Source organism: Pistacia vera, unplaced genomic scaffold, assembly GCF_008641045.1.
Source record: "Pistacia vera cultivar Batoury unplaced genomic scaffold, PisVer_v2 Contig375, whole genome shotgun sequence".
NCBI lineage: Eukaryota > Viridiplantae > Streptophyta > Magnoliopsida > Sapindales > Anacardiaceae > Pistacia > Pistacia vera.
The window spans coordinates 277,845-420,687 of NW_022196196.1; the positions used below are offsets into that span (position 1 = coordinate 277,845).

At 35.6% G+C, this 142,843-nt stretch overlaps 14 protein-coding genes, 1 long non-coding RNA gene and 1 other non-coding gene across 20 annotated transcripts; 8 read left to right on the forward strand and 8 right to left on the reverse strand.

Moving 5' to 3' along the window:
- The first annotated feature begins 3,867 nt into the window (after positions 1-3,867).
- LOC116140695 (dehydration-responsive element-binding protein 3-like) lies at positions 3,868-5,314 on the forward strand. The gene has a single exon (XM_031426291.1). It carries the CDS (start codon positions 4,297-4,299, stop codon positions 5,041-5,043), a length of 747 nt encoding a protein of 248 aa, XP_031282151.1. The 5' UTR covers positions 3,868-4,296; the 3' UTR covers positions 5,044-5,314.
- A 1,055-nt stretch (positions 5,315-6,369) lies between these two features.
- Positions 6,370-7,816, forward strand: LOC116140693 (dehydration-responsive element-binding protein 3-like). Its single transcript, XM_031426289.1, has one exon. The coding sequence runs from the start codon at positions 6,799-6,801 to the stop codon at positions 7,543-7,545; it is 747 nt and encodes a 248-aa protein (XP_031282149.1). The 5' UTR covers positions 6,370-6,798; the 3' UTR covers positions 7,546-7,816.
- Positions 7,817-46,498: 38,682 nt separating this feature from the next.
- Positions 46,499-50,460, forward strand: LOC116140704 (carotenoid cleavage dioxygenase 8 homolog B, chloroplastic). Its single transcript, XM_031426298.1, has 6 exons — positions 46,499-46,828; positions 47,701-48,444; positions 48,537-48,733; positions 49,326-49,515; positions 49,644-49,746; positions 50,179-50,460. The coding sequence occupies exons 1-6, from the start codon at positions 46,535-46,537 to the stop codon at positions 50,322-50,324; spliced, it is 1,674 nt and encodes a 557-aa protein (XP_031282158.1). The 5' UTR covers positions 46,499-46,534; the 3' UTR covers positions 50,325-50,460.
- A 205-nt stretch (positions 50,461-50,665) lies between these two features.
- On the reverse strand, positions 50,666-54,855 carry LOC116140673 (probable transcriptional regulatory protein At2g25830). Of its 3 annotated transcripts, none has more exons than XM_031426270.1 (7): positions 54,488-54,855; positions 53,951-54,012; positions 53,533-53,689; positions 53,088-53,365; positions 52,232-52,352; positions 51,133-51,233; positions 50,666-51,050 (listed from the first exon to the last, which is right to left on the reverse strand). In XM_031426270.1, exons 1-6 carry the CDS (start codon positions 54,746-54,748, stop codon positions 51,141-51,143), a joined length of 972 nt encoding a protein of 323 aa, XP_031282130.1. In that variant the 5' UTR covers positions 54,749-54,855; the 3' UTR covers positions 50,666-51,050; positions 51,133-51,140. The 3 variants fall into 3 exon arrangements, with proteins under 3 accessions (XP_031282130.1, XP_031282129.1, XP_031282131.1); XM_031426271.1 differs by lacking the exon at positions 50,666-51,050 and adding an exon at positions 52,045-52,082 and having other exon boundaries at positions 51,145-51,233; XM_031426269.1 differs by having other exon boundaries at positions 50,668-51,233.
- Positions 54,856-55,230: 375 nt separating this feature from the next.
- Positions 55,231-55,381, reverse strand: LOC116140718. The gene has a single exon (XR_004129686.1). It is a non-coding gene; the product is annotated as a U4 spliceosomal RNA (small nuclear RNA).
- Positions 55,382-57,514: 2,133 nt separating this feature from the next.
- On the reverse strand, positions 57,515-58,720 carry LOC116140712 (F-box/LRR-repeat protein 4-like). Its single transcript, XM_031426307.1, has one exon. It carries the CDS (start codon positions 58,633-58,635, stop codon positions 57,550-57,552), a length of 1,086 nt encoding a protein of 361 aa, XP_031282167.1. The 5' UTR covers positions 58,636-58,720; the 3' UTR covers positions 57,515-57,549.
- A 2,040-nt stretch (positions 58,721-60,760) lies between these two features.
- LOC116140697 (protein unc-13 homolog) lies at positions 60,761-65,345 on the forward strand. The gene is made up of 5 exons (XM_031426292.1): positions 60,761-61,323; positions 61,605-62,471; positions 62,716-63,171; positions 63,677-63,866; positions 63,956-65,345. The coding sequence occupies exons 1-5, from the start codon at positions 60,808-60,810 to the stop codon at positions 64,888-64,890; spliced, it is 2,964 nt and encodes a 987-aa protein (XP_031282152.1). The 5' UTR covers positions 60,761-60,807; the 3' UTR covers positions 64,891-65,345.
- A 534-nt stretch (positions 65,346-65,879) lies between these two features.
- On the forward strand, positions 65,880-70,499 carry LOC116140698 (protein unc-13 homolog). Its single transcript, XM_031426293.1, has 5 exons — positions 65,880-66,442; positions 66,724-67,590; positions 67,835-68,290; positions 68,796-68,985; positions 69,076-70,499. The coding sequence occupies exons 1-5, from the start codon at positions 65,927-65,929 to the stop codon at positions 70,008-70,010; spliced, it is 2,964 nt and encodes a 987-aa protein (XP_031282153.1). The 5' UTR covers positions 65,880-65,926; the 3' UTR covers positions 70,011-70,499.
- Positions 70,500-71,208: 709 nt separating this feature from the next.
- LOC116140709 (nuclear pore complex protein NUP85) lies at positions 71,209-78,191 on the reverse strand. Its single transcript, XM_031426304.1, has 18 exons — positions 77,753-78,191; positions 77,424-77,526; positions 77,221-77,331; positions 77,032-77,115; positions 76,241-76,312; positions 76,061-76,117; positions 75,321-75,440; positions 75,004-75,204; positions 74,780-74,890; positions 74,640-74,677; positions 74,294-74,450; positions 73,904-74,005; positions 73,707-73,763; positions 73,342-73,488; positions 73,121-73,191; positions 72,928-73,015; positions 72,514-72,570; positions 71,209-72,002 (listed from the first exon to the last, which is right to left on the reverse strand). The coding sequence occupies exons 1-18, from the start codon at positions 78,136-78,138 to the stop codon at positions 71,808-71,810; spliced, it is 2,157 nt and encodes a 718-aa protein (XP_031282164.1). The 5' UTR covers positions 78,139-78,191; the 3' UTR covers positions 71,209-71,807.
- Positions 78,192-83,801: 5,610 nt separating this feature from the next.
- LOC116140708 (ultraviolet-B receptor UVR8-like) lies at positions 83,802-86,777 on the reverse strand. The gene is made up of 5 exons (XM_031426303.1): positions 86,610-86,777; positions 86,336-86,512; positions 85,959-85,994; positions 85,369-85,478; positions 83,802-85,285 (listed from the first exon to the last, which is right to left on the reverse strand). The coding sequence occupies exons 1-5, from the start codon at positions 86,692-86,694 to the stop codon at positions 83,993-83,995; spliced, it is 1,701 nt and encodes a 566-aa protein (XP_031282163.1). The 5' UTR covers positions 86,695-86,777; the 3' UTR covers positions 83,802-83,992.
- Positions 86,778-87,494: 717 nt separating this feature from the next.
- On the reverse strand, positions 87,495-88,736 carry LOC116140713. The gene has a single exon (XM_031426308.1). The coding sequence runs from the start codon at positions 88,505-88,507 to the stop codon at positions 87,788-87,790; it is 720 nt and encodes a 239-aa protein (XP_031282168.1). The 5' UTR covers positions 88,508-88,736; the 3' UTR covers positions 87,495-87,787.
- Positions 88,737-89,235: 499 nt separating this feature from the next.
- Positions 89,236-92,423, forward strand: LOC116140702 (peptidyl-tRNA hydrolase 2, mitochondrial). 2 transcript variants are annotated; one of them, XM_031426296.1, is made up of 8 exons: positions 89,236-89,368; positions 89,632-89,835; positions 90,007-90,067; positions 90,182-90,218; positions 90,637-90,714; positions 90,869-90,941; positions 91,944-91,983; positions 92,219-92,423. In XM_031426296.1, exons 1-8 carry the CDS (start codon positions 89,327-89,329, stop codon positions 92,266-92,268), a joined length of 585 nt encoding a protein of 194 aa, XP_031282156.1. In that variant the 5' UTR covers positions 89,236-89,326; the 3' UTR covers positions 92,269-92,423. The 2 variants fall into 2 exon arrangements, with proteins under 2 accessions (XP_031282156.1, XP_031282157.1); XM_031426297.1 differs by having other exon boundaries at positions 89,252-89,368; positions 89,635-89,835.
- A 1,409-nt stretch (positions 92,424-93,832) lies between these two features.
- LOC116140675 lies at positions 93,833-97,504 on the forward strand. 2 transcript variants are annotated; one of them, XM_031426273.1, is made up of 3 exons: positions 93,833-94,052; positions 94,189-94,307; positions 97,155-97,504. In XM_031426273.1, exons 1-3 carry the CDS (start codon positions 93,922-93,924, stop codon positions 97,178-97,180), a joined length of 276 nt encoding a protein of 91 aa, XP_031282133.1. In that variant the 5' UTR covers positions 93,833-93,921; the 3' UTR covers positions 97,181-97,504. The 2 variants fall into 2 exon arrangements, with proteins under 2 accessions (XP_031282133.1, XP_031282132.1); XM_031426272.1 differs by having other exon boundaries at positions 93,834-94,052; positions 94,189-94,369; positions 97,155-97,503.
- A 2,206-nt stretch (positions 97,505-99,710) lies between these two features.
- On the reverse strand, positions 99,711-101,370 carry LOC116140711 (GATA transcription factor 12). The gene is made up of 2 exons (XM_031426306.1): positions 100,926-101,370; positions 99,711-100,645 (listed from the first exon to the last, which is right to left on the reverse strand). Exons 1-2 carry the CDS (start codon positions 101,235-101,237, stop codon positions 99,866-99,868), a joined length of 1,092 nt encoding a protein of 363 aa, XP_031282166.1. The 5' UTR covers positions 101,238-101,370; the 3' UTR covers positions 99,711-99,865.
- A 17,226-nt stretch (positions 101,371-118,596) lies between these two features.
- Positions 118,597-120,425, reverse strand: LOC116140689. Its single transcript, XR_004129682.1, has 3 exons — positions 120,387-120,425; positions 118,812-118,925; positions 118,597-118,705 (listed from the first exon to the last, which is right to left on the reverse strand). It is a non-coding gene; the product is annotated as an uncharacterized LOC116140689 (long non-coding RNA).
- Positions 120,426-134,537: 14,112 nt separating this feature from the next.
- Positions 134,538-135,607, forward strand: LOC116140700 (sodium/hydrogen exchanger 5-like). The gene is made up of 5 exons (XM_031426295.1): positions 134,538-134,837; positions 134,924-134,975; positions 135,055-135,114; positions 135,288-135,312; positions 135,420-135,607. Exons 1-5 carry the CDS (start codon positions 134,642-134,644, stop codon positions 135,507-135,509), a joined length of 423 nt encoding a protein of 140 aa, XP_031282155.1. The 5' UTR covers positions 134,538-134,641; the 3' UTR covers positions 135,510-135,607.
- Positions 135,608-142,843: the final 7,236 nt, after the last annotated feature.

Genomic DNA, 142,843 nt, shown 5'->3' on the forward strand with positions numbered 1-142,843 from the left:
GGAATTAATTAGAATTTGTCTCTGTTAGGTGTATTACTTTGTAGATTAAATGTAGGTGACATTTAGGTCCACAAAACCCAGCAGTCCCGTTACTCTCCAGCTGATATATATACACACACACACCAGAATTCTCTAGTTAATTATTAGTCAAAACTGTCTTAATATAATTATATAATTAAAACCGTGCTTAAATATTGTTGGATTTACTCATTAAACTGAAATAATATTTTATATATAACGATCCAACAATATATATATATATTAATTATAGGAACATTTTAAATTTGGTGCTCTTTTTTCTGCATTTGCTTTTCATGTCTTTAATACTAAATAAATTTCTCCTTCACTCTAAGGTTGTCCTACAATGTAGAAGGGAGTGGTTTTTACCTACAAAAAATTTTGTTTAATTATTTTGTAATTAGTGTGTAGTTAGTTAACTAAATTAAATAAAATACTTTTTTTTTTTTTCATAGAATTTCAAGAAGAATCCAATATTTTTTTAATAAGTACTACTTTTCAACAATCGAATATTAACCAAATATTGATTTTAAAAATATTTGACAAACACCTTTTCAATAAAAAAAAAAAAAAGTATGAATGAGAACTTTGAACCTAAGACAAATGTTTATTCTATGATTTTGCCATTTTGGTGAGACCAATGATGAGATTCAATTAAGGAAAAATAATCACGATTGCTTCATTAAATCAAGATAAAAACTGAACCTTAATTATCAATTTTCTCAATCCTGATCTATTAAATAAAAAATTAACAATATAACTCTTAACCCTAAAACCTAGAATCCACAAAAATATTTATATACATCTTAATATCCCAATTTGGGTAAAGTTACACAATAATCATCTATCCGTGTAAAAATACAAAATTGCGATAGATGATTAATAAAAAATATAATATAAATATATCTTAACCACATATATAATTAGAATTATTGGTTGTTAAAATAAAAACATTATACCCACCCATGGGTAGCCCAACGGTAAGGGCTAACCAAGGGGACTACAATGGATAGAATCTACAATCCCAGGTTCTAATTTCCCATTGGACGCAAAAATATTATTTTTGCTCATAATTTACGTTAGATGTCATAACAATATATTGCAGTGAGATAACCCTTCTAAGGATTAGTCGAAATACGCATAAATTAGTCTGAATACCACTGTTATTAAAAAAAAAAAAAAAAAAAAACTGTACAAGTAATTGTGATTGGGGGTCTTATGATCTTTAATTGACTATAACGAAAGATGAGTGAATGTTGGATTTGGATTGATACTGGGCACCAAAGTAGAGTCTAGAGAGATGATGGTGGGCGATAGGCTTGGTGGCATGCAATAACGTTTCCCTCAAATAAAACGAGTTATCAATTCAAATTCCAAATCATAAGAATGCAAATGAAAAGCATACCAATTAATAATTATTTTTGCAGCAACAGTAGTATTCATAATGTGTCCACACTTCATGCCAGAAACAGCTCATTTCTATAGGTACAATTTTATCTTCTTCTGCAAGTACCTCACCATGTCGAATAATTAATTCATGTGTTATGTGAGATATCTCAACTTATTAATATTTACTTCATTAATCTGAATTGACACACCAGTCTGGAAGCCGACTTGTTTATATGTACGTAAGAATTCAAGAATTAATACTTGTCACCTGTACAGTGATTCCTGTAATAACTAATAATTTCTTCAATCATTTTCAGAATGAAGTTTAAATTCAAAGACCGTAACATATAGAATCTTAATTACGTACTGTCATAGTGAAACTATGTTGATCAAAAGATTTATACATGTACAATCGTACGCATTAAAATTAAGGTGTTCTCAGCTTAAAAATAGAGTGAATGAATGAAGTACATTTTGTTCATTCCAATAAAACTGCTTTGCAGGGCCACCATTGTCAACAGAAAGTTCTAATAGTACGTAGCTGGTCAAACAAGAGAAATGAGGATTCAACTAGGATAAATTTCAGTCATACAAAATCTTCATGTAAAATTAATGTAGGTAGGACGTTGCATTGTTAATTAAGTTTTGGCCGTAATGAAACTGATACTACGAGCGAGAGCTTTGGAAAAGGGCCCCTTGAGGTTGAGGACTAGTCATTTTTTAACATGTGGGGTTAGTCAATTAATTGAAAATTAAAATCTGCACATACATTTCGAGCCAATGTTGTTCCATGAGGTGCGACACGTTTGTAATTGGATTGGGACCCCAAATGAATGAGGCGTGGCTCTTCTTTGGCGGTTTATGAGAGTCGAAGATCAATGCCACAGCAACTGCTACCAAACCATCCATGAATTGGACAATCACTCTTCCAGACCCCAGCAAATCAAGAAACATCTCTTTGTTTGATTTTTTCTGCAAATATTTTTTTATTTGCGGTATTTAATTTTAAATAATTACCATGGATTAAGGTTTTCATTTGCTTGAAAATGTGTCTAATCAGGTTGTCACTTGTCTGGTTAACAACGCTAGAGTCAGTAAAGCCAGAAACCACCGTCCTCTTATTTTTGGTTTTGGCGGTAATTACCAAGTGCTTTCTTTCTGTTCTAAGCTCTAACCTTTTTCTGATCAATACTGACCATGGATAAATTATCTATGTAATAGAGTCAATAGTTTTACAATTACAGCAACCTTTTTTTTCCCGATAACTTCACCGTAAACTTCGTTTTCTTTTTTCTTCATGTTACGTACGTACCTTAAATTACATCTTTAAACTAATTACCATTTTCTGCTCCTGAAAAAGACCTCCTTCAGTCTTAAGATTTCTTATAATATATTTATAAACCATCGTTACCAGTTAAGTAACAATATTTACATGCATTTAAACGAAAATTCAGATCACCTTTTGTTTGCAAATCCAACTTAGTTTCGATGCTTCTCACTCCTAATGATTTTAATTAACTTAAAGAAAGTCTGTGTCTGTCTGTCAATCTTGACTTGAACTTCTCTTCAACCACCTTCTCACGTATAAATATCAGCATTTCAAATCGACCATGGTGAAACAAAACAAAAGAGAGCATTAGAAAAGGGGAAAAAGAATACACATCTAATATTAATTTATTTAAAAGCTGTGAGGTGACTCAAACAAAAAGACAAAGAAAAAAAAATTATATAGAAGATAAATAAAGATTAAAAATATATTCATAAATCTCACTATACATAGGTGATAGATGGATTGGACCCATTGATGAAATATCTTTTGCAGTGGTTCAGCTAGCTCCAAGTTGGGACCAAATCTATACTGGCCCCAAGTTTAATCATCAACAAGGTCACATTGGGACACTATAGCTTTGTACCTCAAAAGTATCCAGCAAAACAATAAGAACCCTAATGCAGGATCCATATTTCAGGGTCAGGAAGGCTCTATAAACCCAATCTATAGCTAAATTTCTACCCCATATTATGTATAAATGCAAACATATTTACATGAAAGTGAGTTAATTAATGAATATTGGGGCCAAATATGAAGTTGTTTGAGAGGTAATCTTATAAGCATAAGAAAATATCTAATATTAAATTAATATTGCCCCTACTCCTACCAATGGCTTTTGGGAAAAATTGGAGGGGGGGGGGGGGGGGGGGGGGGGGGGGGGGGGGGGGGGTCGGTCGGGTGTGGTTATTTTGGGTTGTAGATAAATGAACAGTAAAAAAGGTAAAAGAGATGCAGAGGAAAGTTGGGATATTAATGGGAGTTGCGCGGTACTAGAGAAGGGGGACCCCCTTGAACCAGAGGGTAAAGTAGTGTGACCCATTTCCCTTGTGGGGTCCTATCCTTCTATCTTTTATAATTTTATCTCTTACTCTTATATGCTTTATAAGTGTTGTATGATTCATTGGGAAATGATGGGGAAAATAACTATTTTTACGTCTCTTTTCTTCATTCTTCTAATTATATATCTATCTTTCAAAGCATCTGCTGCATGCCCCTCCTCCCATCTTCATCTTCCCTTTCCTTCTGCTAACTCTCATTCTCCATTTTGATTCCAAACAACTACCCCTCTTAACCTCCCAATTAAACTCCTTTCTTGCTATTTCTCTCTTCAAAACTAATTACTTACTTCGCCTATATTTATACTTTCTCTATTTTGTTTTCGGACAACAAAGTTCCAAGTTCCAAGCTTTCCTTATTTTTCTCCTCTAAAACGAAAATCCAAATGAACACCCTCTTGTAACCTCATCACTATTCACTGCTACTTCTAGCCAATACTACCTCTATTATTATTCTAAATTAGTACCAAAGTTTTATCATCAGAATCATAAAAAAGGAAGAAAATGAGTGAACCACAACACTTATCGGAAACCGAGAGCAGCTCGAACTCATCGCCCTCATCATCTACTTCACAAGGCTCAATCCAAAACCCCAAACCTAACACCCAAAACAACACTACCACCAACAACCAAGACTCCAAAAAGATGAAAAGAATCAGAGACTCAAGCAAGCACCCCGTATATCGTGGCGTTCGCATGAGAAACTGGGGCAAGTGGGTCTCCGAAATCCGAGAGCCACGCAAAAAGTCTCGTATTTGGCTCGGTACTTTCCCTACCCCTGAAATGGCCGCACGAGCTCATGACGTGGCTGCCTTCAGCATCAAAGGTAACTCAGCAATTCTCAACTTCCCTGAACTTGTTGACTCACTGCCTCGACCTGTCTCACTCGCACCACGTGACGTACAAGCCGCAGCGGCTAAAGCGGCTCAAATGGACAAATTTGACTCAGCATCAGTATCATCATCATCATCTTCATTGTCTTCTTTGGTTTCAGCTATGGATTTGTCAACTGGGTCAGATGAGTTGAGTGAGATAGTCGAATTGCCGAGTTTAGGAACGAGTTATAATTATGATTCGGCCGAGTTGAGGGATGAGTTTGTGTATGTTGACCCGGTAGATGGTTGGATGTACGCACCGCCTTGGTTACAAAGTGTGGAGGATTGCGGTGGGTATTTGTGTGATCAGTTTGAACTGCCAGATAGTAGTGTTTTTTCAAACAGCTTTGGAGAAGGTTTGTTGTGGAGTTCTTAAACGGTTGTGTTTTGTAAATTAATGTGAATGTGGGCTTCTTTGACTGTGATTGTAATAATTTTTGTTTTTAATTTATGTTTCCAAAAAGTTTTTTGCCCTTTTGGTTTTTCTTTGAAGGGCTGTAGAACTCATGTCTCTCTGTTCATCTTTTGTTTCTGGAGTTTATGCAACTGGCCTGTTCAAAGAATGTAACTATACAGTGTTAGGATGGAAAGAGGAAAATGTCATAAATTCCTTTCCCCTTGTTTGGTGTAAGCTCATTAAGAGTTAAGATCTCTCTCTCTCTCTCTCTCTCTCTCAACNTTTAAACGAAAATTCAGATCACCTTTTGTTTGCAAATCCAACTTAGTTTCGATGCTTCTCACTCCTAATGATTTTAATTAACTTAAAGAAAGTCTGTGTCTGTCTGTCAATCTTGACTTGAACTTCTCTTCAACCACCTTCTCACGTATAAATATCAGCATTTCAAATCGACCATGGTGAAACAAAACAAAAGAGAGCATTAGAAAAGGGGAAAAAGAATACACATCTAATATTAATTTATTTAAAAGCTGTGAGGTGACTCAAACAAAAAGACAAAGAAAAAAAAATTATATAGAAGATAAATAAAGATTAAAAATATATTCATAAATCTCACTATACATAGGTGATAGATGGATTGGACCCATTGATGAAATATCTTTTGCAGTGGTTCAGCTAGCTCCAAGTTGGGACCAAATCTATACTGGCCCCAAGTTTAATCATCAACAAGGTCACATTGGGACACTATAGCTTTGTACCTCAAAAGTATCCAGCAAAACAATAAGAACCCTAATGCAGGATCCATATTTCAGGGTCAGGAAGGCTCTATAAACCCAATCTATAGCTAAATTTCTACCCCATATTATGTATAAATGCAAACATATTTACATGAAAGTGAGTTAATTAATGAATATTGGGGCCAAATATGAAGTTGTTTGAGAGGTAATCTTATAAGCATAAGAAAATATCTAATATTAAATTAATATTGCCCCTACTCCTACCAATGGCTTTTGGGAAAAATTGGAGGGGGGGGGGGGGGGGGGGGGGGGGGGGGGGGGGGGGGGTCGGTCGGGTGTGGTTATTTTGGGTTGTAGATAAATGAACAGTAAAAAAGGTAAAAGAGATGCAGAGGAAAGTTGGGATATTAATGGGAGTTGCGCGGTACTAGAGAAGGGGGACCCCCTTGAACCAGAGGGTAAAGTAGTGTGACCCATTTCCCTTGTGGGGTCCTATCCTTCTATCTTTTATAATTTTATCTCTTACTCTTATATGCTTTATAAGTGTTGTATGATTCATTGGGAAATGATGGGGAAAATAACTATTTTTACGTCTCTTTTCTTCATTCTTCTAATTATATATCTATCTTTCAAAGCATCTGCTGCATGCCCCTCCTCCCATCTTCATCTTCCCTTTCCTTCTGCTAACTCTCATTCTCCATTTTGATTCCAAACAACTACCCCTCTTAACCTCCCAATTAAACTCCTTTCTTGCTATTTCTCTCTTCAAAACTAATTACTTACTTCGCCTATATTTATACTTTCTCTATTTTGTTTTCGGACAACAAAGTTCCAAGTTCCAAGCTTTCCTTATTTTTCTCCTCTAAAACGAAAATCCAAATGAACACCCTCTTGTAACCTCATCACTATTCACTGCTACTTCTAGCCAATACTACCTCTATTATTATTCTAAATTAGTACCAAAGTTTTATCATCAGAATCATAAAAAAGGAAGAAAATGAGTGAACCACAACACTTATCGGAAACCGAGAGCAGCTCGAACTCATCGCCCTCATCATCTACTTCACAAGGCTCAATCCAAAACCCCAAACCTAACACCCAAAACAACACTACCACCAACAACCAAGACTCCAAAAAGATGAAAAGAATCAGAGACTCAAGCAAGCACCCCGTATATCGTGGCGTTCGCATGAGAAACTGGGGCAAGTGGGTCTCCGAAATCCGAGAGCCACGCAAAAAGTCTCGTATTTGGCTCGGTACTTTCCCTACCCCTGAAATGGCCGCACGAGCTCATGACGTGGCTGCCTTCAGCATCAAAGGTAACTCAGCAATTCTCAACTTCCCTGAACTTGTTGACTCACTGCCTCGACCTGTCTCACTCGCACCACGTGACGTACAAGCCGCAGCGGCTAAAGCGGCTCAAATGGACAAATTTGACTCAGCATCAGTATCATCATCATCATCTTCATTGTCTTCTTTGGTTTCAGCTATGGATTTGTCAACTGGGTCAGATGAGTTGAGTGAGATAGTCGAATTGCCGAGTTTAGGAACGAGTTATAATTATGATTCGGCCGAGTTGAGGGATGAGTTTGTGTATGTTGACCCGGTAGATGGTTGGATGTACGCACCGCCTTGGTTACAAAGTGTGGAGGATTGCGGTGGGTATTTGTGTGATCAGTTTGAACTGCCAGATAGTAGTGTTTTTTCAAACAGCTTTGGAGAAGGTTTGTTGTGGAGTTCTTAAACGGTTGTGTTTTGTAAATTAATGTGAATGTGGGCTTCTTTGACTGTGATTGTAATAATTTTTGTTTTTAATTTATGTTTCCAAAAAGTTTTTTGCCCTTTTGGTTTTTCTTTGAAGGGCTGTAGAACTCATGTCTCTCTGTTCATCTTTTGTTTCTGGAGTTTATGCAACTGGCCTGTTCAAAGAATGTAACTATACAGTGTTAGGATGGAAAGAGGAAAATGTCATAAATTCCTTTCCCCTTGTTTGGTGTAAGCTCATTAAGAGTTAAGATCTCTCTCTCTCTCTCTCTCTCTCTCTCTCTCTCTCTCTCTCTCTCTCGACCTTCAAACTTACCAATTTCAAAAATTGAAAACTCTTATCTTTTGAGGATTAAAAAAGACCTGATATATATTCTACATTGTTGATTTTTACTTTTCGGAATTACAAAAGGAATCCCAAAAGAAAGAAAAACAGATTTGTGCATAAAGTCTCGAATTGATCAACTCAACAAGGGTTCTCCACTTAAAGTTCTCCTTGTTTTGAATACTGAAGATAGCTTTTCGCAGACGACAAATAATGAGAGCTAGCTGTGACAATGACAAATTTCCCTCCATCTGGGACACAGTGACTATCGCCCTCTACTTTTCCCCCTTTTCGATTGTGGTCTTTGTTCAGTAAATCTCATATGTATATAGATTGCCATAGATGATGACATTGATGAATTACATTGGGTTCAGTCAGTTAGTTTGGAGTTTTTTTTCTCTTTTTCAGTGATCTTTCTAATTTATTCATAAAAAAGCAGCTCATGTCTTCAACCTTGGCCAAAAGTGTTGGACACATTTGTAGAACCAATATATGTATAGGGAAAAACTCTCTTCTCTCTCTCTCTCGCCATCAAAATAATTATGTCGTTGAAACTTGAAATCTGCAAATCCTGATAGATAAGGCCAATTGTCAATAAATTACACTTAGGGACATGTCAGGAATTTCTTGTGTGTGTTGTGTACGTCCTTATTGTTAGATGTGTGGATGTAGAAACCGTCTTCTTGGGTTTTCTGAATTTAAGAATTAGAAAACATAAAAAAGTAAGCTCTGGTTGTTTGTTTACGATGATGATGAAATTGAAGCAAGTGTGTCTAAATAATACTTTATATTCTATATATTCATAAAATTTAGTTCTAATTGTGAAATAGTTATAAATAAGAATAAACTCTATATTTAATAAATTATAATTCTTTTAATTTTACCTTAAAAAAATAGTCTCACATAGCAATATATATATATATATATATATATATATATATATATATATATATATATATATATATATTATATATATATATATATATATATATAGTGAATAGTTCTATAGAATAAAAGTATGAAATTCTATATTATAATAAATTATAATTTTTTTTAATTTCCACCTTAAAAAAAGTAGTCTCACATAGCAATATATATATTACAAAAATATATATTTTATGTTACATTAAAGTTTTAAAATGAAATAAAATATTTATCTAAAGTTTTCTGAGATAATGATTTATGTTTTAAAGTTGTTATCACATCTTTTAATTTGTGAGTACGTAATAACTCGTTAGTATGGATACCTTCTTATTAAAGCCAAAATATTTTTAGCTTCTCAAACATGTGTAGAGCTTCATAGCGTGAAACTTTTTGTATTTTCATACTATCATCCTCAATATTATTTCATTTCTCTTCTTATTAAATTGCAGCAATGATTTCTTCTTTAGTTAAAAAATATATGATTTGTTGCTTATTTGAATGATCGAAAAATACATTAATATCCATTCGATTAGTGCAATGAAATTGTCGAATTTGAGCACTCAATTCTGCAAAGACTCTTTTATTCTCCTCATCCACTTCATTTGTAACTTGCAATTCATCAACATCGGAGGTTCTAATTTTGCAGTGCTTAAAACTATTTGACAATTGTTTGTGGCTTCACATCAATTGACCATGCATCAACTACATTTACAGTTCCATCAATGACACTTATTTTTGCTAGTTCCAAGATACGATCTTCTATCCATTTCAAAAGTAGACAATTAAAGCGCTAAATTGAAATCCTAATACTGCTAAAACATGAATTGAAATCCTAATATTGTAATACTAAAACATGAATTATAAAATAAGAAATCAAAACAATAATTTTTGTAACTACCCTTCCATTAAGTTATAATCTCCTTATAGTAATAAAATTAGTTTATCCCACCATTATGACTATATAAATGTTTTACTATACATATATATGACTTTTTATATGATTCAAACTCTTTATAATAAAGAGTTTGTCCAATTGACTCTTTATTCTTTAAATATAAATTAAAGAGTGAGTTTGACTCTCTACATCTAAAGAATCAAATTTCACTCTCTATCCCTATTTTATTTAATAAATTATAAGTTTATATGCATTTTATTATCAATTCTCTTTTCTATTAAGTCTTTCTCTTATTTAATAAGTCTAATTTAAAGAGATTTAAATACAAATTTTATTCTTTATATTTAGAAATTAATGAAGATACTCTTTATTTATGTGAAATATGTCCTATAAAATAAAGAGTATCATTAAAGATACTCTAATATATTGTGTTTTAGAAAGAAGAAAACTCTAATGGATGGGTATATAATCTATATATGAACTTTATCCTTTTGAGTTTGTATGGTTGGTTGACTTTCAAATCCCTTTCTTATTCATTCTATGGTTGGATGGCATTATCTCCACTAGAATAAAAGTGCATTTGCATAAGTGATTTCACGGGTTAATCAAAATGGTATCAAGACTTTCGAAGTAAAGGAAGAATCCATGTATTTCAGCAACAGTAACTTCCAATAATTACAAAACCCTGTCTCTTTTCACGTTCTTTTTAAGCCACATTTTGATGCTTCATGATTGTCTTTCATGCAAAAACTTCAATTTGGTCACAATCTCTTATCATTTTATTACACAACAATCTTTGAAGCTTTTTCATGCTTAATCGCAAAAACTTTTAATTATGACGCATTGTATATTGTCGCAAGTGAAAAACAAATTCCTTAACTTCGCATTTTAGTAAGAACTTTCTTTTCTAACCCATCATCATCATTTAAAGAGAAGATAATTTGTTCACCCATTTCAAACATTATTGATTCCAATGATATATGTGGACGTGGATGAGACTTATAATAAGGTGAGCAAATGTGAAAGCTTTACACGCTTCAAACACCTTTTTCGATCTGATTAATCATATGGATTTGATTTTCATTATATTTTTCCTTTTGCATTCTATATGTCGAAAGAAAGAGTTTAATTGAGGTATGTGCACTACAAGTCATCCACACGTGTTTATACAGTAGACCAAATTATAATATTAATTTTAAAAACCATCAATCGTGGTATTGAAATAAAAATATATGTATATACAGTAGAACATCTCTATAATCATAATATTGGGATTAATGTTCTAAAAACTAGACCGGTTCGACCGAGAGCCGGCGGTATCTCCGGTCTGATATCTTCTAAAAATTGGCATTTTCAGTTAAATCAGATTGAGCCGCGGTTGGACCACTGGAATAGTGTCGAGTCACGGTCCAATCGCAACTCAATCCTGCCAGATTCCAACATCGTTCGACGGAGAAAACACCACCATTCGACTTGACGACATCTCCACGACAAAACCCATCCATTTTCATCCAGCCTTCGTCGCTCACCGTCCACCTAAAGTTCACACGACCGTCAGACTTTGTTCTTGATTTTGGCAATTTCCGGCACCGATGGAACTCCCTAACACCACCATCAGATTCGCCAGAACCTATACATCAAAAGCCCCATGATTCCAACTTCGATGGGCCGTCGATCGTCGCTGCCGCCACCACTCACCAGTCTCTTCGCGCGACAAGGGTGTTTTAGACAGATTTCAAACCTTAAGGGAGTATTATAGGGGTATTTTTGATGAATTTCAAACATTTAGGGACTCAAAATAATTTTACATAATACAGTCCAACTGACCGCTCCAATTGGTCAAATCGAAAACCGGACCCTTGAACGGGTCATAGTCCGGTCTGGTTTTCGGAACATTGGTTGGGACTAATTAAATTTATTACTATAAGGAGGTTATAATTTAATAGAGGTGTAGTTACAAGGATTATTATTTTGATTTCTTATTTTATAATTCATGTTTTAGTAGTATTAGAATTCATTTTATTATTTTAGTAGCATTAGGATAGCACGGAAATGGATATCAAAGAGTCATAGTAAAATTGAGTGATCAGATTCGATAACTTTACTACACTAATCAAATGTATATTAATATCTTCCTCAATAATCCAAATGAGCAACTAGTCTGTGTATGTTTTAACTGAAAAATAAATCATTACTAGAATTAGACAAGAAGATGAATGAGATAATCTTGAGGATGATAGTACGGAAATACCAAAAAATTCATGCTAAGAAGCTCTAAACATGCTTGAGAGTTAAAAATATTTTGGCTTCAACAAGAAGGTGTTCATGTTGATGGCTTGTTATGTACCCGCAAAATAAAAGATGTGGTAACAACTCTAAAGCATAAATCATTGTCCCAAACAACTTTAGATAAATATTTTATTTCATCTTAAACTTTTAATGTAACATAGTATATATTTTTTACAATATACATATAATTATTACTATGTAGAGGCATGTTCCTTAAGACCGGACCTAGAAAAATTATAAATTATTACAATGTGAAATTTATTCTTATTTATAACTGGCCCAAGTTGGGACCGAGAGTTTTTATGATTACATGGAGGTTATTCATATATAGAGTATCACTATAGAAATGTTCTACTGTATAATTAGATGAATGTGTGACTTTAGATTTGTTTGACAATTATCCTACTAAGACTCTTCCTATTTAGAGTGGTCAAAGATAAAAATGAGCCAACAAGTTATGTACTTTAGAATAACATGAAGAGAAGAGAGTAGTGTAAGATAAAAGGTTATTTAAAAAAAAAAAAAAAAGTATTATATACCTTGTATCAGAAAGATTTTTGATACATTTATAATAGAGTTAATGACTTTTTCCCACCCAAATAATAGCTTACTGACACTTTTCCACCTACAAACTTTTAAAATATTATTTTATTACTCAAATTTATATTCCGATGGCGAACAGAGAGCAAACTTGGCCCAAGTTGTTGGGGCTTTTGAAGAGGGGAGGCTGATGAACCTTTTGATGGTGGAAGGTTGAATTTTAGTGGTTGGGATTGATTAGAATTTGACTTGGGAGGAATAGCTATGCAAACCCTAATCGGTCGATTGCCTGCGATTGGCAAGGTCGACGAGAATAGAGTTTGAAGGGTTTTTATGAGTGATTATTGGAGAAGACAATGGTGGTGATGTGGGGTCGCAAAAATGTCGGAATCGGAAACGAAATATAAATTTAGGTAGTAAAGTAATATTTCCAAAGTTTGTAGGTGGAAAAATGTTATTAAGCTATTATTTGGGTAGAAAAAAGTCGTTTACTCTTTATAATACATATTTAACAAATACGAAAGAGGTTTATAATATTTTGTAAAAACATAAGGATACAAATAAATTAAGTAATTCTATACAAGTTAATTATAATAAGTGGTAAGATGAATTAGATTAAGATTTAATTAAGGTCCCAAATAACCTAGTAAGGTAAGGCATATTTTTTGAGGATTAGTATTAATCCTTTTTATATGACTCCAATTGAAGCAGGACAAGAATTTTCAAAAAAATATGCAAGTCTTTGTTTGCAAAGAAAGAAAGAAATTTAGGAACTTGGTCTTTTTTAGTGAGGTAAAAATTTAGGATTAGAATTAAGAGTATTAAATAAATTCGGGCAGCTGGATACCGTCACCAAAGCTGGCATATATGGCTGTGAAACTTGAATAAATGGATGGTTAAAAGAAGAGTAAACAACATATTCCCACCCGAGGTTTGGCGAAATCCTAAGTTAGTACCCCTAGTCCTGGTTGCATTTATTTTAGAGTCTCACCTTTAAAGTAACACTGTTAGCAATTTTTAGATTACAAAAGTATAATTACCATAATACCCTTAACAAATAAATTAATAAATTACGTTTTAACCCCTAAATTAGTATAATTATAATTTATCATTTTATTTTCAAATTACTTCAATAACACGCTTAGTGACTGTGACCCTGTTGATTTTTGCCTGATCTGGGCTATTTTCGACAGCATTGAACGCCCTGGTCACCTCCATCACCTTCCCCATAGTCCGTCATCCAAAACCCCTCTGGTTCCTGACTCATTGGCCCCTTTGATCGCCGATGCCATTAGGTTTAGGGTTTTACTGTTCTTCGCTGAATTCCAATTGATTTCGGTAGTAAAAATCTAATTGGACACCACCACTGCAACCATCGTCTTCGACTCTACAAAACCCCTATGTCCCCACCAACTGTTTAGTCGTCGTTCGTCGATCGAGAGGTTTGTGTTCATCACATTTTTGGTGAAGTGGTAAATGGCAAACGGTGAGCTATCGTGGCTGGGAAAGTTAGGGGTTTTGTAGGGGGATGTGAGGAGTCAAACGGTGGTGGTGATTAGGGTTGTTACCGCTCAAAATGACCGAAAACTAACAAAAAAATAGCCGCATGTCGCGACTACTATGGCCGATGATGGTGAGTGATGAGGGGTTATGACGGGTAAGGTTTTGTAAAGGGGAGGATGGGGGTTCGAATGGTGGTGACAATGGTGATTTTGGGTGGAAGAATCGTCAGAAAATGGTGAAAAACGTCAGGGGCAACGTCTGATAACGTACACCATCTCTTGCAAAATGACCAATTTACCCCTTTATTGTTACATCAAATACTTTTCCGTCACTTTAAGGTTGATAATCTGGAATAAATGCAACGAATGATACCAACTTAAGATTTCACCAAACCTTGGGTAGAAATATGTCGTTTTCTCTTAAAAAAATAAAGAGCGCCTGTACCATAAAGAAAAAATGAGTAGAATACACACTCATTTTTTCTAAATATTTTTTTAACCATCCATTTATTTAAGTTTCCTATTTTCTATTTTAATTTTTGGGTTTTTTATATAAATTTTATAGTTAGAAAACCATATACATATACATATAATTAAAAATAATTTAAAGAAAAAAAGAATGCATCGAGTTTGTCAACACATTTATGGATTGTTTCCTAAAGATAATATAATATAATATATAATACGAATCAAACGCCAAACAGCAAGGAATATGCCCCGGTAACAAAGTAGACTTTATTTAGTAATTACTGAAGAATAAAGAAAAGTAAAACCAACCAAATTGAGGTACAGACAAATTTTGCATTTAACGGATGAAATATTGTAAATAAATATACATTACCAAATGAAAACACAAATAGTGACGTTATATCTGTCATATACAGAGGTTAAAAAATATATATCTTTTTACTTAAAAAACGAAAGAACAATATATATATATAATATATATATATAACAACAATGTATTGAAGTTGAGGGAGATGGCCCAGATGGGTTACGAGCATTAATTGTGGGATTTGAATTGGAAATACTCAAAAGGATTAATTATACCTATTTATTAACAATTTGCACCTCAGACAAGACAAGGATCGATGTTGCTAGTTAACCCAGTTTTCATTTTTGAACGGGTCAGTAAGATCATATCTTTTTTTGAGTAAACGACATTGTCCCACCCAAGGTTTGGCAAATCTAAGGTCCCAACCCTAGTTTCATAAATTGCAATTCTCACCCTTAAATTAACATCGTTATTTTTCTCTCAAAATAACACCTACATCTCAAATTTATCTCAAATAACCCTCCAAAAGATCCCAGTCAAGCCAAAATCTGGCCTAATTCCAGCACCATTGGACCTCCCCGCCACCACCATCAACATCCTCTTATCCTCCTCACCCAAACCCCTAACTTTTCCACCCAATTGCACCTTGGCGAGGTGTCAGAATTTGGCTGCAAAGGCACGACAAAACGCAAAACCCTAAGAGAGAGGCGGCGACGATTGGCGATGTTAGGGGTTTTGGTGGGGGGAAGCCAATGATGCTATTGGTGGTGTTGGGGGTGGTTTTCGGTGTCGAGACCTGCCTAAATTTGGATGAAACACCGATTGAAACTAAGATCGGTGGCCAGAGATTGCGGGGTTCAATCAGACAGTGAGGTTAGGGGTTTTGATGTGGAGGTTAAAGGGATTGTAATGGTGGTGTCAGGAGAGGTCGACTGTGTCAGAAACATGTCGGAATGGCCTGAAAACGTCGATGGGGTGAATTTGAGAAGTGAAGGGTTATTTTAAAATTTTTATCTTTAAAATGACAATTTTACCTCTTTAACTGTTATATTAAACATATTTCTCTTAATTTAAGGGTGGGAATTTGCAATTTATTAAACTAGGGGTGGGACTTGTAGATTTGCCAAACCATGGGTGGGAATATGTCGTTTACTCTATCTTATCTACCCAAAATGAAAGAAGAAAATTATTGCGTTAACTTCTGTTGAAAATGTGCTGAAATAGCACCATTAATTATTCAAGTACTGATCTAGAAAATACTTAGCTGCATTTGGTTTATTATTTTGGATAGGATTTTGAGAATAATATTAGGTAGTTGGATAGGGGAGTATTACGAGGTAAAATTTAAAAATTTATAAAAAAAACCCCTAGGTTTGCTAATTTAATTAAACACCCCAACATATAAAATGACAAAAACATCCCCACTACCCACAGTGCCAAATTCTGGCCACCACCGCCATAATCTGACTGAAAATATGGTCTTTTCCGGCTAGATCCACCACGGATCTGACCGAAAAAGGTCAGATCTATGGCCAGATGTGGTCGTCGACGACCGAAAAATGCCAAAGATATGGCCGTCGTTTTCGGTCAACGACGTGGATCTGGCCGAAAAAGGCTAGATTGGTGAACTACTGGCCAGTTCTGGTCATGGTGTAGGCCGTTGTATAGATTCTGGCTACCACCGACAGTGGTTTCCGGAATCTGGCAAGTATGGGTTGATAGGGGTGTTTTTGCTCATTTTTAAACTTTTTTCTGGGGGTATTTATGAAATTAATAAACTTAAGGGGTCTAAAATAATTAAAAAAATATGTAATATTTCTGAAATAATGTGTCAAACAATATTTGGAGAATAGGATTGGGAATATGGGTAGAAATAGGGATCCAAACGATTTTCATTTAAAATATAAGTTTTTATAAATCTAACATGCATATGTTTGTGTTGTTTATATGCGGGTAAATAATAAATAAACATGAAACTATGAATAGTGAGGTGGAATCCATGGAGGTTCTCTTTTTACCCATTATATAATACAAAATAAATCACTTTATTCATCAAGTTGATTATTTTTGTGTTACAAAAGGCGCAAGAATGCCCCATTTCCATATGGGGTATCTCTAGCAATGATCACAACTGCTGCATCTGGATATTTGTTTTTTTTTTTTTTTTTTTGGGTTCATCTCTAGCAAGTTTCAGCAACTTAGTTTAATGAATATAAAAGTCCATACTGGTTTAACTACGGTTTTGTTCATTTCGCCACAGCAATAACCTAACTTTATAGATCCCCCAATAATTGATAAAGAGCAACAAAGACTTTACCGGAATCCATACAAAATATCAGAAATGCTATATGATATGCACCTACTCTCTCACCCTTATAATATCAGACCACCAAAAGCTTGAAGCACTTCCCATCTCTCTTAATGAACGCGTTTTCCACACCCTGGGCTATGGCGGTAGAGATTTATTTGTACGAGAAATCATGTCCATCACTTACCCTATCTCATAGCTAAGCGGGGATCTTTCTTAGGCCTCTTTCAAACCAAATGAAACGACCTTCACATTTTTGTCTTCTATATGCGTATTGATTTTCTTTCTCTTCATTTCATTTCATGTTTATACTTTTCATGTCTTCTCTTTCATTATATGTCCTTTGTTTTACTGTTTTGATAATTTAAGCCTAGCTGTGTTCCTTTGTTATTTACCATTCTCTTTCTTTCATATATATCTATACAGAAAATTAGTACACAATCATAATTAGTCATCGTCAATTGAATAATTGAATTCATGAACAAACTTCAACTTAGATATATATATATATATATATATATATAGTTGGAAGTCGTAGACTTTTGACCAACATCAACAAAGCTGTTATGAAGGTTTTATTTCCAAGTTCAACAATTTGTGGTTTATTTATATGGGTTCCTTTGTATAAGATATTTTTAGAATAAATCTTCTTTCTACTAAAGGTAATACTACACTGATAAACGAATTTTATAAACTTTTTCTCATAAACCGACGTGATACCTAATTGACATTAACACGTCAACTGATGACTTTGACTAAATATCAACGATTCGTTCCTTAAAGACGAACGGTCGTTAGTCCTTGTGAAAGAATAGTCATTCCTTCGTAAGGAACAGATGAAACAACGGTTGTTCCTTATGAAGGAACAACCATAAATTCCTTCATACGAAATGCGAAATGGTCATTCCATGACCATTCTTCCTTTATACATGACCGTTCCTTCAAGGAATGACCCATTCCATAAGGAAGGAAAAAGGAATGGTCATTCCATAAGGAAGGAACAATTGTTCCTTAGAAAGGAATGGTCATTCCTTCATTCCATAAGGAAGGAACAGTCAGGAATGACCATTTCTTCAGTGAAAGGTCGTTTCTTAGATATTGTCAAAATCATTTTATGTTTTGGGTGTGGTGAGAGCTGCCAACTCAGTTGTCATGTCCTGTTTATAAGAGAAGTTTGTGATATTCGTTTGTCACTCTATCTTCATTCTTCTAGTAATTATCCTAGTTTTAATTCTTATTCGGAGTCTTTATGTCCTTTTCCTCTTAATTTATTCATGTCCAGGCCTACCCAACCATTTCAAAATTAATCACTAAACCAAAATAATTTATCGACCATATAATACATCCAACGCTCAAAAAGAAAATAAAAAAATTGTAGAGGTACTTCACGTGGTCATTATCATTGATTAAAAGTGGAGCGATTAGCTTATTGGAGAGGGTATTGGAGTTTAATAAATTAGGTCAAAATCAAACAACTAATCATTCTCTTAAACATTTAATTTTGTGATCGAAAAGGATTTGATACATCACCGACTATGCTAAATTGCTCTACTCTACTAACCAACAAACATGATTCCTTTTTCTTTTAATTGCTATTTGCTTGTCTCAATTAACCACCTCCTACAATATTTCCTAATCTAGTAGCGACCAAGATTCCTTTTGTCCACCATATCACTCTTTTCTCTCTTATTGTTATTACTATTATTTTGTGATTAATAGAATAAACCAATTTTCTTAAGCCTTAATCTTAATTAAGAAAACTAACCAAACTTTAATATGGCTCTTCGATTGTGTACTCAATTGGGCATCACTGGAATCTTGATACTCTCATGGCCACTTGGCAATAATATAATTACTTATAGTTCAATTATTTAGTAATAATTGATAAACATGATTAATATTTTTATTTATATGAAATTCATGCTTTTAATTAGTTTTTATATATGTTCTATTTTATTCTCAATTATAATTACGAAAAAGTGTTCAATCTAACCACCGTAAGGCAATACCAATAGTATTATACTTGGATGAATCTCCATCCAAATAAATATTGTTTATGAAATCATTGGGAGAACAGTTTCTAAAATTAGAATAATCATTACTAAAAATAAAAAATAATAACATATACAATATTATTATAAATCAATGAATAAAAATGTGGCAATAATGTATATTTAACTTTAGACTAAAAAATGAATCGCGTGACAGAGCGTTATACCTAAAATGAGTGTGGATTGTGGAAGGACATGTCTTTCAATGCCTACCTGTATTAAAAAAACAATGGACCCAAATTGTGGTGACCAGACAACAGCGTGAGAATGGCCATTAATTGTTACGTAGGTTGCACAGCCAACTCACACCGAGGCCCCAAAACATTTCAATTGATCATACAGCGATGTTTCTCCCATTTTCTTTTAGTTAATTTCCCCAAGTAATTAGAAAAATACATTGGATTTGGCGTTACATATAAGCAGTTGTCGCGACATGCATAATCAACGTTTATATCCATCTAAAATGGGGTCATCAAATATATATATATATATACCTTAAATTTTCATTGATTCAGTGAGTCCATTTCCTGAACCATCCATGCATTAACCCAGAGTCCCCACAACTCCTTATCAATCTAAACATCTAATTAATTTTACAAGCTCTTCCATGGTCCCTGTGCATTTAACATTATATCAGTTTTGGGTTTACTTTCTTTTCTCTGGATTCTAAATCCAGATATTCATCTTCATCAAATAAATTGTAACATCATTCGTTCTTCATCAGAAAAATGAAATATTGGTCTACTTGTGAAAAATACTTGGGCCGATCGATTCTATTTTCTATGCCACCTATCATCAGAATTTATCACTCCAGTTTATATATACAGCAAAAAAAGAACAAAAAAAAAAAAAAAGTTGTCGTGAAGATATGGTCTAATGTTCCGGAGGGCATTGATTGAATTTAGAATTAATGCTATATATATTTCAATCGCTTTCTTCAAGTTACCTCTAGAAAGATTAATTAAAGCTTATACAATCTTGCTTGAACTCCTCCTGCTCCTGATTGCCACCACTTGCCCTATTTACTTTGTATATCTCTTAGCTGGAGAAATGCTAACTGATCAAAACTCATTGGTGTCTGCACCAAAATAGGGTATTGAGTTCACTGGTTTCTCCAATCACACTCAAGACCCCTCTGATGTAGTGATATTTATGTTTTTAAAATCTGTTCTTTGAAAATAAATCAGATTTTTGAAAACTGAAGGTCCCGCTCCTGCTCGAGCTTCGAAGCAGGTTTTCCTGGAATAAACAAGTGGCGTTTCATTACAGGAAGTGGTTGTAATACTGAAGATAGATCATATAAATCAAGATTCAAGAGCACTGGGACATGGAATTTTACCCTAGAGCTTGAGACTCAGACACGATACCATCGTGTCCATATTAATTCATAGACCTTAAAAATATTTACTAGAATACATACAAGGAAAAAAAAAACTTAATAATATATCCTACAGTATTGTTCTTAAGTTCTACTATTTTCATATCATTTTATCAAATTCTAATTTAATTTATGTTAATCCAACATAACATTAAAGTGCTTTAATTAACAATTGTTACTTCAAATTATTTAAGTTTTAGTTAATTTTCTTTTTGTTTTCTAAAAGTAAAAACTCCTAACTTAAAATTGATATCAATTATCAAAATCTTTTTTAAGAGTAACAAAAAATGTGTTTTTTTTTTCTTTCTAATTTTCAATTTTTAAAAGAGAGAGTTGGGCATGATGGGTGTATCACTTCATGAATTTATAATTATTTGGCAAAAAAATCAATTGAACTTTTTTTCTAACCATCACTTTTATCCGTTGAGAGACATGAATTTGAATTAACTTGACATGAATTAATTTTCTATGCCACACGGCCACAGAAATCACCATTGGCGACTGCTAAGGAGACAGGAGGAAACTGCATGCAGGTAGGCTTAATTGGTTGCAGGTAATTCTAAATTTTGAGTGGGCACATGTGAGTTTACCTCAGTATACAATTATTTGAGATGAAGGCTCCACTGAATTATTACTTGAGATGTCGATGGAGTGTTGGATTATTTGACCGTGCCCTTAAATTCTAATTTGAGACGCTTTATATCTAGAAGACTTTTTATGGGATGGATTGAGCAAAGAGATAGATATACAGCACTCTATAATCATTGAAGAAATTTTCAATATCCCTCGTCGCCCTTTTCAACGGGATGCTTCAGTTTTTCCATACACGATCAATTTCTTACATAATTGCTCAATCTCTTTCTGGATTTTAGATCAATTGTTTATGGAAAGGCTACATTGACCTTCATATCATTAGGTGTGCCATCCCTATACATGCTTTTGGGGACACATACTTTTCTTTTTCCTCAATCACATATAACCTTATTTTGTAAAGTTACTATTCCTTATTGATGTTTTGTTTTTCTGGAATATATTTTCAGAACTGGTGTGGTGGGCATTGCGATAATGCCAGAAATCTGTTCTTTTGTATGTCCTTTAAATCAAATATATACCACTACAACCCCGGGGAGTTGGTCCACCGAAAGGAAGAAAAATGAAACCATGTGTTATTTCAGCAAAGTTCTTAGAATCTTAAAACTTAATTTGTTAATAAATTAATACCAATCACTATCATAATTGTATACTAACAGTAAGATGCTTAATTAAGCTCTAAGGGGTTGGCAAGACGGTTAGAGAGGTTTGCTCCCTTCCTTCTTGGAGTTTTTGGGTTCAAACTTTAGAACCACTTACGACATTAATATTGCGGCTTAATTGATCTTTTGGAATAATAGGGTATTCAATGGATCTTAGGGATTAGTTGAGGTATGCGTAAACTGGTCTGGATACCTCAGTTACCAAAAAAAATGCGTGATTATGTTGAGCTGGAATTAATTGTCGGCTTCTTCAAATTTGCCCATTTGGTTGATGTGGGAAGCTTGAATAATTGAGGATACTACAATACCACCAGGGCTAACGTTACCCCAATTACTTGGGTGCGTTTGTTTTCTTATTCTATTCATTTTCCAAATCAAATGCATATTTGTTTCCCTATTCTTAAAATCTTATCCTACATTATTCAACTATTTTTAATTTTCAAATTCTACCTCGTAATAACCACATAACTCCACCTAACAATAATATTTAAAAAATACTACTCCAAATAAGTAAACAAACGTGTTTGTTTTTCTATCTTATTCCTATTTTAAATCAAAATGCATATTTGTTTCTCTATTCTCAAAATCCTATTCTAAATTATTCAATTATTTTTAATTTTTAAACCCTACCTTGTAATAACCGCCCAATTCTATCTAACAATAATATTTCAAAAATACTAGTCCAAATAACTAAGCAAAAGCACTTAGTTATTCTCTCAAATTAGTTAAAGCTTAATTAATAATTAATTTCATGAAATTAAATGTGTTTTATAAACTCTCTCGCAGAGGTTTGAATAGTTTTAACAAAATTTAAAATGATTTTTTTAGTGATATTTATGATTTATAAAAATAAAAAATTTTGAATTTTGAATTTTGATAACAAGGTGGTGGTATGTTATATTTATTATAAGCAAAGTGAAAGAAATATTTGGAAATGAGATTGGTGGTGGCGTTGGCGGTAGTGATGGAGGAAGAGTTAGAGAAGCAGTACCACCGGCTAGGAAACCGTGGTCGGGTCACAATCCTTGTCTTTGGCCTTGACAGCTGATGACTTCGACACTCTGATAAAGACTGTCGGCAACCTCATTTTTCGCCACGTGTTCAACCCTTAACCACTTAAAATCATCTGTTCGCCTGTTGCTGTCTTAACGGTAGTACTCCACAAGTATTCCAGTGGGTCCTAATTTAATTTATTCCCGTTATTTGGACGTATCAATTACAGGACAGCCACACCTTAGCAACCATCGAAATCGATCCACCAACACTTTTAGCTGCAAAAGCCTAATTTTTCTTAAATCTCATTGTCTATATTCAACCATGGCGGCTTTCAAAAATCGCATGTATATGAGTAAGACTTTATGCATCAACCAAACGTCGCCTTTTTTAAATTGAAAAAGGGTTTTATGTTCAATGTGAACTTCTGGGGACAGCATTACCCAACCTTGCTGGTTTTGTTAGGGTTTCTGCATTGTATTTTTGTTTTCTTCGCTTGGCTTATTGCATGCATAGAAGAATAAATAAACCAGATTCTCATTTTACTCTTTCAAAGTATTTGAACCAGATCCAACTATAAACTGGTCTAAATGAAATCCTTTAGGTCTGAGGTTATTTTATTTTTTGGGTCTTCTATTCTATGTGAGCAGCTTAGAAGTCACCACGTTGCCAAATTGAAACTTCAGAGTAAACCCATTAAATAATTATATACGTATATATTATCAAGATTCTTGATAACATATATATAATTTTGAGGTATTTATATAATAATAGACCTAATTTTGGAAGTCATGATGATAATCTTTGTCTTTAGAGTGGGGGACTTCGACATTATAGGTTGCAAAGTGCAAACAGCCAAACACGGTAAACTCATCTTCATTGCAGCAGTATAAGAATCTGCAGACATGTTCAAATTTCTTGATCAGAATAAGAAATTTCAACTTGCTAATAATGATAATATATTCTTGTAAAATAGATAATATAAAACTTGTCATGGTGTTGCTGATTAGATGGGCTAGATTATTTCTTATAAATAAAAAAACCACCTATCCCAATGTTAATGCTTGGGTGACCCAAGACACATGTAGAATTCTGTCATTCTGTTCAGCTGTCAATGTTTGCATATCTTGATTTAAAGCTGCATGAAACCAGCATGTCACCTCTGGTCAGGGAAGTCTTCACTCCCAAAAAAAGAAAAACATATAAACGTGTATCTTTGAGCACGTATCCAAGATCCCATTTTTTTAATCCTCTCTTTTATAATGCCGTCATGAGTGATGCCAATATGAGATGACCCACTTTCTATAATGGGACACTTAATTTAAAAGCTATCTCTTGTTGACTGACTTTAGAGAATTGATGGAACTTTATAATTTCATGTAAAGATAAAGTTTCATCGAATTTTATTTTTCATATTAGTAGAGCTCAGTTAACGAAATCAAATAATTAAAGGTGTGTGGAGGTGCATTGATGATCAAATGACTGTGTATTTATAAACCACTATGGTTCTTCTCAAAAGCTTTCGTTCTACTTGTACACCCTAGCTAGTAGCTAGCATCCAAATCTGCACCAAGAAAGAAAGATGCTAAGTAACAAGGACCTCACGACCGAGATTTGGTTCAGGATTTTATCAGCATAGTTAAATGTTAATGACACTTAAAATAATAATAAACTTAAGATTAAAGGGCGTTAAGACGGTTGATAATGTAATCAAAGATCATGATCACAACTGCTACAAGAAGATTTGATATTACCACTAAGAATATTTTACTGGATATGCCCCTGACTAATTGCTCTTAGTCATCTCCGCTAATAGTGTTAAGTAAATTATTTGCAATTCTATTTCCTACTCATTGTCAGTGGACCACTACTACTAGAGTACTAGTACTAGACATTTAAATTACATTCGGGAGTTCTTCTCAGCTAACAATCAATTTTTTACCTAATCTTGATCAATATTCAATAATGAAAATCATAAAATGTAGCTGATTCTTCTCCTATATTAAGGTACGTCATTGTTTTACCAAGAGATATACTACATGCATGTGGAGTTATTTTATGAAATTTGCTCCATGGTTTAGCAAGAGTTATTTTACATAATGCTTTTACAGTTCTACTACAAATGGTAGGTCCCTTCTGTCATAAACAGGCAGATCCAGTAACAACATGAAACTGAAACAACAATGAATTATTTAGCTGTTAATTAAATGTTACCATATCCTAATTATTGGTTTAATTCCAGACTTCCACAATAACTAGTGCACCCAGAGTCTACGACTATCTCATTAGAACCTATGTTAGAACTCAAGCCCAAAGGACAGTTCAACCCAAAAGACCGGCTTGATAGGTGTGAGAGCTCCTAGGTTTAAGTACCACACTTGGTAAGTGTAAGAACCTAACATTGCACCCTTCCTTTAAGCCGATGTCCACGACATCTTTCAGTCTATTAACATTGACCTGACGGTAGCCCATACTGGAAGCCTCCTTGAACGCGTCGATCTCCTCCTCCTAAGCTTATCCTCGTCCGGCTACCTAACAACCTAATATTTAGGTTTGGCCTATTCAATACATGTTATTAACATTAGTATTTTTTTTTTTTTTCAATAGTCCAATAAAGCTTGGTTTCATTGACATTGATTTTGTTGTAATGAAAAATAAATATAATAATAATAAGAAGAAGAAGAATACTAAACATCAAATTTGGTATATTATGTTCTACATAAAAACCGACATTATAAAAATGAATGGATCAATTTATATAAATAATAAAATAATAAAATATTAATAAATAATGAGACAATAAAAGAGTTATATAATTTGCCACCTTGATTTGTATACTTAGTTTGTAAATACAGTATTATTCATATAAAAACAATCTACGTTATTAAACATGTACAATGAAATATGTTTTTATTTTTTTCTAGAATATTGTCATTTTAGATCACAAAGACTCGTTTTAAGTTAACCTCGGTACAATTGGTGGAATTTTGAATAAGGCTAGACACAATTATAAAATATTACTAATAGGCAATACATGGAATTTTTTTTTTTTTTTTTTTTTTTGATAGTATCATTATTTTTTTAATTTGCTTTTCTTTCTTTATTTTGTTTCAAATATTTTCGGATAAGATCTCGGTTCTAGTTCTGGTTATCAATTTTGGTTCCGATTCCTGTAATGGCAGAATTAGAACCAGAACCGCACAATGCCAGTTCTAGTTCTCAAGAACCGGAACTAACCTTGTGAGGGCGGTTTCGAGTAGGAATCAGAGCTAGAACCTTAGATACCCTTTGGTTCTGGTTCTACCCTAAAATTATGCTCACCCTTGAATATAAGGGCATCTCCAACCCAACACCATTTTGGTGTAAATGTTGTGGAAAATGTGCTTCAACCGAACACCAAAAACTACACCAAATTGGTGTAAGTGAACAGTGTCACGCCAAATTTGGTGTAACACTATTCATCCACACCAATTTGGTGTGGCACTATTCATCTACTATAAAATATATATTTTTTTTATTTGTATTTTTGTTAATTTAATTGTTATTTATATTAATATTTATAATAATAAATTCATAATAATTATATAATTCATAATAATTATATAATTCAAAAAATGATGAAAATTTAAAAACAAAACTTTATTCAATGCAAATATTAAGCTACAATAACTCAAAATAAAAATTAACACTAATTTAAAAACACTAAAATTAAAAGAAAATACAACATAAACTAATGACTGCATGTATTATTATGCACAACATGATAATCGAGAATGATCGTAATATTGATGCATCGATTGTGAATCAGATAGAAGCGTCAACTCTTGAAGTTGAAATTGTTAAAGATGAAAATATCCGATTTCAAAATTTTCTTGCTCGACATAGATAAATCAAGGATATAGAGGCTCACCACGTTCTTCAAAATTCATTAATTGATTATTTGTGAGAAGAATATACTAATTCGGAAAATTAAATTACTATCAATATGGAATTTTACTTTTGTATTGTTGTTGTCTTTTTTTTTTTTTTTTTGGTGGCATTTTATATTAGATGTAATTTTTTTATATATTAAATGTAATATTTATTTGATTAAATAAATGCTTAATTTTATTAAATTAGTATAATTTTTAAAGTAATTATTATTTAATAAAAATATCATTTCTAATATTTAATTAATATATACAAAAATAATTAGTGAAATAGATTAATTATTGATTATTAATAGAAAAAAATAATATTCTAAAAAATATTATTTTTAATGTAATATTTAGTACAATTGGTTAGAGATGTAATACTGAAATACATCAAAAATCACACCAATTTAATGTTTGTGGATGAAGATGATCTAACGCTGGTTTGATCCAAAGGATGTGGACCTTTTAGTTATGGTAATTAGGCCTACAAGCCCTGGCCCGTTGATATATCACTCAACAAGCAGACAAATTATATCTTAACCTTTTCGAAATACAATAAATTATTTTTATCAGCACCAAAAGTTTTCAATAAATTACTTATCGTTCTCAAATTACATAAAAATTGCAATTGAGTGACAAAATTGAAACAGTAAAGCTTTCTCGATCAGACGTCCATCCAGCTGAGAACGTGTTGGCTCTTCTTTTCAGGGCCGACATGATCGTGCAATTAGAAATGTTGATGGGCCTTGTCGACCGATGACCAACCATATGCTACTACGTGTACATGAGGATGAGATTATTAGCCGTCAGATCATAAAAGTCACATCAAATTGCCAGCTTTTTAGTAATATAGATTTGTCCTATCCAGTTTATCACCGTACAAAAATCGGACCCATATTAGAAAAATGAGGTCGGCCAAAACAACAGTACAGAAAAAAGAAAAAGAAAAAAAAAAAGACTTCTTAGAGAAGTATGAGTTAGCGGCGGTGGACACCAGTCGGTAGCCGGAGAGTTAGGTCAACGACAGCTTCACGTGACGGTTCTGTCGACTGCTGCCACTATAACATATTTTTTCCTTAACAAGTGGGTTGATAATTGAAGTGATGTGGCACTTTCATATTTATAGTTTTATACTACGTGAGCACAGACCACAGACTCTTGAGAATTAATAAAACGACAGGACAGATATAAACTTGTTGAACAGTACAAACAAGAGTACCAAGTTTTTCCTGTCATCACACTCTTAAGTCTTAACAATAACATTTTCCCAGCTTTGTCAAAAAAACATTCTATTAATCTTTTTATTATTTTAATCTTCTTTTATTATAAGCTTTTCATCATAGTCCTCGAGTTCTGTTGGGAGACTAGCATCTTCAAGTTTATGGCACTGAAACTGCTTAGTTCTGCGTGAAATTTTGGTGTCAGTGGGTGGCTAGTACTAGTAATTTCAAAGACGAAAGATGAAATGGATAATCCAATGGCAGTCTGCAGTAGAAAAGACAAGAAATATAATACATAGCTGTAGAGGTAAATGCAAATTACCCAAAAAGAAAGAAGGTAGCTCAATTTCCAAGTTGCAGACGACATAGTTACAGCTATGATTGATAAGTCGTTTTGGTGTGTTGTGGTGAACTCACTGTCATTGCATCTGAAAGTAAAATAAATCAACGAAGATACCGGTGGATTTGGTAGGGTAATGTTTTTTCATTTTTACAATGATAGAGATATGTCAGCAAAATTTACGTCCCAAAGAGAGTCTGCTGTCGGATTGGAGTTACATATACCCATGTGAATGTTGGCAGTAAACATCTTTAAGCCATGACTTGACTGAGGCAAAAATTTAGACCACAAACAAAAGCAAAGTCAAAAAAAGGGACCACCCATCCTCAATATAATTGTTTGCATATATGTGACTGAGTTAAAGTTGAGGGTTTATCGGCAGTCCAAAACGATACGGGACGGATGGATAAATGTGTTTTTGCAGAAGTGGGTAAACACATGGTACAATTATTAGTCAAGGGACTTGAAATGGCGAAGCTGAACAGCAGACAATAATAGATTCGGATGAGAGTGAACCACGTGTGTGAATTTTGATGACATTATCAAAATAAAAGAATCCAAACCATCTCAAAGAGATATTAAATAACATTTGTTCTATCTTTATCAAAATAAAAGATCATGATGAATGAGAGTTCTTTATGTGTCAAGGTAATTTACGAAAACACTTATTACATTAAACTCATAGGTGTATAAATGGACACCTCTCTTCATGAAAAAGGGGTTGGTTGGACATATAAGAATTAGACATACATTTGAGTTTTATTATTTTTTCTCTATAAACAAAGCGCTATTCCATCTTTGTACACCTTACAGGCAATATCAAAAAAATAGTTAGAGAATAATAAAATAACAGTGAATATAGGATTCGTTTTAAACATCCGAACCACTATAAAAATCCCTCTTGCCAGTTTTTTATTTATGTTTCTTCAAACATATATCATCTCAGCTCCACATACAACTCTCATAATCAATCACACGTAATTTGTAAGACCTTCTTAACACTTTGCACATACGAGATCATTGGTATCAAAATCAAGTATCAACAGTGTATATATATATATATATATATATATATAGGTTTACTATCTAGTCTATTATTTTAAATCTAATTCAAAAAATTGCGTGAAATAGATTGTAGATTGCAGATTCGAATAATCTAAAATTAGTTAATTTTTATGACATGAATATGACTATAATTTTCAGTTATTTATGATAGTTTTGAAGATGGAGATTGAATAATGTATGAAAAAAAAAATGGAAATTCAAACTAAAGCCCAATTCAAGAATGTGTCCGGATTATGGGCCCATGCAGGTTCCGTTATATTGTACAATAATATTCTTGGGTAAGCGGCAAACCAAGTCCAATCTCAAGAGAGTGGTGATATTTACAGTAATTTTAGTGTTATATTATGGATTATTGAATATGAATGGGGCTAAGTAAAATTAGGATCCCGTTTAGTCCGTTTAATCGAAAAATTTAGGGAGATAGTTTTTTTTTTAATTTCTAACATCCTTTGTAGTTTAGATTTATTTTATTTTCACTTTAGTGTGAATTTATATATATATTTTTTATTTAATAATAACTTCCGATGCAGTCTAATGCAACTAAAAATTCAAGAAGGTAGAAATGATATTTGAAGGGAGGATGATGCAACAAAGTGGCAAACATGGCCGTGGGAATCTCTGTATCTTTACTCAAAGCGAAAGACTTAATTATCAATTATAATGATTTTCTGTTTAATCATTCTTTATATGATAATTTTTCCCTAATTTAGTTTCAGAATGGGGCAAATGAGTGTTAAAATAACATCTCTCAAAATTAATGATGCGTTAAACAGGACCCCATCCCATTGCAGATGCCCAACCCAAAGAGCTGAACCTACAATCGGACAACAACTCCTCAACCCTCGGATAATGGCTCAATCTGTTCACACTTCATATATTCAGCTGATGCCGATCCATTTTTGGTGGGTGGAAAGTGATTAATAAAAAAAATCAAGGGTTATTAAAAATGATCAAAAGTTGAAGAGGTTATAAAAAAATAACCAATTTTTGGACGCTTATACTTAATACTTTTTAGCATGGTTGTCAAATTGCTTATGGTATTGTGTATCGAAAACATAATTTTTTGAATCGTGTATTGTATTGTAGGATACGCCTTTTTTAAAAAAAAAAATTATAAAAATTTTCTAAAAATTTAATATCATCTTCAAGATTAATTAACAAATTTTGTGATATAATTAGTTTTAAATTATGATATTACATAATCAAAATTAATCATACAATTAAGAATCATATCATTTCCTTTTAACCACTAATATCATTTCTAAGATTAATGTCAATATCTATATCTCCACTTATGTTATTATTATCATGTAAAATAGGCAACATATATTCCTCTTCACTTTCTCCATGCAAAATAAGTAAATTTGAGCGGGTTTTAGTGAACCGGACTGGGTGACACATATTAGACCCGAATTTTTTTTTTTTGAGCCTTCGGCTCAAATTAATAAAGTTGTATCAATTTGTATCGATATTTTTAAGGATACATATTAACGTATAGAAAGGTTTAAGATACATTATCCGATACGTATCGTTAGCAACTCGTATCATAAGATACGTATCGCATATCATAGGATATTAATAATGGTCAAAATATGTTTATCCCTAACCTTAAACTACTTAACACCTTTTCATACAATTTTTTTTTTTTACATTTCAATCCATAAAAATCACTCAAAATTAGTTAAACATCTCCCATTTAAAACCTATAAACACTATATTCAAGTAAGATCGTCAATTTGTATAAATTTTTAATATTTCTTATAATTTTTTTATTAAGTTAGTTGGTAGGGTTTTTGAGTCGATGTGATGGTATACAATTCAAAGTTTGTTAGATCTATGTACGTATAAATGTTTATTTGATGTTCATTTATCGTGTATTTGGCTTTGACGTTATGAAAATTGCACAAATGGTTTACATGTGGTAAATTAAAGTGAGAAAATTGAGTGAAAAGTCAGTTAGTGCGAAATTTTCAGTATGCAAATAGGATACATGTGATAACTGACATTTAGTTTTTAGTCGGTGCAAAAATTTCAATTTTGTTACGATATATATAGTATGGGTAACGCGTAATGTACCCCAACCGCAAGAGAGGATCTCCCCCGGATAATACTTTACATTACGTACAATCTATTCACACCCACTTAATTACTTTATATAATTTTCTTAAAATATGTTCATTTATTTACGAAAAAAGTTGATATCATCAATTAAATTAATACTTAAAATTCTTAAGTTAATTTGGAAGTAACACGTAATCCTTGTTAAGTCAAATATACCGGAATAATCAATATTAAAAATCAGTAGTTTCGTGAATATTTTAACTGAAGTTCAATGAACGAGACATAAATCCTGTTTCATGATCTACAAATTAAATGTTAATATAAGTTAAAAACACTAGCAAACAAATGTCATTGTATGTTACAAGCACTTGCAAACAAATCTGTGGTTAGCGTTATTTATTCAATATATATATATATATATAGGTATATTATTGAAATTATCGAAAGGATGTCTTGATCCTTTGTATTGTCTATATCGATATAGTACATTTACACGAGGCTAAGGAATATATTTTTTGGTTTTACGCAGCAAAGCTTTGTTGTAACTAGTTAATCCATCCATCCATAGACTTTATTCATACGCAAAAAAGGTTAAAAGGTTCATAGATTTATCGATGAGTTCATCAATAGTCAGCCAAATAGGGTTTATACATGATGGGGCTAAACAGATTTGTTTTTGTATATTTATAATTGTTTTATCGATTGTTTCAAGGTCTATCTTCACAATTAGCCTGACCTTTTCATTTTGGTTTCTTTGAAAAGATCAAGAGGACGGGAAGATAATTTCTTCGTACTATTTCTTAAATTGACAGCATCGCTTACTTTCTTTTTAGAAACCATTTGCATCTCGAAGAAACTAATAGTCAACGTATCAATGGTTATTGCATGTTTAACTTTAACATTTTCTGAAGTTGATTATTGATCAAAACACTACTTGTCTTTCTGTTTCTTATATTCTTCGAAAAAAATAAATTATATACTGTTTATATATATGAGGATATAATTGAATATGGATTTTAGTTAAATAAATATCTACCCACAAAATTATTTAGCCCACCTAGTTTATTATGTTGATTGGTGATGACTATCATGTTTACGTTCTTGAATATCTCATAACATCTCAAGATTTTTCTCACTTATTATATGAAATATATTTCTTATATTATATTAATGACTCTTTTAAATAACTCAAATTAATTTGAGATATTCTCATATATAGGTAATGATGATAACGCTTGAAGATCGATTCCACTCCTCAAATTAATTTATTCATACATAACATATGCCAATTGAAAACCCAGGAAGACGCTCGAAAGCTCCTAAGAGTTTCCAAATTGTTTAAAGCCATTCAACATAACTTTTTTTATTGTTTGAGAATTTTAGATCTTTTCTTACTTGAGCTGAACCATGTGATCAAAGGGAATCAGTTGCTTCATTGATCTTAATTATCTTGATAGAGAACAATACAAAACTCCTCCGTCTTAATAAACAAAGAAAAGAGGAGAAAACACGTAATCACTTTGAATAAAACAAAATAATGCCCCCAAACCCCAACTACTGATTTTAACAAGCTGTGAAGAAGACACGCGAGTTTGCATCAGCAATAGCCCACATCACAATCATGCTTGGTTTTGGACCCTCCACTAATTTTTATCTTGATTAATTAAATAACCACAACAAATTAAACTACGGAAGGTGTTCTTGTTGGGAAACCCTAATTTTGTCTGCCACATTTGAACAATTATGTCATCATATGATTAACCATTGTGGGAATCAACCAAGGCATTGAAGAGATGGGAGCAATTAAAAGGGTCTTGAATATTTATCTCTTAGACCGAAATAATCCTCCAATCACAAACTAGACATGACCTTTAATTAAGGCACTTTAGGGTTAGTGGGTGATTGACGATTTTATAATGAAATTCTCACTCATAAAGTCGGGTATTTCATCATGTCACGTATATGTATTTCATTCGTATTGTTAAGAAACTTAAGGGAAGTGGAGTTGACTCTCCTTTCCTTGATTTATATTTATATTAAAATCATGTATACTCATCATTCGTGTCTCAAAATCTATAATTACTCTGATGCAATATGATCAATGTAACCAGAGAAAGTAACTATCCTTGGGTGGTTGGGTGAGACAATATTAACTCTTAGATGTATTACTCAAGAGATCTTGAGTTCGATTCTTCTTGATTGTTAATAGGGTGGCCATTGAATGATTAATTTATCTGGTTGTTAACTTTAAGATTTTAGGATTAGTTGAAATAGATGCAACCTTTAGTTAAAAAAAAAAAAAAAAAAAATTTATCTCCTAGGTGGTAATTACAGTAAACATCAATCTCAATGGATTTTAACTCTATGCAATACTTTATATCTTCCCACCATAGCTTCAGGTGACAAATGGGTCATTGATGTTTGCCATTTACAAGTAAATAATCATTTCGTAACACACCAAAACATGAAAAGGAGTAGCGAGGTGGCAAACAACCGTCATCACACTTGACAGCAATCTGACACGTCCTTAAACTATAGTAATTTATGTAAAGTGGTGATTTGAGAGGCTTCCACTTTCCCAAAGGGGTATGGACTAACAAAATGAGTGGCAAATAATGAAGAATTTGGTGGCTTTATTTTTCATGGAAAACATCATTGTTTGGTTTGGAATTATAGGAAATGCACCAATATGAAACCTGTTCAACTCCACTTTGGACGGCCACATATTATTTATATCAACGTTCCCTCTTTTCTCTCTTCAAATTTCTTAATTTGGTTCGTCACTTATTCCAATTATAGGTATGACCCATACGTATACATATATCTTGTTCACCTTTCTCAGCTCTAATTAATAATTATACTGTATTTTATTTTATTAATTACATACTGCGAGTGCTAGTGGTTGGCTAACAGCAGGCAGTGCCATCCATTGATTCCATTCTCATTCTGTCGAGTCCATATGTTATAATGGCTTAACAAGTTGGGAGTAATTAATGTTACACTTAGAGGAATTGAATTTAAGATCCAATCACAAGTGCATTAAAAGTTAATCATTAAGTAAAAAATTTCGAATCTAATTTAAGTGAAATAAAACAGACGTGATGATCGATATAGCTACAGTTTTTCACAGCATACGATCTGTTATGGAAAAACTGTTCAAGCAAAGAATAAACAGATACGAATGATATAGCTCTTGATGATATTTAGACGTATACATTTATGTGCAACTCTCTTCTTATTCGAATTCCGGAAGTAATCATGAACTGACAAAAACGCAATATCTTTGTGATTGCCCCACGGTCAGCATGTTATTAAATATAAATTATTCTACAAAATTGTTGTCGGCTTTTGGTCTGGACCCACTTTAATATCAATAATCTTGTGTGTGATTTTTCTATTAAACTCGAAGCATTGTAAGGATATAATTCGATCCAAAATCAGCTCAACTCTACCGATTGTTTGACTCAACATAAACTCGTTGAGATATAGCTCGACCCAGTACAAGCTAGTCACGAACAATCCAAGTGATCGCTCAACAAATTCCCAGATAACTTCAGATCCCAGATATCTCAGAAATGATCAGATTGATAGCAATTTTTGCGCAATCGCAACGTCCAATCACGAGAATATCGAAGTTGCATTTCAATTTAACTGTAATCTATTTACTTGCGCTCTTTCCTTTGTATAAACTCTATATATAAACCCCCTCAAACGATGAGGAAGGGTTGGAAAATATTCCTAGAGTCACTATTGTAAGCTCTCACAGCAAATAAAAAGAACAGTGGACGTAGGCTCAAGAGTTCATCTCGCCGAACCACTTTAAAATCCTTTTTGCCATTTACTTTACTGCATTCATTATTAATTCATTGTTGGTTATCCGTAATCATGCACACACAAGTTTCAATCCCACCAACGTCGATTGGATCACTCTAGTTGGTGTAGATTTTTGTATCAATATTTTGGCGTTAGAAGGAGGGTCTCCGCCAACATCTCAGAAATTCTGGCAAACAACCACAACAATCTAACCACTTCAAACCCACGATGGAGCATACAAGATCAAAAACCACCATTGGAAACCACGACAATGTGGAGACCACCCATCAGGAGGTGCAACAGGATGCCGCTAGGCGTCGACCACCATTGTCGCCATCTCAACATGCCACAAATAACGAGGGGGCAAAAATGCCAAACCCCAAAAAGGGCTAGCTAATGGAGATGATTAGAACCGTGGTTGCAAAAGCGGTGCAACAAAACGTGGTTGAGCTAAGAAATCAATAACCAACCACCCAGAACCTTGACCACCCGCGCTTCACTGTTCCCACCCCGATGGGTCGGACTTCAACCGAGGACCAGTCTGGCTCATCAGCGCCAAGGGGCAACCGACACCCTCGACATCAAAGGGTGCACTTCGCTCACGAGCATGAGTCAAGTAGGCAAGCCAACCCCGGAATGAAGCCAAGGAAATAACCAATGGGTGAAAGCGAAGGTAATGACCGCCCACGAGACGCTCGACCTACTCAGCGTTAACATGTCGGTCTTAACCCATGTCCAAGACAAGCCTAATCCTCACAAGCTCGCAAGATGAGTAATGTGCGCCAATTTGGAAATGACTAACGTTCCGGTTATAACTGACGTTGTGAGCAACACACTGACGAGTATGATAACACTTATCAACCGAGCCATCATGACTCAACTTCGCGTATCAATGAGCGTAATGGAGGATGTTCACAAGCGACAGATTTGTGAACTCACTTGCTCAAGGTAAAGTTGAACAGAGCCAACTAGAGAAATCACAATGAAGACTTGAATCATGTGAAGAAAATGCTCAACGATCTAAGGGCCCGCCAGAACAGTGTGATAGAAGAAATAGTAAGTTCCCCCCTCATGGAGGAGGTTCATCGGGCCCCACTTCCATAGGGATTTCGGGCGCCAAAGAGTCAGTTCGACGGGAGAGGAAACCCTAGAGACCACCTCGACAATTTCAATGACCTGATGGAGCTTCACCAAGTCTATGACCTAGCGAAGGATCACTGCTTCTCGATCACATTGGTAGGGGATGCCAAGAGGTGGTACAAAAGACTCAAGGCGAACTCCACCAATTCTTGGCAATAGTTTTCCTCATTGTACTTGCAGCAATTCCAGGCGAGGAGACAATTCGCAATGCCACTTAATGAGGTTCCATAATGAGCAAGCAAAGGTCGCGGATGCACCTGAAGAGTCAATCCAGACTTTGCTAATTGCAGACATCAGACCGAACACAGAGCTATGGAAAGAGCTTCAAAGCGAAGATCACGTGAGCTTAATGAAGTTTTATTAGATGCCTGCAAAGCACCAGCGAGTAGAAAGCTCGTTAGCAGCCCTAGCCAGAAGCTCGCCAAGAAGAGCCCTAAATAGGCAACAACATCGCTCATCAGATAAGTTGAGGGCCCAAGACCGTAATGATAAGGACCAAAACAGGTCCCAAAAAAGATAAAGAACAGATAACCGCGGGGACATGCTACCCTTCCCGCGATACGCAGAATATACTCCCCTCACGCAAGACATAGCTCACATTTATGAAGTCTCCCGTGAGGCAAAAAGACTGCCCACTCCAAAAAGGATGAGAGGAACTTTGGGCTGGAGAGATTTGCAAAAATATTGTCAATACCATTGAGACATCGGGCACAACACCAATGAGTGTCGGGCTTTGAAAGATGTCATCGAAGATCTGATACGAAGAGGCCACCTAAAGGAATTTGTCAAGGAGGCACCAGCTCGGGAAAAGGAGGTCTAATAGGCCCCGACCAACACCAACAATGAGGTCATGGTAGGCATGATCTACAGGGGGCTTGACATAGTAGGGAGCTTGAGGCGCGCTCACGAATAGTACACTCGAGAGGTCCAAACAGATTCGGTCCCCCGGATAATGAGCTGTGAAAAGAAGTTGTTGAAGTGGCCTAGATAAGAAAGTGAGGTGGTAGGATTCACTGTTGAAGAATGCGAAGAATCTCATCACCATAATCATGATGCGATCATAATCGTAGCCAGGATTGGCAATGCCAGAATGCTGAAGGTAATGGTCGATAATAGAAGTGTAGCAAACATCATCTTTTTGGGAGCCTTTCGGGAGATGAGGTTCACAGAGAGGGACTTGAGGGCATGATTCATCGGGGACAGTCCGGTCCCTGAGGGAACAATCGACATTCCCGTGCCTCTAGGAGCAGAACCCAAAATCAGGATAGTAATGACTGAATTTTTAGTGGTAGAATTCCTAACCACATACAACGTCATCCTCAGAAGACCAATCTTGGATGGTTTAAGTGCAGTCACATTAGTGTGCTGCCAAGCAATGATGTTTCCAACTCTCGATGGAGTTGTGATGATCAGGAGCTACAGTAAATAATCTTGGGAATGTTACAACCGGGCCATAAATGCTGCATTAAAATTGCCACTCCTGAGAACAATGGTTATTATAGAGTCTGAACCATACCTTGGACCTCTCAAGGATACCATAGATTCTTGCATCCACAGAGAAGAGCCCGCCACAGGTCTAACGGAAGAGCTACAAGAAATATGTGTTAGTGAGGAAGATCCAACTCGCGTATTGAAAATTGGCAGCAGCCTGAGCAAATAAATGGTCGATAATCTAGCGGGGTTTCTGAAGAAAAACCTAGATATGGTGGGGATCACCCCCAAGGTAATGTGTCACAGGCTGAACACCGACCCAAAGGCTCAGTCAATAAGACCAAAAAGAAGGTCTATGGATTCAAAGCATTCTAAAGCGCTCAAAGATGAAGTTGACAAACTCTTGAATATCAACTTCATCAGAGAAATGAAGTATCCGGATTGGCTCGCCAGCTCAATTGTAGTTAAGAAGTCGAACGGTAAATGGCGAACTTGTGACGACTTCACAGACTTGAATAAACTATGTCCCAAAGATAGCTTTCCACTATCATAGATCGACCAACTAGTAGATGCGACAACTGGAAACATACTACTTAGCTTCATGGATGCATACTCAGGATATAACTAAATCCCGATGAAAAACATTCCTCCTTTACTACTGACCGTGGGATTTATTGTTATAGGGTAATGTCGTTTGGCCTGAATAATGTTGAGGCGACCTGCCATCGCTTGGTGAACAAGATGTTCGCCAACCAAATTAGCAAAACTATGGAGGTATGCATCAACGATATGCTCGTCAAATCAAAGGTCGTCGAAAGCCACGTTGAACATCTAAGGGAAATGTTTGACATTCTCTTAAAATACAAAATGAAGCTCAACCCCCTAAAATGTGTTTTCAGAGTAAGCTTGGAAAAATTCTTAGGGTTTCTTGTAAATCAATAGGGTGTTGAAGCCAACCCATAGAAGATTCAAGTTCTGCTAGATATGAAAAGCTCAACCAGCATAAGGTAGGTACAAAGCTTGACCAGGCATGTGGCCGCTCTCAACAGATTTGTTTTCCGAGCCACAGACAGATGTTTACCATTCTTTGAGACCTTGAAAGGGAAGAAAGGTTTCAAGTGGACAAAGAAGTGTGAGAAGACATTCTAGAAGCTAAGGAAACATCTGGGACAACCTCTTTTGTTGTCAAAGCCCATCTAGGGCGAGCCACTGCTATTGTATTTGTCAGTATCAAAGTCTGCTATCAACGTAGGATTGGTACACGAAGAGGGAGAAGTGTAGTGGCTGGTACACTATATGAGTAAGAGGCTACTCGATGCGAAGATGAGATATCCCAAAAGGGAGAAGCTCACTTATGCTTTTGTCATTGCCGCCAAGAAGTTGTGACCTTACTTCCATGCGCATTCCATCCACATGTTAACCAACTTTCTGTTGAGAAAAATAATGCAAAAGCCCGAGGCATCGGGCAGATTGATTTAGTGGACAATGGAAATGAGTAGCATGATATAAAGTACATCCCAAAAATAGCAATCAAAGGTCAGGCTTTGACATATTTTATATCAGAATTCTCCCATCAGTCAAAAGGGGAACTAAGCCCGCTAGGGGCAAATACCTTGGAAGAAGTCAAGTAGTAAAAGCCAAAGCTCGATGACCTATGACAATGGACTTTGTATGTGGATGGCTCCTCGAATGAGAAAGGAGCAGGAGCAGGGCTCTTGCTAGAAAGTCCCGAGGGAAACCAGATTAGAGCCGCAGTAAAATTCGGGCTCGCCGCCTCCAACAATAAGGCTGAGTACGAGGTGTTGCTCACAGGGATCCACCTTGCCAAGGATATAGGGGCACAATTCATCAAAATTTACAGTGATTCCCAGCTCTTAGTCCACCAGATTATCGAGGAGTACTAAGTGAAGGAAGATAGGATGGCGTCCTACCTCCAACTGGTGAAATTCGAGCTCAAGCAGTTTAGGTCCTTCACAGTTTTTCAGATCCAAAGGAGAAGAATTCGGTAGTTGATGTTTAGCCCGCTTGGCCTCAGCAATGAACCCAAAGAAAATTGATTCCATACCAATTAAGTTCCTCCCAAGACCAAGCATTTCTGCTCCACAAGAACCAGTTTTAGCGATGAGTGGAAGATACAGTTGGATGGATTCAATCATTACCTACCTAAGGGATGATACAGTACCAAAAGAAAGAACTGAAGCCAGAAGACTTTGCGTAAAGTCAGCTTGGTACATAGTCATCAATGAAAAGTTGTATAAGTGCGGGTTCAATGTACCGCTACTGCAATGTATCGACCATGAGGACGCAGACTATGTTCTGAGGGAGATCCATGAGGGGATTTGTAGGAACCATGCAGAGGCAGATCTCTAACATACAAAGTGTTTCGTCAAGGTTATTACTGACCAACAGTTTTTAACGATATAGTAGACTATGTGCGCAGATGAGACAGATGCCAGAGATTTGCAGATACTCCATGAGCTTCACCTCAAGAATTAACTACACTGACAATCCCCTGGCCATTTGCAATTTGGGACACTGACCTGATTGACCCTTTGCCTCAAGGAAAATGGGGTGTTAAGTATGCAGTGGTTGACAACTTCACCAAGTGGGCAGAAGCTGAGCCTTTAGCTACCATCACATCGAACAAGCTGAAGGATTTCATCTACAAAAATATTATATGTAGGTCTGGAATCCCCCATACTATAATAACCAACAATAGGAAACAGTTCGATAGTGAAGACTTCAGATCTTTCTGTGAACAGCTTGGCATCAAGAAGAGCTTCGCCGCTGTCTACCAGCCTCAAGCCAACAGTCAAGTAGAGGCTGTAAACAAAGCCATCAAGTTTACCATTAAAAAGAAGCTCGATGCCCTAAAAGGAAGATGGGCCGAAGAATTGCCCAAGGCCTTATGGTCTTACAGAACAACATCCAAGAGTTTGAAAGGAGAAACCTCATTCTCTTTCTCATACGGGTGCGAAGCAATGGCCATAGTCGAAGTAGGGATCAATTCGTTCCGAAAGGAAGTTTTCAATGAAGAAGCCAATGAAGATCTTCTCCATTTAAGGCTGGATCTAATCGAAGAATATCGGACCAAGTCTTAGTTAAGGCTTGCCTCGTATCAACAACTAGTCAAGCGGTAGTTCAACACCAAATTCAAAAACAAAGACTTTGAAGTGGGCGATCTAGTTCTCAAAAAGGTCATCCGGGGTGCTCAAAACTCAAACTTGGGGGTACTTGGGCCCAAATGAGAAGGTCTATTCAGGATTTTCGTAAAGTTCGCACCAAGAACTTTTCACCTGGAATGCCTCAACCGTAAAATAATATGCGAGCCTGGAATGCCGAGAATTTACAAAGGTATTACTAATAAGCAGCTCGGATTCCACACATGTCTTATTTAATCATTCATTGTAAGGCCGATTATGGCCAAAATGTCCTATCAATAAAAGAAGTATCATTCATAATTTTACTTTGTTCACCATTCTTATTTACTTGTTTAGCGTCTATCATTCATTGCTTAAAAAATCGAGACCCACGCAATAACATCTAAAAAACTTGAAGTCAAGAGTCCGAAAAAAAGCAGCTTATTTCAATAAACCATACCAAAATCCAACTCTATAAAGGTGAAATATCCCAAATCAACGAAGTTAAACTTGAAAAAGTTCAAGAAAAACACGCCGAAGGAAATTGGCCCTAAGCCGGTAATCAAAACTCAAAACGAACAATGGATCCGAAGTTGGAGTTGTCGCATAAAATTTTCTCGCATATATTTGAAAAAGCTCCTCAAAAAGCGAGCTACGCATAACTTGGAGCAAATTCAGATTTTTTATGATAAGTCTAGTTAGGACGATTGAAATGACTTTGTAGGATTATAAAAAGAAAAATGAGATATAATGATCTTTCATGCAGGTGGAGGAGCATGGACATCATCTTTGGCTAGACCGGGGTGCTTACCGCCGACTAGAAGAAACGGTTCCTCGACGGAAGGAATGGTAGCGGCCTCTTCAAGGTTAGAAGCCTTGCCTGGAGGAAGATTGACAACTTTGGGGGGAAGGGTAGCCAGGGGAGCCAGATCCTCGACTTCTTGCTTGAGGTCAATCTCTTTCTCACCTTCATCGACCTCCTATTGGCCCTTACCCTCATCCTCGGAATCATCCGAGTATACGTAAGCCATTCCCTAAGATTCGGTCTTCATCCGAGTATGCTGTGCCAAACTTTTCTCTACCTTAGTTGCTTCCGCTTCAGCCTTAGCTTGCGCGGCCTCACTAACCTTGATTTTGTCAAGGAATTCCCTTTCCTTGACCTCGAAGGTCGTCATCTGCTCCTTTAGTCGCTCAAGCTCAGCCTGTTTGGCTTCATTCTCCTTCTCCTTCTCCGAAACCTCAACCCTGGCCAGAGCATCCTCCTTCATTGTCTCCGCCAATTACCACTCTTTATAAGTGTCCTCCAATGTGGGATAAGACTCATCATAGAGAAGTCTGCTCGCCATGACGACCTAAAAAAGATAGGATGGAAAGTCAACAAGAAGTAATGATAGCATGCAATAAAAAGAAAAAGGGGGCGAACTACTAGTACCTTCGTGTATAGCTGCACACCCAAGCCAGTAACTGGGTGGGAGACGAGTCCTTAACACCCGTAAATGTTCATAGGATAACGCCATCCTTGGCTGCTACGGCCCCAACATTGATATGGTCGGGGAGTTGGTTGATCAAAGCATTGACCGCAGCTTGAGCCGCCTCGTCCATCTTCTTGCCTCCCTACCAAGACGAGTTGGATTTACTTCCCCCAGCAGCAGCAATCTCACCCACGGGAGCGGACTCCTTCTTGGCCAAGTCCTTGGCCACTGACTTCTTTACGCTGTCAGCCTACACAGCGACCTCCTTGCTCGAGCCACCCTACTGCTCAGCTACTTTCTACTTTCTCAAGCCCCCTTGAGGCTCAATTGACTTCTTCTTACCCGAGCCGTCGTACTACTTGGGTGCCTTCTGTTTCCATGAGCCTCCAGTTAGCTCGAGTGTTTTCTTTATCGGCCCCTTTTAGGGCTCGGAGGCACATTTCCTGCCAATTGCCTTCGAGGCAGTTGCAGGCTTCTTCACACTTGGGTCTTTTTCAAGTTCGCCCCCACTACACTTCATGCCAACAATATTAGTGGGTTGCTTCGTCAAAAAGCAGTTGGTGTTTTCTTAGCGGTCACGGAAGCCATCGCCTTTTTCTTGAGGCCCTTTGGTTTTTCAACCCACATTTCTACAAAAACAAAAAAAAAAAAAAAAAAAAGAAGCAAATCGTGAGTGACCTATCTACGCAGGGGAAATAAGTGAAAGCAAGTGATAACTTACCTTTCTCAAGAATGGTAAGAAACTTGGCGTTGTCCTCATAGAAGTCGTACGTCTTCAAGTGAGAAAGTGAAATGACCTCGTTAACGTTGCGTTGTCCGTTGGGAAAGTCATTGAAACGTTGGAGCCTCTGCAAGCTTGCAGTAGGGAGATAGTTTTGCTTGACGTTATCTGCAAAGCAAAGTAACTCAGTTAGCTTAAATATAGAGTTTGAAAGTGATCATCACACGCACCAGGAGTCGAAGTCTTACTCGCTTCCAAAGCGAAAACACCGGTCTCCTGAGCCTCATAAAAGAAAATTAGGAGTCCTAATACGAGATCTTCTTTGGGACATCGACCAGCCCATTGAAACGTACCTTCCTTGCTTTGGAAATGTAGTATGACTGGTCTTGCCCTTTCTTTAGTCTATATAGATGAAGAGGTCCTCGACGAATGACTCACTCAAATCGGCGATCATGTATACTATATATAGACCTATGATTATGACATATGAGTTCGCGGACAGCTGGAGAGGAACGATGTCGAACCGTCTCAAAACGTTGTCAATAAAATAATGAGGGGGAAAAGATACCTCGCATCTCAGGAGGGTCTTAGAGATTGCCACCCATCCGGGTGGGGGATTCTTTCAAGAAGAATCCTCAAGAACCATCAAGTTGAGTTGCGGTGCATAAGTCTCTCTTATGCGCCTCAGGTCCTCGACGTTAATCAAGGATTATGGTTTCCTCTACAGCCTATGAACTGGAGACTTCTTGGACTATGCCAACTGTACTGAGGCATGATTGGTCGAGCCCGCCATATCGGGGTCCTAGCTCAGCGTCACGATTTACTTGGAAACCTCAAGGATTATACCCCCGAGGACTATCGAACCTGTAAGTGAATCGAACATGCGATCAATCGTGTGCTTGCTGGATGAAGACATAATTAAAGCTCGCTTCTGGGTACTTGAAACTGAAGTGAACATGTGTCAAAGCTCAAAAGACTCGACGACCTATCCACACTTTGCTTTCAATTCAAGCAACTGAGATAGCTCACGCTAGACGACGAATGCACGCGACCTATCCAGGATTTCAGCGGCCACCACGTTAAACCCTCCTTAAACCCAAGACCACCGAAGACACGCTTAAAAAGTAAACCCTTAGAAGGCTCAATGTGGCCACGATAATGGCCACCCTTAGCCGCAAAAATAGAGAAGGCAACTAAAGAGAGGGAAAGAAGCTTTATTGGAATAAGAGAGTGGGAAGAACTCGCCGGAAAGAGTACCGTGACGACAATGAAGCAGCAACAGAATAAGCAAAAGACGTCAAAGAATTTTCACAAGTTGAGTGAGTGTCTGACGACTTCACTCATTTTTATAGTACCTTACATGGGAGACGAAAAGGCGGGGTTCGATCGTAGCTGTCAATCTATAATGAATCCCAACCCTCTATTTATCGAGAAATCCTAGCCCTTGGACGTGGCCACTGTCAACCATTAGCGAGGGGCGATGAACTATCAGACTGTTGCAATCATAACTGTCATCGCACGTCGCCTCAACTCCGCGCGTGGACAACTGTAGTCGCCCACGCATGATGAAACATGACTGCCAAAAGGCAGCTGCATTTAATGGGACATAACCACGTGGAATTTACATAATTTTCCTAACCATTCATATTCCAAGTTTGACAGGTGTCACAGAGGAGAGAAGATCCAAGTGTGAAGTACGTCGACCGGCAATGGGTTTTACCGTCGAAGCTCGACCAAACCACGTCTGATGGCCCACTAACGACACCGAGCTTGATGTTAAATCGAGCAATAGTCTTCAAAGCTCGAAACAAGCATCGAACACTAGGGGGCAGTTGTTGTGTGTGATTTTTCTACCAAGCTTGGAGCATCGCAAGGATATAGTTCTATCTAGAACCAGCTCAACTCCACCGATTGTCCGACCCAACATAAGTTCGTCAAGATATAGCTCGATCCAGCACAAGCTAGTCGCGAACAATCCAAGTGATCATTCAACCAATTCCTAGATAACTTCATATCCTAGATATCTTGGGAATGATCAAATTAATAGTAATCTTTGCGCAATCACAATGCTTAATCGCGAGAATATCGGAGTTGCATTTCAATTTAATTGTAATCTCTTTATTTTCGTTATTTTCTTTGTACAAACTCTATATATAAAACCCCTCAAACAATATTGAGGAAGGGGTTGGAAAATATTCCTAGAATCATTATTGTAAGCTCTCACAGTAAATTAAAAGAATAGTGGACGTAGGCTCAAGAATTCATCTCACTAAACCACTTTAAAATTCTTTTTGCCATTTACTTTATTGTATTTATTATTCATTCATTATTGATTATCCGTAATCACGCACATACCAATTCCGATTCCACCAAGGTTGATTAAGTTACTCTAGTTGGCACAGATTTTTGTATTAACAAATTAAAGTGGCAAATATGAATTAGAGGAAAAGAGCTTGGACTTTGGAGGTGGAACCTCCTATTATAAGCCTAGTTGCAATTGATATTGATATCCTGGAAAAGGTAACGGAGTTAGGAAGGGGGAGCAAGGGTGGTTACTGGTGTGTCTTCTCCAACGCTCAAGTCAATCTACAGTGTGATAAGGGTGAATCAAATAAGCATGAACTTCCAAGAGTAAAGAAGAATTCTTTACGTTTTGTGAGTGTTTGTGCCTTGTTCAAAACTACATCCTCATGGACCTCATCCTTAATTTATATACGTAGACTTCTTAGAGATTAGACACGTGTAAGAGATAGTGGCATTTGTGATTTCTCAAACCATTTTTTTGACCTTGATAGATCCCAAACCCTATTCATTGTCTTAGGTGGGAGACTAGACTTGAGTTGACATTTGACATGACGGATTGGCTCAGTGTGGCCTCCCTACGTGTTGTAGAGGACTCATAGAAGCAAATTATCCCATAACAGAAACTGTACACCAATTTATGCAAGACAAATGAAACGAGGATGGGATTTCAAAATCTCATCACCTCATTGGAGAGAGTCACTAGATTATATGGGCGAGAGATTTTTTTTCATTAGTAGGAGATGTTTTTAAAAAAGCCGAAAAACAAAATTGTATTAATCCAATAATATCTGAAATTTATTATTAAGAAAAATCAAATTTGATGATATATATAGTAGTTGTATTAACATTGTGCTAATACCATAAGCATCTTTTTTGTATTATGGAGTATCCACATCAGATAAATTATTTTATTCCTAAGAAAAATAAAAATGGTAATATGTCTTATAGTGTAAAGGAATTCCACCAATCGAGATTCCTATTTGCTGTGCGCCATTAGTTTTAACTTTAACTCTAAGCCGTCTCTATATATATATATCATTCACAATTTCACACTCTTCACTCATAATTACTCGCCCTTCCTTCTCTTTTCACATCTCAATACCAGTAACTCTTTCATGGCTTCCTTAGCATTTTCGGCTATGGGTCGCTTTCTAACGCAGTCCTCTGATCAGACGGTTTCAGATTATAAGTCTGACCAGAGTTTCTCCTCAGGGAAGGGCATATTTGCTAGGAAACAAGACTCTAGAAATTTAGCAGTCACAAACGTTGCAAGCCCACACAGGCCAGTGATTGCCCCATTGCCGGAAAAAGAAAATTTTGTTAACCAGCATCATGTTGCATGGACAAGCGTTAGACAGGAACGATGGGAAGGAGAGCTGGATGTGGAAGGAGAAATACCCCTATGGCTGGTATGTTACTTCTAAACTAGTTTACTAAGATATATACCTTCTCTTATATTGATATATGCGTTGCAAGTGTAAATGATTCAGACTGTATTGAGACTAGACCAATACGAGCTAAATACCCCTATTATTTTGGTGGCCATTAACCACTTCAGACAAACAATAAAGGATTCTACTTTACACGTTTTCACCACTTATTTATTGCTGCTTCAGAGAATTTAATGAAAGACGTTCAGTGATCCTTTTCCTCTTACATCTATTGCTGACTATAACACAGAAAGAAGATAAAATCTTATTCATTCAATAAATATAAGAAGAGAAAAGAAATCTGCTTCAGGTGTTAAACAGGATTTTAGTCATCAACTTCTATTTTATTCCTAGAATATAAAGATACTTGAAGATGATTCAGATTACAGAGTTTTGTTTAAACAAACAACTTTCTTTTTTATTTATTTTCTGAGCATAAGTACCTTCTAGGTGTATGACAACAACCGCATATTCTCTACAATGAAATAATGATGAAATGATAATAATAATCAATAACTATAATATAATGTTTTCTTAGATATAGTGATGCCCAATGATATGGCTTGTATAGTTGGCTTGGAAAGAACAGTATACTTTGTTTAACCCAATATAATAATAAAACTTCAAAACTCTACGGCAACTTCATACCCTATTATTCGTCTTCTCATATATATATACCAACAAAATCTAATTTTAAACAATATCTCAGGTGCCTCGGAAATACGTGTCTCATTCCAGAACCACATTAAAGAATAAATTTTATTCTTTATAATATTTCCCTGTAGAAAAATTTAAAAAGAAGAATTTTATATATAGTATATCAATTAATTAATGATCCTACTCACATGCAGAAAGGCACATACCTAAGAAATGGTCCTGGTCTGTGGCACATTGAAGACTACAACTTCCGGCACCTCTTCGACGGCTATGCCACTCTAGTCAAGCTCTACTTTGAAAAAGGTCGCCTAATCGCCGGCCACCGTCAAATTGAATCTGAAGCCTACAAAGCTGCAAAGAAGAATAAAAAGTTATGTTACCGTGAATTCTCAGAGGTTCCAAAAACTAATAACTTCTTATCTTACATTGGGGATCTTGCAAACCTCTTCTCTGGTGCATCTTTGACTGATAACGCCAATACCGGCGTGGTTAAACTTGGAGATGGACGTGTTGTTTGCTTGACGGAGACACAAAAGGGCTCCATAGTTATCGACCCGGACACACTGGACACAATAGGAAAGTTTGAGTACAGTGACACATTGGGGGGTTTGATTCATGCTGCTCATCCCATTGTGACTGAGAAGGAGTTTTTAACGTTGTTGCCTGATTTAATAAACCCGGGGTACTTGGTGGTGAGGATGGAGCCGGGGACTAATGAAAGGAAGGTGATTGGGCGGGTCAATTGCCGAAGTGGCCCAGCACCCGGCTGGGTGCACTCTTTTCCAGTCACTGAACATTATGTGGTCATTCCTGAGATGCCCTTGCGATACTGCGCGCAGAATTTGCTTAGGGCTGAGCCCACACCACTATACAAGTTCGAGTGGCACCCTGAGTCTAAAGGGTTTATGCATGTTATGTGCAAAGCTAGTGGCAAAATTGTAAGTCCATTATCATCACTGTGTTCTATGGTTTGATTCCTTAATTTGTTATAAAAGTAGGTTAATTTTGTGGTTGAATTATTATAATAAAGGTGGCAAGCGTGGAAGTGCCATTGTTTGTGACATTCCATTTCATCAATGCATACGAAGAGAAAGACGAAGATGGAAGGATGACAGCGGTTATTGCTGATTGTTGTGAACACAATTCAGATACAACAATCCTGGATAAACTTAGACTGCAAAACCTCCGCTCATTCAATGGTACCGATGATGTACTGCCGGATGCAAGGTATGTGATATGTATAATTCTCCCGGCATATTTATATAATTAATTAATACCTTTTACCCAATTTACTTAAGAGTTTTTTAAATTTTTTGTTGGCTCGTGATTGTCCTACTACTAGTTTCAAGCCAAGCCATCACGGTGCTTCCAACACACTGTCCCATCAGTCCAGGAAAAAAAAACAAAATCAAAAACAGAAAGTATCTCTCTACCTGTATGTAAATTGAAGGAATTCTGTTTTGTTCCAAGATGACGAGGCTACCATCCCGTGCACTAATTAAAATTTCGGATTTCCATTTAATGCCATCCAAAATCTGAGATGGGGCCAAGGGTTCCTCTAATAACTAAACTAGTTTACGTTAATTTTGCTTTGTTGCATGCATGAACCTGAAGTATATATATTTTCTATTTAAACTTAAACCCTTCCTAGCTCGTCCTAATATAAACAAGAGATTCCCTTATTCCATAACATTTTGTACAAGTCCACAGATATCTAGCTAATTTAATTAGCAAGTACTTACATTTAAGCATAAATCCAAATAGTGTATCATCATGGGATAATAAATGATCAACTTTTGAATACGATCAAATTAAACAGGGTTGGAAGGTTCAGAATACCATTGGATGGGAGTCCATTTGGAAAGTTGGAGGCAGCGCTCGAACCAGATGAACATGGAAGAGGAATGGACATGTGTAGCATTAACCCTGCATATTTGGGGAAAATGTACAGATACGCATATGCTTGTGGAGCCCAACGTCCATGCAACTTCCCCAACACTCTCACTAAGGTAAACTCAGCGGCGCCACCCACTTGGCCACTTCCACTGGCTAGTACCAGTACTAGTAAAACCACAAGTGGCCCCCGGGTTTTTGAGTCTTTGGTTGATATTAACGCGTAATTAATTATTTATTGCAGATTGATTTAGTGAAGAAAAAGGCCAAGAATTGGTATGACGAAGGAGCTGTCCCCTCAGAACCTTTCTTTGTGGCTCGCCCAGGAGCCACAGACGAAGACGATGGTCAGTGCTTCCGTTCTTTATTTCTTCATTAGTTATCAACTAAAATTTTGGTCCATAGCCCAAAAGAAAAACTGATAAAGAATATCAAAGTTCAAAACAAATTTACTGTTTGACCACGAATTGAGACACTTTTACCTTAATAATTTCCTGCCCCAGCTAGTTTTAGGAACAACTGACAATATTTATATATTGGCAGTTTTTTTTTTTTTTTTTTTTTTTTTTTTGGACCACGGCATAGGTTGAAGAAAATCAAGCATCTTTCTTGGAACCCTAATTTACAAATATTAAATAATAATAATATACGGCTTATATATATTAGTCACTTAAATTATGATACTGACAGGATGTATATATAACATGCAAAATATCTCTACTGAAATCTTCTCCATAATGATATCTTCGTACTTTTAACAAATATTGGACATAATACAGGCGTGGTAATCTCCATGATCAGTGAAAGAAATGGAGGTGGGTATGCATTGTTGTTGGATGGATCCACATTCGAAGAAATTGCTAGAGCAAAGTTCCCCTACGGTCTACCTTATGGGTTACATGGATGTTGGGTTCCAAAAAACTAAAATTCCAGGCCTAGCTACATGTATATTTTATATATTGCTCTATACTTCTATCTACGAGTGAGAGTGAGATCAATCTAGTTGATGGGTAGCTGTGTGATCTTATTGTGTAATGTATTGTTACAATTTTGTAAAGCTTTCCCAATTACAAATATATTATATCATAGATTACATTAGTTTACCTTTTAACAAATGGCACATAATAAATGATGACTACTTCACAAATGCCTTAGTACAGGAAGATTGGATTTCGTTTGCATGGCGTAAGAGATGATCTAAATGTCGAAAAACTATTTATATTATCAGGTGAAATACTCCTTTAATTAATGCTGGATCAAACACCTTTTTTTGGTTCATATCCCACTAGGAGTAGGAGATAGTTCTTTTCCAGTTTGAACAGAAAGATTAAAAAACATTACAATTCAATAACCTGAGAGAGAGAATATGGTTGCATTGAAATTTGAAGGGCTTAAATGATGTATCAGGAACTACTCCTTTTCCTATTACTAATTAGACAAAATCAAATGATTAATCATCCCAAAACAAATGGGTAAATTCAGCTCTCTGTTTTCTTCCAGTTTCAGTAATCATATATGAAAGTATATAATATCCCTCCCTACCTCTACGGCTCTACCTTTCCTCCACATCAAAGAAGGCCCAAGCCAAGACTTGCTCTCCGAACAACAGTGAGGCCGTCAGAGTTACATAGTCAAATGAAGACTCCACACTCTGGAAAAATAAAATATTCTGAAGACTGTCATGAAAGCATCAAAACCTAAAATTCAATTGTTGAGATGGTGTTAGAAGATACAGCTTTGATCACTTCTGGTCAGTATAAACAGCATCAACATCATCAAGCTCAAGTAATTTAGACATAAGTTCCTTGTTCAAATCCATAGCTTCTTCATCTGCCTGAAACGAACCCAGTAACACATTAATGCCAGCATCTCGCTTCATGCAAATGGAAAAGTATAAAAGAAAATGCAATTCTTTGAACAGTCAATTAGAAAACAGCTGCAAAATTAATGTATATTTTCATTAGTCTATAGCAAAGCACATTACTAAATCATTGTGCATGAGAATTACATATGACAAAAGGCCTTAGTTAAGGGGGTAAGCATTCTCAATATCTAGCTAGCACACATTTCCAAAATTAAATCTGTCTCTCATTTAACAACTAAACAATGCATTATACAAATGAATGACACAGATTGGAAAAGGCAGTTCCAATTATTTGAATGGAAACTCAAACTATAGAAATGGGAAAACCCAGAACTAAAAGATGAGGCAAGAATTATTAACATCATGATGTTGAAGCAACCTAGTTTTTAAAAAAAAAAAATATTAATCCATGCATAAATCTATATGGCATTCAGAGTTTTCTAAAACCGTTATCTAGGTTACTGTTGGTTCAGAACACCAGCAAAAGTGTCAAAATCAAACATTTTCACAATTAGGGTATGCTTGATTTGAAGATCTGAAGTAAGAGTGGATTTGGGATCCATAAAGTCAGAAACCTACGTTATGAGAAAAATGATGTAATAACATCTATTGTTTATCATAGTATCCAGATATCTCTCCCAACAGCTTGGCAAAGAAACAGTGGGAAGATAAGCGTAGTCAGTTGCTGTTTGCTGTGTATGAAAAAGTAGAATGTATTTACATGGCTTTGAAGATAATGGGACAAGAAAGATGATAAATTAGAGAACTTTAAGTTGTATACATTGCCTATGACAATCTTTCTTCAATCACTCCAAGTGGCTGCACGGAAGGAAAATTTCTTTGACATCAAATACTTATATCCAATCATTCCACAAAATAACAGAAAAAAAGAAAAAGAAAAAGAAAAAAAAGTTACTGATTAAAGAGAGTATACAGAGCAGAGAACCATGCAAATGCCAGAAACAGACCTCTATAGTGCTTATGGGAAGCAACTCAGATCCATTATCAGTCTCAAACATTATTCTTTCCTCACGTAGCTTTGATAGTATGGCTGGGTAGTTCTCAGCCGAACTTACAATTTTATAATAGCTGCCAGAGAAACCAACAAGAATTAAGAACCTTCTCATTAGAGTAGCAGAGTTTAATAATATGGGGGAATACGGGAATAGTGGGGTGCAGTAGAGAATTTCACAAGCAAGCATACCTTACATCAATTTACACAGATAATTCTTAACACAACCAAAAGTGGGGGTTTTCCCAAGAGAATTCCATGGAATGCCTCCTCAAAATCTTAGGGTGCACAATGTTTTTGTTTACCCTTTTATTCATTTTCTAATAGATAATAGATGGAATAGTTTTTTTTTTTTTTTTTTTTAATTATTTTAGCTATCTTTGTAACAAATAAAATTGCGTAGGTCCGAAAGTTTATATAAAACCTTTCATACCATAAAAATTCAACTTTCCAAACATAAGTAGCCATCTCCAATTCCTTGAGAAGGATATTTCTACTTCATTCCCACCTAGCATCACAACAATTAGGCGTTGAATACAAAAATTCCTACCATGATCTGTAGCTTGAATAGTACAAAGGTGAAACAAAAACTGAAGATATCATGTTTCATCCAAAAAAAAGACTTAAATGCACCACACGTCAGTATCCATTACCCTTCCTCCAGTATATTATCCGGTATTAAGGAAAGTAATGGCAGAATAAGTAGGATAAGTATGAGATGATAATAATAGCAGAAAGTAGAGCTGAAGCAGGAAAAAACAGATCAGGAACATAACATCTTCTAACAAAAGACAGAGGAACTGGAGCACTACCTTTCTGACCTATCTTCATCAGTATCATCTTCATAAACAGGGGGTTCAATAACATCCTCAGCACCAGCATCTAAAGCAATGGCAAGGAGCTGGTCTTTGTCAGCATCTGTGACTTTTATATTTACAACACGAACACGTCTGAACTTGAACATAACAGATCCTGGATCTGCCATCTTTCCTCCATAGTCCTTCACAACCTCTCTAACAGATGCCACAGATCGATTAATTTTATCCGTAAGGACTTCAACTACCATACTAACTCCTCCATAACCATAAACCTGAAAATAGTAGAATCACTTTACGTGAAAGCCAACAAATGTACCCTAACCATTAAAGTCAGGAAAGATATTAAGAGTATCAATTCAACCAAAACAACATTTACTGATCAATCATCATAAATTCATAACAGCATTAATATAAAATTAGTGGTTGTTATAGATATCACCTCATATATTTTCTCAATGTAAGCCTCTTGTCCCTTCTCAGTAGCTCTCTTAATGTTGCGTTCCAAAATATCTTTGGGTACATCCAGCTCCTTGGCTTTCTCAAGTACAGCAGCCAGAACCGTATTTGAAATAGAACTTGGACCACCTTTCTTAACACTGCATCATCGGATACAATGACAATGATTTAGTAAGTTCTTTCAATCATTGGAACTCCAAGGTTATCATAAGCAGAAAGGCTGTCATAAAACCAACAGGAAATAAAAAGGTAGCTATAATGTTAAAATCCCAAAACAAGGGAGTTGATTTGAAAATATAACATTTAAAAGAATAATCTCTTTGCAAGAACTTCACACCAATAAACTAAAAAAAGCAATGTTGTATACTCTAGATTAATTTTCAGCTTAGCAACTAACTTACGCAGATATGACTTCCTTTCCCATCCTTGAGTACAATTTTGCCTTCTTTGCATCTTGAGCCCCCTGCATTAAAGGCTTATTCAGAAAACTATGTAGAAGGCCAGAGAAAAAATGTAGTCAAGAATCTAGATATCCACAAGCACAAACCAGCCATCATATCGATCTTAAAATTACCATAATCAATATATACTTGCATATATTACAGCATGCTTCAACGTCAAAGAAATTATTATTCAATTCAGAATCATTCCAAAATAAATTTTCACTTTCTTACTACAACATAAATGCAGAGGAGTCCCTATACCATTGCTAAATGATATCTGACAGACATAATCAATATCCGACAAGTTACATTATATATACAATTAGTGGCACTATAAACCACACAAACTTCTAAAACTCTAGCATACAAGAGTAATTTGATGACAAGAATCTGACTGAGGTCTTTTATCAAATAAGTGATGTTCCAGTGAACAAAAAAGCTAGTCAATAAACAAAAACAAATACTCAAATAGAGAGTGTAGAGTGAGAGAGAGACCTTTCGGCCAGCAATTTTGCAGGAACGCCTGCCCATACAAACAGGAGGGAATGTCCGTATCGTCCTGAGCTGATAGTTACAGTATTTCACTTCATATAAGTGAACCCATGAAGATGTTGATGATGCTGATGAAAATTGATTCCCGCTAAGCAAACAATTTTTAGAAAGAGCAAATGAATTGAAAGAGCATTTTGAAGAGGCGCCATTTGAGATTCTATGAAGAATAGCACCAACTGCTCTCATTGACGAATGTGTCCCCATGTTTTAGCTCCGCTTCTTAGTTCTTTACACTTCTAAATCTAGCTCCTGTAGCGGTGCAAATTTAATCTATGTATTGGATTGATTGTTTGTAGGCTGTGGCATCAAGTTGGTGACTGACTTATGTGTGTCAGCGTTCATATGCAACCGGAAATACATCCGTACACGTGGCAGAGGTTCAGTTACTGGGCTCATGATTGATGAACCCATCTTACATAAATTTCTACTTTTTATTATTTTTTTTTCGAACTTCTTGTATTTGCATCGCCGCTCTCTTCATCAAATAAATTAAGAATCAACTTCACGTTTGCGCGGACTGTGAGACACTATATTGATCAAAATTTTAAACTAAATGAAACCGACAATTTATAAAATCAGTCACAATCTATATATATAGATTGTGACTGATTTTATAATATAGATTATGACTTGACTTTTATAAATTGAAAAATTTTTGTTGGAAAATTTTAGACTAGGAATTGTAGAGCTTTACCCCGGAGGGAGCCCTTCCAGAAATTCTCGATGGCCTGAGCGTAGCCCAGGCCAACGAGGGGGTTTGGAAATAGTTTTCAACCAGCAATAGACGCGCCTCGGTTAGAACCTCACTAGCTGCGTCATTGCCCCAAGCGCAAAGATGCTTTTTGAACGTCGAGCACTGGCAATTTTATATACATTTCACATGACTCTCTTATCGAACACTGCCGATGTGGGATTAGCCTTTATGCGATTTTAACTGACTGCACTGTCCTCATTCTCCTGAATTACCGTTCATTACGAGGGGTTTGGCGCAAATCCAAAGTTCAGAATAACCAATCAAGCGTACAGACGGAACCTAAAATCTGATGGCACTAGGACTTGCGCAAACTGTGTCCAATTAACGGCAATTTTCTTTTGCCTTGTGTCTTTATGGATGTTCCCTTGATAGCTGATACTTTTTTTTTTTTTTTTTTTTTTTTCTATGAACCTATTTGTTTTCCTTAGACATGAGTCCTAATCAACCTCGGATGCCTCAATATTTCAATATTTTCATTAAACCCATTGTAGATGGAGACAAGGCTATGGAAAATCGATAGAACAGGCTCTTTATGGTTGATACCTGCAACTGGTTCCTCTCAAATGAGACAATAGCATCAACATAAAGCAACTATACCTGTGCACGCTTACCTGCATGTGAGACAGAGAACGGAAACCAGCAACAAAGTAATAGCAACCTTTCAACGATTATAAATCAACAAGCATCTTTTACTTTCATATTATTAATATTAAAAATACAAACTAAAAAAACAATTTATGGAAAGAGATCGATGCCTAATCTTCCTTTCATACAAATCATGCGGCATGACATGGGGGATCAAAGAAAATCAGACTTCTACTTTCCATCCGTTACAAGCTTAAACAGAATGACATTTATTTTTAAGAGTTAAAGAAAAAATCCTTCGATTATGAGTTCAGCTTAAGCATATAATTCTCAACCAACAGCTGTGGAAACAAGAAAATTTGCCTCAATTAGTTAGATGTGTGGAACACACATTCTTCCCTGACAACTATCCAAGTTTCCTTCAATATGAGTTGATCATTTTTGCTTGATTACCAAATAATCTAAACATATCATCTAAACTCAAAAGTAAAGATACATAAACTAAATCGCATATTTGATTCTATAGCAGCTTGATTTCATCCAGTAATGGGCTGGGTTACATGAATAGACTCGTACCCTACAAACAAAAAATGAAAAGGAGTTAAATTTGTAAAATCAAAACCAATACCATTTTCTTTGTCATGAAATTAACTATAATGAAATTATACTCTGAGCAGCAGTAAAAGGACAAGTAATAGATACATTATTTAGCACTTAAACTGATAACCCTACTTTTTCAACATATTTGATCTCCCTATAAGCATGCTTCAGCAATCAAAACTACATATGGACTAATTTGTAATCCCCATACATGGCTCTTTTTGGTTGAAGGAACTAATATAATTAGTGAATAAGCCTTATACTGAAGCTATGTACCAATCTTTATACAGTCTTTGGAGAGTTAGATTGTCATGATTAGGAAGAGAGAATCCAATCAAGTAAAAAGCGTAATACACGGCCAAACACATAGAGAACCAAAAACAAAGACAAAGCTAATACTATCCAATCAGATTAGAATCAATAAAACTTCGACCAGAGAAAAGAAAAAAAGCAGTAGAATAACCTCACAACTGCATGTAATAATGTTAAACCAATAATCAGCTGTCTAGATCTTAAAACTTCCTACTCTCCGAAGATATCTTGCACAACCTAATTATCATCCCATTCTATTACATTTTTCATTTCACTTTAACAATTGTCTAATAGAAGGCAAATCTTGATCAACATTAACCAACCTCACCATCTCATCTGGAGAGGGAGAAACATTAACTATCCACACTCGGCCAGAATGACTAAAAAAAATGCACCGGGCACTCTTTTTCAGGAGATGGACTAATTATCTGCTCTCTTAGTAAAGGTGATATAATGCCCCCTCCCTACCCCAACCTTACACTTTGTTAAGTCGAAAATTCAATAAAGACAGTGTACACCATTGCCTTATACATAATTCAAGAGCAAGAACACATATACTAAATGAATTAAACATCTATTCACCTATTAACAATATATAAATCTTGCTTTAATAGATACAATTCACAGTAATACTGAAGGAAAACACTCAACAGGTGTATATATATGATGCTTCCCTCAAAATCAGGGTGATAAATGAAACTAATTTTAATAGAATGGAATCAAACCACATAAATTTTACCTTCTTGTTAATCTATCATTTCCAATGTATATGACAGAATCTGCTAATGTTATCCTGCATTGCTGGCGGTATCCAAATTCTCAACCCTTTATCAAGCACAATGTGCCTCAATGACTGGCGTGCAAGCACTGTATCCAAGTCATCTACTTTGATATTGTAAATAGAAGCCAACCCTAGACTTTCCAAACACTCATGGTTTCCAAGAGCACGAACCCCGACTCCTGTGATCAACTCACACCCTGTTAAATCAATGGCCAGCAAATTGTTACAATTCTCAGCAATTGCAACTAGTGTAGTATCCGACACATTAATCAACCAAGAAAAGTTCAATTTCTTAAGAGTCCTAATTGAAGCAACAGCAAGACCACCTAAATCAGTCACTTTTGGTCCACACTCAGCTAAATTCAACTCCTCCAACCAACACATTTGCTGCAAAAGAGACACTCCACGATCAGTAACTCTATCACATTCCGCCATAACCAACTTCTTCAACGATTTTGAGCAAGACCCATTTGCTAAGAAAGACAATCCGTTATCCGTTATCAAAGTACAACCATCCAAATTCAAAACCCTAATCGACTTTGCCATCCCAATTGCTTCTAATGCTTGATCACCAATCAAACTACATCTTCCTAAATCCAAATTTGTCAAACTTTTGGATGAATTATTAATAATCGAAAGAACAGCAACATTCCCGATATTTCTTCTCTTTCTTAATAAAACTTTGCACAAATTTCGACAACCATTAGCTAGAGCACAAACACCATCGTCACCAAAGTTATCCCCACTGGACGAATAATCATGGTCGTAACTTTCATTTGTTTCTTTGAAATTAAGACTGAAATTCTGGATCTTCGGACAGGTTTTGGCTATAAATTCGAGGTGGGCATCGGTGAGTAATTTTGATGATTCAAATGTGACTAAGTTTGGGAATCTTGGTAAAAAACGATGAAGCGAATCGGGTTCAAGAACTCGGATTGATGATCGGTTCTCGCCCTCGACTCTGAGCCATTGCTTACAAACAAGAGAGAAAGAGTTTCTGTCTTGATCATTGAGACGGTCGTGGATTAAGCTTAGCTCATCGTCACCAAGTGTTGACATGACCTCAAACCCTAACTAAAAACTGTGGATTAATGGAAAGAGTAAATGGTAAAGCAATTGTTTGGTAATGGGAGTTGAAACCTGAAAGAAAGAAAGAAAGCCACTTTAGAGAAGCGAGGAGATGTGGTGAGCGTCAGTTTAATGGTGAAATTCTTTGCTTCAAAATTCAAATGCCACCCTCCCCTTCTACGAGCTTTCCTCTGTTGAAAACAAGATTTATCCTCATACCTTATCAAAACCAAAAATAAAAATAATATTCTAAGCTTCACTCACTCTCTCAACTGTTTTGGACTGACAGTGACAGCTCCTCACTAAAATATTTTTATTTAGAGAATTAATTATAGAAAATATTGAGAATGCTTGGAGAGGAAGCATGTACCAGTGTTGCGTGAGCAAAGCCATGTGGGTTGGTTGTTGTTTTTATTTTCATTTGATTTTCAACATTCCACTTTAGAGGCTAAGCTAGGGCAAGGTGTTTAGCTGTCCAAAATTATCCTAACAACTGTCTTTGCATCATAATAATGCTTTTGTTTGCATCCCCAGCTAAGCTTGTATTACTTTCCATAAAATAATTAATGCCCGTATTAATTTCTTTCATTGGACAAGCATGAAATTTATAATTCAAAATCAGGAGTGGATTAATTTATTCAAATACTTAATGCAGTAATATTGTATCCTTCCATTCCATGTGTCATTGATTGACATTAGAAAGACATAAAGAGCACAGTAGCTAATGATTGGCAACAATGGAAGCGATAGAAACTTAAGTTTTACTTGACCTCTTATCATCATCACCTAAATGCTAATACATAGTAAAATACACGACCTTTACTTAAAACTCACGGTATAGGGATGGGCATAAGCTCATTTGGGGGTTTTACGTCTTTCTGGATTCTTATTATGATTTTCCTCGTATTATAATATACCATCTAAAAATAAATTAATTTTATAATATACGTATTAAACATAAAGATTATATTATTAAAAAAAAAATTATAATATATATATTAAACATAAAAACCAACATACTAAATTAATAATATATTAATAGAATTGAAATAATGATTCAACGATGCCATAAAGGACAAAAAAAAATTATAATGATTTATTGATTTATTATAATCAATCAAAACAACAAATAATATATTACTCATAAATAACATATATATTATATATTAACATATGATTATAGATAATAGTATATATAATCTATAACATATATGTTATATATTTATATTTATATACCATATATAATGTACAATGTATAATGTCAAATGTATGCTATGTATAATATATAATATCAAATGTATAACTTTTGTTTCATAGCATTAACATATTATGTATATATATATATATAGGACAAGCCGGGGATTTCGGGGTTAGGGTTGGCCCCAGCCCATCCGTGAATTTCGAGACTAATTTTGGGCCTGATCTTGGCCTAAATCTCAAATGATTCGAGGAAACTTCGTTTCATTTGGGGTAGGTCCTACGGGGCTAGGTTTTATAACTATCCTTATCATATTATGGTTTAATTTAGTTGATTGAATAGCTAAATACAATAATAGAATTTCTAAGGGACTGGTCCGATGATTAAAAAAAAATTATTTTTTTATTAACTTTTTAAGTTTAAACCACTTTGAATTTACTTATCACGTTTATGATTTATTTAAGTATTAAACTTACAAGACGTTTAATGAGTTTTAAAAATTGATTGTGTACAAACTTACTAAAAAACACTGGTTCTCACAATACAGTAGCTGTGTCAACATCCACCTAGTAATACCAACATCTTTCTTTCTTTCTTTCTTTCTTTCTTTCAATAAAGTAAAGTTATATCGTAAAAGTGTGGGCCCCCTCAGGCCCACCAAAGAAGGATCCACTGCCCAAATCCACGCGCCTTCTCTATTTCATTCTCATTTCCATGTGCTTTTATTTTAATTGTTTGAGGTGGGAAATACAAATAATTTTTTATTAATTACTGATGTAACAATTAAAATTAGAAATAAAGAATAAGTCATTGTTTGTACGTTTGAGTTTTGACATTTACACGATTTAATTTAATTTAATGATAAATAAATAAATAAAATAAAAAAAGAATACTCATCTCTCTCAGCTTTTACATTAGAGTAGTTAGTTGTTGAGTTTGAGTCCATTGAGAGACATAGAACAACAATGGCTCACCTCTTCAGAGACCTCTCCCTTGGTCACTCCAAGAGAGAGTCAACACCCCCACCGCTAACACAACAACGCCCACCGCCGCCCCTCACAATGCCTCCCAGACCAATCACCAATCTCCCCTCTCCCTTTGGCCAACTCGCCACTCAACTATCCGATTCCGACCTCCAACTCACCTCTTATGAGATCTTCGTCGCCGCTTGCCGTACTTCCACCGGTAAACCCCTCACTTACATCCCTAACAACTCCACCGACTCACCCAACCACCACAACTCCAACTCTCCCAGTCATAACTCCCCTACGCTCCAACGCTCACTTACTTCTGCGGCTGCTAGCAAGATGAAGAAGGCGCTCGGCTTGAAGTCTCCCGTCTCTAAGAAAAGTCCCGGTTCCGGCCCGGGAAAGTCCAGGAAGGCTATGACTGTAGGTGAGTTAATGAGGACTCAAATGGGAGTTTCTGATACCGTTGATTCAAGAGTACGAAGAGCTTTGCTGAGGATCTCTGCTGCTCAGGTTAGCTTAATTTTATATCCTTAATTTGGGTTGATCTGGTTTAATTTCGATGTAATTAGAACTAAATTTAATTTTTTTTAATTGATCTGATGGATGCAAATATGTATGCAATTGTAAGCTGTGGTAGGTAAATTGGATTATGTTTGTTTGATTTAATGCAGGTAGCAATTTGATAGCTCTGTATTTGTAGTTGTTTTATTAAAAGATTCTTTCTTTAGTTATTATTATTATTATTATTTAGGTTAATTGAACATTGTTTCTTATGGATGCCATTGTTACAGGTTGGAAGGAAAATTGAGTCAACAGTACTTCCACTTGAGCTATTACAGCAGCTCAAGGTTTCTGATTTTACTGATCAACATGAATATGATGCATGGCAGAAGAGAACACTGAAACTTCTTGAAGCTGGACTTCTTTTGCATCCTCGTGTGCCATTTGATAAGTCAAATGCTGCTGCCCAGCGGCTTAGACAAATCATTAACGGGGCTATGGGTCGGCCCATTGAAACTGGGAGAAACAATGAGTCAATGCAAGTTCTTCGTAGTGTTGTCATGTCTCTTGCTTCAAGATCTGATGGGTCTCTGAATGAGTCATGCCACTGGGCTGATGGATTTCCATTTAACCTCAAACTGTATGAAATGCTTTTAGAAGCCTTGTTCGATCCTAGTTGTGAAACATCAATTATTGAGGAAGTTGATGAGCTTATGGAACACATCAAGAAGACTTGGGTAATCCTCGGGATGAATCAGATGCTCCACAATATTTGTTTTACATGGGTTCTATTTAACCGGTTTGTTGCAACTGGACAAGTTGAACCGGACCTATTGTATGCTGCTGATACTCAGCTAGCGGAAGTTGCAAAGGATGCAAAGGCAACGAAGGATGCAGAGTACTCCAAGATTTTGAGCTCTACATTGACTGCAATAATGAGTTGGGCAGAGAAGAGGCTTCTTGCATATCATGATACTTTTGACAGTGGAAATCTTGATACTATGCAGGGTATTGTTTCTGTGGGAGTATCAGCAGCAAAGATTTTAGTTGAGGACATATCTAATGAGTATCGCAGAAAAAGGAGAGGTGAAGTTGATGTGGCTCGAAGCAGGATTGAGACTTACATCAGGTCATCACTTCGAACTGCTTTTGCTCAGGCAAGTCTTCATTATCTTTCACAACCCATGGTCTCTTTTCTTTTCTATTTTCTAATTTTTTTTATTTTATTTCAACTAGGATGGGCAAAGTTGGCAATAGATCAGCCTTTAGTTAAATAACATTTTGAAATCAGGTTAAGATGGCATTGTTTGAGAGTGTTCAGTTGGATTAACTGCATTGTTCTTAGTATTTAACTTTTTGAGGTCAAAGAATGATTTTGGATATGTTTAATTTTTATTATAGAGAATGGAGAAAGCAGACTCAAGCAGGAGAGCATCCAAAAACCAGCCCAATCCTCTCCCTGTACTTGCCATCCTTGCAAAGGACGTTAACGAGCTGGCAATTAATGAGAGGCAGGTCTTTAGTCCAATACTAAAGAAATGGCATCCTCTTGCAGCAGGTGTGGCTGTGGCAACCCTGCATGCTTGTTATGGTAATGAGATAAAACAATTCATATCGGGAATAGCAGAGTTAACACCAGATGCTGTTCAAGTGTTGAGAGCTGCAGATAAACTGGAAAAAGATCTTGTGCAGATTGCAGTGGAGGATTCAGTAGAAAGTGATGACGGTGGGAAGGCAATTATTCGTGAGATGCCTCCTTATGAGGCCGAAACTGCAATTGCCAATCTGATTAAAGTGTGGATTAAGACAAGAATAGACAGATTGAAGGAATGGGTTGACAGGAATTTGCAACAAGAGGTGCACATTGATTATTAATTCATGAAGTTATTTAGTGTTGATAGACTAGACCTCTTAAGCTATAGATCTGTCTATCAATATCATAAAGTATTCTAGTGATGTCTTGTTTATGAGCTTTTACTTTAGGATTGTTAAGAATAGCAAGTCTCATTGAAATTTTAATGGTATGTGGTAATTTTTGGTTGGCATTGCATCTGTGAAAGAGTTGCTGATTTTGAAGTGGTATAATGTTGAGTCTTAATTATTTCAACTGCATAACACACTAGATCTTTAGATGCTTATGTCCATTTTGAGATAGATTTATTCAAGTATCTGCCTTTTCTTTAACCTGATGAAATGAACTTGTCTAGTCAATTCCTTGGTGCGATGTTTTTCTAGACTTGATTGTCTATTCCTTCTTTTCTTTAGTGCTGTTGTCTGTTGTTTTATAGTTGTTGGTGCTGCTTCTAGGAACTTCTTAGTTGTTAGATTTCATTAATCTCATCTGTCCACTGCAATATTATAGGATTGGAACCAACAACCAAATCAAGAAGGATATGCTGCATCTGCTTTTGAAGTATTGAGAATTATTGATGAAACTTTAGATGCATATTTTCAACTGCCAATACCAATGCACCCAGCCTTACTGCCTGACTTGATGGCTGGACTTGACAAATGTCTTCAATACTATGTAACCAAGGCAAAATCTGGCTGTGGTAAATGTTTATGGAGCTCTTAGATGACCTATATATAATTTCATGTTTTCATGCTGCCTAATAACTCCATCTTTCATTCTTATTTGTAGGATCACGGAACACATATGTTCCTACAATGCCAGCATTGACAAGATGCACTACAGGATCAAAGTTTCAAGGTGTATGGAAGAAGAAAGAGAAGTCACCAAATCCTCAAAAGAAGAATTCTCAGGTTGCCACAATGAATGGGGGGAATTCTTTTGGGGTATCACAGCTGTGTGTCCGTATAAATAGTATGCACCGAATCAAAACTGAATTAGATGCTCTGGAGAAGAGAGTAATCACCCATTTGAGGAACTGTGAGTCTGCACATGCAGAAGACTTCTCAAATAGTCTGGGGAAGAAGTTTGAACTCACGCCATCTGCTTGTGTTGAAGCTGTTCAACAACTTTCTGAGGCAGTGGCATATAAAATTGTTTTCCATGATCTAAGTCATGTTTTATGGGATGGTTTGTATGTTGGGGAGCCATCATCCTCTAGGATCGAGCCTTTTCTTCAGGAGCTCGAACGCAATTTGCTGATCATCTCAGATACCATGCATGAAAGAGTTCGTACACGGATTATAACAGATATAATGAAAGCATCTTTTGATGGATTCTTGCTGGTTTTACTTGCTGGAGGTCCCTCTCGTGCTTTCTCACGGCAGGATTCTCAAATAATAGAGGACGATTTTAAGACCCTTAAAGATCTTTTCTGGGCCAACGGGGATGGCTTGCCAACTGAGATTATAGATAAGTTTTCAGCTACAGTAAGAGGTGTACTTCCCCTGTTCCGTACTGATACAGAGAGCTTGATTGAGCGGTTCAGACGTGTGACCCTGGAGACATATGGCTCTTCAGCCAAGTCCAGGCTACCACTTCCTCCAACCTCAGGACAGTGGAATCCTACTGAACCAAACACGCTTCTACGTGTTCTGTGTTACCGGAATGATGAAGCAGCTGCAAAGTTTCTTAAGAAGACTTACAATCTACCTAAGAAACTGTAGTTAGCTGAGGCAAGGTGGCACTGAAATTGCTGTGCAGAAGATTCTTGTAGTTGTACTACTTGTATTTAGTAAAAGATGGTTCATACAGGTGGTGATCATGTTATATGCTTGGTTGAGATGGATCACTGATTTTGTATAGTAAATTGGAAGTGTTGTGGTCAAGTCCAGCTGTTTATTCGATACTTTTTCAAAGTTGATAAGAGGAGAGAATCGGAAGGGCATGAGAGTGAGAAGGGAAGGTAGGTGGATCATTATTATTATATGAAGAAATCTCTTTATTTGTTGTTTATTCTATGCAGCAGTTGGCAGCATCTTTTTTATGTTCCGAGGTTCATTATTTGTTATTAAATATTTATTATTGGTGATTATTTTTTGTGATAAATACCTTTTGCAGTGGTTTGTCTTCTTCCTTATCAAAGATGCATCCAGAATACATGAGCCTTAATTAAGGATAAGGCTATTTTTGATCGCAATCTCTCCCTCGTATGTGTGTGTTTCTGGTGTTGCGAAATGGACTTAGAATGTAAACAATAATGAATGATCAGTTGCACCCTAAAATAACTTCCATTTTAAATTAAGGAGAGACGTTTTTCCTTGACCCAAAAACTGAAGCAGGATATAATAGCTGTTCGGTTCGGGATAACATACTTATTGAAAGTAAAAATTACGTCAGTTCTCGACTTCTGATTTAGCTGTTTTACAATGATGCTCTTAAGCAATATTCGTGAATGCCTCCTTATGAGGCCGAACTGCAATTGCCAATCTGATTAAAGTGTGGATTAAGAACATGCTTTTATTTTAATTGTTTGAGGTGGGAAATACAAATATTTTTTTATTAATTACTGATGTAACAATTAAAATTAGAAATAAAGAATAAGTCATTGTTTGTACGTTTGAGTTTTGACATTTACACGATTTAATTTAATTTAATGATAAATAAATAAATAAAATAAAAAAAGAATACTCATCTCTCTCAGCTTTTACATTAGAGTAGTTAGTTGTTGAGTTTGAGTCCATTGAGAGACATAGAACAACAATGGCTCACCTCTTCAGAGACCTCTCCCTTGGTCACTCCAAGAGAGAGTCAACACCCCCACCGCTAACACAACAACGCCCACCGCCGCCCCTCACAATGCCTCCCAGACCAATCACCAATCTCCCCTCTCCCTTTGGCCAACTCGCCACTCAACTATCCGATTCCGACCTCCAACTCACCTCTTATGAGATCTTCGTCGCCGCTTGCCGTACTTCCACCGGTAAACCCCTCACTTACATCCCTAACAACTCCACCGACTCACCCAACCACCACAACTCCAACTCTCCCAGTCATAACTCCCCTACGCTCCAACGCTCACTTACTTCTGCGGCTGCTAGCAAGATGAAGAAGGCGCTCGGCTTGAAGTCTCCCGTCTCTAAGAAAAGTCCCGGTTCCGGCCCGGGAAAGTCCAGGAAGGCTATGACTGTAGGTGAGTTAATGAGGACTCAAATGGGAGTTTCTGATACCGTTGATTCAAGAGTACGAAGAGCTTTGCTGAGGATCTCTGCTGCTCAGGTTAGCTTAATTTTATATCCTTAATTTGGGTTGATCTGGTTTAATTTCGATGTAATTAGAACTAAATTTAATTTTTTTTAATTGATCTGATGGATGCAAATATGTATGCAATTGTAAGCTGTGGTAGGTAAATTGGATTATGTTTGTTTGATTTAATGCAGGTAGCAATTTGATAGCTCTGTATTTGTAGTTGTTTTATTAAAAGATTCTTTCTTTAGTTATTATTATTATTATTATTTAGGTTAATTGAACATTGTTTCTTATGGATGCCATTGTTACAGGTTGGAAGGAAAATTGAGTCAACAGTACTTCCACTTGAGCTATTACAGCAGCTCAAGGTTTCTGATTTTACTGATCAACATGAATATGATGCATGGCAGAAGAGAACACTGAAACTTCTTGAAGCTGGACTTCTTTTGCATCCTCGTGTGCCATTTGATAAGTCAAATGCTGCTGCCCAGCGGCTTAGACAAATCATTAACGGGGCTATGGGTCGGCCCATTGAAACTGGGAGAAACAATGAGTCAATGCAAGTTCTTCGTAGTGTTGTCATGTCTCTTGCTTCAAGATCTGATGGGTCTCTGAATGAGTCATGCCACTGGGCTGATGGATTTCCATTTAACCTCAAACTGTATGAAATGCTTTTAGAAGCCTTGTTCGATCCTAGTTGTGAAACATCAATTATTGAGGAAGTTGATGAGCTTATGGAACACATCAAGAAGACTTGGGTAATCCTCGGGATGAATCAGATGCTCCACAATATTTGTTTTACATGGGTTCTATTTAACCGGTTTGTTGCAACTGGACAAGTTGAACCGGACCTATTGTATGCTGCTGATACTCAGCTAGCGGAAGTTGCAAAGGATGCAAAGGCAACGAAGGATGCAGAGTACTCCAAGATTTTGAGCTCTACATTGACTGCAATAATGAGTTGGGCAGAGAAGAGGCTTCTTGCATATCATGATACTTTTGACAGTGGAAATCTTGATACTATGCAGGGTATTGTTTCTGTGGGAGTATCAGCAGCAAAGATTTTAGTTGAGGACATATCTAATGAGTATCGCAGAAAAAGGAGAGGTGAAGTTGATGTGGCTCGAAGCAGGATTGAGACTTACATCAGGTCATCACTTCGAACTGCTTTTGCTCAGGCAAGTCTTCATTATCTTTCACAACCCATGGTCTCTTTTCTTTTCTATTTTCTAATTTTTTTTATTTTATTTCAACTAGGATGGGCAAAGTTGGCAATAGATCAGCCTTTAGTTAAATAACATTTTGAAATCAGGTTAAGATGGCATTGTTTGAGAGTGTTCAGTTGGATTAACTGCATTGTTCTTAGTATTTAACTTTTTGAGGTCAAAGAATGATTTTGGATATGTTTAATTTTTATTATAGAGAATGGAGAAAGCAGACTCAAGCAGGAGAGCATCCAAAAACCAGCCCAATCCTCTCCCTGTACTTGCCATCCTTGCAAAGGACGTTAACGAGCTGGCAATTAATGAGAGGCAGGTCTTTAGTCCAATACTAAAGAAATGGCATCCTCTTGCAGCAGGTGTGGCTGTGGCAACCCTGCATGCTTGTTATGGTAATGAGATAAAACAATTCATATCGGGAATAGCAGAGTTAACACCAGATGCTGTTCAAGTGTTGAGAGCTGCAGATAAACTGGAAAAAGATCTTGTGCAGATTGCAGTGGAGGATTCAGTAGAAAGTGATGATGGTGGGAAGGCAATTATCCGTGAGATGCCTCCTTATGAGGCCGAAGCTGCAATTGCCAATCTGATTAAAGTGTGGATTAAGACAAGAATAGACAGATTGAAGGAATGGGTTGACAGGAATTTGCAACAAGAGGTGCACATTGATTATTAATACATGAAGTTATTTAGTGTTGATAGACTAGACCTCTTAAGTTGTAGATCTGTCTATCAATCTCATAAAGCATTCTAGTGATGTCTTGTTTATGAGCTTTTATTTTAGGATTGTTAAAAATAGTATGTCTCATTGAAATTTTTATGGTATGTGGTAATTTTTGGTTGGCATTGCATCTGTGAAAGAGTTGCTGATTTTGAAGTGGTATAATGTCAAGTCTTAATTATTTCAACTGCATAACACCCTAGATCTTTAAATGCTTATGTCCATTTTGAGATAGATTTATTCAAGTATCTGCCTTTTCTTTAACCTGATGAAATGAACTTGTCTAGTCAATTCCTTGGTGCGATGTTTTTCTAGACTTGATTGTCTATTCCTTCTTTTCTTTAGTGCTGTTGTCTGTTGTTTTATAGTTGTTGGTGCTGCTTCTAGGAACTTCTTAGTTGTTAGATTTCATTAATCTCATCTGTCCACTGCAATATTATAGGATTGGAACCAACAACCAAATCAAGAAGGATATGCTGCATCTGCTATTGAAGTTCTGAGAATTATTGATGAAACTTTAGATGCATATTTTCAACTGCCAATACCAATGCACCCAGCCTTACTGCCTGACTTGATGGCTGGACTTGACAAATGTCTTCAATACTATGTAACCAAGGCAAAATCTGGCTGTGGTAAATGTTTATGGAGCTCTTAGATGACCTATATATAATTTCATGTTTTCATGCTGCCTAATGACTACTATCCTTCATTCTTATTTGTAGGATCACGGAACACATATGTTCCTACAATGCCAGCATTGACAAGATGCACTATAGGATCAAAGTTTCAAGGTGTATGGAAGAAGAAAGAGAAGTCACCAAATCCTCAAAAGAAGAATTCTCAGGTTGCCACAATGAATGGGGGGAATTCTTTTGGGGTATCACAGCTGTGTGTCCGTATAAATAGTATGCACCGAATCAAAACTGAATTAGATGCTCTGGAGAAGAGAGTAATCACCCATTTGAGGAACTGTGAGTCTGCACATGCAGAAGACTTCTCAAATAGTCTGGGGAAGAAGTTTGAACTCACGCCATCTGCTTGTGTTGAAGCTGTTCAACAACTTTCTGAGGCAGTGGCATATAAAATTGTTTTCCATGATCTAAGTCATGTTTTATGGGATGGTTTGTATGTTGGGGAGCCATCATCCTCTAGGATCGAGCCTTTTCTTCAGGAGCTCGAACGCAATTTGCTGATCATCTCAGATACCATGCATGAAAGAGTTCGTACACGGATTATAACAGATATAATGAAAGCATCTTTTGATGGATTCTTGCTGGTTTTACTTGCTGGAGGTCCCTCTCGTGCTTTCTCACGGCAGGATTCTCAAATAATAGAGGACGATTTTAAGACCCTTAAAGATCTTTTCTGGGCCAACGGGGATGGCTTGCCAACTGAGATTATAGATAAGTTTTCAGCTACAGTAAGAGGTGTACTTCCCCTGTTCCGTACTGATACAGAGAGCTTGATTGAGCGGTTCAGACGTGTGACCCTGGAGACATATGGCTCTTCAGCCAAGTCCAGGCTACCACTTCCTCCAACCTCAGGACAGTGGAATCCTACTGAACCAAACACGCTTCTACGTGTTCTGTGTTATCGGAATGATGAAGCAGCTGCAAAGTTTCTTAAGAAGACTTACAATCTACCTAAGAAACTGTAGTTAGCTGAGGCAAGGTGGCACTGAAATTGCTGTGCAGAAGATTCTTGTAGTTGTACTACTTGTATTTAGTAAAAGATGGTGCATACAGGTGGTGATCATGTTATATGCTTGGTTGAGATGGATCACTGATTTTGTATAGTAAATTGGAAGTGTTGTGGTCAAGTCCAGCTGTTTATTCGATACTTTTTCAAAGTTGATAAGAGGAGAGAATCGGAAGGGCATGAGAGTGAGAAGGGAAGGTAGGTGGATCATTATTATTATATGAAGAAATCTCTTTATTTGTTGTTTATTCTATGCAGCAGTTGGCAGCATCTGTTTTATGTTCCGAGGTTCATTATTTGTTATTAAATATTTATTATTAGTGATTATTTTTTGTGATAAATACCTTTTGCAGTGGTTTGTCTTCTTCCTTATCAAAGATGCATCCAGAATACATGAGCCTTAATTAAGGATAAGGCTATTTTTGATCGCAATCTCTCCCTCGTATGTGTGTGTTTCTGGTGTTGCGAAATGGACTTAGAATGTAAACAATAATGAATGATCAGTTGCACCTGCACACCCTAAAATAACTTCCAGTTTAAATTAAGGAGAGACGTTTTTCCTTGACCCAAAAACTTAAGCAGAATATAATAGCTGTTCGGTTCGGGATAACATACTTATTGAAAGTAAAAATTACGTCAGTTCTCGACTTCTGATTTAGCTGTTTTACAATGATGCTCTTAAATGAAAGCAACCCAAGATACTGGTTTGTATTACTTCCACCAAATTTCAGGATAACTTTCTTGGCAATGTAACAATTTATAAGTAAAATCCTGGACCCATTGCATCCGTATCAAAGCCAATAAAATCGTATCAAATACTACATTAAATAATAAAAGAGGTTAGATCTGAGGTTTAATCAAATTACAAAAGTATATATGAGATTTCAGAAATAACGTATATTAAAACTTATAACATGATCAATTGATAAAAAATTTACGAAATTACCACTCTGCCGTTTTATTTTAAACACTAAAAACTTAATGACATAAAGATTTCTATTATTACTATAACCACAAGGGAATTTAATTATATCTAACAGGGATTTTTGTTATAAAATCTTCATATAATATTTATTCACTTAAAAAAAATTAATAATCCTAATCACGTTCATGTCTCACCAAGAATTTTCCTTACATATTGAAAGCTGTCAGATGAGGAGATCAACCACTATGAAATCCCAACACTCGCGCAAACGTAATAACAGCTATCATTAATATTATAGAGCAAAACCCATCCACCAAACCAATTTTAATATCATTAACTAATGTTGGCTCAAAACAGTACCCAATTCACGCCCACCTAAAAAAGACTGAGACTTACAGGTGGCTTGAAACGATATCAATGAATACTAAGATAGAAGATGAGCTACTATACGCGCATTCCTCACATTACATCTCTATTTATGCTCAACCAGAAGCTTTCCTAGCCAATGATCTTGAAAATGTGATCCTGCATTAATTTTAAGACATCCATATCTATGAATACAACTCATTTCAGCAGCCTCCGAGAATAAAATGAGGACAGCCTTAGTTATTCTTGCCATCTGACTTACATAATATAATACAACAACCTGCTCCATCAAGTTTCTTACATAAATTAAAAGAGAACATAAGTAGAAGGATTAACATTTTCATAATTTTCATTTTCTTCTATAAAGATATGGCTAGCAGCATATGTCACTATAGGAAAGGATAAAGAAGGACTGCTTACCGATCCCTAACCAGATAGTCTAAAACAACAGAAATACTGGCACCATTATTCCTCCAGGACAGCACGCCCAAGATTTGTTGCAAGAGCTAATCTAACAGAGCTCAATGCCTGGGGTGGCAAGTTGGCTTCAATGAAGTCTGGCCGTAGCCTTGCCATGGATAATTCTTGCAGTTTATTCAATAGAAGATTTGTCTGCGTGACATTTAGCAAAGGCCTCTCCTGCCAAGTAAGCAGTTTCAACTGCACAAAAGCATTATTAAAAGGGAATTAGTAAAGCAAAAAGAGATGCATGTTTAAATAATTCCACACAAGAGAGAATCTTCCATACAACAGATGTATAATACAACCAATCAATGATGGGGCAAGTACATATCACGCGAACTGATGCGGCATCCTATGTTTAGTTGGTTTATATACATCTGTTATAGTTTTTCTTCCACATACATAATAAAGTGTGTTCACATTTACAGGCCTTCTGCCATGTGATCTCATCTTGAAAATTCTTGGAAGATGGATAAACAAAATGAGCCATTCAAAAGTTAAATGGGGAAAATGAATCAAGCCATACATCCACTAATCATTCTACCAAGAAAACAACAATTTTGTCTATTGACTGCACCTACAGTCAGGCACTTGAACAAATTTATACAAGAGTTACTGACATAAGTAGATAACTAGCACTTAGAAACGCACTAGAATTTACTGAGCCCAAGGGATTTATGCAGAGCAACATCATAAAAAAAGAGCTCACCGAATCATAGAGAAGAGGCAACCAGAAGCGCTGAGGTGTAGAAGGATTTTTCATAAGCTGCATTTTCATAACAAAATTTCTTTTATTGGAAATTAAATTAATAAGAAATTACAGAAAACAGATGCCAATTTGAACCATTCTTGGGTGGAGAAGAGAATGAATCAAAGGCGATTTTCACACAAAATTATAAAATAAAATATAACAAAAATAAATCCATCAAAGAGTAGGCCTTCTATATTGACTATAGACACATGTATTAGCAAATTCAGCGTGATCCATAGCCATCTGTGCAAATAAGACAAATTACACAGGAGAAACCCCATTCATGGCAAATTCATTGGTCTTAGAAATTAGTAAATTTAGTTGATAATGGTAGTAACATCACTTTATATAGAAAAGGAGTCCATAACATACTGATACAAGTGATTCTACAGCTTGGCAAGCAGTGTCAGTAGTTTTTCCATCATGAATCTGCAAAAGAGACTTCTTAAAATCCCTGTACCTATAGGGTGCACTGAGGATTAGAACCGATCAAAGTAATCAAACAAAATATGATAAGTGATTATCAGACCACAAAGTCAAGAGGGTTGTAAAGATGAATACATACTTGTGTAGAAAGTCAAGACCCCCAACCATGTTAGATTCAGAACCCAACAATTGAATCAAACCTTCCCATTGCTGCACTTACAGAAAATAGGTTATATGAATTCAAAATAAAAACAAAAGACTGAGTATTTTCAAAAACAATGAACAGCAACAGATGTAAATAATATGTTTCATTAAGAAGCTCCTAACCCACTAAATTCAATTGAATATGATGATAGTTACCCTGAAACTTTCATCAGATATCGACTTTCCAACTGAATCAAACATCTGCTGAGCAATCCTGTTAAGTCGAACTTCATCCCGCGCTTGCTGAAGCCAGAAAATTCCAGAACCTTTCCTGCCATGCTTCCAATGGTACATTCCGGCAATCTACACATTAAAACAGAAAAAATTCAACACAAATGCCACAATTCAAAATATTATCTGTAATAAAAATTTAACTCCATTAGAACTTGCATATAATGTATTCCAAGTTCTAGCCTAAATCACTAAAGGGCAGGAAAACCAGAATTTCCTAATATTTGCAATTGTTAAAAGTATTGTACATTAACAGACAGAATATGTCCCAGATTGACATGTACATATACCTTCATAATTCTTGAACTAACACTGTCAAGTTCATATAGGCGGCAGATCTCTATATTCTGCACGAAATACAAAAAATCGTGTCCAATAATAACTAGAAAACGATACAAATACAAGAAGATTAGATGAGGAAAATAGAAAAATAAAATAGAGCAAGTGCCACAAAAGTAAAAGCTGACAGCAAAGCTGAACTGATCACCTTAAGTAGAAATTGCTTATGATAAACAGGTTGCTTGTACAATAATATCTCCAACAAACCCATTCCCTGCTTCATGCATGATGCCAAATAAATTGGAGCGATCTGTGAACAAAGCAGCCACAAAAGAGTAAGAAAACATAATAAAATGATGCACGTCACTGCTTCCAGGGAAAAAAAAAAAAAAAAAGCACAAGAAGATAAATAAAAATGAAAACAGAGAATTAGAAATGCTGACTAGTATTCGCACGCAGAGCATCAACTTAAATAGAAACTTGTCAACGACAGTGTGCAGTTACATGCCCATGAATACTTCTTAAGATAATTTTAACTCTTCTAAAACACTCTACCTTACATAAGAAATCAATACACCCTAGAAAAATAGACACTCACTTGCCAAGTCAACGCATGAGCAGACAAAACTTGTGCATAGACAAGCCGATGGAGCTCCTCCATGTTGATCTCACCCAAGTTATGATGCTCTTCATGCAGAAGAATATCTGCTTGATCGCTCCCAGCAGTCAACAGCTCTATGGCATGAGTGACCATCCTAATGATAAACCAGATTAAAAGCTGCTCTTAATGGATCTAAGAAACAAAAGAAGAAAAGCCAAGTTTCATGTTTATCTTTAATCCCCTGCCCTCCTGTGGTGATGGGGGGGAGATGACACCTTTAAAGTATGATTGGGGGGGGAAAAAAAAAAAGGAAATCAGGAAGAGAAGACAAATAGCCACTCACCAAGGACCAAATCCTTTGGAGCATTCTGCTAACACAACCTGCAACATTTTAAAAAATCTAACAGGACTTTATGACCAGAAAGAGGAACAAGGTTAAAAAATGCATAACGTTAACTACCAGTGTCCAACCACATGACTCACCTCAATATTCTCACCAAGAATCCCAATCATGAGTCCCATTAATCTATGGGAACTGGCCATTGGTTTCAACTGAATGCATTTCTGAGCCAGGCTGTTCATGCTTTCTAAACCCTGGCCCAAGAAAAATAATTATATGTCTTCTTTAAATCTGGATTGCAAGTAAATACTTTATAACAACAGAAATAAATAGCACAAAAAAATTCATATCGAAAACAGATATTTACCACAGTGAATGGCCTGATATATAGAAAGTGAGAAATATATAGCTCTATCCAATGACACGTAGCAGTGCAGAGACAATTAGTGTTCCCCAACATGATTTGTAGCATATTTCTCAGGCCGTCTCGAGTTTGACGATGAGCACACTGAACCCAGAATGCACTACATTCCAGCTTAGTTATTTGTGTCCGCCATTTCTCCCATGCCTAGGTAAAAAATATATATGGAGTAATATATCTACTGAAAAAGATGTATCAAGGGAGTCTCTGTGTGTGGATAAAAGTCATGAAAAAGAGTATACTACTAAAAAGTACAAAGATACCTTGATAAAATCAGGCTTAGCTTTATAGCAGTCACCTAGTTTTCCAGTTTCTAATTCTGGACGCATTCGTGGCATTTTTGAAATAAGAACAGCAACTGCCTCTACCAGGCCATTCTCAGTCTGTTCAAAAACATGATATCAAAACTGGATAAGATTGAAGTGCATAAACATTTATGCATATTCCAATTTCTAAAAGCATGTAATTGACATGAATACAAGGTGTTGCTTCATGAAGTACAGTAAATCCATGTTGTAATTTAGATGTAAGTTTATACAATTCCAAATTTAAGTAATTCAAAAATGGAAAAACAGCCAAGCATATATTTTAATTGGCTAGAACATAAAATGGTCAAAATGGAAGTACAAACATTGAACATTCACAAAATTTTAGCATATCATCCCATTTACCAATTGAATTGTTAGACAAATCCCTCCCTATGAGATACCTTTAAAAAGAAAAACTAAGAAAAAGTTCTATTGCAGTGACCACTTTTCCAAAGGCAATGACCTGTAAAATGTCCCATCTTAATCTCCTGCTAATTCCCATCCTAGGTCAAACAAGTATGTTCACCGTTATGTATTTGATTTTAGACATTAGAAGAGGCCTAGTCACAGGCTGAAAGACATAATAGATAATGTTAAATCCAAAGTGAGGAAGTAACTTATTCATAAGTTCAAGATGGTTCATGACCATATCTTTGGCATGATCTGTGTCATGGTAAATAATTACCCTTACCAACCTCACGATTTCCAAGCTGATCTAGCTGATAAGATCCATGTAAGCGCAGTAATTTCACCTGCAAGTGAAAGATTTTGAATTCTTTAGTGATCACTTGCATTCAACAGAAGAAATATATGATGTCTCTTACCACTGAAATGTAGAACCCAACACATCTAAGCAGAACCCTGAAACTACTTACCACAATCTCCAGCCAACCAACTGCTAGTGCTGATGACATCACTTCCCAATATTTAGGATCATCCTCAATGACCTGCAGAAAATAATCCAGTAAAATTACACCATTTTATAGAGCTTTACTAAATTAATGTAAACCCCAGTTTTGCCAAGAGACCTTGCATGAAAAATACTATATGAACTGATGAGTAGTTTACATCTAACAAGTTCATCACACCAACATTTAAAAGTTATGGGGCTCCAAATACCACTCAAAATTTCTATTAGAAAATAAGTAACAATAAACTAAAGCAATAGATGATCAAAATAGCCTAGGGCGAAAAGCTCTTCAACAAAGTAATTGCAACACATAAATTCCATATCCATTACCTCACAAGTATTTATAATGTTAAATGAATCAAAAAACAGAAAATTGAATAGTAGTTTTAACTATAGAAAAGTTGGCACCCATTCTCTTCAACTACTTGAGTGCCTGCAGTGACTGGACAATGTAAAAAAAAAAATTATGAAAGTATTAAGTAATATACTAAAATGGGCATGGAATTTTCTTAGTGATAATGTATACCCTCTCACATTTAGTTCCAACAATTCTACATAAATGTTGGAAGGGAAGCCTGTGCCCGAGGTCCTAGCCCATACTTGTTCTTAGTACTATTTTACTAGAAACTATAGCTAAAATCCTCAGCAAACTACTGCAGAAGAGTTTACATCCCAATTGAACATTAGTGAACTATGGTAAAGTATCCTCATCAAAATGAAGGAAAAATAGGGCAGGAACAACATTTAGGAGCAAACCTGTAGGCTGATAAGGTCCTTCTGAAAATCCACAAGTTTAGAATGGACCGTCACCAGTGTGCCTGAGAGGAGGCTATCATAATCCTGCCAAGAATTATGATCAGTATGAAAAAAAAATAATAATAAAAAGGGTTCCAATTAAAATTGATACCAAAGAAGGGCCAGGTAAAGCATAAGGAAGATATTTACAGATAACCAATCAACCAGACGTTCAGGTAGCCATGCTTGAGAAAGTTTGTCAGCATAAAAAACTTCCATCAGCTCCCATGCCGCCTTCAAACATGTTGGCTCCTCAACTTTCTGCACGAACCACTCACAGGTCTCAATTGGAAAAGGCTGTTTAAAGAAGTGCATACAGTAACTAAATTTCATGTAAGTAACCAAATATTCACCTTTAAAACAGCCTTTGGATCGTCAATTAGAGATGGAGGAGGTGGCTGTGAATTACTAAGAAGCGAATTTATGTCCTTGCTGTACTCCAATACATACTCCCACCTGATTTTCCAATGTGACCAAGATATTACATATGTGTTTGAAATATTTCTTAAGCTTTAAAACCCAAAATTAGAGAGAAAATGCTGAAACGAAAGCATTAACGAATTAAGAGATGATAACTAAATTGTAGAACTCACTGTTTTCAACTGAAAGAGTTTACAAAATTTTCGCCAATACTCAACTTTTTTTTAGGTTAACAATTCTAAAACTCCTTAAAAATATTTACCATTCTACGTGATACGGCGACGAATTGAAGGACATCTTTGACAAGCCAGAGACAGAATTTCTTCGACTCTGAAGAAGAGCAAAGGGAGAAACCGAACCGTAGGCTATTCTTCTCCACTGCGCGTCGCTGATCTCTCCGTCTCCATTGCCAAGCCGCACCTCCAACACTTTACCTCCACATTCATCACCAGAATCTTCGGATGGCGATGGTTCCCGGAAAACAGAGACACGGAGAGAGTTGCCTCGGGACCAAGAGATGGCGAGCCGAGAGATCGGCGGCCTCACGCCGTGTCCTAGAGAATAGACCACTGGCTTCTTAGCCTCGTCCGAGTACGGAACCAAAGCGCCGCCGTTCTTTTCGCCGGTGCCTGAAACGGCGACGGACATTTTGCCAGAGAAAGACTATAGTTGGTCTGTATGTCTGTCAAAGAGAGCAAGGGTTTTGGAGGGGTTTGTTAAAAATGATCTGCGAGTATGGAGCTGCTAACATGCGCTTTCCGGAGGCTTTTACATTGGCATCCCTCAGGTTTAGCAAACTACTAGGAGACACACACGTTTCGAAATAAAACACTTAAACCCCGCTAATAAATGTTAGAGAAAAGTAACAATTTTAAGGTTAAAATGGACAAAATACTTTGTTTGTTTAAATGGAACCATACTAATCACCAACCTTCCAAAACTTATCTGAATAAGAGTAATGCTTATTTGCACTAACCAAATCTTACTAACCCCTGTACTAACTGACGTGGTAGATGCCACCTCACTTAATTGTCACGTCAATTCCCCCAAAAACTAAAAAAAAAAAAAAAAAAAAATTTAAAATTTTAATTGCCTCCCCCAAATGTAAGAAAAATCTCTCAAAATAGTAACCATAAACCACCAACCGTATATCCTCTACCACCACCACCGTCGGTCGCCGTCTTCTACCACCAACGCCGGCTGTTGTCGTCCACTAGCAATGTCGACCATCGTCTTCCAATAGCAGTAGTCATTTTTCCTTCACTCAAATGTATCAAAAATGGCTCTCAAATTAGAAACCATAAATCAGCATCTGATTGTCCTCTACCACCAGTAGTGTTGGCCGCCATCTTCCACCAGCAGCATCGCCCGTCATCGTCCACCAACAGCGTTGACCACCGTCTTCCACCAACACTAGTGATTTTTCATTCACTTAAATGTACCAAAAATCTCTCTCAAATTAGAAACCATAAACCACTAGCCGTTTGTCCTCTACCACCACCACCGACGCCAACCACCGTTTTCCACCACCAGCACTAGTCGTTGTTGTCCACCAACAGAGCCGACCACCGTCTTCCACTAACACTCGTCATTTCATTTGCTGAATCTATCAAAAATCTCTCCCAAATTATAAACCCATAATATTAAACCATCTTTTGTTTCACGGTATTATTTATGTAGCTTTAAAACAGCATCTAAGAACAATATAAGAGCTCGAGAGTATGATAAAATGTTATACTTGTTAACATGTGTTGTTAATTTTGTGGTTTGACAATTGCTGGATTATTTCATTGCAAAATAATTTATTTGTCTATTTGTTTCTCTTTATTGCAGGTTGGGCTTTTTTTAAGTATGAGATAAAAGAACAAGCCCTTGTGCCTTATGGTTGAGATTTTATCTCAAAAAATGGACCTCTGGGTTGTGTATTACTAACATTATTTTATGCATGGTTCATGTTTAGGTATAAATCTTTCACTTTCCTTATTGGTTCTCTATTTTACTTTCTTTTTAGCTTTTGCTTCTGTTTTGAAAATTTCTCAGTCTACTCAAGTGGTTGAGTTCTTGTTGTATCTTGCATAGGGATCAAAAGAACTTGAGTTTCAGGAAGTTGGATGCTCATGTTCATCAGCTCAAGAGCAGCAGCTCCAGGTGCTTATGGTTTTTTAGTTTTCCTATATTTTAACCCCAATTTGTTGCTTGAAACTCATTTCTAATATCAAAATCTTGTATCAAAATGATTGTGTATGTATTTAACTGCTTGTGTGTGGTTTCATTGCTGCTTGCCATAGTTTTGCTCCTTTAATATGGTAGGTTATGATTGGTGCCTGCATATTGATGGAGGAAGATTATGCGAAGTCTAAGTTATATGCTAGTGATGTAAATGAGTTGCTCATGGATGGTGCATTGATAAATGATGCATGTCTTGACTCTGGAGCATTAGAATTAACTTTCTAATATTGTATTAAGATGTTTATTAGCTGTAATTTTTTTCATGGTAGGTCTCCAACATTCAGCATTAATTTCACAGTAGACTATTGGGTTGGTGTAGGATTTTTTGGTGTTGCAGCTTTGTTTTTGTTCTTTGCAGTTTTGGGAATTTATAGATTTTTGGAGTTTTAGCTTTTTGAAGTAACTAGGACATTTTCTCAATAAGTGCAGTTTTTTTTTTTTTTGTGTTGGATCTGCTCTTGAGGTGTTCTGGTGCTAGATCTATAGTTTTTGGCTGTTTGGGTATGTTGGTTATTGTTGTGTAGTGGATGGTGTTGGTGCATGACCAAACAAAGGATTTTGGAGAGCTTTGTTGGGAGATGAAGCAACAGAAAACTGCAGTTTTGCAATTCTCAGAAATATGTTCGGAGTTGTGCAATGTTTTGTTAAATAGCTTGGTTGTTTGTGTAGTGTGTTCTGGAGTTACAGCTTTAATGCTGCATTTTGTTGGCTATTAATGTAGTGTTTTGGGGGCCAGACGCGATGATTAGGCCTATTATTTTTGCTTTGTCCAGGAGAGTTTGGCTGATTGTACAGTTTTATTGTATAGAACTCTGCACATTCTCTTTGTCAAGATGATCGGGCCATGTTTAGTAGAATTACTTACCGTCTTTATGTGATTTTAAATACTAATAAATATATTCTCTTTTTAGTTAAATATTGAGACCAGATTGACCTAAAATATTTATTTATAGCTAGTTGAGTTTGATGAATTGTTGGTAATTCAATGTTTAATTAAAACTGTGCCTAATTAAAATCTCTATCAATCTCTTCGATGATTATGGATAATAATCCATATTTGGAAGAAGCAACAAAATTATCAAGGCAGTACAGGCGTCCTGCTTCAATATTTACTTCAATGTTTGTATTACTTTACCAAATTGCGAAGGTTTTTTCACGATATATAAATAAACCTCTATGATAACAATTAACTATGTTTTTTTTATCTCTACTCAGTCAGGACAATATATGTATATACACATAATTATATTTATGATAAGTTACTTCTTTTTTTTTTTTTTTTTTTGGGTAAACCCAATAATTTTATAAAAGAATTACAACCTAAGAAAGGGGACTCCTTTAGAACCAAGAACCTTGGGCATTCCCAAGAGACAAAACTACAAAAGCAAGGACAACCAAGGAAAGGCAATCCTTATACACAAGAGACCAAAGCAACCAAGGGCACCCAAAGATCAACCCCTAAAAGGCCTTTACAAAAAGGATCAGCAAACCAAACCAGAAAAGTAGGCCAAGCTTCAAAACCAACAATCCACATTGTACAAGCTAGAAGGAAATCCCGAAAACAAAAAACGCAAAGATAGCATGGACTACACAAGCTGTAACAGACACCTGAAAATTGCACACAACACCAAAGGCAGAGAACAATTGCAACAACTTTAAAAACTACACACACACAAGCTATACCAGCTGCAAAATCTCCCAGACAAAGCAAACAAAAACTGCAAAAACTGATGCATCTTCGACCAAGCTAAAGCACTCCCTCAGCAACAGCACAATTGCAGCATAATCTTGTAAAATACTGCATTACCTGCCACACATCCTATAACCAACAACCAAAGGCTACACAAACTGTAGAAAACTCCCGTCAGCAAACACACACTAGATAGCCTATACAAACTGCAACAACCTTTTAGAGATTGCACACACTGCAAGAAGCATAAAACTAACAAACCAGCACAAACTACCCAGAATGCAGCAATCTCCCGGAACCTTCAAAAACTGCAATAATGCAGAGTCTGCAACAACAACACAATTACCTGCCTAAAATAGCTACCAAAAGACAAGCAAATAATTCCATTGAGTGGGCATAACTACCTGCCTAAAATAGTTACTAAAATTATTTATGTTTGAATATTTTATTATTAACCTGGGAAGAAATATCAAGCTGGTGCACCAAAAGTTAAAAACAGAATAGAACAGGCAAATATTTGGCTCAAAATACATACGCCCAAAGTTCAGCAGTATTAAAACTAAAATGCCAACATACGAGAACCAAACCAGTCGAACAGAATTAAACGCAACTATGAACTAGACCCAACTTCTATATGGGATTTATAAACCATTCTAAAGCTCTCCTACAATCTTGCTAAATATTTAGGACTACGAAAATCTAGAAACAAGGAAAAAAAATTCCACAGTTAATCACATACAACACCAACCACAAGTATTCAACCAACAATACGAAATCCATAAATGCTTCCTCAACGGCAGAGCTAAGGGCCTTGAAATGGGCAGCTTCTGGAATCCTAATCAACAAGCAAATAACAAGCATCATTATTTAGAAAACCAGTGTGAATCATCCAAATAAACACGCATTTCTTCGATGAATTAATTTATTTAAAAAATAGATAGAATGAAAAAACCCTAACAACTAATTAAACTAAAAATCAAACTGAAAAAGATAATAGAGTACTACCTGTGCCTTCGATTCTCAACTGGCGATGCGTCACAGCTTCTGGCGAGGCGTGGGAACGATGAGAGTTTTGTTTATACTTTGTCGGCATCTGGTGAGGCGTCACGACATATGGCAAGGTGCGGCATCTGGCGAGGCGTGGAAACGACGATTTCGGTTGGTTTGGCAAGACGTGACAGCTTTTGGCGAGGCATGGAAACGATGGTTAGTCTTTGGTTTGTCGACGTCTAGTGAGGCATCGCAACATCTGGCGAGGAGTGGCGTGGCGTGGCGGTGTTTGGCAACGTATGGAAAAGATGATTCAGGTTTGGTTTGTCAGCGTTTGGTGAGGCGTTGCGACATGTAATGAAATTGGGATGAGATCGGCTGGGAAATTTTGAGAAACTGATTGTGAGATGAGAGGTAAAAATTGAAAGGAATGGGGAAAAAATGCAGTGTTTGTATTGTAGAGAAAATGAATTTGATTTAGGGAGTCAACTTATGGGAAGTGATATTTGAAGAAAAAAAATATATTTTTTTGGAAAAATTGACGTGGCCATTAAGTGGTGTGGTAGATGAGATGGCATTTGCGATGTCAATTAGTACTAGGGTTAGTAAGATTGGTTAGTGTAGATAGCATTACTCTATATCTCCTTAACGTGGTTAATTAGAGGGGTGTAACTTTCCTTCTCTGAAAGAAACCTGAGGGGTGTCAAGAAACAGCCTCGGATTTTTGGAGGGAGTTGTAATATTAAGCGAGTAGAGCTCTGCTAACATGCGCATCGTTTTACTAGAGCCGCAGAGTGGGCCCCTGAGATTAAATATTTTTTAAATAACGCTTAATAATAATTTTTTGAATTAATACGTAAATATTTTTAAAATTAGTTAGGAGCTCTTATGTATGGTTTGCATAATTAAAATCTTTATATTTTGACTATATTTAACTAATCTTGATTACTTAATATATCTTGTAATATCAAATACCATATATTCAGAGTCAATAACAAATTATCTGCAATAAGATCAACATTATTTAATCTAAGGCTTTTTATATATCCAACTAATTAAATCGAATCACATTACTGCATCCCATGATGCAAGTGCATGTGTATGTCACACACCTCTTAATTCATGCAATTATTTATTTATTTTTTCTCATTTTATTTTAAAATCTATAGACTCATGCATTAGAAATTCTAAAACTATTGAATAATTTCTCTTCCCAGTCTCGAATTTTAGCAGCCAATAAATTATCCATTTTCCTTACTTAATATTTGAATTTTGCCAGTTGCATTAGACTTACAAGGTCAGGATGGTACCAAGTCTTTACATGAATACATTTTTTCCTGAAAAACGAAAAAAAAAAAAAAAAAAAAAGATGATGACATCTGCATTTTATTTTTGGACGAGGATACATTACATTTTTGTGTTATTACCAATAATAAACACCAACTACCACAACGCACATTACAAGAAATCACCCAATCTTATAAGATCATGCAAACAAAAAAACCCTCCTTTTAATTAAACATATCAACAAGCTTCTGTTTATTATATGCGCAATCTTTCTTCAATTCAAACTAAAAAATGCGACCGATTAAGTTATATCCCTGTAGTTGAAGAATGAAGAGTCTCCTTTATGATCTCCTGGATCCTTCTCTTCATTAATTTATCCTTGACACTACCAACCATCTTTCTATAGAACATTTCCAACCTTACAAGCGTACTGCGATCTGCTGATTCTAACATGTTTTCCCATTCCTTTGTAATGTCAAAAAAACCTGTGTTTTTCAATGACATTGGAATATCTTGCTCTTCAAAAGGTTTACCAAAAATTGAGCCATGAAGTATACTAGCATATCTTTCCATTACAGAGAGTTTTGATTGAAGGAGCTTTATCTCCTCCATTGCCGAAGACAATTTTTTATCCATTTCTTCAACTCTTTCAGAATCCTTCTCTCCAGTCTTATCTTCCTCAACAGCAGTCTTCAGTTCCTCTTGCTTGAAATCCTCTGTAAGTGGAGGCCACATCACAACACTGGGAGCAAAACAATCGACTGCCTTACCATTTCCTAAAATCCCACTTCTACCCCTACCCCAAGACCAGAGCTTATGTCCATCATGTGCAACAAGAACAGTATGAGCAGCCCCACAAGCAACTTGAACAGGATCCTGAAATTTGGGTTCACGAAGCCCATTACACTGAATTAGGAGGGGAGAATAAGCATCGCCTGTTTCACCACTGGAAAAACTAGCATTCGGGCATAGACCAAGACCTCTTTCCATTCCCCACGACCACAGCTCTCCAGCAGATGACACAACGCTTGTGTGAAATAAGCCACAGTCAACAGAGATTAGATATGCATACTGTGGTAATTCTTTTACAGGTTCGGGAACCAATGCACTATGGGTTGTTCCATGGCCAAGCTGACCATTCTCACCAAGGCCAAACGTCCAGCACGTACTTCCTAATGTGTCACTTGGTCTCTTTTTGTGAGTAAGCAAAGCTGTGTGGAAGGACCCACACGCTACCTCATAAACTGCCCAAGGTGAGTCCTGCTTAAACATCTCTATGATTTCAGGACGGGACCGGGGCTCTCTATCTCCCAAGCCTAATTGACCATGGTTGTTATTACCCCAAGAATAGCATACTAGATCTTCACCTTTATAAGTTTCTCCAGCACTAACTAGGGCTAAAACATGTTCACTTCCACAAGCCACCTTCACAACAGTGTGACCATAGAAATCCCAGACAGGAACAGGAGTAAAACTGCTTACAAGAGAGAAACCAGCTTCAGTGACGCTGGTTTGCTGAGGGCAGTTGCCCCAAATCCACAAGGCCCCTATGTTATCAATAGCAAAAGACATCATTCCACCAGCTTTGACAGAACAAATCTGTAGTATACAAAGTGATAAGAAGCTTAACAAGTTTAACTCTTAACTTGACAAGGACATGATACATACAACACAATCCATACCTTAATTGGTGCTTTATACTTTGCTTTGGATTCATCAGTCAAAGAATCAAGGAACTGCTCCATCAAGCAGGGTACCGCAGAATTCTCTTCGTTACCACCAAGTTGGCCATCCATATAACAGTCAAGGGATGCAAACAAGACACGGAAAAAAGGCTAACAGAATAAAGTACTAACGAAGAATCTCTCATAATTTACTCTGTTGAATCACTGAATTCACAAAAAAACATCAAGATAACACCCATACGAAGCCCTAACTTTAGTGTAAAACTGCCTTATATTTTCCAGCATGAAGAAAAAAGAACAATCCTCGAATTCCTTAGTAACAGAAACCCATAAAGATGCTAAGTAAACAAACTTTGTCCCACAAAAAACTGATATCCTCTTCTATGGAGTCTACAGAGATTCCTTGGTTCCTTTTTATCCAAATCAGCAAAAGACTGCGAGTTCAGAACCTCTCCATGATATAATACAGAGATTTTTTTTTCTACTAACTGCCATCGTTTCATCCTAATATTTTGTATCAGTTTTGTTTTAAACCATATAATAATTTGTTTTCTATCAAATAAATAAATAAAATGTAAGGAGGATACAGATGTTGTAACCCCAACACCACACTGAGCCATCATCTGTAATAACATAGAAGCCGAAGAAAATTAGAGCATCACAGCAATATTGGCTTCACCTAAAATTATTCCATATTTTCTTTCACCTTTTCAATTTAATACTTGAACACACTCTACATTTTTCATCTGTTAGAGTTAATTAATTACCCAAAGAATTAATCAGTCATAATAAATTTCATTTCCACAAGAAAATGGCCATCTGGATATATCAATTACCATACTATCAAATGCCATTAATTATTGTAGATACTTAACAATTATAAATCTCCACTATCCACATTTAACAAGTCCAAACTGAAGTATATTTGAGCATCTAATTAAAATGAATCATAAGCTACACTGACCTGCGAGAGCAACACTATGATAAGCACCAGCAGCAATTCCAACAATTTTAAGCTTCTTATTTTCTGATTGACCAGAAATGTCAAAATTGACTCGAACCGGAGTTAATTCATCGGATTCAGAACCCGTACCAAGTCGCCCAAACATTCCTCTTCCCCACGTATACACACACCCATCACCTACAACAAGAACCCTCCAAAACTTAATTATAACCAACAACAAAAAGATTAAAAAGAAAAAAATTATGTATATATATATATATATTTTTTTTTTTACCTGAGAGAGCAAGAGTGTGAGATTCACCGGCAGCGACTGCGACGACCTTGCGGCGCAAGTCTGGAGGTGCTGCAGTGTGATCCATTTTCCCTGTCAGTAAAGAAATAGTGTACACTGTAGAATGCTCAAAGTTGGATCAGCAAGTGAAAGTGTTGAGTAATGAGGTGATCGGGATATACGTGGGCTTTATATAAAGTTTTTGGAATCAATGTCAATGGCTAAGTCGTAATTATCTAAAAATGTAGTGATAAAATTGAAATTAAGAAATTTCCTTTTAAGGTTGACTAGTCCACTGAAATTAGAAGCTGTTTGAGTTTGATTGGTGATTGAACCTTAAAATAAATAAATCAATCAATAACACTTGACCAAAAACAAAAGGATCATGCTTATCCTATCTATTTGTTGTAATTAGAAGCTGCATCTTAGAACACATTAGATATATTACAATCATCTGTATGTTACATTATCAAATATAAATAGTGATTTTTAAATAATTAATTAATTAATTAATTTTACGTATGTATAGATAAAAGCAAGAGGAATATTTGGAACATGTCTTTGCGTGGGTAAGATGTATATCTATATACGAATACTTGGAAAAGCATCTCAGACGCAAAAGTTAACGCTATCCCAGTAGAAATGTAGCATCAAACAAAGACGAAATTAAAAGAATTTCATCTTCGCTCTGATTAAGAGCTCCACTTCTAGGGGACTTCTAATGTTTCTTCTTACTTTTTCTGCATTTTTAAGCTCTTATGCTCCACTGCACGTGCGATGTCATCAATGGCCTTTTGTGTATAGAACTTGCCGTGTCAAATTAATAATGTAGCATAAATAGCTAAGAATCAACGTGGGTAATCCTTAATTAAGGAAAAATTAAGATATTAACAAAGAACTGAAATAACTAATTATCAGGAACGTTAACCTGTTCCTGTAGCTAAACATTTTTTTGTTTTTTCACATTAAGCTATAAACAAATGAAAGAACATCGCATAATTTAACAATTTTGATCTTCTCTACAGGGTAAATCCATTTATTACATAAATGAAGATCAACCTAGCGACTGATTGTATTTACAAATGAATTAAAGAACGTGATTCAATTTAACAATTCTATATTCTGATCTTACACTTTCAGGCAAATTTATATGATTTTTACATGCGTATCCAGCTAACTTGCTAACCACCGCAGAGACCGCCGCTCGTCTCCGCCGCATTTTCATCCTCCTCGCTAAAATAAGGCGCCAAATTCAGATATTGCTCTTGATCACTCCTACCCCTCCACCTTGAACGGCAAATCACACAACTAGCCGATCGCCTCCCCCTACTTCTCTTCCACCTCATCCAGCATTCTTCATGAATCAAATTCCTACACGTCCCACAAGTCACCACTCTCTCTTCCTTACCCATCTCTTCAAGACATATAGGACACGTACTTGTATCTTTTATTTCAATTAATCCTTCTGAACTATTTTCATTCCTTGCTCGAAAGAACAGCTGATGAAATCTATGGCGAAGGCCAGCCCCCGCCAATGCTTCCGGCAATGTGGGCGTGGCAAGTAAACGGTTGACCTTGCAGGGACGGAGAGTCTTCCTCCGGAGACACGTGTCATCAATAGAAACACCCAGAACGCGGATAAACACAAATAAAATGTGTTTGCATGGGGTAATGCGATCTGGGCATGTGCATGACGGAGCGGAGGATAAGTTAACGGTGTAAACATTTCCAGTGGCACCCAAGATGAAAAAGAGAGAATCAGATCGGTGGAGGAGGCGGAGCTGATGGCGGAGAGCTCGGCCTATACGGTCTGTGACGGGTTGGGTGAGTCTGAAGCGGGGCTGGGAACGGGGATCTTGTTGATCGGGAGGAGGGGTTGAACTGGAGGCAACAGACTCCATTTTGGGACAGGAAATGAAGTTAGTTAATGGGTAAATGAGGTTAAGGAGAAAGAGAGGCGTTTGAAACTCCGATTTGTAAGAGAATATTAGTGGTTAAGATTCTTTGTGTGGTGTTGAAGGACACGTGAGGAATAGCGGTTGGATAGGGAAACACTAAACAGTGAAACGTGGGGAACTGCAATTCCAATTCTAAACCTTGACTTTGTGTGATGACCTTCTCTGTAAGCCACGTTATTCAAGTTGCAGTAATAAAATAAGATTATGATTTAATGAGACGATAACTTGTTTCTTTTTAATTAAATAATAAACCAAATTGGGAGCAAAATCATATTTCTTTAATTAAAAATTCCTAAATTAATGAGTTTGCCAAAATGGTTCCTAATCAATCAGAAACATGGTCCATGGAAAGACCAAACTGAAATAGCAAAATCAAAACTATCTTTTAAGTGATTAAATGATTTGGTATAGAGTTTTTGATATATTATTTAAAAGTTTTGAGTTTGAATCTTCTATCATTAATAAAGATAATTACTAAAGTTTTTATTTAACTAATAGTTATAAAATTAATTAAGATACGTGTAAGTTGCCCGAACACTCTAATCATTTAAAAAAAAAAAAAAGCAAAACAAAATTTTTATAAGATTTAAAAGTTTTGGATTTATTAATTCCAACAAAAGTGATTATTTCAATAAATTATTAAAAAACGACGGCGTTTTCGTTTTATCTGCGTACCTTCCTGCCGAAACGCAAAAATCCTTTTTATCATAGACCGTTTTAACTATTCACCACTCAATAATAATCAGTTTCCTGAAGTCCAGGATGTGGGGTTCGTATCGAAATTCTTCTCAGCTTTCGAACAAGGTACTTAATAATCAGCTCTTATTGAAATTTCTGTAATCAATTCAATTTGTTCAGTTTGGTTACGGAGAACTGAGAGAATGTTTGGAAAGACAAGAGTAAAAGAAAGTAAACTTGGAATGCCTATGTTCCACTCCTATTTAACATAACCCAAGTAGTTGTTAGCCTCGGTTTACTCAACTTGTAAAAAAATTAAGAAAAAAGTTCGAATTTTTAGTGTTCTTTTTTCTTCTTACTGTTGCTTGATTATTTGTGTAATATCCTAGCAGCAAAAGCAAGAGAAAGAATGGTTTGCAGCGAGTTTTAGGGCAGAGAATTTCATTCCAGGGCTTGTAATTGGTTTCATTTTTGGGATGTTGTTGGATTTATCAAAGCCGGCTAAAAGTAATGTAAAGAAGAAAAATTTCTTGCCAGGGAAGCCCCAAGAACATTTTACGGTCTCGAGTAACGGTGATCAAGACGTCAAAATGGTTTGTTCAAGTGCTTGTTTGGTGTTGCTATTAATTTCTTATTTCAATCTGTTCAAATGTTCATAATGAATCCAATTTGGTTTGTGTTTGCTAGGAAAGATGAGGTATTAGTATAAGTGGGTTTCACAATTTTATATTTTTCTGTGTATAACTTTGTTCAGAGCATGGCAGGTTTTGATAGTAAGACAAGACCTGAAGATGGGGTCAGGAAAGATTGCATCTCAATGTGCTCGTAAGATATTCAAATTTGTAATAAAATTGAGGATTGTGCATTTGATCTTAATTTATGGTTTATGCTGCATATATCTAAAGTATTTGATCAAATATTTATTTTATGAATTTGCAGATGCTGCCACTGGCATGTATGCAGTACTTATGCAAAGGTAGACATGTGCCAATAATGGGTATCTTTCTCTAATCCAAGATCTTAAAAGATGCTCTAAGTCTAACAACTAACTTTTTGAAATAAACAGCGTGTGGAAGTTCAGATCTATAAATTTGGTATTCATAAATGAAACTGCAATGTTATTCCCGGTAGCATGTGTATCTGTGTTCAAACTGGACACTCACTTGGGTAATTGTTTGAAAGATTTCAAGAATTATGAACTTACCAGGATGATCAATAAGCTTAAAGATATGATATCTAACTTTATCATCTTAAATCATGGAAGAGAGCACTTTAATATGGAGAAAAAATTGTGCTAGTTATAATTTTTCATTTTCAGAGTTCTCCAGTCATTACTTTTTGTGTGACTGTTTATATTATCAGTTCAAAGTTGCATCATTCAGTATTCCTTGCAGTGACCGGTCCCTTTTGAGACAATGGGAGCAATGTGGGCAACCCAAAATAGTGGTTACATGCAAGAATCAACAAGAAATGTAAGCAGGTGATTTCATTGTGAACAATATAGTTTTCTCATAAATACATAGCAGCAGTACATCTCTTGTGCTTGACCTCGCCTTGGGCTCTTATCCAAAAAAAAAAAAAAAATTCCAATTGCTAATTTGTGGGAATATTAATTCTCTTGATCAGGAATAAACTGAAGGAAGCAGCTGAAATCATTGGTCTTCCCACTTTTGTTGTTGCGGATGCCGGAAGGACCCAGGTACCATTTTTTACTGTGTAATTGCAGAATCAATTCCGAGTAACTGCGAGACAAGTTAATAAGTATGTGGTGGGTAAATTTTGAAATAATAGAATATTGGCATCTTAGGTTTAAAAGCCTTGAGAGGGCACCTATAACTCCTTGAATTAGAAAAGTTTTGAAGTAAGCATCATGCGTACATGGATAGATACATTTATAGTTGTGTATCTTCTCTGCATGTTTTATGGCCGCATTCATATCTCCAAAGGCAGATTGTCCTCTGAAATATGACTCAAGCTTTCATCATTTCAAAATTTGTAACGTTCTGGAATTTGTTGGTTGTGATTGTGCTATTATATATCAAATTGTGGGTTCAGTTTTGGGCTTTTTGTAATTAGGCATGTACTGAGGGCTTACCATGTATAAACTGTTTGGTCACTCTGAACATTTCATTTTGATTAGAGTTTTGCAGGACACTTGGCTGCCATATGATTTCAGATTGTCTTTGATTCCGTTTTGCACTGAGTTTGCTGCAAAAGCATGCAAATTCAATCAATTTTTTTTCCATTATCACGGTGTCAAAGTTATTGTTGGAGATCTTAGAATGACAAATTTTATGTGCTATTTATTCTGACCTTGTTGATGATGCCATCTAGGTAAGAAACAGATGCATTAAGTTCAATGTGCTTTTTTGATGATGTCGCAATCAGTCAACAGCTGAATCACAAGTTGCAGCTTTTGGGCTGCAGGTTCAATTCTATCTTATTATTAAGAATATGAAAATGAGCAAACTGTGGCTAATGTACTGCTGGAGTAGTTGTATTGGCTTATACTAATATGTATAAAGAACACTACTTTTTTGGTTATGCATGTAACTATTGATACGAAACTTGGAATACTAGTCTATCATGAATAATGTTGAGATTTCTTCTTCTTTCATCACAATAATTTGATTTTTGTTTTTAACTTTTCGCTCAAATTAGATAGTTAAAGGTAAATTATTGAGGGTTTTATTTCTTACAGGTTTCTGCTGGCTCAAAGACAGTTCTCACTGTTGGACCTGGTATGCTGTACTTCATCTGGCTGCCAGAATACTTTCAGTTCTTTTACCTTTCTCTTATTATACTACTTTTTCTTTTGCCAATATTAGTTGACAATTGACATCATTGAAGGAAGCATATGAAACAAAGCCTGCATCACTGCATCCCATATGGTTAATTTTTTATTTATTTATTCATTTTTTTTTTAAATTAAGTCCACCCAAAATTAACCATAGTGTACACTATTTCTATGGGCAGGGCCAAGAGAGTTGGTGGATTCAGTGACAGGGAAACAACGGTTGCTCTAACTGCGTTGATGAAACAAGTACTCAGCCAAAATATTCCAAATGACAAGTTGAAGTGATAAAAAAGGACAATTTGACTAAATCCTCCAATTTAAGTCCTCATTTGCTGGCAACTATTCTGTCAATTGTGTCATGAAAGAGGTTTCTTTTCTTTGGAAATGTGATGGTGGTGGTGGTTGGTATCCACTACACTGCAGGTAGCTAAGCGGCTTTCTCTATATCTAATTTGGAGGGAAGTTTTTGTATTTCAGATAACAATGTACCTTAAATTGCGATTAGACTTTGGATTAGACAATCATGGGGGGTAGGATATGTGATTTCTGAGTTACATTTTGAATATTTGGGATTATTATGTATTAAAATTTCTAAATTGTCCTTTCGTGCGTGATATTCTTTTTGTCTGATCGGAGGGATATGTGAATGGAGTTTTAAGATACACGTTCGAAACTCTTAAAAAAGAATTTCATGTTCTTCTCTTTTACATGGATTATTGGAGATCATTTGTCTTTTTGGAGATCATTTGTCTTTTGCTAATTAAAATTGAGATGATAGTTGTTATGCCTAAAAAGTCACGCTTATGTCAACTCAATAAATGTTTTTTTGTATTAGTTGTCAAGCTTATACCTCTTCAAAGATATTCATACCAACTTTATCTCATTTTAAGAGATGAACAGACGAGAGCTCTTTATGTGTCAATGCAACTTGTAAAACACTCATTATATTGATTTTAAAGATGTATAAATTGACATTTCTCTTAACGAAAAAGGAAGCTGGACATATGAGAGCTAGGCATGGATTTGAGTTCAATTTTTTCTCTCTGTAAGCAAAGCATTTCTTCATCTTTGTATGTCTTATAGGCAATATCATAGAAATAGTCAGAGATCAATAAAAAAACAGTGGATGTAGGACTTGCTTTAAGCATCCGAACTACTATAAAAACCTCTCTTATCAGTCTATTATTTATGTTTCTGCAACATATATAATCTCAATTCCATATTCAAATCTCATGGATCCATCACGTGCAATTTCTAAGACTCTTTTAGCACTTTGCAAGTGCGAGTCGTTGGCGTTCAAAATCAAGTGCAACAATAGTACAGTAAATACCTGCCTAATAAATATTTTTTATAATTTTTTTTTTTTATAATCATAAGTGTTAGGATTAATTTACGTATATTTCAACTAATTTTTTTGGACTTGGAATTACTGATTAGATAAAAGCTTTAGTGATCATCCCTATTAAAGGTCGTGGGAACTTGAATTCATGAGACCATGTTAAATCTTCATTTTGCTTTTTTATTATGAAAGGGATTCGAACTTAGAAAACTATGTTAAATCTTTATTTTGGATTCAAACTTAGAAAATCATGTTATATTTTTTTTGCTCTTTTAACACCAGGTAATTAAGCCTAATAAATATCACAAGTCTTAGGATTAATGAGGAAAAACATGACTGAATTTAATCAAATAAATTTTACTTGGCAGAAATTGTGGTAAGTAATGTGTGCATTCCGCTAAGACAAAAATACTTCCCCCTCTGTAGTCTATATGGCTATTGGTTGGTAAACGGTAATTTCTCAAAGAAGCGTAAAACCCCTCAAAAACCTCTAAACACTGTTTCTCCAGAAACCCTAACTTTAGACGTTTGTCTTCTCCCGAAATGGCCTCTCGCTACAGAGCTGCGTCGAAACCCCTTCACGCTCTACTCAAATCCACAATCAACAAACCTACCATTAAACCCAAATCCTCACCTTTTCTTCCCTCCACTACCTCTTCCTCCACATTCTCAAGGCAAGTTCTTAATGCGCTATTTCATGCCCAATTCAACTTTCTTAGAAATTTTGAATTTTGGTCGTTGGGATTTGTAATTCAGGTTCCTCTGTTAAATTCGCTGAGCATTTTTTTTTTTTTCTGATGAACTTTTCAGGTCGGTTCCTCAACTAGGTTGTGTTCAGTCTCTGCTTCCTCTGCACACAGCAGTATCTACGGCCAGGCTAACGTCGTGTCTTGGCATTGATTCAAGGGGCTCGAGATCGTTGTCTCAGGGTATGCTTAGCAGTGCAAACCCAGGAGTTTGATAATCTCCAAATCTTTTGTGTTTTGTTTCTGTAAGCAACTTTTTACTCTTGGTTTGAATGTTCTGCTCGTTACCCTTTTCTTTTCGTATTATTTGTTTTAATCTAATATTTGGATGAGGTTGATTTTTCGAGTATTTCTGGCATAGCCTGTTCCTACACGTTTTAGTTGCTGAGTAGTTTGAGGAAAGCAGCAGAATTTTTGTTTTCTTCATTAAGTTGAGGATGGACAGTATTTTTACTGGCTCCTCAAATGCTTAAATACACAGTATGAAGAACGGCACTGATGCACAACTTGAGAAACGTATCTATGAACTGTGGAGAAAAAAAAAAATCAGCAATAGATGCTTCACACGGTAGGGATGCATTTACGTTTTGTATGTTATCAAACCCATAATTTTCTCACTTTGCTAGACGGAATGGAAGAAAATGTACGGACTTTCTCTATCATATGCATGACACTATGAATAAGCTACAGAAACATGTTTTGACTTTCTGCCTGGTTTATTTCTGATAGCCGAGTAAGATGCTTAAAATACTTGATTATTGAGTCATCACAAGCAGGGAAATTTCCATTCCGTTTGATGATTGAGGGTTTTCATGGAAATTTGTAACATTTCTAGACCATTTTTGCATTTTGGTCTTCAGAAACTCATAAGTATGTATTACCATTGATGCAACTGGCACAAACCCCTCCTGTAGAATACATTATTTCTCTTAAGGATATAAAACCAGGAAATTTATCCAAGTAATCGGATACACCAACGCGCTTACAATTTTCTATTTCTCTTGATAGATTGTTTAGAATTCGATGAGAATGTTAGGGAGTTTCTTGAGTTCAAAAGTTATAGTTGTCAACTTAGAGAGGGAGAGAGACAGTCATTTGATTCTTTTGTTGATGTGCTTCTGTTACATTTTATAATCTTTATTTCGCTTTTCAAATGGAAAATGATATAAGTTTATAAGATTAGAGGAGTAAGAATTTCTTCTTCAAGAAAAAAATTTCAGCAAAGAAAGAAACAGGAAGAGAGAGAGAGAGAGAGAGAGAGAGAGAAAGAGAGAGAGAGGTGGTGATAAGGACTAGGAGTGTTCATGGGAACATATTAGAAAGAAAACTTACACATAACAAGTAAACAATTGAGGGTAATACTTTTCACTAAATTATTATATGTACTTGGAAAACTGATAGGAATTGGAGATTCATAGGCATTTCCAATTGATTTTGTGTCAAAGTGGATATGATCACATGAGATCTTTTTATGGGTTGGAAAGGTTAGATCGTGAAGTTCAATCAGGATTAGTGCAGGGACCTTTACAAAGCTTGACAAGATTTAGGTATATGGTAACTTCTGATATATAACAACATTTTTGGTCTGCTAGAATAGAAAGGAAATGTGTTTTTCTTCTGAAATAGTGCGGTGAAAATAAGACAATAGTTAAATGTATGATTGTCTTTAAACTTAGGAATGAACACTCTGAAGATGGGAGACTAATTATTTTGTGTTTTAAAATTTGTACAGTTACCTTACAATCAAATTGATTAGAAATTTAGATGATTGCAGGTGAACTCCCCATTGTTTTTCAATCTCAATTAATACTGGGCTTCTGACTTGCTTTTTGTTGCTATTTCCTTTTCATATGATTCTTTTATAGATTGACTTATAGAATCTTCTTTGCAAATGAATTCCAGGACTTCTGAAGATATAGAAAATCTTTTTTTGTGATTTAAGTGAATTCTTCGTTTGAATTAGGAGCCAAGGCAAATAAATTGAGTTTCATGCTCCCTACTTGCATATGTTTTTTAATTCTATTTGCATAACTATACAAACTTAAGCATCAATATCTCCATGTTGCTGGGTGTGTAAAGTAGATACTGAATTATTAATCAAAGTATACTTTGCTTCCTTTTTGTGGGCTTACAAGTATAAATATATTAATCAAGTGACGTGAAGAAACTAAAGTTGTTTGAACTCTTTTGAAGTTCCTTGAAGTTCCAACTTTCAGTCTGGAAACTTCCTTGGGTAAAGATGATTTACCTGGAGTTAGGATTGAGTGACTTGTACTTTCGGATGTTTGAGTGTAGAATACATTGTTGTGGCATATGCCTCAGAAAAGGCTGTTTTACTTCATTTATCTCTGAAAATTTATAATTTGTTCGAAATATGAAAAGGTTGGTATTTATTCCCAAAAAAAAAAAAAAAAAAAAAAAGAAAGCCCGGGCAAGTGTTTACTCTGTTTATACATTATCTCAAGTATGTCAGTGACACATTTAAGAAGTTACAATATTGTACGGTTTCCAATCAAAGAAGCTCCATATGGAGATGGTAATCAATTCTGAAATACTGGAATTTTTCCTATGTTAATTAGTGGTCAGGTCGAGTTGTGGAATTCTTCCAAGTTTTCTCTCCATGCCCTCTTGTAGTTGCCATTGGTTTATTCTCTTTGGTTATTACTTTTCAACATTTTCTTTTGTATTTCTTAACGTCTCTTTCTTTTCTTTTTCCTTTCATGGTGTTTCTTAATAGTCTTAGTCAAGGAGATATAAATATTATTGTGCTGCCAAGTTCCACTTCAAGATTGAGTGGCCATAACCAATTATGGCGACTGCTCAATTCTCTCACTACATATGGAGAATATTTAAGTGATGGAGTTTTAATTCTCATTTAGTTGACTTCTATACACTATGTCTTTGTCGATTGTTTAATATCAAGTGGTTTTTTAACAATGTAATTAACTTGACAAACCCTTCCAGGATTCTTTTTTTCTTTTTTATAGAGGAATTTAATGCTAATTTCTTGCCTCGTTTTGAACCATACAGAGCTGGGACTCAGTGTGCCGCGATAACAGGCTGTAAGAAGACGGTGGTTGATGGATCATTGCTTTTCTTCTTGTGAGGCCCTTTTCATTATCAGTTGAAGTTATAATTAACAGTTGTGTATGAGGGTGACTAGGCTGCAACAATTTTGAATTCTCTCAACTATTTATTGTTCTGAGAGTTGTTGAAAAATTTGTCAGTTAGATTTGAGTTGCCTAAAGCTGTTATAAGGACAAAAAAAAATTGTCTGCTATGAATTATCTTTTTTTTTTTTTTAATGAAGAACATCAAAGTTTTGGGTATTGATATTTCAATATACCCATAATTATTGAATCTCAGCCTTTTTATCTTATGGATTATGTGATTTCATTTTCAACCATCCTGTTGATGTAGTAAAGAAGAAAGATTTTCAAAAAGATAAGAAGATGTTGTTTGAAGAAGAGGTTTGGAGAACTTTAGTTATCCCATACTTGTTTTAAGCAATAATAATATGAGTTGTGAGTGAGGGTTTTGGCACGTTGAAAAGTGTATAAACTTGATATGTAAGCGAAACCTAATTGATTATGATTAAAAAAGAGGGAACGTGAAGGGCACGTGAGATAGTGGGGAGGTTGATGAAATGGTGCCCCATTGTCTCCCAAATCTCTGAAAATAAACTTTGGCTATGGCGCCCATGTCTCCATTTTAACAGTACATATACATGTGCCCATCTCATCTCATCTCTCTTCTTTTCTTTCTTCACTCATTATCAATATTTACATTATTCATGCATTTACCAACAGCTTACTCCACCACTAAATAATTGCAAAATTAAACAAACAAAGTCTTCAAAAACCCATAAGAGCTCAATATTAATTTCATGCATTAAATAAGGATATGGATAAGTTTAATTATATGATTTGAATTGATGAAAGAAATGAAATTGGTTGGTTGAAGCATGTTATGGGGAGAGATAAAAGTGAATAGAAATAATAAAGAAAGAAGCTGTTGAGAATAGGAGACAACAGGCTTTACAATGAACATGGAACTATCTTCTCTTACATTATATTAATGTATTGTAAAAGGGATGGGATCAGTACATCCTTGTAGTCTTTAATTTACCCATGTTCTCAAGGTCTTACCAAAATAAGGTAAATTATTAGAGTAAAAAATGAGTAGGTTAGGTATTCAAAGCACTGCATGCATGGAATTAAAAAAGTCAATATCACCCACTACCAATTTATTTAATTTGGTTTAAAATTAATTAATACTTTCACCTATATGATTGAACTGTTGTTTTCTGCAGAGCAGTAGATTAATTAAAGAAGAAGAAGAAGAAGGGCAGTTAATTGATGAACAGCCAGCCACAGGGAGGCTTGGTAAAGAGATAGTAAACGACATTGAGAAAGTTCGTGTTTGTGATGGCATCATAAACTTTGTGAAATTCTGACCATTTCACATGTGACCACCGCAAACGGTGCTTCTCATCCCCTTTAATTTAATTAACCAATTGTACAACCACTCTGGTAAAATAATATAGTAAAGCAGCAGACCAAAGAAATGCATGAAAAGAAGCAGACTGAGACAGAAGATGTGAAAATGGTAATTCATTTAATTAATTATTTAATTAATTAAAATAAAGAGACCTATCACCTATGGATTAGCGTTGCCTAGGATCGTGCTGTATCGTCGTCAACTATAAAATTTACCCCCGATAGAACCATTATTCTCCTATTATCACAAATCTTCACTCACATGGAATAAGATTTGGATTTAAGAAAATATATCTTCTGTTCTGCTCATAAAATTAAAATTTATCCATCAATATTCATTCAATCATTCAGGGATTTTTAAGAGAATGGATATATGGAGTCATCTTCACGTGGTAGTTTGCATGGATCTTTGATTCTTTTGTGATTAAATTTCTTGGAATCATAAAGTGAGGAAAATTGTGCAAAATTTATTTTAAAATCAAAGTAGCAGAAAACGATGTGAAAAAATGTGTTAACCAATCAGCATTTACTTTCAAACATTCTCTGTAATATGCATTGCATGCCCTAATCCCCTATAACTATTTCACCTTTTCACTGAATTTCATGTTCCTCTCCTCGTGGTTAAAATTTGAGTATGAGTATATGTTACTCAAACGTCAAACCCCTTTCTTTTGCTTCATCATTTCATTCGTTCTTTCGTTATAACATTCAAAAGTATTTAATTTTCTTTTCTCCATTATGTCATTCAAAAGGGTTGTCCAATTTTATGCCAATTAATTACATCAAACATAAAAATCCCCAACGAATTTTGAAGATTCATGGCGCAATAAAGAAGCTGTGTACTATGCGTCTTGATTTTGGAATATGGATGGTTGGAGAATATGTCATGAGACTAGCCACATCTACTATTGCAAACCAACTCTAAAATGACACATTACCAAACACGATAAGTTTTAATTAATCTATGAAATAATTATGGGTAATTCAATTATAACTTATAGTCAGGAAATTAAAAAAAGGAAAAGAAAAAAGAATTGCCAAAAAAGGCAAAAACAAGATAACATTAATTGATAAAGAGTTACCAAAATTCAAAAGAGTTAGGAAAAATTACTCCTCTAGAAGAAAATTAGAAATATCACGAAATTCACTACCCAATTTCGCAACTAAATTAACCTTAAAAAAAGGGTAAAAAGAAAAAGAAAATAACTTCAGCAGAATTCTCCTACACTAGCGTCCACTAGATCAAATCAGCTGCCTGAAATCGGGCCCAACATGTTGGTGGATCAAGTAATCATCACCGTTTGAGATATCAAACATCATATTCTGATGATGATGATGCATAAACTGCTGCTGTTGCTGCTGTTGGGCCCTTTGCATTTCTTTTTGACGCCTAAGCTCCAGCACCTTACGGTGCGAATTTGAGTGCTTTGTTAGCACAAACGTCGGGCTTGCAGCCGGCCGGTACTCGGGCACTAATCTCCCCGACTTGTACCTCACTCCACAAGCATTACAGAGCGTCTTCGGACCCATAGGCCCCGTCCGCCACTGCGGTGTCTTATCGGTCGCACAATGCAGGCACTTCCGACCTTCTCCGCTACCATCGCCACCATCTCCGCACTCTTTTTTCTTCGACCCACTTGCTTTAACTGTTTTCTTAGCGGTTTGTTGTGGTGGGGGTGGTGGTGGACCCGTGGAAATGATGTCGGTGTCCGAGGACGAAGTGTTCTGGCTTAGGACAAGAAGACGAGACGCCCAGTTGCATGGGGCCGCCCGAGACCGCTTGCTACGGGCCTTGGCTGGGACCGCCATTTCTGGATTGAAAATGGGGTTGCTGGGACTAGAGATAATATTGTTATTATTGTTGCTGCTTCGGTCGGGTTCGGGTTGGAATTGGCGGGTTTCGGATGATTCGTCGGGGCGGGCTTTCAAGCCCGATATCAATTGGAGCTTTTGCAGGTCCTCACAGGAGAATGATTCCTCCGCGAAATTCGACAACCATTCGAGCTCAGCTAAATCGTCTAACTGTTAAATGAAACAGAAAAGAAAAAAAAAAATATTATTATTATTATAATTATATTATATAAAAAATTTGAATTGGTTAAAGTACGAATTTTACTTTGATAAAGAAGCAGTGGTTATTGAACATATTGCTTTATGCAAATTGCCATATGCAGTTGTTGACCATTATAATTAAATTTTTGAAAACAGAAAAAAACAAATAAATTCACCCAAAAGTGAATAATGTAATTTCCCTGGAAAATTAAACATTAACATTGATGAATTATTGCATGTATGGAATTACCGGCGGGACGCAGAGGTCGCTAGAGAAGTGAGCATCAGCGTAATTCCGGCAAGCAATATCAGCGGAAAAGCTGGGGTCACAGGAAGAGGAGTTGCAGCTATCAACGACAGTGACAGTGGAAGAATCGGTAGAATTTCCAGTGACGTTATCAAAAGTAGCAGCGTCAGTAACAACGGCGTCTTCGTTGGAGAAGTCCAAAAGTTCCTCAACAATGAAATGGTCACCAGCGGTGGTTTTAGAATCAAAAGAATGGTGTTTTTCAGGTGCAAATTGTGAGCAATAGTTTCCCTGAAAGAATTCTGGTGCTTCCATAATTTAGTTTCCTTGTTTATTTCAGGAGTTGACGTTAAGGCAATAGAGAGTATAGTTAGAAGAATGTGAGGAGAGAAGTGTGAGCAGTTGTTGTGGTTTTGTGATGAGAGAGAGAGGGTTTATTTGCGATTGAAGGGGACAGGCGGACAGCTAAAATGGAGGATTTTGACGAGGACAAAAAATTTAAAGTTTTAAGACGAACAATTAAAGGTTATTAATTATTTATTTTACCAGACAAATAAAGAAGCTTTAATTGATTTAAAGGAAAATCGTGCTCGAAGTTACTTTAGTGCCCTTTTTCTTTTGGAGGCTTTTCATGTTCGGTATACCATTTCTATCTTTTTAGAATCATTTTTAGATTTCCAAAGATTAATTAATTAATTAATTAACTATTTAAAATTGTCTCTTATTTCTTGTTTATCCCTTGTGAATCGATCAAAACAGTTGAAATCTTCAAATCAATTTTTCACGCAATGTAATAACAAGGGAATTAACTGCAAGTGGTGGTGGTGATGCAATTATCACTGCACGTGTCCACACACGATTATTATGCGTTGCTTATCATATCAGCTACTCACGTGGGTATTACGGTAAATTCATGATGTCTGACTTAAATAACTAATGTAGCAGCAGTAGCACATTTTTTAAATGGATAACTGGGTAAACAGGTAATTAACAAATTAATTAATTATGGATACAGGGTAATTAAGTGTTCAAATTCAACTCCTTAGGAACCGATCTAGCAGGTTTGCCGCTGAGGCTTGTGCATTAGCGTCCAAGTTTACAGCCCGATTCCTCTGCTTTAATTTCCCTCGGGGATAGCGCTATATATATTTTTTTATTTTTCTCTGAAATTCACTCATTTTTTAAAACTTGTTTATAATATTTTCCACCTCTGTTAATTGGTTTATTAAATTCAATCCCCACTAGTAAGCACGACGTTTACAGCTCAACTTGATGGAAATCAACGGCTAAGATCTTCCCAACATGTCCTCCGCTACAGATGACCTGCCAGTTTGGTTTTCACTTTTTACCTCACCTTGCCATGTAGGATTTACAAGCGGTTCCACCGTTGTTACGTTGCACTTTTTAGTCTCCTATACTACATGGTGTACTGGTGTAGTGTAGTAAACATGCAAGATCAGAACTGTCTACGTGATTGGACCTACTGTAAATGTCAGATATCATATTACGTGTCAAGCATCGAGTAGTGAAGATTGGTTAAAGTGGGGTCTGAATTTGATTGTGCCAATCCCTATGCGAGTCTTCTTCGAATAATGGATAAGGTGTAACTGTTGTTATTTATTGCTGTGATATCTCTCTTCTTTAGTAGATAATTTTATTATTTTATTATTTTTTTACCTTTTTTTTATTTTTATTTTTATTTTTTGCTTGAATTAAAAGGAAAGGCTGAAAAAGAGTGAGTACCTGGGCCGTTGCTTGGCGTGGAGGTTTTCATTTATCTAGAGATTTTTTTCATTTTTAATTAGTTAAAATTTTTGTTATTTAACTGATTTTTGCATGTGTGGGGTCCAACTTGCACGTGATAGAGCTGGAGGGTAGTGTCAGCAAGCCATGTGAGTGCTTGGCTCGTGTCAAAAGCCAAAAGGCTTGACGGTGCCAATGCCACGTGGCGAGAATCAATAGTGGCTTGCCTTTTCTAGGATGCTTCAATTAAGGTAGAGTTGAGGTGAGCGTAGTAGTAATGTGATGAGAGTGTATTGGTCATTTTACAGTCTACGATAACGTGAGAGCACGTGCCGGCAGGTCACGTGAGTAGTGGGGAACGCACGTGTATTACACCTCCCTTGTGACAAGTCACGTGGGAGGGACGTTCTGCTTTTGCTTTCGGAGTAGTTGCTTGTCACTAGGCCATTTAATACCTATTTTGAATAACGAAACTCCCTCACCCCCCACCCATCACATAATTTTTGCCCATTGAACATGAATTTCTACTCCCCTTCATCTTTGGACTTGAGAATAATAACTATAATAACAAATAAAATATACATAAATCTAAATCTAATATTTTAATTTTATGATATGGATTAAGAATGAAGGTATCTCTTCAATTTGCATAGCATAATGAAACGTAACGTAAAATTCCCTGAAGGTGGTGGACCAAAAGTAAATGTGGTCAAACAAGAGGGTAAAGAGCAGGTGCAGCCAGACAGGCTTCAAGTAGAAGCCCAATTGCTTTTCCTTTTAATCTTTTGCCTTACTAAGATTGAATGAAGCTAAGGAAGGAACATGTCACTCTTATGCCAACCCAGCAACTCTTCTCTTCTTCTTTGTGGTTAAGTAATTGCCATACTTTGCCAGTCTTGTAAATGGATGCTAGAAAAGCAGTTTACGTACTTTGGTAAAAAATTTTATAAGGGGAATTTATTCTTTGAAGTATCAGTTAACTTGTATTGTAATACTGATATGGTATGGTACTATGGTTAGCAGTTTTTCTTAACATTCTTTTGTGGCTTTTTCATCTGTTTGACAATTCAAGATGCCAATAATTGGAAACAACGCCACAAAAGCATAGCCCATATTGGATAGCCTCAAGGCGTCGCAACTTAGGGTTAGACCTTCTTTGGGGCTATTTTTTTTTTTTTTTGGGGGGGGGGGGGGGGGGGGGGGGGGGGGGGGAATTGGTGTTGTGGTTGCTATTTAAGTCCTCCAAACTCATTCTAAGCCCCAAAATCAATTAAAAATAAATCTATTTTATTTTATTCCAAAATTACCCTTGTCGTAAACTTCTTTGATTTCTTAAAAAACTCATGATTTAAAAACAGTTATGGAAAATTCATAAAAACAAATCAAAAGAAGATTGGAAAAAATATTTTCTGTCATGATTTTGCACAGGGAATATTTTTTCCGCCTTCTGTTTTGTTTTTTTTATGGGTTTTCATAACTTTTTCTAAATCACAAGTATATTGAAGTAAAAATTTATTCATTTTCAAAAAATAAACAAATAGAAAAAGGAAAAAATTAAAAAAATGAGAAATGTAAAGGATTAAGAAATAAGATAAATTAAAAATATTAGGAAAGTAGAGAAGTTTCAACAAAAGAGAGAGGGAGAGAGAGAGAGGTTAGGAAAAGTTTAATTTTCGGAATAAAATAAAAATATATTTAAATTTAATTGATTTTGGGGCTTAAGAGGGTGTTTGTTTGAGCTTATGAAAATTAGCTTATAAGTAGCTAGTGCTTAAAACTAATTTAACCTTATAAGCATTTGAAACTTATAAGTGACTGATAAATAGTTCACGCATTTGGTAAAATATGACTTATAAATATGTTTTATTATTAAAATGACCAAAAATGTACTATAGTAACATGATTTGTTTGAAATATAAAAATAAAAGTATATTATGGAATTTTAGAATTAAATAGGGATAATGTGGTAATATACAGTAAGGAAGAAGCATGGAACAGGAACAAAGAAAATCAGAGAAGAAGAAGAGAGAAAACTGTCGCGTTTTTACTTTTTTTTATTAAAAGTAAAGTAGTTACAATTGCTTTTATACAAGATAAGCTAAGCTAACAGTGAGTACAATATTTAATAACTATCCTAATCAGCTGGTCAACAAGTCAACTGAATTTTGTTTTATATCCTAACATCCTCCCGTAAACCAAACCTCCTTTATTCTGCCATTCACTAGTCAATATTGGTTTATATCCTAACATCCTCCCATAAACCAAACAACCAAACTACCAGCAGAGAAACTTCAAGAAAAGTTCAGCAGGGAAGCTTAAGGAGAACAACAAATATTTTGCCTCAAATTTGGTTGTTCCTCTAGAGTGCATCTGCTAGATTACTTAAGATAGCAGCAGAGATTTTAGCTTAGTAATCAGTTTAGCTAAGCAAAGAAGCTTTAAGAAAAACAACAAACATTTTATCTCAGGAGAAGTAATATTATTCCTCCAAATGTTTATCCACTACTCTGCTCATAAATAATCATCAGAAAATACCCTATATATAAGCAATAAACACTCTACATATAAGTTGCAAAAGTTCTCTCAAACATCCAGTATATGCTCTGCATAATAGCAGTAAAAAAAAAAAAAAATCCTCAACCTTTCAAACTGCTATCAGACAACTTTTAGTAAAGCAATTACACAAACGTCAGCTAACCAAAACTTCAGAAAATTAGTCACATCAGTAACACAAACTGAACTAGCACACACTTCGGATTTCATAAATTAGTGCAATATTATCAGTTGAGAACCATCACACAGACATTTATGCCTTAGACTTAGAAGTAAAAGCACAACTAGCAGATGTCTGAACTCTAAGTTTGTCTCTTAAGTTTTCAAACTTGGATGTTGAAAGTGCCTTAGTGAAAATGTCAGCTCTTTGAAGTTTAGTGGGGACATACTGAACTTTCAGTTTATGGGTTGTAACTTTTTCCCTTACACAATGAGCATCAAGCTCAATATGCTTAGTCCTGCCATGAAAGATAGGATTTGAAGCAAGGGAACCTGCACTTTGATTATAACACTATATTATGGGAACTTTGAGTAAAGACACTCCAATTTCAGTAAACAAACTACAAAACCAGGCTAACTCAATAGAACCTCGAGCAAGAGCCCTATATTCTTGCCTCAGTTGAAGATAGAGCCACAACCTTTTGTTATCGAGAATGCCATTGTATTAAATTGGAATCAAAGTATACACAACAGCCACTAGTTGATCTTTTATCTTGAAGATTACTAGCCCAATCTGCATCAGTGTAACATTCCAGATTAAGTCTATTACTTTTGCTAAAATGCACACCAAAGTTGATAGTGCCTTTAATGTATCTTAGTAACCTCTTGCAAGCCTGCCAATGTAACTGAGTAGGGACCTTTAAAAATTGACTCAACTTATTAACCGAATAAGAAATATCAGGTATGGACAATGTTAAGTACTGCAGGGCACCGATAGTACTTCGATAAAGAGCTAGGTTGTCATAGGCTTCACTATCTTCAAGAGCCAACTTTGTACCCACAACCATTGGAGCAACATACGAGTTGCAGTCCATCATGTGTGTTTTAACTAACAAATCCTTTGCATACCTCTCTTGGTTCATATGAAGGCCTGATGTAGTTCTTGTCACCTCAAAACCAAGGAAGTATTTGAGAGAACCCAAGGTATTTAGTGCAAACTGAGTATTGAGTTTCTTGACAGTTTCTTGAACCAACTCATCATCATTCCCTGTCAAGAGTATGTCATCTACATACACCAAAACATACATTAATTTGCCTTGTTGCAGACAAACAAACAAGATAGGATCAGCTATAGAATGAACAAAACCCTAATTAACAAATGCTTTCTTAAACATTTCAAACCAGGCCCTTGGTGCCTGTTTTAAACCATATAGTGTTTTGACTAGTTTGCAAACATGATGAGGATATTGAGGGTGAACAAAACCTTCAGGCTGATCCATGTAGACATTTTCAGTGACCTCTCTATTAAGGAAAGCATTATTCACATCAACCTGTTGTATATCCGATCCATAATGCACAACAAGATTGAATATTACTCGAATAGTTGGGGATTTGACTACAGGACTGAATGTTTCTAGATAATCAATGCCAGGAGTCTGCTGAAACCCCTTGGCCACTAACCTGGCCTTATACCTCTGAATGGAGCCATTAGGATTAACCTTTATCTTGAATACCCACTTACAACCCATAGGATGTAGATCAAGAGTTGCAAGAACCAAATCCCAGGTATGGTTAGTTAGTAAGGCATCGAATTCAGTTTGTATAGTAGCCTTCCAAGATGGATGGGAGAGAGCTTCTATCACTATTACTGGTTATATTGTGTCCAGAGAGGTATAAGGGACTAAAATGGTGTTGTGAGCTTTTGCTTTAGACCTAGTAATCATAGGGTGAGTGTTTGATACAGGAGGGATGAACTCAATCAATGGTAGGTTAACTATAAGAGGGATAGTCTCATAGGATTGACCTGAGGAAGTACAAATATGAGACAACACTAACTCTGAAGGCATGGGACTTGGAGTTGATGTACTGGCAGTATTTTAGTCAGATGGAGTTGACACAGAGGGCCTGACATGGTTTGAGGTAACTGGTTTAGGGAGAACTAAAGTTGAAGTTGGTAAAGGTATGGAAGAATTTGGACTAAGTTTTGAAACACTGTGAATTCAACTGATCATATGCAAAAGAATAAGGAGTGTGAGAAGACACTATTATCATGGGTAAGTTTAAAGACACTAAGTAAGTTTTTTTGTTATATTAGGAACATACAAGACGTGGCTAAGATGTAGGACTCTAAAAGGACACTGTAAGATAGCAGAACCAGTATGTGAAATTATAAGTAACTTACCATTGCCAACCTGGAGCTGTTCATTGCCAGAGTAGATGTTGCTTGTTGTCAGTTGAGAGAAATCTGAAGTTACATGATCTGCAGCTCCAGAATCCATGTACCAAGTAGTGTCTTGAACATTGGATGGAGTTGCAATATAGTTGATAGTGGCAGGAGGCTGAGTATAACTCTGAGATTGGGTCAACAAGGCTTGATTATGCACATTAACAATAGCAGAATTGGACTGAGTATTAGTCGGAACATGTGAATTCCAAGAAAGTGGTACAATTTGACTTGGATAGTTATTCTGAAATTGCATTACAGATCCTGGATGGAGACCTTGTGTATAGTACGATTGAGTAGCTGGGGAGTATTGTCCTCCAAGGTGAAAGTCAGGTGGTCTTGCAAAGTTGGGTGAATTGAAGTTACTCCTTATCAGAGGATTATTGCCATTATAATTCACATCAAACCTATGGTACCAATTAAGAGCAAGATAGCCTCTCTTCCCACACACCTAGCAAATGAACTTACCCCTGCCTCCTGTCCTACCTCTCCCTCTGCCACCAAAATAATTCCCAGAAAATTGATGGGAGTAGAATTGATTCTGAGGAGTGGAAGACATAGGCAAGGTTTGATTGACAGGAAAATATGACGAGTTGAAGGAGGTCTGTAATTCAGGCAGTAACTGAGTGTGAAATTGAGAAGAACTAATGGGAAGTGGAGACATCGAATCAGATTGTAACTTCTTATTTGTACTATCAGTGGTAAGATTAGCAACATTAGCAGAACCTCCTTGAAATTCAGAATGAATGACTGAAGTCATTATCGAATTTGCCTTTTCCAATCTCAATTCCAGTTTCTGAAGCACAATCTGAGCCTCCTGAACAGATATAGGATCAATTCGAGACTCCAATCTAGTGGTAATATTAACAACAACAGTGTCATATTCTGAGTCTAATCCATCTAGAATATAGTTTAGGAGTTCTTCATCAGAGATAACAATTCCACTGGCAAACAAATTTTCAGCAAAGCTTTTCATTTTGAGAAAGTAATCGTGTATACTCAAATTGTCCTTCTTTGTATTTTGTAAAAGACTTTTAACGTGAAGAGTTTTCGCCCTAGATTCAGTAAATAATTCCTTCTCTAATGTAAGCCATATATCAGTAGCAAATTGACATTTGGAGATAACAGCAAACATGGATTCATAGATAGAAGACAACAACCAACTAACTAACAGCTTATTAGTCTTCTTCCTGAGAGAATAATCTGGAATTCTGGATTAGGTTTCTTAATTACCTCAAAGTTTGAGTCAATTGAATGTATTCTAACAAAGGGAGTAGGACAAGGGATTAGTCCAGTTAAGTGTTCTTCAAGATCATGAGCTCCAACAGCAAAGAGAATTTGAGATTTCTAGAATCGGTGATTATCTTGAGTTAATTTGGGTGAAATTGCTGGGAGAGACAAAGAAGACATTGTAGCTTAATTACTGAAATTTACTGCACCAGAATTCTGTTTAAGGCTTGAATTTCTGTCGGATCTGTTAATTGAAGAAGTGTCAGCCATTATTGACGTTTGTCAATGGCTCTGATACTAAGTAAGGAAGAAGCACATAATAGGAACAAAGAAAATCAGAGAAGAAGAAGAGAGAAAACTGTCGTGTTTTTACTTTTTTATAATAAGTAAAGTAGTTACAGTTGCTTTTATACAAGATAAACTGAGCTAACAATGAGTACAACATTTAATAACTATCCTAGTCAGCTAGTCCACAAGTCAATTGAATTTTGTTTTATATCCTAACATATACTTTGTCAAATTAACTTATAAATAGAGTGCTTATAAGCAAAAAAAAAAAAAAAAGTACCTTCCCCCTAACTTATTTTTTTTAGCTTATAAGTTATAAGCTCAAAAAAATCATAAACAAACAGGTCAGCTTAATTTTAGAGTTTATAAATTGGTTTGATCAGCTTATAAGCTCAGACAAATACCCTATAAATAACATTGCTCTTTTTCATCATCAAATTAGATGAGGCATTTTGTCAACATATTGGACGTAGTTTTGGGCATTTAGATGATGCATTTTGGTCTTAAGCTCAAGCGCTAAAAACATTTAGGTGGCTTTTACTCCGTGAAATGCGTGAGAGTGGAAATAAGGATGAGTACGAGAATGAGAATGAGAATGAGAATATGTGAATGAATAAAATATGATTACGTTGTTTACTTGTAATAATAAATAGTGATCGAAATGGAATGAAATTTATGATTTTTCGAAGAAAATGCCATTAGTATTAAATTATTATATACATATATTTTATTAAACAATAAAATTCCTTAATAATATATTAAGCAAAAATAACCTAACAATTTTATTTTTTCTTAAATAATTAAATTAAAATACAATATTATCAATGTAACTAAAATAATACTAATTTAATTTTGTTTAATAAATATAAAAATATTATTTATTATTTAAATAATATTTGAAAAATAAAAAAATTCCAAATCGGTCACCACTGGTCAACATCTCCAGGCAACAACGTTTGAGCACACTTCTTTCGTCATCGTTGGCACATGAGGAACCATCATTAGACGATATATGGATCTGGGTGGTTTTCGTTTGGTTGTCGATGACGATAAAAACAATGTCATGTACGATGGCCTACAGATTTTGCGTTGGCTAATAGTGAGGACAAAAGTGATTCCGATGAAAAGTCACATCGGTGATGATGAGGTGACGTGGACGATCTGTCAGATGACAACTGTGCTGGTCAATAGTTAGCAATAATGGCCGTGTTGATAGGGGCACAACAATCTTTTTTTTTATAATACTTTAATTATAAATATATTAATTTAATAATTATAAAAATATAAATAAACTGTTTTATGGGCAAAATAGGAAAAAGAATTTGAAACGGAGGCAATATATTTTCTAATTTCTATTATTCCATGATGATGAAATATCCTTTTTGTAGATGCAAAAATCTACCGTCATGAAAATGGGGTCTGATCTCATGAGGTTGAGGTCATTGACAAACCACTAGACCTGCACACCTGAAAAGAAAAACGTGAAACTTACGCCAAACGTCGAGGTGGTATTTGCCGTAGTCACTCCGACGCTCAAGTTAACAAGGCTGAAAGAGATGATTTAATAACAATTGAGGATAAGAAGGATTACCAAGAGTCTTATCGGAGGCAAGGACTACAGCGGAGGCGTCGGGTTCTTGGGAGCAAGAACTTTAGGAGCAAATAGATGATTTTGAGTAGTGTAGATTGACTATGGGAGATTCCTCCTTTATGAGAGGGCAAACTTCTGTTTATATAGTGAACTCAAGTGGTTGAAATCTTAGTAGGACACTAAGATAATCCCTATTAGGAAAGAAATATATTTTTTTGTCCTTATCAGGTTATATTTACTAGTTTAAGCAAGATTCAAGATCTTAACATAAGAGGAAATAGAATAGGATTCTGATTTCCTATTTATGGACTATTCTAGACTAATAGGTCAGAACCCAGTTTAGCTTAATTTGTAAAATAGTCGAACTCATAGAGTGGACAGTCCACAAGGTGATCTTAAGTATAGGCCCAATCGAGATTTGGTTGAGGCCTTGGGCCGTGAAATATTTATTTCGTTATTGAGCTTCTTCAAGTCGAAGACGATCTTTGGCTCTAACACTTTTCTACCAAATTTAGGAGGAATGAGATTCCCCCAAAATATAGCCCAAGTAAATGGTGGAATGGGGAAACTGTTAGACTTTTACAATATGGTCCTGCACTTCTCCTTCCTTACATTTTGGTCCCTGTTGATGTGGTCATACGGTTGTGTCTCTTGGGCAGTTGTCTTTGATGGAAAGACAACTGCATATAAGAGAGAGAAGTTTACAGGTCCCCATTCGATGCATTTTTGATTCCCAAAACCATCACCCAAAATTGCAGTCAAGTGGAAGATCCTGTAATTCATAAAGGAGCAAGAAGATCAAAGAAGTAATTGCTATGGCTGGAGGTTTGTCATTTATTTCCGCATATATTCCATGGAGTTTTTTAAACTGAGATTGATTGTATTGTAAATGAATATTGGAATATGAATGTGTTTACATTTGGTATCAGAGCTTTGTATGAATCTCTGCCTAGCATAAAGTTGTTTGTTGCAAATCTGAAAAATATTGCATAAAATTAGGATTTTTCCATTAAAACCCGTACTGTAAATCAAGCATAACTTTTATTATAAAAAGAATTTGTTTTCGATTTTGATGTCATTGGAATCCTTGTTGAAAAAGCTTTCCAACAGTATATTATTTGTCAAAAACGGAGTTCTGGATGCAAAGTTATGCTAGTTTAAAGTTTTGGTTGGTAGTTATTGTTTGGGTGTTTTCGGAAGCCATTTATGGCATCGATTTAGGACGAAATTGTCATTTGGGATGTCACTGATATATGTTATAAGTCCACATTTGAGTTTCCCATCGAAAACGCCGGAAAAATGGCCGGAAACGGGCTGTTGAAAATCTGGAAAAATCCGGGTAAAATTACAGAAAACCGGGTCAAGAAGAACCGACCTAATAGGAAAACGGGTCAAAACGACCCGGTCAAAGTCAAAAGTCAAACCGGGTCAAACAACCCAGTCAACTCAGCCCAAACCCGTCAGGCAACCCGACCCGGTCAACAGCCCAGACCGGTCAACGGACCGGTCAACGGGTCAAACCGGTCAACGGGTCAAACCGGTCAACGGACCGGTCAAACGGGTCAAACGGGTCAACCGACCCGGTCAAACGGGTCAACCCGACCCTGGTCAAGACCCGGCGCGTGGAGGCGCGTGCAGGACTTGGGCTTGCGTCAGGCGCGTGAAGGTTTAGGGTTGGGCGCGTGTAAGCGCGTGGAGGCGCGTGAGGAGACCGTGGAGGCGCGTGGGGGCGCGTGAGAGAGTGTGCTGCCTTCTGGCGGCGCGTGGAAGTCAGTGACAGCTTGTATGATGGTTTTTATGTTATATATTACTTTGTTATGCATAAATAATGTATTATTCTTGCATTGATTTGTGTTATATTATACAAATTCATGTTATAAATTATTTGATGTTTTATGATCGTATATATTTTTGATTAATTTAGAGTAGCCGCAGCATCTAAATTATGATAATATATGCATTAAGAAATATTAGTTGTGATCATATTAAGGTTAATAACATCGGTTGTAGTTAATCATATTAGTATAATCATTTTACCCACAGGGAATGTTATATTTTTATGATTAATTAGGGATGAAATAAAAATTATTCTTATTTCTTAATTAGCCCACAGGCATTATGAAATATTAATAATTTCTAGTTTCATCATTAAAGGATAATGAATCATAATATGTAATGTCTTTACCCACAGGGAGATTTTATGATATATCGATTCATTTATGATTTATTATTTGTTTTACATTGGTAAACTTATAATTTTTATTGATGGTTTGTGCCTCATAATTTATTTAGTAAGCATGTCTATTGAATTACCTACAGTTGATCAAACTTTGATGATGGTTGAGGATAAGGTTCCTAATTTAAATGGTGATAACTACAAATCCTGGAGAGAGGCTGTCCTCCTTCATTTAGGGTGCATAGATCTTGACTATGCTCTTCGTAAGGAAGAGCCACCAACACCTACAGATACTAGCTCTCAAGCTGAGATTGCTTTGTATGAACGGTGGGAGCGATCTAACCGTTTAAGCATGATGTTCATCAAATCTCACATTACGAGTAGTATCCGTGGGTCGATACCGGAGTGTGAAAATGTCAAGGATCTTATGGAGGCAATTCATGCACAGTTTGAAACATCAGACAAGGCATTAGGAAGCATCCTAATGAGTAGATTGACATCCATGAAGTTGACTGGTATTAAAGGAGTCCGTGAGCATATTATGAAAATGAGGGACATAGCTGCTCAGTTGAAATCCCTTCAGATGGTGATTAATGATGATTTCCTGGTGCATTATGTCCTGAACTCTCTCTCGTCTCATTATACTCCTTTCAAGATATCTTATAACACACAGAAGGATAAATGGTCAATCAATGAGCTTTTGACCATGTGTGTTCAGGAGGAGGAGAGACTGCTTCAGGAAGTGAATGAAACTGCACATCTGGTGACAGGAAATGTCAAGTACGCTTCAAATAAGAATAAGAAGTGGAAGGGAAAAGGCAAGCTGCATGAGGTTATGAGCAAAGGTAATAAGGACAATATCAAGTGTTTCTTCTGTAAAAAGACGGGACACATGAAGAAGGATTGTCCTAAGAGAAAAGCCTGGCTTGATAAGAAAGGTAACCTCTTATCTCTTGTGTGTTATGAATCTAATATGATTTGTGTTTCACATAATGATTGGTGGATTGATTCTGGTTCTACAATCCATGTTTCTAATACCATACAGGGTTTTCTGGATCAAAGGAAGCCATTGGGAAGTGAATGCAGCATCTATTCAGGAAATAGGATGCCTTCACGTGTTGAAGCTGTTGGAACTTTTAGACTTATTTTAAGTACTAATTATGTTTTGGATTTGGAACGAACCTTTTATATTCCTAGTTTTTCTAGGAATTTAATTTCAGTTTCTAAACTTGTACCATGTGGATACTCTTTCAACTTTTATGGTAGTTCTTTTAATTTAATTAAGAACTCATCTATTGTTGGAAATGGTACTTTGGTTGATGGTTTGTTTAAAATTCATTTAAGTGATACTGTTCCTTATAGTCTTATGACTTCACATGCTAACACTGGTATGAAACGTACTATTATGTATGAAAACTCTTCCTTTTTGTGGCATAGGAGATTAGGACACATCTCCATTGATAGGATTAAAAGGTTGGTAAATGCTGGAGTTCTTGAAACTCTTGACTTTACTGACTTTGATACTTGTGTAGACTGCATTAAGGGAAAGCAGACTAACAAATCCAAGAAGGGTGCCAAGAAGAGTTCTGAACTTTTAGAAATCATACACACAGATATTTGTTGCCCTGACATGAGCTCTAGTGGTCAGAAATATTTCATCACCTTTATTGATGATTACTCACGATATATGTATCTCTATATGCTTTATCACAAGGATGAAGCGTTGGATGCTTTCAAAATATATAAAGCAGAAGTAGAGAAACAATGTGGAAAACAAATTAAGATCGTGAGATCTGATAGAGGTGGTGAATATTATGGTAGATACACTGGTATAGGACAAGCACTTGGTCCATTTGCTAAATTTCTTCAAGAGCAAGGTATTGTGGCTCAGTACACCTTGCCTGGCACACCATCTCAGAATGGTGTAGCAGAACGGAGAAATAGAACATTAATGGATATGGTACGGAGTATGCTGAGTAACTCCAAACTTCCTCATTCTTTGTGGATTGAAGCTCTCAAAACTGCAGCGTATATATTAAACCGAGTTCCAACTAAGGCGGTTCCCAAAACGCCATTCGAATTATGGAAAGGTTGGAAACCAAGTTTAAGTCATTTACGCATCTGGGGTTGCCCAGTTGAGGTTAGAGTTTATAATCCACAAGAACAAAAGTTAGATCCTAGGACTATTAGTGCATATTTTATTGGATATGCAAAAAAATCCAAGGGATATAAGTTTTATTGTCCTAACCATTCCAGTAGAATTGTTGAATCAAGAAATGCCAAATTTCTTGAAAATGATGTGGTCAGTGGGAGTGATCAAATCAAAGACTCAATCTTTGAGAAAATTGATGTTTCAGACAATGCTCTTACATCAAGTAAAAGATTGGTTGTTCATCCAAACAGGGTGAATAATGAGGAACCACTCAATCAAAATCCACATTCTGATGCGATTGTTTTAGAAGATCATTTTGAACAACCTCCAATACAAGTGGAACAACCAGTTGTGCAACAGTCTCAAGAGACTGATGATACAACATTAAGGAGATCTACTAGAACAAAGAAATCAGCAATTCCTACTGATTATGAAGTGTATATGCAAGAGTCTGACTGTGACATAGGTATTGAGGATGATCCAGACACGTTTTTACAAGCTATGAACAGCAGTAAATCTGAATTGTGGTATAATGCCATGATTGACGAGATGAATTCTATGGCGGATAATAAAGTTTGGGACCTTGTTGACTTGCCTACTGGAAAGAAACCTATTGGTTGTAAATGGGTATTTAAAACCAAAAAGGATTCATTAGGCAACATTGAGAGATACAAGGCTAGACTTGTCGCCAAAGGGGTTCATGCAAAAGGAAGGAATAGATTACAAAGAAACATTTTCTCCAGTTTCTAAAAAGGATTCCTTTCGTATCATAATGGCATTAGTTGCCCATTTCAATTTAGATTTACATCAAATGGATGTTAAAACAGCTTTTCTCAATGGCAATTTGGAGGAAGAGGTTTATATGAAACAGCCTGATGGGTTCATTTCAAGTGATGGTGAACATTTGTTTTGCAAGCTTAAGAAGTCCATTTATGGACTTAAACAAGCCTCCCGACAGTGGTATTTAAGATTTCACACTGTTATCTCTTCATTTGGTTTTGTAGAGAATGTCATGGATCAGTGTATATACCACAAGGTCAGTGGGAGTAAAATCATCTTTCTTGTGTTATATGTAGATGATATTCTCCTTGCAACCAATGATGTGGGTTTGCTACATGAGCTGAAACAATTTCTCTCTCAACATTTTAGTATGAAGGATATGGGTGAGGCGTCTTATGTCATTGGCATTAAGATTCATAGGGATAGGTCTTGACATGTTTTGGGACTATCTTAAGAAGCCTATATTAATAAAATTCTTGAGAGATTTAGAATGAAAGATTGTTCACTCAGTGTTGCACCCATTTTTAAGGGTTACAGGTTCAATCTGAACCAATGTCCTACACTTGAGATTGAAAAGGAACAAATGAAAACTATTCCTTATGCTTCAGCTGTTGGAAGCCTAATGTATGCTCAAGTCTGTACTAGACCTGACATCGCTTTTGCAGTTGGCATGTTAGGAAGATATCAAAGTAATCCAGGTTTGGATCATTGGAGAGCTGCAAAGAAGGTCATAAGGTATCTTCAAGGAACTAAAGGTTTCATGCTTACTTATAAACGTTCCGACATTTTAGAAGTCGTCGGATATTCAGACTCAAACTTTGCTAGATGCGTTGATTCTCGAAAATCAACATCCGGATACTCGCCGGAGGTGCTATATCTTGGAGAAGTGCCAAACAATCTTTAGTTGCCACTTCTACCATGGAAGCTGAGTTTGTTTCCTGTTTTGAGGCAACTACACAGGGTATTTGGTTGAGAAGTTTCATTTCTGGGCTTGGAGTTGTTGAGTCTATCTCTAGGCCAATAAAGTTATATTGTGACAATTCAGCTGCTGTATTCTTTGCTAAGAATAATAAGAGTGGAAGTCGAAGTAAACACATCAACATTAAGTACTTAGCAATAAGGGAGCACGTTAAAGCCAAAGAAGTGCTCATTGAACACATACATACTGAGCAGATGATTGCTGATCCTCTAACGAAAGGCATGCCACCAAAGACGTTCAAGGATCATGTTGTTCAAATGGGACTATGTCCCGCTTTGTCACTATGAGAGATAATACTTTCATTGTCTGAAACTTTGTAATTTAGTTTGTTTTTTCTTTTAAGTTGTATACATTTTGGTTGGAGACAAACAAACATTCTAGAGGACCTAGAACAAACATTTGAGGTTTGTTCATAAAGTGGTATTCCACATTTCAGCGTTTATTTAGAAAGAGTAAAATTGCATTGTAATACATGGAAGGTAATACTTGTTTCAAATGGACTTACCGCTATGATTCATGTACTTTTTCCTCTTTCTAATTGAATATACCGCATATACATCTCTTGTGTTCTGGATTATATTATACAAGTTTGGACCAAGTGGGAGAATGTTAGACTTTTTACAATATGGTCCTACACTTCTCATATAATTACATTTTGGTCCCTGTTGATGTGGTCATACGTTTGTGTCTCTTGAGCAGTTGTCTTTGATGGAAAAACAACTGCATAAGAAAGAGACTTTACAGGTCCCCATTAGACGCAATTTTCATATTGATTCCCAAAAACCATCACCCAAAATTGCAGTCAGTGAAAGATCCTGTAATTTATAAAGGAGCAAGAAGATCAAAGAATAATTGCTATGGCTAGAGGTTTGTCATTTACTTCCGCATATGTTCCATGGAGGTTTTATATAGAAATTGATTGTATTATCAATGATTATTGGAATATGAATGTGTTTTTTACACCAAAATTATAAGAATAGTAGAGTCAAAAAACAAAATAATCAAAGGTTTAGGATCATAAATAATACCCGGCAAAACTTTCCCTGTGTGTAGGGAGTCCAGACAACTTAGCATCGAATACAACAACCACTTTCACCTCTGTACATATTAAAGAAATGATAAAACTGATGTTGGGACTTCAACATATAGAAAACAAATAACCAGAAAATTATTAGCACAGACACTTTAGATGGAATCAAGTCAACACTATTTCTAATAGTTGAAATACGAATAAATACATATAAGAAAAATGATTGTGACTAATATTACTATCTTTACGCCTCCACCTATATGGCTTTACCATTATACTGCTTAGTTGAAACAAATGATACTGTCAACGAAGACCAGTTCATACTGTAATATTTCAACATGAGCCAATACAAAACATTCTAGCTATAACAGCAAAATCCTGAAAGAACATGAATTTCAAGTTATCGTTTCCATCGAGGAATCTACTTTCTGAAATACATCCGTATTCATTAGGCGGAAGTGACATGTTACAAATCTTAGTTTTAATTTGGTTATATTATCTTCTAGAGTTTGACATTTGTTATACTAAGTTTTTGGATTTCTTAATCAGTTATAGCTATTAGTACTATTTCTGATTCTCTATGGTTAATAAATCCTATGATTTTCATCCATTTGTACAAATATAATTTTCAAGACTCAACAACCTATGCAAAGAGAATCCCATCAATTACTGGGAAAAATCTAAGGTGTACTAGTTCCTACGAGCTATATCATATAATGAAGCCTCATCATATAAGTAAAAAGGAAATATAGAGTACTAACCTCTAAACATACTAAATGTAACATGTTCATCGATTACCTTCTGGCGAGTAACATCTAGGCTTCCTTTCTTAAAATGTTTCTTCAGCCTTGGCCAATACCCACACACATTATACCCATCTACAAAGCAACACAGGAACTGCATAGATTATGCCCTGGTTTGTACTGTAAGAATCTTAACAGGGATGGGTGAAATAACTTAATATTTTTGAATTAAGAATGGAACCTGGAACTGGAAAGTAAATATTTCTCTCTTTTTCCTTTCTCCTCGCCGATCTAAGGACTGGATCAGCCAAAATTGCTTAGAAAAGCTCCATCCATGGTAATCTAAAGGCTGGATCTATAATATTCAGTCAGTAATGATAGTTTCAGTAGTGGTAAATAGTACATTCCACTAGAATCTTCATTCACAAAATGACTAGCTAAAATGTTTTATCAACCTCATTGTTATAGAGCCACTCTTTATAATATGTATATTTTTTACATGTCTTATTATATAGCATCCATGCATATACACTTAACTACAGACAACTATTTACATTAATATTTATATAATATCGATAAGAAGATAAATTAACCTTATTCTTTCCTCTAAGTGATCCTGACTGGTTGAGATCAAGTTTAGCTTCTGGTTCTATTTGTCATAAAGTTTCAAAGACGTTCTGCCATTTATTATATATTGTAACTGAGTAATTAATTTTATTACCACTAAGATAAGTTAATTCCTTTCTGACTCAGTTTGGGGAAAAAAAAAAAAAAAAAAAACAACAAATGCCTGTAAACTAACTAGATAGTACATCTACTAACCCAGGAAGCCTTGTAATTGTAATGTAAACTCAGGCTTCATTTAATGTTTAATTATAATGCAAAATTGCTTATCTAGATAATCGCTCAACAAAGACTTTAGATAAGCAATTTTGAATTAAGAATTATTTAACATACTGTTTGTTGATTATTATATAATAATCAATAAAAAAATAAATATTCATTGTTATTGATTATTTGTTTGTATTATAATAATAAATAAACACCAAATTGGGAATAAAAAAGGATAACTTTATGCTTATTTTACAATACAAAAAAAATAATAAATTTAAGAACTCTAATAAAATTACTATACAAAATTGTTTAATGTGGCCGGTTACTTCACCTGGGGTCCCAAGAATATATATCAGAAATTCAACAAAAAAAAACCCAAAAAAGAAATCCAAAAGAATATAAATCGCTATGTAATAGAAAAAATTCAAAAGATCTTGAGAAAAATCAAAGTCATGTAAGAAATTAAAGAAAAAAACTAAATTTCATAAGGATCTAGTTCTTAAAAAGTATTTTTCTTTTCTCTTAAGTCTAAGTAAAAAGATAAATTGCTGAATTTAAATTGTAATGAGACACATGTGGCGTTTATGAGAGACAATTCAACCGATTTAAAGAAGAATTAATTATCAAATATTATACCATCAGAAATTCAAGAAGAAAAACTAGATCTAGCTTTTAAAAAGCCGAAAGAAATAGATTTCCATGTAAATTTTGACATACAAAATTTAGAGAAAAAAATAAAAATAAAGATACTGCCCTTTTCAAAACCTAAAAGAAAAGGAAAGGAAAACAAAATAAAAATACATAAATAAGGATTGATCTGGAAGAAGAGAAGAGTTTATCACCTGTGAGGCCGATGAAGAAAGAAAGAAGAAAGAAGAACGAAAAATGAGTACATTTTCTCAACAGCAAGTTTCCAAAAGCAAAATAAATAGCTAGACCTGGATAATAGTTTGAGATCTGGATGAAGAGAAGAGTTTATCACCTCTCAGAGCGGTGAATGTTGATGTAGTAGAAAGAAGAATCCAAAAGCAAAGTAAATATGATTTAATTTGTTTTGCCTAGCTATAAATAAAGTTTCAAAAAGCAAACAGTACGGCTCCACCACACCTATATCTTTTTCATTTGCATAGTTCTCTTTTCAACTAATTTTATGTATAATACACTCTTTTTTGAATTATATCGCATAAGAACAAGTACAATTAATATAGCAAACTCCATTAGCACCCTCTGTCAAAACCCTAACAAAATGATACACTGTGGTGCAAAGACGTAGACAACATTAAAAAGAAAAAAAGCCCTCACACACAAATAAAAGGGAAACTCTATTACTACTAGGAAATGCAGCACAGCTCAGACCCCCATCAAATTATGGAATGGTCTCATCTTGTAGGCGACTTGTCCATTGGCATCAATGTTCCTATAGAAAAGAACTCCATCTCCAACTTAAAGCTGCTTCCTCTTCACAAAATCTTTCCACTGGCCTGCCAAAACAGGCTGTTTCCCATTATCTTGCACGTAAAAACGAAGATTCCATAGAACCCCTTGCTCTTCCTTATCCTCAACAATCAAATTTTGGAAGCGATTGCCGCCCACAAAAGGAGGAAATTGGTTAAGTTCATCGATGGGGATGCACAGCCTTTTAGCAATAGCCGTTTCTGGTAATGACTTTGAGAAAATGAATTGCTCCATGATGAAATGCAAGAAGGACAAAGAGAGAGTAATTTGGAAGCTTTTATCTACCCCACGGAGGATGTTATTTCAGGTATATGCAAAGCTAGTGTGAGAGAAGAAGTGTATTTTATAGCAAGGTGAGGTAGGTTATTGTAAGTTTTGCTGAGTCACAGTTGCAAGTTTTTCCACGTCTGGTATGTTGGCGCATGATACCTGTTGATTTGCTGACGTAAGCACAAGATGCTTCTTAATACTGCTGACGTAGGTTATGAAAGAACAGTAACACAAACATTGTTGAAGCCCCTTAATATTATTATTATTATTATTATAATATATTATAAAGATAAAGATAAAGAATTGAAGGGAGCGACATGAGTACATGACCAGTAAGAATTGATGGCACAAATCACACCGCATTGAGTTCACATTTCACAGAGATTCATTATTACAACACATACAAAATAAGAATTTTGGAGAGAAAAACACTTACCAATAAAGCCACGTACAACTGTGCCAAGATCTTCACAACAAGCTTCGCTAAATAACTGTAATCCTGTTTATGTATTAAAGAAACTTTCAAATATTAGATTCAAATGAATGAAAATTGAGCTCTTAAATAATAAAGTGCAAGCTTTTTATTATGTTTATATGAAGATTATTCATATATAGAATATCACTATTGAGAGGTTTTATTGTATTCACTTTTTTTTTAGCATTGTCCCATACTTTATTAGGAGCTAAATTCAATTCAACGTAACCCTAGATTGATAGACTATTTTTCAATTCGCACATGGAAATAGGGTTATTTAATAATTTCTCTTTATATTTTATTTTTATTGAAATCAGAAAAGAAAATAGAAATAAGGAAATTAATTGATTTTAGGGTGTTAGGTGACAGATCCGTATTCCATAGGGGCTTAAGTGTAATTTCTGAAAGTAGAGAGGTTTTTAAATATCAATATAAGCTGAGGGGGTCTAGAACTTTGATAAAATGAAAAATAGAGCCGCTCCTTATAAGGAAAAAGAGAGAGTAATTTGGAAGCTTTTATCTGCCTCACGGAGGACGTTATTTCAGGTAATATGCAATGCTAGTATGAACTATAAAGTGTGTTGAATATGTATCAGGGTGAGCTGCCCTTGCTTTGGAATTTCAAGGCCAACCTATGAATTGTTTTGACTTAATTAGATGAACACTACTGAAGGAGACAGCCCCTTGTTTAGGAGCTGTCCTTATCTATATAAAAAGAGCCCTTTTTTAGGTGTTTCGTAGTACTCGTTGAGTGTAGGGACTAGGGACAAAATGAATCACAACCACCCAAAAGGAATGTATATAGTTGCTTTCTTTTTTTACTAATGTTAATGTATAGGAGAATGAACCTCAACTTCCACTCACGACTGTCTAACTATTAGAGAGAGAGAAAATCTAGGGTGGGTTTATTTAATTTTTCCTATCCTATCGTATCCTATCCAAAATATATATTTGTTTTATTATTTTCAAAATCTAATCTTATTTTATTCAACTCAAAATATTTAGATTTTTTTAACCGCTTAGATTTGTTAATTTAACTAAACATCTTTAAAAATAAAAGTTTATAAATTGATAAAAATACTCACACCCATCCGCATATTCCTGGTGGTCGGCTGCTGACATTTAATGGGTCGGTGGGGGTATTTTTGTTAATTTTAAAATTTATATTGTAATTGGTGTTTAACTAAATTAACAAATGAAGACCTAATAGAGAAGCTATTCATGCTACCTCCTGAATGGAGACCTAACAGAGAAGCTATTCATGCTACCTCCTGAAGGCTACACTAGTTGTGCAGGGAATAAGTACAATCCACAGCAGGTGTGTAGGCTAAATAAAGCCTTATATGGACTCAAACAAGCTTCTAGAGTTTGGTTCGATAAATTAAAATCTGCATTAGTTGATTGGGGTTTTGAAAATTCATTTTCAGATGTTAATTTATTCTTTTATAAAAAGGATTATATTCTCATGTATCTACTAGTATATGTAGATGATATTCTTGTGACAAGAAATAGTACTCAGCTTATTTCAACTCTAGTTGCTGACTTGGATAAAAAAATTTGCTCTCAAAGCTATTGGGGCAGTGTAATATTTTCTGGGATTTGAAGTTAAAAGAAATGCAGATGGTTTGCTTCTGACTTAGACCAAATATGCACAAGACCTTCTAATAAATTGGGAATGGCAGAATCCAAACCCTGCTCTACTCCTATGACTACTGGTCTTAGACTTGACAAAGAAGATAGTAACCTATTTGATCAGTTTACTCTATATAGGAGCATCATTGATGGCCTATAATACTTAACCTTATCTAGACCAAATTTAGCTTTAGCTGTAAACAAGCTTAGCCAATTTCTGCAGCAACTTACTAAAGTTCATTGGACAACTTGAAAAAGGGTCCTAAGATATGTTATCTACACCATGGTATTTTTTTTATTAAAACACAATCTTTCAAACTAGAAGCTTTTGCTAATACCGATTAGGCCGGGGATGAAACTGACAGAAGATCAACCAATGGCTATAATTTTTTTTTAGGTGGTAATGTGGTTTAGTGGTCCTCTCTAAAACAAAAAGTAGTTTCATATTTCTTCATTGGGATTTGGGCAATGTTGTTTGCTTTTCTTTTAGGGTCAGCTTTAATCAACTTTTATGACAGAAAAGTTTGTTTTTGTCTCCTTTGATTGTCCATGTTTTTTTTTTAAAAAAAAAATTTCTAATATTACTAAGGGGGCGTTTGGTTCAGGAATGTTAGATTACTGGGAATATTGGATTACTGGAAAGATAGATTACCTTGGAAGATTACTGGGAATCTTTAAGAAAATATGTTTGGTTAGTTGGTGGGTATGTTATATTAATATGTTTGGTTATGGGAATAAATTGGTGGGTATGTTATTTAAATTACTAAATTGACCCTCTTTTAAATATTAATATAATATTATTTTTATTATTAATTTTTGAATAAATTTTTAACCCCCAATATTTCAGATTTAGCTAAAACACCCCCGCTTATAAAAAAACTTTAATTCATGACGAAATCACCCCCACCTCCTGCCGCCGCCTGCCGCCACCGCGAACAACCGCCGGAAAATCACCGGAGCCCCTAAAAACACTGGAAATTCTGTGGGAGGCTCCGGGAGGCTTCGATATGGCCGGAAATGGCCAGATCTACTCTGGCCATTTCCGGCCAGATCCCTGGCCATTATCGGCCAGGTCTGGTCCAACGGCCAGATCTGTGGCCGTTAACGGCCAGGTCTGGTCCAGATCTGGCCCGATATGGCAGTTTTCGGCCATCAATATGGCCGAAAACGGCCATAGCGAAGCCTCCCGGAGCCTCCCACAGAATTTCCAGTGTTTTTAGGGACTCCGGCAATTTTCTGGCGGTGGTCCGTGGTGGTTGACCCGCTGTCGGCGGTGGTGGCTGGGTGGCTGTGGTGGTGGTGGCTTGGTGGCAGTGGTGGTCTGTAAATTATTTTAAATATAAGGGCATTATTGTCCAAAATTTTAATTAAAAAGGGTAAAATTGAAATAGGATATTAATGTAAATTTATTTTAAAGTAGGGGTATTATTGTCCAAAATTTTTATTAATAAAGGATAAAATTGTAACAAAAAAAGATAACCCCGGTAATCTCAGAAAACCTAAGAAAATGGAGGTAATCAGATTACCTCTTATATTACCAATAGTAAACACTATTGGTATTTGAAGATTACTGGTATCTTATATTACTTGACAACCAAACGTGGTAATCAAGTAATATAAGATGACATTACCCCAGTAATGCCACTTAACCCCGAACCAAACTGCCCCTAAGTGTCTTATAGTACCAATTTAAGGGAGGGTGAGGTAAAAGAGAGAGAGATTTGGTAAGTGTACCAAGCACGGGGGCATTCTTCAGAATTGCATTTACTTAAAAGCTGTCCTTATCTGTATAAAAAGAACAATAAAATACCTTGGTGTTTCGTAGTACTCATTGAGTGTAGGGACAAAATGAATCACAGCCACCCAAAAGGAATGTATATTATGGCTGTCTTTTCTACTAATGTTAATGTATAGGAGAAATAATTCCTGACTTCTACTCACAAATGTCTAATTATTAGAGAGAGAAAAATTCTCAATTTTCTTTGCCCACAATGAATTTCTGATTTCAAACCAAATATTTTTAATTATTGCTGTACATGTACTACGTGTTTGACCTAATTGGGGTTTTGAAAGGAAACAAAAAAGCAGCCTTAACTAAAGGGTGTTGAACATGTATCAGGGTGAGCTGCCCTTGCTTTGGAATTTCAAAGCCAACCTATGAATTGTTTCGACTTAATTAGCTGAACACTGTTGACTTAATTTATTTTTCTGCCTTTTATCAGGGTGTTAGTGTCGGGACATCACTCTACTAGGTTCAATTCATTAAGACCTGTAATTAATGCACCTAAATTTGCACATGATCATTCCAAGAGAGTCATCATGGGGCAATCTGCAAACATAATTAGGTTAACCGTGGTTACATTTCCTATCTTCTAATAGCGGATGTTCCTTGGATTGCCTTGCCCTACTTTGACTCTGTAAATTGGAGCTTCATCTCTATGAAGGCAAATTTGATGGGAGAAAGCTTCAAAAGTGATAAACACTATAAATAATTAAAAATATTTGGTTTGAAAGCAGAAATTCCTTGTGGGCAGAGAAAATTGAGATGAGAGGAGAAATGGGGTTTTGACGCTTTTACTCTTCAACTTTTAAAATAAAACAAATGGTGTTTGATTGAGAATATAGGAGAGACAAAGAGAAGAAGATGGGAGGAGAAATTGGGTTTTGACGCTTTTACCCTTCAACTTTTAAAATGAAACAAATGGTGTTTGATTAAGAATATAGGAGAGACAAAGAAGAAGATGGGAGGAGAAATGGGGTTTTGACGCTTTTACCCTTCAACTTTTAAAATAAAATAAATGGTGTTTGATTAAGAATATAGGAGAGACAAAGAAGAAGATGGGAGGAGAAATGGGGTTTTGACGCTTTTACCCTTTAATTTTTAAAATAAAACAAATGGTGTCCTATGCCCACATACCACGGGGGCACAGACATCGAAAAACTTGCAAATTGGTCTTTAACATACTTGCAATAACCTACCTCATCTTTCTACAAAATACACTCGTCGCTCACACAGTTAAAGAGAGAAGAAAAAGAGGAGAAGAAGAAGAAGAAGAGGAAGAATCTGGTGGAGAGAAGAGAAGAAGAAAGAGAGAAGAAAAAAGGAAGAATCTGGAAAAGAGGAGAAGAAGAAGGAAATGAGAGGCCAATCAACGGCGATGAGTTGAGAGAAATGGGTTTTGATGCTTTTTAAAATAAAAGAAACAATGTTAGATTAAGGGTGCGATTAAAATAAAAGAAAAGGAAAAGAGGAAGAATATGTGATTTGATTAATTGAATTGATTGAATGATATGTTAAACAAGTCCTTGTCATGTATGGTTGTAACACAATTGAATTGATTGAACATATATTCTCATAATCTAAGGCGGTTAACAGTCTGCATATGAACATGCTTAAGCGGTACAAGTCAAAGATAGAGTAAGTGTGGTCAATTTTGCAATAATGAATCAAGAAATTAGAATTTCTATCTCCAACTGGTTAAGCAATAAGTGTTTGACAACGACAAAGAAGAATAAACATTTTGGTATGAATTCTAACCATTTTAAATACATTTCCTACCTTCACATGCATTTTAATAGTTAACCCTTTTTTAAAAAGGATAGTATCTTTATTTCCAATAGTAATTTTCATTTTGGGGTCACCCTAACCTAAAGAAGAGACAGCTAAAGAAGGTCTTTGCTGAAGCGCATATTGAACAAGATTTGTTGAGTGGGTTCATAAAATCTTTTAAACAATTCATTCTGGGGTGCTATATGGGTTAGAACAGTAGTTGGCTAGTTGCACTTAGGGGAACTTCAATTAATTATTTGTATGCAATTTCTTGCATCAATTACGTTTACACGCCATTAGATTTAACTTTTGGGTGGTTGTGATTCATTTTGTGATCTTAAAAGTTTTTAGTTTATGTATTTCAAAATTATTTTTTATTATATAATAATCTAATATTTCATATAATTCCTTATTTAATTATGAATTTTAGGTGCATTAATTACAGGTCTTAATAACAATTTTGCCCCTCTTAAAATTAGTAGTTGTTGCGTGGAATATGACCATTGCTTTGAGAAATCTTCCACCATTTTTAAAAAGTTGCCCAGCACCATGAAATTAGCAAAAATAAAAGAAAAAAAAAATCGTCATTCTTCATCACCAACACCAACTCTATTCACCATAAAACACATACTGGCTACAAAGTCCACAACAAAAACATGTATAATCAATCTAAGAATATAAGTTTGCAACTTTTTGATAATAAAATATGTTTCATTGGTGAATACTTTGTAATATAACATTGTTTATAAGACAGCAAAAAACAAAATAAAAAGATAATATTTCCTTTTTTTTTTTTTTTTTTCAATGGTCCATACTGTGTCTACACCAAAAAAGAACATCGTGTTCCCAAAATTGAAGAATTTATATCTAGGAGGACTTCCAAAGCTAGTAAGTTTTTTTTCTAGAAAAATATGCTGCATGTTGTCCAGCTTTGGAAGAGTTTAGAGTAAAAGACTGTTCCAAATTAACTACAAGTTTCATTGTTGAAGATGTATGTTAAGTCTCTATCTATTAAGCTTTACTAATTGGATAGATATTTTATGCATGATAACCTTGTTGAAGAGTTGGTAATATTCAATCATAATAGTTAGTAGTAATTGGATAGATATTCTATAGACATTATTAAAAAAGCAATTATAGTGTTTATCACTTTTATAGTTTTATCCCATCAAATTTGCCATCAAATTTTTTCTCTAAATTTTGTACGAAAAAATTGGGGTTATATTTTTTTTCTTTTACTTTTTTATTTAACTTAGACTTGAAAGAAAAGAAAAGGACTTTTTAAGAACGAGATCCGCATGAAATTTAGTTTTTTTTCTTGGATTTCTTACATGAGCTTGATTTTTCTCAAGATCTTTTTAATTTTTTCTATTGCATAGCGATCTATATTCTTTTGGATTTCTTTTGGGTTTTTTTTTGTTGAATTTCTGATCTATATATATTTTTGTTTAATTCTTCTCAAAATCACTTTGTTTGCTCCCACCATATACCAGAAAGTATAAGACACACTAATATTTACCGGTCAACAATTTTTTTTTTTTTTTTTGAAATTCCATGTGGCAGGATCCCTCCACTAGCTGAAGAAAATACAAAATAGTTAGTAAAGATAAAAATCTAGGACCACAAACCCTTTGCCCACCACTCGACGCGTAGCCCTAAATTCTCACAGAAGTCCCAGTGCTTTTAAATCTCACTCCATTAATACAGCCAAACAACTGAAAGAGAGAGAGATGTTAATAAAAGTTGGTTTTCAGATAATTTTATCAAAAAGACAGAAACTAAAACTTATTTAGAGAAAAAAAAAAAAAAGTAAATTATTTTGATAAAAACTGCTATATTTTTCTTTGTGTATGAGTAGTTGATTCGTTATCTTTTTTTGTGGCTTTCTGTTACAGTTACCTTGGCGGCGTAATGTACCTCATGTACTGGCCTCCACTTGTTGAATATCTTATGTTTGGTGCTCTTATATCAGCAACAGATCCTGTCACTGTCTTGTCTTTATTCCAGGTGCTGTGCTTTCTTATAAGGTTTTGGATAAAAATGTTTTGGTATTTGACTACAAGGCATGGCAAGATGGTCAATTACGTAAAAATATCCAAATATTTGGTCAGGATATGGCAGCTTTTAGTCCGGGAAAATAGCCAGTGAAGCTGCATGTACTAACAATTAACAATTAAATTTTAATAATATTTACGGGAAATGCCACTCTGACGTTCCATCAAAAGTTTTTGTTTTTTTAAAGAAAATAATTTATTTTCCGGGAAAATTTCTTTGGAATTAGGTTGGCCAAATGGCCAGTGAAGCTGCAAGGACTAAAAGCTGCCACGTCAGAGTGGCATTTCCCGTAAATATTTCGAAAAATAGGAAGCAAACTTTTGATGTAAGCAATGAATTGACTCACCTACGTACTCCACATGGTGACTTGAGAATCTTGTTTGAAATTTAAAATTTAATTGTTAATTGTTTGTTTCAAAATTCAAATCACATAGCAAATGAAAGATTTGTGTCTCTAATATTAAAATATTACTTTAATATTTGTGGTTTGTGTTTTGTTAGAGTTTAATCTTCTTCTAAAAAGGGGTTAACTTTTGAAGTGTATGAGAAGGTAGAGAAGCAAAATGCATTTAAAATGGTTAGATTTCACAGCAAAATGTATAGGGGAATGAATCCAACTTCCACTCATTATTAGAGGAAAAAACTCAACTTTCTCTGCCCACAAGGAATTTCAAACCAAATTCTTTTATTATTGGTGTAATTGTTGCTGCTCTTTCAAGAAATCCTATTGGGATGAGAGGAGAAGAGTTTACAAGTTTAGGGTTTACTTGGTCCATTCACTGTAAGATTTGAATTGGATGAATTGTTGAAAGGATAATGTGGATTACAGGAAGCAGAAGAGTAATGTTCACGCGTTGCTATTAGGTTTATATTAAACTTACAATTCTTTTATTAGAATAGGAGCCAAACTCAAGTCAACATAACCCTTTGACCTAACCCCAAAGGTTGTTGTAATAAGAATTGAGATGGAGGAATAAATTATAAGATTTGATTGTGAGAGGGAGTTTGTAAGATTTGATTGCGAGCCAGTCTTTATCATTAGTATAATTGTGACCCCACAAAGTTTTTAAATTGTCATTTGTCACAATTCACAATTCTACAAACTTTGTGGGTTATTAGTAGAATAGTAATGCTAGGTTTACAATCCAATATCTCTTCTATTGCTTTTCAACATAACCCTTTGACCTAACGTCACAGGTTGTTGTAATAAGAATTGAGATGGAGGAATAAATTAAAGTGAAATTCCCATTTCCCACTCACAACTTTGTAGTTCAACTCAAATTATGTGGAATTCCTCTAAGGATCTTCTTCTTCTCTTCCTATTGAGCCAATTAGAAAAATAGACTTGGATTGGAACCCTAAAATTAAAGAGATGAAGGAAACCTTTAAAGTGAAAAACACAATCATTGCTTTTTTGTCTCCTTTGATAATCAGTATTGATCATCAAAATTCCTGTAATTCTCAATTATTATTATTATTATTATTATTATTATTATTCAATTGCATTAGTAGAAGTTACACGGTAATCTTTTATTTGTACGTATTGAAACTATTATTGTACGTGTTGAAGAAACCTTCGTTTGAAGCTAAAAAGTTACAGGGTGATCTTTGACAAAGAAAAAAATTTAGAGAAGTATTAGCGGACTTGAAGGCTTTTATGAATTGGGATTTTGGACATAAAGTATTACCCTCATTATTCAATTGCGAGTGAGCATAAAAGCCTTCAACGTCCGCTAACATTAGTAGAAGAGGAAATGACAAGGATAACCTCTTCTATACGGCAATATTACACTTATAACCTAATTTCATAAACTTTATTTCATAACTCTAACTTGACAATTCACAATTGGATAGACATAACCTATTGCGAGCTGCCACGTCAGGTTGTGAGAGAAAGTTCATAAGATTTAATTGTAAGCCAATCTTTATCTTTAGTATAATTGTAACCCTACAAAGCTTGTAAATTGTCACAATTTTACAAACTTTGTGGGTTATTAGTAGAATAGTAATGCTAGGTTTACAACTCAATCTCACAACTTTTTTTTATAACCCCCGACATGACAACTTGCAATTGGTTAGGTAGGTAGGACCCATAGCAAGTAGACGGGACCCATTTGTGAGTTAACTAATTATAAGCTGTCATGTCAAAGGTTGTGCGATTGGATTGTGGACCTAATATTTTTCTTAGCAGAATTGGTTAACTCTTCCTAATTGTAGCTCTTAATTGGTCACCATATATTTGGTCAGGTAGGACTCATTGTTGGGCAAACGGAACCCATTGTGAGCTAACTAATTGCAAGCTGATATGTCGTATTTGTGAGAGAAAATTAATGAGAAGGGTTTGTCAGTGTAATATTGCTTGCTAGACAAAATATGCATCAAAGTGAAGCAAATTTGCATTTGTTTGATTAGTGGTCTTTAGATCAACTCCCTACTTCCAATTATAATGCTTAGCAGTTTATTAAGCTTCTACTTCTTTTATGCACAATGATTCAATTTCTGAGATTGGGCTTAAAGCCCAAAGGGAGAGTTCTTCCTAATTAATATCATGATTAGGTCAAAGCCCAAAGGGACAGGTCTTCCTAATTAATATCATAGTTGGGCAAAGCCCAAAGGGAGAGTTCCTCCTAATTAATATCCAGCTTTAGGTACTTTCTAGTTTCCATCAATTATATCTCCTCTGTATGTTACAGAATTACTAATTAATTTAATTCATTAACTCTGTAATTAACAAAATTTAACCTCCACTTAATCAGGTTAAATTTTGTACCTGATTCTTCGATTTTTCACAGGTTTACTCGTTGGTGCACTTGCTAACATTTCTGATGCCGAAACTAATATTAGGTAGTTTTTTTTTTTGTGATGTGATTCTGAAAGTCTAGGTGCTTATTTGATATCTTGTTTGACTTTGGCAGGGCATGGTTCAATTTCTACGACGAATTTGAGGCAATGTCATTGTAAGAGTCTTCTTCAATGGATTCTTGACCTAGCCAAGACTTTGTCACTTTCATCTGATCTGATGTCAATATGCCTGCCTCGTCAGTACAAATAACTGTGGCCAAGCCCATTGTCTCGCAAGCCGAAAGTTTCCATACAATTGCCTCATCACTCATCATTCTATTCATGGCATGAGCAAGTGTGAGAGAGACAACTAAAGATAAGCCTTTTAGGTTTGCTGCTAAACAAATGGCACAGTGGACTCAGCAAGAGATGCAATTGACTTCAATGCATCATCAAATCAGTTTTACTACCATTAAACTCCTTCCCACGCGGACATGCCTACTCTTCCAACGGAGGAGCCTCGTTTCTTTTAGTATGAAAATTGTTTTCTGAGTTCTTTGTATCAGGTACCAGAAAATATTTTGGATTTGTTTCATTTGGTATGTGATTCTTTTCCAAGTCTTTTTCCTATCAGTTTCAGGTACCTCAAATTTATATTCCGAGTCAATATGAAGATATGCATGCACAACTCCTAGATTAGAAATTAGGAATATGAATCTCCATCAAGATATGTAAGAAAAAGTGCCAATGGAAATAGTACCAAAAAAATTTTCGTAGCAGAGTGCTAAATACAAATGCTGATTATAATTAACCACTGGGAGAATGATATCCGTTGTACGTGCATGCAATACCTAATGGCTATACTAAAGCTTAAAATAAGTTGATAACTTTTTCTTATACCTTACCTTCTACTTATCAATTTGTACACATATATCCATACACAAAATGCTAAGCACTTAGAAATCAGCTCATTTAATGGCTGAGATTAAAGTTTAAATAAATAAATTACTTGATAATTAACTTCGTTTTACTTTTTCTTGATTTATACATGTACATACACAAGTAGTATAATTAAGACTTTAGAAATCAACTCTCTCTCTCCCAGTCTCCCACTTTCTCTACTTAATTTCTGCATACCTTGCAATTCGATTAGCAATGTCAATTTTCAAAATTTTCTCAAAGAAACTCACCAAGACAGATGTTGAAAATAGATTGTCAGTGACAACCAAAAGCCTCAGTTCCTTCCCTCCATTCGGAGAACACCAGAATTATCTGGATATCTTGGCGGACGATGATGAAGGCCACAAGTGGCCCTTTCGCTTGGTCGTCCGCAGGGGCCGGTATGGAAAGCCTGTTCTTTCAGTGGGTTGGCTTCATTTTGTTGGGACTAAGCAACTCCGAAGTGGTTTCTAGGTGAAACTTTATGGGGAAGAAGATGAAGTTACAATCAAGGTCAAATACAAGGTTAAACTGAAGAAGCCCTATATTGTATTCAAAGCTAAGCTTGGTTATGTATCTCTGTACCCTGCTGCTTAAAGGCAACGTATCTTTCCTTCTTTTTAACCACGAATGCATGCAGCGTTTCCCATGCAATTGTCAAATGTACTCTAGTTTTCTTAGGGTTATGTTTGAGTGTGTACTCTTTTTTTATGGCTATTTGCTTTCAAGTTTCAGGTTTGGTGACTTTGGTGAATGTAGCTGATGGTGCGTCTCTTTTTGTTGTTTAATATTTACTATGATATAGTGAAATATGGTTCCAATATTTTCATTTATTTGATTCTCCACTTTAATTCAATTTAACTACATGATATAAATCTATCGTTGTAACCCTTGTATATCGGCTATGTCTTGTATGCTTGTAATAGGGAGGGATTTTGAGTATCCAATGTAAATTGGTGTCAAAGGTTAATAAAAGACATGTATTTTGCTTAGTAGCTTAGAGGAATGGTTGTTCTTGAAGGTGGAATGAGTGTTCCAGATTTACCCTAAAAATCTCTGATTTTCCATAATAGGGAACGGGCACAAGAAATCGAGTCATTCTTGTCATGAACAACTTGAGGATGAACAGCTTGCGTGAAAGGGTCGTTCCATACTTCCATGTCTTAAGAGTTTTCCCTAGTTTGGGCAGAAGCATGAACGACTTAGTGGAATGGTGCCGTTTATGCCTGGAGTAGGCTGATGAGCGTGCTCCACCCAACCTCGCCAATCGCTGGCTGATTCTGGAAAATTTAAAGATTCGTATATTTAAAATTTCATGATTTTCGTAGGCAATTTTATAACCAAATTTGTACATACTTATACGAAAATCAGTAGACATACATGCCTATTAAAAATAGTGTTGCATGATGATGGTCTCCAATGGCTAGACAAAATATGCTTCAAAGTGAAGCAAAAATTTGCATTTGTGTTGTGTAATTTGTTTGATTAGTGGTCTTTAGATCAAGTCCCTACTTCTAATTATAATGCTTAGTAGTTTATCTAGCTTTCTAAACAAGTTTGTACTTATTTATGCACAATGGATTCAATTTCCTAGATTGGGCCAAAGCCCAAAGAGAGAGTTTGTCCTAATTAATATCATTATTGGGCCAAAGCCCAAATGGACAGCTCCTCCTAATTAATATCGAGCTTTGGATGCTTTCCAGTTTCCATCTATAAGTCCTCAGCATGTTACCGAATTACTAATTAATTCATTAAATCTGTAATTAACGATCATCACTCCCCTAATTAAGTTTGTTTTTTTGGGGATTTATTGTAATTTGTAAAGGTTATCATTTGGCTAGATTTAGAAACTGAAGAGGAGCAAAGTGTAATTTTAAAAACTAATATAGAGATTACAATAAATAATGGACAGTTTAGGGATACATTAGATTTACTAAATGGCGCAAGATTCAAACGCGAAACAGAGAGAATCAGAACAAGTTAAAGAAGAAGAATTTGACGATAGAAATCGAAGACAAAAGAAAAGAGAGCAAGTTTCAGAATTAACAAATCAATCCTCGTCGATTAGGTCACGCAGGTAATGGAATTGCATTCCACGAGTATGGAGGCATTGCATATATCTCCGGCCGACGATCCGCGAGGAAGTCCAGGTAAGGCAGCCGGAGTCGGCATACTCCTTCAGATAATGATGCTTGTTCTCTCTTTCGTCCTCGGCTACGTTCTCCGTCGTCATCGCTTCTATTATCTCCCTGAAGCCAGCGGTTCTCTTCTCATAGGTTTTTAATTTATTTCAATTTTATTCCATTTTGAACCTCCACTTTGTTAGCTTAAATTTTGTACCTGATTGTTCGATTTTTCACAGGTTTACTCGTTGGTGCACTTGCAAACATATCTGATACCGAAACTAATATTAGGTAATTTTATTTTTTTAGTTTTTGTGATGTGATTATGAAAGCCTAGGTGCTTATTTCATATCTTGTTTGACTTTGGCAGGACATGGTTCAATTTTCACGAGGAATTCTTCTTCCTGTTTTTGTTGCCTCCGATCATATTATATCCTAACGAAACTTGGATTTTTGTGACTCATTTCTTGACATTTACTTTTTCATTTAATAATTGCATATGGAAATTTTTTATTTTATTTTTATGTATGCATATACATTAAGTACTACTTTTATACTGAATTGATTCTTCAAGTTTTGTTTTTCTTGACCCTTTTTGTGCACTCAGTCAGGCTTCAGCTTGGCACCTGTAAGTATTTGTCATCGTTTCTGAATATAATCTATGAGTTAAATGCATGCATTGCGTTTTTGCCTTGAGTGGATTGCCTCATTGTTTATTTTATTTTGTTTTGGCAGAAACCATTCTTTTCTAACTTTGGAGCCATTGTAAGACTTGCTATACTGGGAACTTTTATATCTTCAATGGTTACGGGCATCCTAGTGTAAGTGTTTCTCTATTTAGATAATTACTATATCATTACATTGACTCAGTGTAGATGGATTTTGAGCATCTGGATAAGTTATGAGCTCAATATGAACTTCATAGGCCCATTATGAAAATGTATTGGCTTTTAACTATGAACCAATTAAGCTACAAGTCATAGGTAGGGCAAGATCGGTTTGCATGCAAATACCAGAAACACGACGGCCTATATTAGAAATAGAAAGCACCAAACATACAAACTAATTCCCAAAACCAACGAAACTAATCAAAACAGAGTATAAGAGAAGGATCATTAGAAACTACAATGTTTGATATCCCCTTTTCTTTCAAGTATTGAATAACAGCTATCAATCCTCATTTAGAAACAATGATAGAGAAATCTTGAAACTGTTACAACTTCTTTCATTTCATTAGACTGAATAATGTTTTACAAACTACTTTATAGTGAACTAAAAGCGCTGAGTTGGTAATCCTTGTGAACCTTCATCTCATCCGTTCAACTAAACAACAACAAACACAATTACATTTACTTTGAACCGTTGGATTGATTCTAAACTTATTTGAGCTGCTACGTTGAAGAAGAACGAGCTCTATTTTCTTCACCTTTCAAATTTCAATCTCTTAATAAGCCTTTGTTTGACTTAATATCTTGTTCTCAAAACAACAAAGCTACGGACACTGAAAAATTTGCACCGAAAATATATACTGGCCTACGTGTACCAGGCGCCTGATTTTTCTATCAATTTTTTTCTTGTGAACGGCCATCCATCAAATATGGACGGCCGTTTACTCACATGGACTCTCATCCATATTATATGGTAGGGATTCATATACCAGGGATGACCGTCCCTAAAGGACGTTACTGAATTATCATCCTCAAGCAAGGCAAGGAAAATCCTGCTGTAGCTTGAGACTAGACATATTTTCTGAAAGAAACTTTCTGAAGTGTTTTCTTTGTGTTTTGTTGCCTGCCAACTCAGTATAAAGTGTTTTTGGCAAACGTAACCCCTGTCATGGGATACTGAATTATCATCCTAAAATTATCTCAAATTAAGCATATATATATATATATATAATTCACAAAGAAAAACCAACCCTACTGACAAGCATCGAAGTTGTTTTTAACTTCAATTTTGTTTATATTTAAATAAAAAAATAAAGACTTTAAAGAATGTTGATGTAATAATAAAACTTACTGTAAAGATTCCCATACGTAACATAACATCTTTATATTATCTAAATAATGATATTATGAGATTTGGAGCATCAATTTATACAAAATCTCTATAATGGAGGTGTTGTGAATGGTGAGGGTTTAATTTCTAGTTTCTATTGGGCCCTATTGGGTCAATATTTCGTGTTTTAACAAATGTGACATAGAAAAAGCTCCCACAAAGATGAATGAGAAAGAACAAAGATTTAATGGAACAAGATTATAAAGTGTTTGTTATTGTGATATGCTTTTCTGATAATTGACATTTAAAATATGCAAGCCACGGCACGATGAGAAAGAAAAGTAGTTAAAGCAAACCCAAATAATGGTTTAATTGCGCAAGAAAAGCACCTTCATATTCACCTTCAAATAATGGTAGGCCTTATCCTTCACAATAGCTAGCGCCTGATTAGGTAATTCAGGCAAAAATTTGGATTTATGTCCAATAAATCCAAAAAAAAATAAGACACATCACAGAAGATAAAGCATAAGTATAATATCACCCTATAGTAAAATCTAAAAATTGAAGTTTCACGTACCTGAAGCTTACTAGCACATAAATTCAAGTACTTAATAAAAAATAAGAAAGCACAGCACCTGAAATATAGACAACACAGTGACAGGATGTGTTGCTGATATAAGAGCACCAAACATAAGACATTCAACAAGTGGAAGCCTGTACATGAGGTACATAACGCCACCAAGGTAACTGTAACAGAAAGCGGCAAAGAAAAGATAATGAATCAATTAGTCATACACAAAGAAAAGCACCTTCATATTCACACGGATGCCTGTGTTTTAGGTTCTGTTTTAAAACCTGGATCAGACTGGCCGGTTCGATCGCGAGCTGGCCTTTACTTCGGTCCGAGTTAACACAAAATCGAAAATATTAATTAACCTGTTTTGGACCGATAATGGACCGATGGAACAGAATAAAACCGTCGATCCGACCGGCCCGGAGTTTAAACTAATCCAAGAAAATTCATATTCCTAAACCAATTTCAGCGCCATTTCATTATCTTCCATTTTCATCTTCAATGCTTCTTCACAACACTTACACTAAAATCTACTAGTAAAGAAGAAGTAAGGGGAGGGAAGAAGAAAGAGAAGAGAAGACACGAGAAAGAGTAAGAAGAAGATTAGAAGAAAGAAAAGAGGAGATGAAGAGAAAGAGAAGAAGAGAGAAAAATTACAGTACACGAAAAAGAAAAGAGGAAGAAGAAAAAGTGGAAGAAGAAAGTGAGGGGCAGTGATGGGGAGAGAGAGAAAACAAAGGAGAGAAAGAATTGATGGGGAGCGATGGAAAAAAAAGTGAAAGATGGAAGTGATAGGGAGAGGGAAAAAATAATTAATAATAAAATTGAGAGTGCATTTGCTTTATTTCAAACTTAGGGGGATTTATGTAACTTTTAGAGATGTGTTTGCTGGTTTTTTAACTTATAACTATTAATAGAATTGTTTAAAGATGATATTGTTATATACCGGTTAGATAGATCGATTTAATCGGTTGGACCGATTAACCCGCGAATCGACCTTTTAACTAGGTCAATGAACAGTCTAGCTTTTAAAACAGTGGTTTTAGGTCAAAGGTCAAAGTAGTTAAAGCAAACCCAAGTAATGGCTGAAAGAAAGAGAAACAGAACAAATGGCTGTTGAATCTTGAAAATTACATTTGTACAAATGGATGAAAATCATAGGATTTATTAACCATAGAATTAGAAATAGTAGCTAGGTAATAAATATAGCAATTCTGAAATGTGAATCGTGCAATTTCAAGAAATTTTGTATTCTGAATTATATGTGAATATGAAGGTGCTTTTCTTCCTTTTTCAAGGGGCTGCTAATTTTATTTTCATGTCACTTTAATGGCATAATGTACGTAGTGGCACCAATTAGTTGTGACGAGGAGGATAGAATTTGGAGAATGGTACTCCTAATTAATGGAAATTGTTCTTGCAAGAGGGCTGTAATTGAGCGTTATCTGTATTCTTTCTCATTCATCTTTGTGGGAGCTTATTCTATTTGACACGAAATACTGACCCAGTTGGGCCCAGTAGAATCACCTCCATATGTATCATCGACTCCATCAGTCTCCTGTTTTTTGTAAAGTAATCAACTCCTTTTGTTGCACTTTACTTTTAGCAACCGTACGGGGATGATGAAGCCGACATTACTGTGAGTTTAAAACAACCCTCCCCGTTTTCCACCCAATCACCAAATATTCCTGTGAGGTTAAAACGAAATATTCTAACAAAAGTCGTGTTTAGGGTAATTAAAATATTTTAACACTTTAATGTGCCAAGGAAATATTGACCCAGTGGGGCTTAATACAAATTAAACCCCCACAATTAAATTAATGATGAACCTAAATAAAGGAGTCACCTGGTTTATCCAGTGTGAAATTGATGATTTGAGCATAGAAAGAAAGACATTAGGATCCATGGGTTCCTTCATTTTGATAACAACACCTCCATAATTATCATGGACTGCATCAAGTAATTTAATCTCTTGATGTTGGACTTTACTATCGCCAGCAGTACCGGATGATGACGCCGACATAACTTTGTTTTTGTCGATTTATAAATTTTTTTTGTTTGGGTGTTTTTGTTAATTAACAAACTTATGGGGTTTAACAACTCTTTAATTTAGGATATGATGTTGAAAATAGGAAACAAAGGTGCATTTGTCTTTAGAATATGAACATGATCGTGGTGAAATAATGAAACAAACGCAGCTGTACATCATTTTGTCATTTGTGGTTTGAATCAAATGGGTCCCAAATGGCCCGAAATGGGTTCGTGATAGAGAGAAAAAACTTTTGATATCAAAGTTCCAATTTCCAAACACCAAACCCACTTGCTTTTGCTGATAACTGATGATGATCGTTTATGATTTTAGACATTTGATTCATTTTCCACATTTTGAACTTGGGGTGCTGGGGCCATGTATAAATTTTAAAAAGGTTCGAGGGCTTTACTGTTCTTAAAACATCATTACAGCCTCCTTCTGTAATGTTTTAATCTACAAAGGAATCATCAAAAAGACAAATTTAACACAAAAATTATCTACAATTTTACGTTTCAAGGAACAATAACCTACCATAGAAAGGTTTCTATGTTAAAACACATTCATACTCCAATATTCATTTACAATACAATCAATTTCAGTGTAAAATCTTCATGGAATATATACGGAAGTAAATGACAAACCTCCAGCCATAGCAATTGTTCTTTGATCTTTTTGCTCCTTTATAAATTACAGGATCTTCCACTTACTGCAATTTTGGGTGATGGTTTTTGGGAATCAATATAAAATTGCGTCTAATGGGGACCTGTAAAGTCTCCTTTATATGCAGTTGTCTTTTTCCTCAAAGACAACTGCTCAAAGAAAGACCCGACTTTTACACTTTTACATAAATCCACATCAGCATAAAAGTTGTAGGACCTTAATGAAAATATTAAAAGTGTAGGACCATAATTAAAATGCTAAACATCTCCCACTTGGTCCAAACTCTAATATATCCAAACACAAGAGATGTTATGCGGTATGTTCAATTAGAAAGAGGAAAAGTACATGAATCATAGCGGTAAGTCCCTTTGAAACAAGTATTACCTTCCATGTATTACAATGCAATTTTTCTCTTTCTAAATAACGCTTAAATGTGGAATATCACTTTATGAACAAAGCTCAAATGTTTGTTCCAGTCCTCTAAGGTTTGTTTTTCTCCAACCAAAATGTATACACTTAAAAGAGAAAACAAACTAAATTACAAAGTTTCAGACAATGAAAGTATTACCTCTCATAGTACAAAGCGGACATAGTCCCATTTGAACAACATGATCCTTGAACGTCTTTGGTGCATGCCTTTCGTTAGAGGATCAACAATCATTTGCTCAGTATGTATGTGTTCAATGCACTTCTTTGGCTTTAACGTGCTCCCTTATTGTAATATACTTAATGTCGATGTGTTTTACTTCGACTTCCACTCTTATTATTCTTAGCAAAGAATACAGCAGCTGAATTGTCACAATATAACTTTATTGGCCTAGAGATAGACTCAACAACTCCAAGTCCAGAAATGAAACTTCTCAACCAAATACCCGTGTAGTTGCCTCAAAACACGGAACAAACTCAGCTTCCATGTAGATGGGCAACTAAAGATTGTTTGGCACTGCTCCAAGATATAGCACCTCCGAGCATAAAAACATATCCAGATGTTGATTTTCGAGAATCAACGCATCCAACGAAGTCTGAGTCTGAATACCGACGACTTCTAAAATGTCGGAACGTTTATAATAAGCATGGAACCTTTAGTTCCTTGAAGATACCTCATGACCTTCTTTGGCCTACAATGATCCAAACCTGGATTACTTTGATATCTTCCTAACATGTCACCTGCAAAAGCGATGTCGGTCTAGTACACGCTGAGCATACATTAGGCTTCCAACAGCTGACAATAGGAATAGTTTTCATTTGTTCCTTTTCAATCTCAAGTGTAGGACATTGGTTCAGATTAAACCTATCACCCTTAACAATGGTGTGCAACACTGGGTGAACAATCTTTCATCCAAATCTCTCAAGAATTTTTATTAATAAGGCTTCCTGAGATAGTCCCAAAACAGTCGAGATCTTCCCTATGAATCTTAATGCCAATGATATGATGCCTCACCCATATCCTTCATACTAAATGTTAGAGAGAAATGTTTCACCTCATGTAGCAACCCAATCATTGGTTGCGAGGAAATATCATCTACATATAACACAAGAAAGATGATTTTACTCCCCCTGACCTTGTGGTATATACACTGATCCATGACATTCTCTACAAAACCAAATGAAGAGATAGCTGTGTGAAATCTTAAATACCTTGTCGGGAGGCTTGTTTAAGTCCATAAATGGACTTCTTAAGCTTGCAAAACAAATGCTCACCATCACTTGAATGAACTCATCACTGTTTCATATAAACCTCTTCCTCCAAATCTCCATTGAGAAAAGCTGTTTTAACATCCATTTGATGTAATCTAAATTGAAATGGGCAACTAATGCCATTATGATACGAAAGGAATCCTTTTTAGAAACTGGAGAAAATGTTTTCTTGTAATCTATTCCTTCCTTTTGCGTGAACCCCTTAGCAACAAGTCTAGCCTTGTATCTCTCAATGTGCCTAATGAATCCTTTTTGGTTTTAAATACCCATTTACAACCAATAGGTTTCTTTCCTGTAGCAAGTCACAAGGTCCCAAACTTATTATCCCCATAGAATTCATCTCGTCAACCATGGCATATACCATAACTCAGATTTACTACTGTTCATAGCTTGTAAAAACGTGTTTGGATCATCCTCAATACCTATGTCACAGTCAGACTCTTGCATATACACTTCATAATCAGTGGAATTGCTGATTTCTTTGTTCTAGTAGATCTCCTTAATGTTGTTCCAGTCTCTTGGACTGTTGCACAACTAGTTGTCCCATTGTATTGGAGTTGTTTCAAAATGATCTTCTAAACAATCGCATCAGAATGTGGATTTTGATTGAGTGGTTCCTCGTTATTCACCCTGTTTGGATGAACAACCAATCTTTTACTTGTGATGTAGGACATTGTCTGAAACATCAATTTTCTCAGAGACTAGTCTCTAATTTGATCACTCCCACTGACCACAATCATTTTCAAAAAATTGGCATTTCTTGATTCACAATTCTACTGGAATGGTTGACAATAAAACTTATATCCCTTGGTTTTTTCTGCATATCCATAAAATATGCACTAATAGTCCTAGGATCTAACTTCCGTTCTTGTGGATATAAACTCTAACCACTCAGGCAACCCCAGATGCGTAAATGACTTAAACTTGGTTTCCAACCTTTCCATAATTCGAATGGCGTTTTGGGAACCGTCTTAGTTGGAACTCGGTTTAATATATATGCTGCAGTTTTTAGAGCTTCAATCCGCAGAATGGGAAGTTTGGAGTTACTTAGCATACTCCGTACCTATCCATTAATGTTCTATTTCTCCTTTCTGCTACACCATTCTGAGATGGTGTGCCAGGCAAGGTGTACTGGCCACAATACCTTGCTCTTGAAGAAATTTAGCAAATGGACCAAGTGCTTGTCCTATACCAGTG

Coding starts and splice junctions, on each gene's coding strand:
- LOC116140695 (XM_031426291.1), top strand. CDS start 4,297: ATGAGTGAACCACAACACTTATCGGAAACCGAGAGCAGCTCGAACTCA.
- LOC116140693 (XM_031426289.1), top strand. CDS start 6,799: ATGAGTGAACCACAACACTTATCGGAAACCGAGAGCAGCTCGAACTCA.
- LOC116140704 (XM_031426298.1), top strand. CDS start 46,535: ATGGCTTCCTTAGCATTTTCGGCTATGGGTCGCTTTCTAACGCAGTCC. Junction 48,445..48,536: donor GCAAAGCTAGTGGCAAAATT/GTAAGTCCATTA, acceptor ATTATAATAAAG/GTGGCAAGCGTGGAAGTGCC. Junction 49,747..50,178: donor AGCCACAGACGAAGACGATG/GTCAGTGCTTCC, acceptor GACATAATACAG/GCGTGGTAATCTCCATGATC.
- LOC116140673 (XM_031426270.1), bottom strand. CDS start 54,748: ATGGGGACACATTCGTCAATGAGAGCAGTTGGTGCTATTCTTCATAGA. Junction 53,366..53,532: donor ACATTGAGAAAATATATGAG/GTGATATCTATA, acceptor TACTATTTTCAG/GTTTATGGTTATGGAGGAGT. Junction 52,353..53,087: donor GATGAAGATAGGTCAGAAAG/GTAGTGCTCCAG, acceptor TTTCTCTGGCAG/CTATTATAAAATTGTAAGTT.
- LOC116140712 (XM_031426307.1), bottom strand. CDS start 58,635: ATGTCAACACTTGGTGACGATGAGCTAAGCTTAATCCACGACCGTCTC.
- LOC116140697 (XM_031426292.1), top strand. CDS start 60,808: ATGGCTCACCTCTTCAGAGACCTCTCCCTTGGTCACTCCAAGAGAGAG. Junction 62,472..62,715: donor TTCGAACTGCTTTTGCTCAG/GCAAGTCTTCAT, acceptor TTTTTATTATAG/AGAATGGAGAAAGCAGACTC. Junction 63,172..63,676: donor ACAGGAATTTGCAACAAGAG/GTGCACATTGAT, acceptor GCAATATTATAG/GATTGGAACCAACAACCAAA.
- LOC116140698 (XM_031426293.1), top strand. CDS start 65,927: ATGGCTCACCTCTTCAGAGACCTCTCCCTTGGTCACTCCAAGAGAGAG. Junction 66,443..66,723: donor TGAGGATCTCTGCTGCTCAG/GTTAGCTTAATT, acceptor CCATTGTTACAG/GTTGGAAGGAAAATTGAGTC. Junction 68,291..68,795: donor ACAGGAATTTGCAACAAGAG/GTGCACATTGAT, acceptor GCAATATTATAG/GATTGGAACCAACAACCAAA.
- LOC116140709 (XM_031426304.1), bottom strand. CDS start 78,138: ATGTCCGTCGCCGTTTCAGGCACCGGCGAAAAGAACGGCGGCGCTTTG. Junction 74,451..74,639: donor TCCAAAGGATTTGGTCCTTG/GTGAGTGGCTAT, acceptor GTTTATCATTAG/GATGGTCACTCATGCCATAG. Junction 73,489..73,706: donor TTAGTTCAAGAATTATGAAG/GTATATGTACAT, acceptor TTTAATGTGTAG/ATTGCCGGAATGTACCATTG.
- LOC116140708 (XM_031426303.1), bottom strand. CDS start 86,694: ATGGATCACACTGCAGCACCTCCAGACTTGCGCCGCAAGGTCGTCGCA. Junction 86,513..86,609: donor TCACACTCTTGCTCTCTCAG/GTAAAAAAAAAA, acceptor TTCTTGTTGTAG/GTGATGGGTGTGTGTATACG. Junction 85,995..86,335: donor TCATAGTGTTGCTCTCGCAG/GTCAGTGTAGCT, acceptor ATGTTATTACAG/ATGATGGCTCAGTGTGGTGT.
- LOC116140713 (XM_031426308.1), bottom strand. CDS start 88,507: ATGGAGTCTGTTGCCTCCAGTTCAACCCCTCCTCCCGATCAACAAGAT.
- LOC116140702 (XM_031426296.1), top strand. CDS start 89,327: ATGTGGGGTTCGTATCGAAATTCTTCTCAGCTTTCGAACAAG. Junction 90,219..90,636: donor TATGCAGTACTTATGCAAAG/GTAGACATGTGC, acceptor TATTCCTTGCAG/TGACCGGTCCCTTTTGAGAC. Junction 90,715..90,868: donor TGCAAGAATCAACAAGAAAT/GTAAGCAGGTGA, acceptor TCTCTTGATCAG/GAATAAACTGAAGGAAGCAG.
- LOC116140675 (XM_031426272.1), top strand. CDS start 93,922: ATGGCCTCTCGCTACAGAGCTGCGTCGAAACCCCTTCACGCTCTACTC. Junction 94,053..94,188: donor TCTTCCTCCACATTCTCAAG/GCAAGTTCTTAA, acceptor TGAACTTTTCAG/GTCGGTTCCTCAACTAGGTT.
- LOC116140711 (XM_031426306.1), bottom strand. CDS start 101,237: ATGGAAGCACCAGAATTCTTTCAGGGAAACTATTGCTCACAATTTGCA. Junction 100,646..100,925: donor GCGACCTCTGCGTCCCGCCG/GTAATTCCATAC, acceptor TTCATTTAACAG/TTAGACGATTTAGCTGAGCT.
- LOC116140700 (XM_031426295.1), top strand. CDS start 134,642: ATGGAATTGCATTCCACGAGTATGGAGGCATTGCATATATCTCCGGCC. Junction 134,976..135,054: donor GATACCGAAACTAATATTAG/GTAATTTTATTT, acceptor TGACTTTGGCAG/GACATGGTTCAATTTTCACG. Junction 135,313..135,419: donor CAGGCTTCAGCTTGGCACCT/GTAAGTATTTGT, acceptor TTGTTTTGGCAG/AAACCATTCTTTTCTAACTT.